This window comes from Trachypithecus francoisi, unplaced genomic scaffold (assembly GCF_009764315.1).
Source record: "Trachypithecus francoisi isolate TF-2019V2 unplaced genomic scaffold, Tfra_2.0 Lachesis_group3, whole genome shotgun sequence".
NCBI classification, from domain to species: Eukaryota; Metazoa; Chordata; class Mammalia; order Primates; family Cercopithecidae; genus Trachypithecus; species Trachypithecus francoisi.
Genome location: NW_022681468.1, coordinates 124,284,293 through 124,427,323, shown reverse-complemented (window position 1 = coordinate 124,427,323; position 143,031 = coordinate 124,284,293). Strand labels below are relative to the sequence as shown.

General features: G+C 45.4%; 3 protein-coding genes, 2 long non-coding RNA genes and 1 other non-coding gene across 12 annotated transcripts in view; 2 read left to right on the top strand and 4 right to left on the bottom strand.

Annotated features, from left to right (window-relative positions):
- Window positions 1-18,695, bottom strand: part of PDCD7 (programmed cell death 7) — an 18,767-nt gene extending 72 nt beyond the window's left edge. The window contains exons 1-5 of the mRNA XM_033189754.1: window positions 17,666-18,695; window positions 13,875-14,013; window positions 3,990-4,226; window positions 3,645-3,732; window positions 1-1,001 (exon numbers count right to left, since the gene is read on the bottom strand). The exon at window positions 1-1,001 is cut by the window's left edge and continues 72 nt beyond it. Of these exons, the coding sequence (XP_033045645.1) occupies window positions 878-1,001; window positions 3,645-3,732; window positions 3,990-4,226; window positions 13,875-14,013; window positions 17,666-18,544 (1,467 nt within the window). The 5' untranslated portion in view covers window positions 18,545-18,695 and the 3' untranslated portion in view covers window positions 1-877. The remainder of the gene's footprint in view (window positions 1,002-3,644; window positions 3,733-3,989; window positions 4,227-13,874; window positions 14,014-17,665) is intronic.
- Window positions 18,696-34,486: 15,791 nt separating this feature from the next.
- CLPX (caseinolytic mitochondrial matrix peptidase chaperone subunit X) lies at window positions 34,487-80,354 on the bottom strand. 3 transcript variants are annotated; one of them, XM_033189751.1, is made up of 14 exons: window positions 79,887-80,354; window positions 74,635-74,795; window positions 73,520-73,637; window positions 59,346-59,500; window positions 56,762-56,921; window positions 54,446-54,487; window positions 49,789-49,965; window positions 48,950-49,114; window positions 48,052-48,140; window positions 46,266-46,430; window positions 41,325-41,624; window positions 40,097-40,189; window positions 38,989-39,095; window positions 34,487-37,185 (listed from the first exon to the last, which is right to left on the bottom strand). In XM_033189751.1, exons 1-14 carry the CDS (start codon window positions 79,963-79,965, stop codon window positions 37,095-37,097), a joined length of 1,902 nt encoding a protein of 633 aa, XP_033045642.1. In that variant the 5' UTR covers window positions 79,966-80,354; the 3' UTR covers window positions 34,487-37,094. The 3 variants fall into 3 exon arrangements, with proteins under 3 accessions (XP_033045642.1, XP_033045644.1, XP_033045643.1); XM_033189753.1 differs by lacking the exon at window positions 38,989-39,095 and having other exon boundaries at window positions 36,718-37,185; XM_033189752.1 differs by lacking the exon at window positions 54,446-54,487 and having other exon boundaries at window positions 36,720-37,185.
- An 8-nt stretch (window positions 80,355-80,362) lies between these two features.
- LOC117070503 lies at window positions 80,363-100,713 on the top strand. The gene is made up of 4 exons (XR_004431942.1): window positions 80,363-80,540; window positions 87,708-87,800; window positions 88,017-88,089; window positions 100,592-100,713. It is a non-coding gene; the product is annotated as an uncharacterized LOC117070503 (long non-coding RNA).
- Window positions 100,714-102,650: 1,937 nt separating this feature from the next.
- On the bottom strand, window positions 102,651-119,191 carry CILP (cartilage intermediate layer protein). Of its 5 annotated transcripts, XM_033189748.1 has the most exons (10): window positions 118,211-119,191; window positions 117,625-117,790; window positions 116,478-116,645; window positions 114,460-114,552; window positions 113,570-113,839; window positions 112,114-112,293; window positions 111,101-111,415; window positions 110,199-110,307; window positions 109,114-109,271; window positions 102,651-105,745 (listed from the first exon to the last, which is right to left on the bottom strand). In XM_033189748.1, the coding sequence occupies exons 3-10, from the start codon at window positions 116,536-116,538 to the stop codon at window positions 103,377-103,379; spliced, it is 3,555 nt and encodes a 1,184-aa protein (XP_033045639.1). In that variant the 5' UTR covers window positions 116,539-116,645; window positions 117,625-117,790; window positions 118,211-119,191; the 3' UTR covers window positions 102,651-103,376. The 5 variants fall into 5 exon arrangements, with proteins under 5 accessions (XP_033045639.1, XP_033045637.1, XP_033045638.1 ...); XM_033189746.1 differs by lacking the exon at window positions 117,625-117,790; XM_033189747.1 differs by lacking the exon at window positions 118,211-119,191 and having other exon boundaries at window positions 117,625-118,177.
- Window positions 119,192-136,871: 17,680 nt separating this feature from the next.
- LOC117071653 lies at window positions 136,872-136,975 on the top strand. Its single transcript, XR_004432419.1, has one exon. It is a non-coding gene; the product is annotated as a U6 spliceosomal RNA (small nuclear RNA).
- A 4,051-nt stretch (window positions 136,976-141,026) lies between these two features.
- Window positions 141,027-143,031, bottom strand: part of LOC117070498 — a 13,794-nt gene continuing 11,789 nt past the window's right edge. Inside the window, exon 2 of the long non-coding RNA XR_004431941.1 lies at window positions 141,027-141,390. This is a non-coding gene — a long non-coding RNA (uncharacterized LOC117070498). The remainder of the gene's footprint in view (window positions 141,391-143,031) is intronic.

The window sequence follows — 143,031 nt, the reverse complement described above, 5'->3', positions numbered from 1 at the left end:
TTTGACTACATGGATAGTTTTAGAAGCTTGAGTTCCTAAGATAATTCCACAGCTACACTGGCTCCTACAATGTGACTGAGTGAGGTTAGGGAAATATCCTTGGGGATTCTGAACAACTAGACCCTTAGAAACTTAAAAATAACAGGTGCTTTCATTAGGATCCTTCTAACATGGAAAAAATACAGCCATTGTCCATTAAAACACAATCCAATTTGGGTACTCTTCAGGTTTTCTAAGTACCCCACCTGAATAAAAAGACGAGGCCACCATATTTTCTGGCAACTCAGCCTAGTCATTGCCATCTTCCTAATTAGCAGCCTCCCAAGCTGCACTGAAACTGGGATTAACAAAACCGAAGATAACATGTTTTTGACCTTTCTTCCTAGAAGTAACACATTTTTGACCTTTATTCCTAGAAATCAAAGGGCTCTTCAGGTAGGAAAGGTCAGGAGGTTTTGCATCAAGCTTGCCTTCACACTCAGTATTAGTGGAAGGGCTGTGAAATCTACCCATCGCACACCTGTATTCAGTGTTTGAGTGTACTTACCCTTCAACACACAAGGAAGTTAGAATAAATTAACAAGTCACTCTGGACCAAGCCCCCCAAAACAGAGGCAAATCTGGTGAACCAAGGTCATTCACTGCCTGTGGTAAAAACCTCAGTTCACCTAAGTCCTTTCTTGAAGAACCACATTAATCTGATTCAAGAGGCACCTCTGGCCAGCACAGAGCACAGAAGGAAAGCATAACTTCAGGGTAGGGAAATGCCACATGGAATTCAGAAGTTGCAGTTTAGTCTACAGCAAAAGATGGCACCATTGCTAATATTTAGAGCTGGAAAGAGCATTGGCTGGACCACACTCCTGGAGCATCCTTACTAATGCAGCTTAACAGCAGTTGCCCAGATGTCGTTGCTGGGGAGCGGGGGAAGGACCCATCCTTGGGGAACGAAGTTGCCTTTGGGATGATCGGATGGCACCAGGTACTGATCCCAATCATGCCTTAATAAGAACATTATAGAACAACTATTTATTTCTGTTTTATTTCAAATAAGATGTTCAGCAACTACATATTCTTTTTTTTTTTTTTTTTTTTTTTTTTTTGAGACAGAGTCTCGCTCTGCCACCCAGGCTGGAGTGCAGTGGCCGGATCTCAGCTCACTGCAAGCTCCGCCTCCCGGGTTTACGCCATTCTCCTGCCTCAGCCTCCCGAGTAGCTGGGACTACAGGCGCCCGCCACCTCGCCCGGCTAGTTTTTTGTATTTTTAAGTAGAGACAGGGTTTCACCGTATTAGCCAGGATGGTCTCGATCTCCTGACCTCGTGATCTGCCCGTCTCGGCCTCCCAAAGTGCTGGGATTACAGGCTTGAGCCACCGCGCCCGGCCAGCAACTACATATTCTAAGACTTAGCTTTCAAATGACTGATATACTAATCTATTACAGAACTTGATTTCTAGTAATCAAAAAAATGACTACACTTTTTTTTTTTTTTTGAGACGGAATCTCACTCTGTCGCCCAGGCTGGAGTGCAGTGGCCGGATCTCAGCTCACTGCAAGCTCCGCCTCCCGGGTTTATGCCATTCTCCTGCCTCAGCCTCCCGAGTAGCTGGGACTACAGGCGCCCGCCACCTCGCCCGGCTTGTTTTTTGTTTTTTTTTGTATTTTTTAGTAGAGACGAGGTTTCACCGTATTAGCCAGGGTGGTCTCGATCTCCTGACCTTGTGATCCGCCCATCTCGGCCTCCCAAAGTGCTGGGATTACAGGCTTGAGCCACTGTACCCGGCCTACATTTCTTAAATGTACACATAAAAGGAGGAAAAACTCTGAAGAACTTATAGCCTTATGGATAACCAAATAATTAAGTCAATCCTCATTATTTACAGATTCTATATTTGCATATGTGCCTACTAACTAAAATTTATTTGTAGCCCCCAAATCATCACTTGTAGCTCTTTCATGGATACTCGTAGACACACAGAGTGGCAAAAAAATCTGAGTCATGAAAATGAACTGTTCCCAGCTGAGATCAAAGAAGGCAATACTTACTCTGCCTTCTTGTTTTCAGCTCATACTATTAATATAAATGGGTTCTTTTCTCTATTTAGTGCCACATTTTCCATATTTTTGTGCTTTTTACTGACGACTTTACTGTTTAAAATGGCCTTAAGTGTAGTGTTCCTAATGGCAAGAAGGCTGTGATGTGCTTTGTGGAGAAAGTGTTAGGTACGCTTCATTTAGGCATGAGGTAGAGTACTATTAGTCGTGAGTTCAATGTTAGTAAATCAACAACATATATTAAATAAGGTGTCTTTAACACAAACACACATACAATAAGGTATTCATCAGCTGACAAAAACATTGTGACCAGAGGCTCCCAGGAATCTACCTAACCCTATGTTTCCGTTAGGAGTGATGTTCAGTAGTCTGAAATCAGTGTTTGCAGTGACTTCAGAGAATATAGCTGTCATGAATAATGAGAATCAACTGTACTTATGTTTAAAAGCTAAAACTTGTATATTAGCAAAAAATAAACTTTTCTTAGAACATAAACTTGAGGCCGGGCGCGGTGGCTCAAGCCTGTAATCCCAGCAGGGAGGGCCGAGACGGGCAGATCACGAGGTCAGGAGATCAAGACCATCCTGGCTAACCCGGTGAAACCCCGTCTCTACTAAAAATACAAAAAACTAGCCGGGCGAGAGGCAGGAGAATGGCGTGAACCCAGGAGGCGGAGCTTGCAGTGAGCTGAGATCCGGCCACTGCACTCCAGCCCGGGTGACAGAGCAAGACTCCGTCTCAAAAAAAAAAAAAAAGAACATAAACTTGATATGCTAAAGAGCATTCTTTCATGAGAATCACAAACAGCTGAGGTTTTGGAAGGGACATCAGAGATCACTTAGTTCAGTGATTTTCAAATCACTCTTTGAAGACCCCTAGACCCCAAGCAAATGTTTATGGGAGTCTAGAAACAACAAAGTGCTTTTAGGCAACAACAGATTTATAATGCCTCGGGAACCCATTCATTCCATTTATGAATTACATAGTGTTTCCTCAAAGACTGCATTTTGGAAGAGTGCTTCTGCTCAAGTTTGAAGTCCACAGTCTAGTCCACAGTCTTCATTTTATAGGTGAGGAAAGAGAGACCCAGAGAGCTGAAAACTCTGCCTAGCTCCTTAAGAACTGCAGATTCAGATGTGCCTCCTTGTTCCCAAGTTTCTGGGCTTTGACCTGTAAGAGCTCAGAAGTCAGCACAGGTCTTAAACCATCTCCACAGGCAAGTACATAGTGGAGGGTTTCTTTTTCCTGGGTCTGGTTAGCACCCGAAGATAATTTGGAAAAGGAAACCAATGCTTTAAATCAATGTAACAGCTATAACATCTATAACATGAGATAATACAGCAAGTCACAACCTGAGTTTGTTTCTTCACCTATAAAAATAGGGACATCAACTTCTTAAGGATTAATGAGGACTAAACATCATGTATGCAGCATCCTTGAATATGGAAACATTATAAACCCATAATTTTTTTTAAGTTCCCTATGGAACTTAAAAAAAAGACAGTAATAAACCTAAACAATGTAAGCACTTCTTCAAGTGCTTCTTGCTACCTAAGGGAAAGACAACATGGAGAGCCTGCTCCTCTGACCTGATCTGGATGAGCGCTGGTAGGGAGTGCTCAGCTTGGAGGTAATATTGTCGGAAAGGCTCCAAGAGGTGAGCAAGTGGGAACTCGTCTGAAAGAGAAAAGCACAATACCATGTTATCATGCTTGATATCCACAATGTATTTCTCAAGGCAAGGTGACTGAGCCTATGATTATGACAGAATGAGCAAATGTGTTTCATCCGTATCCATGAGTTCTATGACATAGAATTGCAAATCTGGAAGGTGTCATTTGCTGCCTACCACCTCTTAGCTTGAGTTCACCCGTGGTAAGAAGAGCTGTGAATCTAGTATTTTCATTTTCTCCACTGGTTATAGAGCAACATACCTGGATCCCCAAACAACTTGGACTCAATTTCACGTTTCTGAAGTAAAATTTTCTCTTTTTCTTTTCTTTGTTTCTTTTCTAATTCTCTTTTCCTCTCTTCCTCTTGTTCTCCTTCCAGCATAACTCTGAGGGCTCTCTCTTCAGCTTCATATAGTTCAGAGCGCTTTTTAATGAGTTTTCTCATTCGCTGAAGATGATGCTCAAAAGTCTCATCTGCTGAGGCTGGAGGACAAACCCCTGGGCAGAAAGAACAAATTGGCATTTTATTTATTTATTTATTGAGACCAGGCCTCACTCTATCACCCAGGCTGGAGTACAAGTGGTGTGATCATAGCTCACTGCAACTTCAAAATCCTGGGCTCAAGCAATCCTCCCACCTTGGCTTCCCAAGTAGCTACAACTACAGGTGTGCACCACCATGCCTGGCTTTTTCTTTTTTCTTTTTTCTTTTTTTTTGAGACAGGGTCTCACTCTGTTGCCCAGGCTGGAGTGCAGCAGCATGATCACGACTCACTGCAGCCTCGACCTCCTGGGACCAAGAGATCTTCCCACCTCAGCCTCCCAAGTAGCTGGGACCACAGGCATGTGCCACCACATCTAGCCAATTTTTTTTTAATCTTTGTAGAGACAGGGTCTCCCTATTTTTCTCAAGCTGGTCTTAAACTCCTGGTCAAGCAATCCTCCTGCCTTGGCCTCCCAAAGTGCTGGGATTACAGGCATGAGCTACTGTGCCTGGCCCTACCTACTAATTTGTAAAGTTTTTGTATGACGTCTCACAAGGTCAGGAGATCGAGACCATCCTGGCTAACACGATGAAACCTGTCTCTACTAAAAATACAAAAAATTAGCCGGGCGTGGTGGCGGGTACCTGTAGTCCCAGCTACTCGGGAGGCTGAGGCAGGAGAATGGTGTGAATGCAGAAGGAGGTGGAGCTTGCAGTGAGCAGAGATTGCACCACTGCACTCCAACCTGGGTGACAGAATGAGACTTTATCTCCCAAAAAAAAAAAAAAAAAGTTTTGTATGAGGTCTTGCTATGTTGCCCAGGCTAATCTCCAACTCCTGGACTCAAGCAATCTACCAGCTTGGCTTCCCAAAGTGAGCCACTGCATCCAACCCAAATGGCCTTTTACACACTTTTTCTTATCACAAAAATCTGTGTTATAATGAGCAGGTTCAAAGTCCTACCTACAGTATGTATCAGTTAAAATTTGGAAATTTTACCCAATCTTTAAGGCTCAATTTGATGTTTTTGAGTATTCAATTACCCTGACCCTACCCTGACTTTCTCAACTCCTCCCTCTGGATCACACCATTTAATCTCTGACTTTCTTTTTCTTTTTTTTTTTTTTTGAGACTGAGTTTCACTCTTGTTGCCCAGGCTGGAGTGCAATGGTGCATCTCAGCCCACCGCAACCTCCGCCTCCTGGGTTCAAACAATTCTCCTGCCTCAGCCTCCCGAGTAGCTGGGATTACAGGCATGTGCCACCACACCTAGTTAATTTTTGTATTTTTAGTAGAGACAGGGTTTCTCCATGTTGGTCAGGCTGGTCTCAAACTCCCAACCTCAGGTGATCCGGCCGCCTCGGCCTCCCAAAGCGCTGGGATTAAAGGCATGAGCCACCATACCTGGCCTCCACTTTGTTTATTTCTGATGGTCTTGATCCTCCACTTGAAACAGTGAGCTCACTAAAGGGAGGAACTTGTCTTAACTTCATTGTTTGTGAAATTCCCTCAGTATCACTCTGAGTGTGAATTTTGGGAGTGTACACTTGGATGGGGAGGAAGATACACTTAACCAACTACACTGACCTTGCAGTCTGCTGCTGACAGTAGGCTGACCAACTGTTTTGGTTTGCCCACATGTAGCACTGGAAGCCCCACGTCCCAGTAAAACTGGGATGGTTATTATCCTGATTTAACTATGAGATCAGCTAACAGTATAGCCAACATATCTAAAGCCACAGCCGGGAAAATAGTCTGGTTATTAGGTGATATCAAAGAATTATTGCTAATTTTTTTGGTGTGACAATGGTATCATAGATGATGATGAGTATTTATGTATTCTATTTTTGTACATGTGAGAAATTTTTCATAAAGTTTCATAAGAAAAAAAGATTTTAACTTAATGAATACTTGAGTGGACTGCAAATTCTGCAGTCACTACCATAATTTCCCTACAATAGAAAAGCTGCTAGGTGAATCAATGTAGAGTGATGTGGGTGTGATCTATCCTGTCAGTCCTTTAAGATTTTAAAGGAGGCCGGGCGTGGTGGCTCAAGCCTGTAATCCCAGCACTTTGGGAGGCCGAGACGGGCGGATCACGAGGTCAGGAGATCGAGACCATCCTGGCTAACACGGTGAAACCCCGTCTCTACTAAAAATACAAAAACTAGCCGGGCGAGGTGGCGGGCGCCTGTAGTCCCAGCTACTCGGGAGGCTGAGGCAGAAGAATGGTGTAAACCCGGGAGGCGAAGCTTGCAGTGAGCTGAGATCCGGCCACTGCACTCCAGTCCGGGCGACAGAGCGAGACTCCGCCTCAAAAAAAAAAAAAAAAAAAAAGATTTTAAAGGAAAATACATTACCCATGCATTTTAGCAATACCAGATACAGGGCCAGGTGTGGTGGATCACACCTGTAAACCTAGCACTTTGGGAGACTGAGGCAAGCGGATTGCCTGAGCTCAGGAGTTCGAGACCAGCCTGACCAACATGGTGAAACCCCATATCCACTAAAAATACAAAAAAATTAGCCAGGCATGGTGGTGTATGCCTGTAGTTCTAGCTACTCAGCAGGCTAAGCCAGAAGAATCGCCTGAAACCAGGAGGTGGAGGCTGCAGTGAGCCGAGAACATGCCACTGCACTCTGGCCTGGGTGACAGAGCGAGACTCTTATCTCCAAAAAAAAATTTTAAAAAAAGAATACCAGATAGAAGAAAGAAAGAAAAAAAAAACTCCTAATCCCATTACCATAATCAACCATTTTATACTTTCCCACGTTCTCTTCAAGTCTTTTTGTCCATGTATTAGCAACTTCATATAGTTCAACGTTATGTATATATGTAATTTCCACTTCTCCCTGTTGATTCTGTACATTCTTCTCCAATCTTCATAATTACTTAATGGCTGTATCCTATTTCATCAAATCAATGCACTAGAGTATACTTATCAAGTTCTATACTCCTGGACACCTACAAGTTATTCCAAATATCCTGTTACATAGTGATACAATGAATATTCTTGGGCATGTTACTTTTTTCCTTCCTATGGATTTCTCTAAGAAAAATCTTTGGCCGGACATGGTGGCTCATGCCTGTAATCCCAGCACTTTGGGAGGCAGAGGCGGGTGGATCACGAGGTCAGGAATTTGAGACCAGCCTGGCCAACATGGTGAAACCCTGTCTCTACTAAAAATACAAAAATTAGCTAGGCGAGGTGGCAGGTGCCTGTAATCCCAGCTACTCAGAAGGCTGAGACAGGAGAATCACTTGAAACCGTAAGGCAGGGCTTGCAGTGAGCCGAGATCATGCCATGGCATTCCAGCCTGGGCAACAAGAGCAAAACTCCATCTCAAAAAAAAAAAAAAAAAAAAAGAAAAGAAAAATTCTCAAGAGTGGAAATGTTTGTGAATACTTACTTTCAAGACTAACAAAATGTATTCTAAACTGCTTCCTAAAAAAGCTATACATTTGCTCAGTTACCTAACAATTGACACAGAGAAGATAATTAATAGATACTTCTTCAACAAATGAATGATTTTCAACAAGGTTTTTTTGTTTGTTTTGTTTTGTTTTGAGAGGGAGTCTCACTCTGTCACCAGACTGGAGTGCAGTGGCGTGATCTCGCCTCACTGCAACCTCTGACTCCTGGGTTCAAGCGATTCTGCCTCAGCCTCCCAAGTAGCTGGGATTACAGGCATCCGCCACCATGCCCAACTAATTTTTGTATTTTTAGTAGACACAGGGTTTCACCATGTTGGCCAGGATACTCTCGATCTCTTGACCTCATGAACCTCCCGCCTCGGCCTCCCAAAGTGCTGGGATTACAGGCAAGAGCCACTATGCGCAGCCCTTCAACAGGGTTTTAACAATTTATGCTGCAACTTGTGTTATACAATAGTGCCAGCTTTGAGCACTACATTTTCAGTTTGGGCTGATAAATGGCATAAATAATGGTTTCTCAAGGTTAGTAGTTCTGTTTCTTGTAAAGTTGTAATTTGGAGGTAGGATTCTTTCCTTCTTCAACCACTACAGCTAAGTGGTTGTGGAACTCACTCTCAAGGCTAACATTTCTCTAGATGATTTTCTCCTAACTGCTTTGCTTCAACAGGTTTCCATTCACTCATTCTCAACTACAGAAACACAACAACTCAAATTTATCCTCTAAGTTGCCAGGCGAATGTTTTTCAAGTATACACAAAATTCTTACACGCTGACAAATTTAAACTGTCACTCTGTTTTGCAATAATCTAATGGTTTTGTTTCATTTCTTTACCTTTACAGGTAGTAAATACTTTAGATTCTGTAAGCCACACAGTCTCTGTTGCAACTACTAAAATCTGTGTATGGCCAAATACACAGATACTCCATCATCCTATATTAGCCTAAAGACCCCATGAAGAGATGTGGGCTGCTAAGCCCGGGCCACCAACCCACATCTCTCTCGGCCCCTCATTGATCACTCCCTGGTCAACGTAACATATTCCCTCAGAAATGGCACTCCTGGGCAGGGAGTGGTGGCTCACACCTGTAATCCCAGCACTTTGGGAGGCCAAGGTGGGTGGATTACCTAAGTTCAGGAGTTCGAGACCAGCCTGACCAACACGGTGAAACCCCATCTCTACTAAAAAAAATACAAAAATTAGCTGGGTGTGGTGGCACATGCCTGTAATCTCAGCTACTCCAGAGGCTGAGGCAGGAGAATCGCTTGAACCCGGGAGGCGGAGGTTGCAGTGAGCCGAGATTCCACCACTGCACTCCAACCGGGGCAACAAGAGTAAAACTCCGTCTCAAAAAAAAAAAAAAGAAAAGAAAGAAAGAAAGAAAAAGGAATAGCACTCCTCACACAGTCTTCCTCCTGGCACCTTCTAGGTTCTCTCCACTTCTACCACTCACTGCCCTCCTAGTCCTGCAGCTCCTAGACACCAATGCCTTTGCCTCTATTCCCCTTTAGTCACATGCTTGCAGTCTTGTTCAGTCTTTGGACCTTGGCATTATCAGAAAAAACTTTCTGCCTCTTCAATCTTAAACTTGATTATTCTCTTCCCCCACTACAACTTTCTCCCTTATAGTACTTTTAGTTCCTTCTCCCCAGAGACCCATTTAGCAGCTTCATCAAAACCTCCAGACCTGATGTATCAGATTCTATCCTTCTGCTACTCCTTTGCCACAAAACTCAGTGATCCCATAAAGCAAAACCCCAACAGCCCCATGCTCTGTGCTCACCTGCCAGCTACAGTACTACTGGAAGAGGTCATTTGATTGTGTGATCCATTGCCAATATATGTCAGCTGGACCCACAGCACCCCCTGCAACCATCTTCCACAAGTCTCTGGTTGGCTGTCACCCATTCCTCACAGCAGTTATTTCAAACCTTCAATGCTCTCCTAAAGCCCCACTTCTCTACTGGCGCTCAGCAAACCATTTACCCAGAGAAAAGCCAGCAGGCAGGAAATCCCTCAAATCTGTCCCTGCTTGCACTCACCTGCATCACTACCCATCTTCATCTCCTTCATTTTCATGCTTGTGTAAGACGGTTCCTTCTTCACTTAAGTTAATCCCTCCACCTGGGATGTGAATCATCCTACCTTCCATAGAACCTTGAGCCATCAACTATTCTTCCTGCTTCTCTCTGACCCTTCCCCTTCTACTTACTCCTCTCAGTAATTTTAAAAACGCTTAAGATTTCCCCATGACCCGAAGACACATAACACCCCTCAACATCACCACTACCATACATATTGCCAGATACTGATTTTGCTCTTTCCTTTTCTTCACAGGCTATCTTTTAATAAGTTTAATTCTCTGTTTGCTTTTCTTGTATCATATTCATTCTCTAACCTATTGTAGTCTGGCTTCTACCCCCATCACTCCACTGAAATGCCCCTAGCATAGGTCACGAATGACCAGTTGGATACTAATTCCCACAGATGTTTCTTTTTTTTTTTTTTTTTTTTTTGAGACGGAGTCTCGCTCTGTGGCCCGGGCTGGAGTGCAGTGGCTGGATCTCAGCTCACTGCAAGCTCCGCCTCCCGGGTTTACACCATTCTCCTGCCTCAGCCTCCGGAGTAGCTGGGACTACAGGCGCCCGCCACCTCGCCTGGCTAGTTTTTTGTATTTTTTAGTAGAGACGGGGTTTCACCGTGTTAGCCAGGATGGTCTTGATCTCCTGACCTCGTGATCCGCCCATCTCGGCCTCCCAAAGTGCTGGGATTACAGGCTTGAGCCACCGCGCCCGGCCCCCACAGATGTTTCTTATTTCTTGATAATAAAAAGAATAATAATATGAAACACGTATATAGCATTTACTATGTGCCAGGACTGTTTTAAGTACTTTACACATATTTATTAATTTAATCCTTACAACACCCCATGGGTAGGTAATATCATTACTCCCTTTTTGCAGATGAGGAAACCAAGGTTCAGAGAAGTTCAAGTAACCTGTCCAAGTGTATTAGTCCATTCTCACGCTGCCAATAAAGATATACTTGAAACTGGGTAATTTATAAAAGAGGTTTAATTCACTCACAGTTCCACATGGCTGGGGAGGCTTCACAACCATGGCAGAAGGGGAAGGAGGAGCAAAGTCATATCTTACATGGGGACAGGCAAAGAGGGCGTGTGCAAGGGAACTCTCCTTTATAAATCCATCAGATGTCATGAGACTTATAATCACAAGAACAGCATGTGACCTGTCCCCATGATTCAATTACCTCCCAGCAGGTCCCTCCCACAACATGTGGGAATTATGGAAGCTACAATTCAAGATGAGATTTGGGTGGGGACACAGCCGAACCATATCACCAAGACTACACAATCTCTCTAAGCACTTGCCACTTTCCAGAAGGAAGCTGGGAGTCTATCTTTTCCTCCCATCTCTCTGACCTCTTAGTCTCTTTTTTGCTCTCCTCATCTTCTACCTTGATTTTGACATTCCTTATGATTTTGTCTTTTTGGCCCTCATCTCATGCTGTACAATCTCCTTAAGGTCATTTTGACTCATGGCTACATGCTAATGAACTCTTATCTAGGATGTACCACACACACCTCAAACTCAACAGGTCCCCAACTGAACTTGTCAACCCCAAACCTGTTCTTCCTCCTTTGTTTTCCTTCTTCATTAGAATAGTATCGGCCAGGCACAGTGGCTCACACCTGTAATCTACAACTTTGGGAGGCCAACATGGGAGAATCGCTTGAGCCCAGGAGTTCGAGACCAGCTTGGGCAACATGGCGAAACCCATTTAAAAATTAGCCAGGTGTGGTAGTGTGCACCTGTAGTCCCTACTACTCAGGAGGCTGAGGAGGGAGGATTGCTTGTGCCTGGGAGTATAAGGCTGCAGTGAATTACGATTGCATCACTGCACTTCAGCCTAGGCGACAGTGTAAGACCCTGTCTTTAAAAAAAAAAGAAAAAAAAAGCTATCTTCACTTATTCAGTAGGTGAGGCTAGAACCTGGAAGTCATTTCTTTTCCCTTTAGTTCCTGTACTCTGAGTTCCCTAAGTTATTTATTTATACGTACATGGGTATATACACGTATACCTTTATTCATTATCTCTCAATTCTTTGACTTGAGAATTATTCACTAATAATTGTGAATTACTGAATTATTCACTATCACTTGAATTATTCACTATCTCTCAATTCTCCTACACTGACGTCGCTCAGCTTATGCTTCCATACTATCCATGCCCAATAGCCTTACCAGTCTCTCTGCCCTTCTCTCTCTCTCCTGGACGCTCCAAAACTTTCTCTGCTCTACTAGCACTGATCTTTGCCATCATTTCACTTAAAAACTTTCAGTGGTTCCCCACAGCTTTAAGTGTGAGTGAGAACTCTAGCATGGCCCATAAGACAATTTACAACGTGGTCCTGCTAAAACATCCAGTCTCATCATTTAGCACTTAGTTGGAGGTGCACATATCTTGAAGAGAGAAGTTAGCTGTTCATTTTAAGTATGCATGCAACCAGCTGCTGCTTACCAAATCATTTTACACTCAAGTCAGTTAAAGCCACAAAGTCTGTTTGTTTCTATAGATCATGATTTTCCTAAAATGTCCTCCTGCTTTTGGACCAAACTGAGGAAGACTAATATTGGGAAATGCTGGTAAATTACTTGGCAGAAGTTTACTGAGCACTCACCTCACAGAGAATGGGAGGTGAGGGAATATTAAATAGCTCTCAGGTTTTGCTTTCAGGTGAAAAAGAGAGATGAGTAGACAAAGCAGATGCTAACTTCCCTCTGCTTTACAAGCACCCTGAGAGTACCACAATGGAGACATCTGTTTCCAGACAATGGAGGTCTGGGTGTGAATTAGCCACTCTGAAGGCTAGTATGCAGAAGCCAATCACTTGGCTGGCAAATGAGCCTGAGTGACTACAAAATGGTCATATTCCAACACAACTTTCTTAAGGGTCTAAAAGAATCCCAGTTTTCATTTATATTTTAAATAACACAGGGGAAATCATTTGTTAATAGAGTGGCATTTGCTAATTTGTACACTCTCAAATACCTCTGGTGAATACCAAAGGCCTACAATCTACTAAATAAATCAGCATGTGGTCCAAAGCGGGTGCAAGTGAGAAGCAACAGGACGTTACTTTAGTCCAGATCAGGGAAGGATGAAGGATGCTGCACGTGTATTTGGTTTTGAATAGTGAGATCCTAAAATGGCGAAGATGGGACTGAGGGCCCTCCAGATGAACAGAATGAAAACAGCTAAGATCCAGACAGGCAAATGGAAAGCACAACTGGGTAACTTCTAGAAAGCCAGCATGGCCGGGCGCAGTGGCTCAAGCCTGTAATCCCAGCACTTTGGGAGGCCGAGACGGGCGGATCACGAGGTCAGGAGATCAAGACCATCCTGGCTAATACGGTGAAACCCTGTCTCTACTTAAAAATACAAAAAACTAGCCGGGCGACGAGGCGGGCGCCTGTAGTCCCAGCTACTCGGGAGGCTGAGGCAGGAGAATGGCGTAAACCCAGGAGGCGGAGCTTGCAGTGAGCTGAGATGCGGCCACTGCACTCCAGCCTGGGTGGCAGAGCAAGACTCCGTCTCAAAAAAAAAAAAAAAAAAAGAAAGCCAGCACGATTGGAACAAATTTCTGTGGAGAAGCTTGAACTGCCGGGCTATAGTGTCTGGTGCTTCCTCCAGAGGCAAGAAGAGACCAGTTACATGCAGGGAAGGTGGGGAAATCCACACAGTCTGCAATCCCTGCCCTGTCCAACCATTCATACCTCTTCAAATAGAAATAATTCCGATTTAAAATGTATCTGAAGAAGCATGCCAAGTTTTCAACACTTTCTGGAGCACCCAGTAAGGGTGAAAAGCTTTCACTTTGGCACAAGGCAAAGTTGACTAGCCATGACAAGCCCACTCAGAAGAGTGTGGCCAGAAATGCCTGGGGTAGGAATGATAAGTCAACAGGAAGACAGTGCAGTGAGTTCCCACACTTGCCTCTCTTTTCAACCTGGGCTACCAAAGGCTAAACATCTTCTGAGGCTTCCTCCTTCAGAAGTTATGACTTACTGCTGACAAACCCAGCTACCCTACAAGGTGAAAATCATGAAGTTTCAAGTATTTTTCCCTCAATAATATTTGGGGTGGGAGGCACTAGAGTAAAGAAGGGGAAAGGAACAAGGAAAAAAATGCAAAGTCACAGTTACCTTTCCTTGCTGCAGCCTCTTTCCTCAATTTCCTCAATTTCTCCAAAGCCCGAAGAATGTCCACCATTCTTTTGGTATCTGCTTGTTTTTTCCTCACTTCAGATAGTACACCATCAGCGGCTGCTTTGAGTTCCTGCTCCTGGAGGAGAAACAAAGCCCATGAGACCTCGTATTAGGAACAAACTTACAGCAGAGAATAGCTGCCCAGTGGTTAGATTTTAAAGGATCTGACAGTTTCCAGGTTAAGAGAGACTCTACTGAATCTACATCCCAATTTCCTAGGCCTTGCACAACTCCTCTCTAGCTAAAAGGTTATCCCCCTCCACTGATGGTACAACCTTCATCTTAAAGAGGAACCTCTCCTCTCTGTATCTTCTACATAGCACTGGTTTTGTTTCTTCCTCAGTGTTTCTCAAAGTGCAGTGCAGGGAGCAGGTATCCAACTTACCTTGTTAAGCTTAGACTCTTGTTAAAAATGCAGACTCCCTAGACTTGAAGATTCAGATTCCCAGGGAGGATAAGGAATGTGGCTGGAAAGGCTGAGACCTCTACAAAGGTCTCTTAGTGACAACCTATGTTTGTGCTCCACTGCTCTGAAGTCCCAAGAATCTCTTCCATGTGACAGCTTTTCAAATATCAAAGATTGCTATCCTACTCTTGACTTAGTTCACATACAGACTAAGCAACCCCAGTTCCTCAAGCCACTCCTCATTAAGACTCTGTCTCCAATATCCTCATCATGGAAGCTGGGCATAATGGCTTGTGTCCCTAGCTATTCCTACTCAGGAGGCTAAGGCGAGAGGATCACTTTGAGACCAGTTCAAAGCTACAGACTATGACAAACCCACTACACTCCAGCCTGGGCAACAGAATGAAACTTTGTATTTTTTTTGAGACAGGCTCTCATTCTATTGCCCAGGCTGGAGCGCAGTAGTGTGATTACAGCATCACCATGCCCAGTTAATTGTTGTTTTTTGTAAAGACGAGGTTTCTCTATTTTGCCCAGGCTGGTCTGGAACTCCTGGGCTCAAGTAATCTGCCTGCCTCAGCCTCCCAAAATGCTAGGATTATAGGAGTGAGCCACCGCACCTGCCCCCAACCCTTTTTTTTTTTTTTTTGAGATGGAGTCTGTCTGTCGTCCAGGTTGGAGTGCAATGGCGCGATCTTGGCTCACTGCAACCTCCGCCTCCTGGGTTCAAGTGATTCCCTGCCTCAGCCTCCCAAGTAGCTAGGATTACAGGCACCCGCCACCATACCCTGCTAATTTTTTGTATTTTTAGTATAGACAGAGTTTCACCATGTTGACTAGGCTGGTCTCCAACTCCTGACCTCAGGTGCTCCATCCACCTTGGCTTCCCAAAGTGCTGGGATTACAGGCGTGAGCCACCATGCCCGGCCCTAACCCTGTCTCTTTAAAAAAATAAAATAAGTAAAATAAAAAATCCCCACCGTGGGTGGTGGAGAGAATCCTCCTGCCTAAAGTGCTCTCCCCCATCTGTCAAATAAGTGCCTGTAATTCCACCACTACAGCCAACACCAAGCTGTTCACTTCTCCGTTTGGATTACTCTGTTTCCACGGAACTGCATCTATTACCTTCACCTGGTGGATTTTTCCTTTAAGACTCAGCTTATAGCCAGGAGTGGTGGGTGTGCGCCTGTAATCCCAGCTACTCTGGAGGCTGAGGCAGGATAATCACTTGAATCTGGGAGGTGGAGATTGCAGTGAGCCGAGACCACACTACTGCACTCCAGTCCGGGCAACAGTGCGAGACTCTGTCTCCAAAAAAAAAAAAAAAAACACACTCAGCTTACGTGTCATTACATCATTTGGGAAGCATTTCCTCAGTAAATTAGATGTCCCTTCTTGGGCTTTTACAGCACCTACAGTTGAATTCCTAACACACACCACGCTATACTGACATGATCTCCCACAGATCTCTAAGCCAGGGGTCAACAAACCCGAAGCCACGCATGGGAACCAGTCCATGGCCTGTTAGGAACCAGATCACACAGCAAAAGATGAGGCAGGTGAGCAAGTCAAGTCTCATCTCTATTTACAGCCACTCCCCCATTGCTTGTATTACCACCTGAGCTCCGCCTCCTGTCAGATCAGCAACGGGAGCATTAGATTCTCATAGCAGCACAAAAAAGTGAACTGCGCATGGGAGGGATCTAGGTTGTGGGCTCCTTATGGAGAATCTAAAGCCTGATGATCTGTCACTGTCTCCTATCACTCCCAGATGTGGCTGTCTAGTTGCAGGAAAACAAGCTCAGGGCTCCCACTGTTTCTACATTATGGTGAGTTGTATAATTATTTCATTATGTATTACAATGTAATAATAATAGAAATAATGAGGAGGGAAGGGAAACCCAGAGGCACTCAAAGGTAATGAAAATGCCTTAGACGGCTGGGTGCAGTGGCTCATGCCTATAATCCCAGCACTTTGGGAGGCAGAGGCAGGTGGATCACCTGAGGTCAGGAGTTCAAGACCAGTCTGACCAACATGGAGAAACCCTGTCTCTACTAAAAATATACAATTAGCTGGGGTGTAGTGGCGCATGCCTGTAAGTCTAGCTACTCAGGAAGCTGAGGCAGGAGAATCGCTTGAACACAGGAGGTGGAGGTTGTGGTGAGCCTAGATTGTGCCATTGCACTCCAGCCTGGGCAACAAGAGCAAAACTCCGTCTCAAAAAAATAAAAAAATAAAAAATTTTAAAAAACAAAATGCCTTAGAGAACTATCTGAACAATTTCCAGTTTTACCCTGGCCCAAAAGAGGCTGCGATCAACACGCTTTGGAATTAGACAACTTGGGATCATATATGGGAAACTGCCACAAACTGGTTGTGTGACTGTTGGCAAGTTAACCTCTCTATGCCTCAACTTCCTAACCTGTAAAATTAGCATAATACTTCCTACTTCTCAAGGCTGTTATAAACATTCAAGATCTGGTATATGTAATGACCTTACCACAGCTCCTAGTATATATAGTAAATGCTCCGAAACACTACTGCTGAACTTGGGGATACATGGTTTGAAACTTTGTCAACAAAGGAATCCTCGGGGAATCACTATTGCCCCATCAGCTAATTGGAGTATATATATTCCTTAAGGTAGGGTCCCGAAGCTCTCTTTTCATTTATTTATTTTTTTTTTTTTGAGACAGTCTTGCTCTGTCGCCCAGGCTGGAGTGCAGTGGTGTGATCTCGGCTTACTGCAACCTCCACCCCCCGAGTTCAAGCGATTCTCCTGTCTCGGCCTCCCGAGTAGCTGGGATTTCAGGCGCCCGCTACCAGGCATGGCTAATTTTTATATTTTTAGTAGAGACGGGGTTTCACCATCTTGGCCAGGCTGGCCTTGAACTCCTGACCTCGTGATCCACCCGCCTCAGCCTCCCAAAGTGCTGGGATTACAGGCATAGGCCACCGCGCCCGGCCTATATTTTGTATTCTTAAAATCACCTAGGGCAGCACAAGACACAAGGAAGTAGACACTGGTTTTGAAAGTAAGTGGACAATGTTGGAGCAGGATAGAGGAGACCCGTCACTCGTGCAATGCCACTGTGTAATCCTATACTTTGTGTTTACAGGACTTTACAGTGCACCTGGAACTTTTGTCTACATCATTAACACAAAATTAACATGGTGGTATCAGGTGGGAAGGTTAGCTGTCGCTTCATTTTGCGCGTAAGGACAGAGGCTTAGCCCTGGGAAATGGAAGTTTAAAGCCTCCTGGTGCTCCAGGTTCCAACCACCATCACTCCTACCCCCATCCGCGGCCGCTGCTCTCACCCGCTTCTTCTCCTCCACCTCCTGCACACACTTCACCCTCCAGCGGTCAATCTCCTGCTCGCGTTCCACTGCCCGCGCGGCCTCTGCCTCCCGCTCGGCCTCGCGTTCCCGGGCCCTCTCGCGAAGCCGCAGCCGGCGGCGCCGGACCCTCTCCAGTCTCCTCCGCGCCTCGCCCACATAGGCAGCCTGGGTCAACGGCTGTAGCCGCTCGGCCAGTTCCGCGCGCAGCGGTATGGCCTGGGAATACAACAAGGCCCAGGCCGCGCCGTCGGCTTCGGCCTCGCGCAGAGTCTGGCTCAGGCCGCGCAGCCGTCGCACCAGGCGCAGAGCCCCGCGCAATCGCGCTCGCACTTCGCCAAGGCTGGGCCCAGCGTGCGTGCGCTGGGGCACCGGACAGCCCGCCCGCCGCGGGGTCCCGAACACCGCCTCCAGCCACTGCCGGTCGCGCAGGCGCTGGAGGGCCGCATCCCCGAGCACGTCCGCCGGCGGCGGCGGCGCCTCAGGCCAGCGCTGGCTCCAAGGCGGCCCCGGGCCGGGAGGCGGCGGCCGCGGTCGCTCGCCGGCGTCAGTCCCCGGGAAGGGCCGGCACTGGGGCGGCGGAGGAGGCAGCGGCGGTGGTGGCACCGGGTAGAAGGCGCCAGCGCCGCCGCCGCCGCCGCCGCCGCGGGAGGCTTCCGCGGAGGCTCGGGGCTGCAGAGCCAGCGGAGGCTGAAGGAAAGGGGTGGAGGTCCCCGGAAAAGGGCCGGGCCGCTGGGGGAGAGGAGGCGGGAAAGCCGGGGAGGGCAGCGGCGGTGGCGGACAGCCGAAAGGAGCAGGAGGCGGCGGCTGCGGGGGCGGCGGGCCTGGGCGACCTTGGCCGAAAAAGGGTGGCAGAGCCATGTTATCGACGGAGATGCTTTGAGAAGTGACAGGAATCTGAGTGGTTCCTCAAGAGAACCTTCCGGCGGAAGTGACGTCGTTACGACGCGCGGCGCCTGTAGACTTGTCCCTCCGGAAGGCTTCTTGCGTAAGTGGGGAGTGGTTAAACCTTGGGTCGTTCAGTTCATAAATACTGTTCTTATTAAGGATCGTAGGTGCAGAGCTACCCGCTCCGCATACAGTGAGACTGAGAGATACGGATCTTCTCTTCATGGAACTACTTGCCTAGTATGACATACTAATCAATCATGGTGAGTATCTTCGAGAAGTTGGAGGTTATCCTGAGGAACTGCAGCTGCAGCTGAGATCTGGAAGATAAATAAATAGAAAAAAAGAGGGAAGCACAGTGCAGATGAGAACATGTGCAAAGGCCCTAGTAGACAGTAGATTTTTCTTTGAAAAATGAACTATTTTTACCTTTCTCCTTTCCCCACACCTCCGACTTAGCTCTTTAGGAATGCAATTATAGGGTGGCGCTGTGGCTCACGCCTGTAATCCCAGTACTTTGGGAGGCCGAGGCAGGCAGGATCGCTTGAGAACTGGAGTTTGAGACCAGTCTGGGCAAGATAGCGAAACCCTGTCTCTACTAAAAATATAAAAAAGTAGCCGGGCATGGTAGTGTGCGCCTGTAGTCCCAGCCACTGGGGAGGCAGAGGTGGGAGGATCACCTGAGCCCTGGGAGGTAAAGACTGCGCGATAGCGCCACTGCACTCCACCCTGGGCGACAGAGTGACACCTGTCTCAAAAAAGAAAAAAAAAAAGGAATCCGATTAACATTTACCTTCTCTCCACCAGACACTCTCTACACTGTAAGCTTATCTAATGTGTTTGCTTATTAGTTCCAAAGACGGAAGCTTAAACCAGGCACCTCTGGAACTTTCCCATACCAAGGGATTGCCTGGGGACAATTGTCAATTTACAACCTAGCTCTGTCCCCCTTCCCCCCCACCCCTGCCTTCGCCCCAGCCTCCATGGTGCCAACCAGATCACCGATGGATACATAGGAGCAAGTCCCATAGTCCCAGCACCTCCTCGGTTCCTCCCCCCACCCCCACCAACCCCCTTACATGCCATCCAGGTCAACCACGTCCTGCGCCCCCCACCCTCTTTTTTTGAGACAGAGTCCCTCTGCCACCCAGGCTGGCGTGCAATGATGTGATCTTCACTCACTGCAACCACTGCATCATGAGTTCAAGTTATTCTCGGTGCCTCAGCCTCCCTAGTTGCTCGGATTACAGGCCCCCGCTGCCACACCCGACTAATTTTTATATTTTTAGTGGTTTTGTATTTTTAGTAGAGATGGGGTTTCGCAGTGTTGGCCAGGCTGGTCTCGAACTCCTGGCCTTAGGTGATCTGCCCACCTTCACCCCCCAAAGTGCTGGGGTTACAGGTGTGAGCCACTGCGCCTGGCCCCATGGCCCCTTTTAAGCCTTCACTTTCTGCTGAGAAAGCTGAAGTGGTTTCCTTAAGGCAGGAGACTGTACTGCTTCTCCTCAGCCAAGCTCTGGAATAGTCTTTCTTTTTTTTTAGATGGAGCTTTGCTCTTGTCATCCAGGCTGGAGTGCAGGGGTGCGATCTCAGCCCACTGCAACATCTGCCTCCCAGGTTCAAGCAGTTTTCTTGCCTCAGCCTCCCAAGTAGCTGGAATTACAGGCGCACACCACCATGCCTGGCTAATTTTTGTATTTTTAGTAGAGACAGAGTTTCACTACGTTGGCTAGGCTGGTCTTAAACTCCTTGCCTCAGGTGATCCATCCACCTTGGCCTCCCAAAGTGCTGGGGTTACAGGCATGAGCCACCGCACCTGGCCAGTCACATTTTCGTTTGTTTGTTTGAGACAGTCTCCCTCTGTTGCCCAGACTGGAGTGCAATGATGCGATCTCCGCTCACTGCAAGCTCTGCCTCCCGGGTTCATGCCATTCTCCTGCCTCAGCCTCCAGAGTAGCTGGGACTACAGGCACCCACCACCACGACCGGCTAATTTTTTTGTATTTTTAGTAGAGACGGTGTTGCACCATGTTAGTTAGGATGGTCTTGATCACCTGACCTCGTGATTCGCCCGCCTCGGCCTCCCAAAGTGCTGGGATTACAGTCGTGAGCCACCACGCCTGTGGCCAGTCACTTTCTTTTTGCCTCTCTCGTGCTTATTATTTGAATTTGCAAGCTACAGGGGACTGGACCTGCCTTAGGTTACAGGACTGTGTCTAGCGGGAGGACTGATACAATGCCTGTTTGGCCTGTAATCCCAGCACTTTGGGAGGCCGAGGTGGGTGGATTGCCTGAGCTCAGGAGTTCAAGGCCAGTCTGGGCAATATGGTGAATCTCTGTCTCTACTAAAATACAAAAATTGGCCAGGCGCGGTGGCTCAAGCCTGTAATCCCAGCACTTTGGGAGGCCGAGACGGGCGGATCACGAGGTCAGGAGATCGAGACCATCCTGGCTAATACGATGAAACCCTGTCTCTACTTAAAAATACAAAAAAAAAAAAAAAACTAGCCGGGCGACGAGGCGGGCGCCTGTAGTCCCAGCTACTCGGGAGGCTGAGGCAGGAGAATGGCATAAACCCGGGAGGCGGAGCTTGCAGTGAGCTGAGATCCGGCCACTGCACTCCAGCCTGGGTGGCAGAGCAAGACTCCGTCTCAAAAAAAAAAAAAAAAAAAAATTAGCCAGGCATGGTGGCACGTGCCTGTAATCCCAGCTACTAGGGAGGCTGAGGCAGGAGAATTGCTTGAACCCAGGTGGTAGAGGTTGCAGTGAGCTGAGATCACACCACTGCACTCTGGGTGACAGAGTGAGACCTTGTCTCCAAAAAAAAAAAAGCCAGTTATGGAACTCAGATGAGTCTGGTGATCCTGTGGAAGTGAAGTCCTAATGTCTGGGGTCTCATATCTTATGAACAATGGGAAACAATTGGTTTTAAACAAGAGGTAAAGAGAAGGCTGTGCCACATGATTAGATTTTTTTAATTAAACTATTTTGAGACAATTGTAGATTCATATGGAATATGAGAAGTAGTAATACAGGGAGATTCTGTGTACCCTTTACCCAGTTTCCCCTAATGATGACATCTTGTAAAACTGTAGTACAAAATTGTCAGAGGTGTTTGAACCAGAGCGACTCCATCTTGAGTGAGGGCTAGGAAAAGTGAAGCTGGGACTTGCTTGGCTGCATTCCCAGGAAGTTAGGTATTCCTAGCCTCTAGATGTTTATGGTTAAGGGAACAGGCTAATAACATTTACTAAACAAACCCATACTTAGGAGTGTCCTGATACCCCGATATTTTGAGAATAGAAGCATTCCTAGTTTTGCTTTAAAGCATTCCTAATTTTGCTTTAAAGATAGTAATACTGATTCTTGCAAAATATAGTAATTTCAAAAATTAGGCCGGGCACTGTGGCTTATGCCTGTAATCCCAGCACTTTGGGAGGCTGAGGCAGGCAGATCACGAGGTCAGGAGATGGAGATCATCCTGGCTAACATGGTGAAACACCATCTCCACTAAACAAAAATACAAAAAATTAGCCAGGCGTGGTGGTGGGCACCTGTAGTCCCAGCTACTCGGGAGGCTGAGGCAGGAGAATGACGTGAACCTGGGAGGCAGAGCTTGCAGTGAGCCAAGATCGTGCCACTGCACTCCAGCCTGGACAATAGAGCGAGACTCCGTCTCAAAAAAAAAAAAAAAAAAAAAATTAATCCTTTATCACAAACCCTTGTGGCAGAACACATATCCCCATCATCTTTTTTTATTCTATATGTAAACAAGCATTGTACCTAGGTCCTCCTCTTACTTTTGGGAACGCCCTACTGTCTATGGAGTAGATATTCTTTCACCACTTTACTTTCTTAATAAATTTGCTTTCACTTTGTACTGTGGACTTGCCCTGAAATCTTTCTTGCGCAAGATCCAAGGACCTTCTGTATTAGCCTGTTTTCATGCTGCTAATAAAGACATACCTGAGACTGAGTAATTTATACAGGAAAAAGGTTTAATGGATTTACACTTCCACATGGCTGAGGAGTCCTCACAATCATTGGGAATGCTGGGATTACAGGTGTGAGCCAGTGTACCCGCCCCCAGACCTCATTTCTTGACTTCTATGCACCCACAGGCTCAACACCACGTGGAAACTGTCAAGGCTTGGGCCTTGCACCCTCTGAAGCCACAGCTCAAGCTGTACCTTTGTCCCTTTTAGTCATGACTGGAATGGCTGGGATGCAGGGCACCAAGTCCCTAGACTGCACACAGCAGAGGGACCCTGGACCTGGCCCATGAAACCATTTTTCCCTCCTAAGCCTGTGGGCCTGTGTTGGGAGGGGCTGCTGCAAAGGCTCTTACATGCCCTGAAGACATTTTCCCCATTGTCTTGCAGATTAACGTTCAACTCCTTGTTACTTATGCAAATTTCTGCAGCTGGCTTGAATTTCTCCTCAGAAAATGGGATTTTCTTTTCTATTGCATTGTCAGGCTGCCAATTTTCTGAACTTTTATGTTCTGTTTCCCTTTTAAAACTTAATGCCTTTAACAGCACCCAAGTCACTTCTTGAATGCTTTGCTGCTTAAAAATTTCTTCTGCCAGATACCCTAAATCATCTCTCCTAAGTTCAAAGTTCCACAGATCTCTAAGGCAGAAGCAAAATGCTGCCAGGCTCTTTGCTAAAAATAACAAGAGTCACCCTTGCACCAGTTCCTAATGAGTTACTCATCTCCATCTGAGACCACCTCAGCCTGGATTTCATTGTCCATATCATTATCAGCATTTTGGTCAAAGCCATTCAACAAATCTCTAGGGAGTTCCAAACTTTCCCACATTTTCCTATCTTCTTCTGAGCCCTCTAAACTGTTCCAACCTCTGCCTGTTACCCAGTTCCAAAGTTGATTCCACATTTTTGGGTATCTTTTCAGCAGTGCCATGCTCTACTGGTACCAATTTACTGTATTAGTCTGTTTTCATGCTGCTGATAAAGACATATTCAAGACTGGGCAATTTACACACGAAAGTGGTTTAATGGACTTATAGTTCCACATGGCTGGGGAGGCCTCACAATCATGGCAGGAGGCAAGGAGGAGCAAGTCACATCTTACAGGGATGGCAGCAGGCAAAAAGACAGAGCTTGTGGAAGGAAACTCCTGTTTATAAAACCATCATATCTCATGAGACTTATTCACTACCATGAGAACAGTATGGGGGGAACTACCCCCATGATTCAATTATCTCCCATTGGGTCCCTCCCACAACACATGGGAATTATGAGAGTACAATTTACAACAACAACAACAAAAAGAGAGTACAATTCAAGATGAGATTTGAGTGGGGACACAGACCCAAATCATATCACCCTCTCTCAGGATCTGGATTGGGACCCCTTTTTAGTAACAATATTGAAACTGTAAACCCCCCAAATTTGAGCCAGGTCTCAGTTAATTTAGAAAGTTTATTTTGCTGGCTGGGTGTGGTGGTTCATGTCTGTAATCCCAGCACTTTGGGAGACTGAGGTGGGTGGATCATTGTAGCAGGATAAGCTGCAGACAAAACCCCTCAGACACCAAGATAGTGAAGGGAGTGGCTTTAATCAGCTGGAAGCATTGGCAGACTAGTGTCTTAAAATCTGGGCTTCTCAGGTGCACAATTTCTGTCCCTTTTAAGGGCTCACAATGCTAAGGGTTTCACATGAAAGGGTTGTGATTGATTGAGCAAGCCAGGGGGTACGTGACAGGGACTGCATGCACTGGTGGTCAGAGTGAAGCAGCACAGACCGGGAGGTTTCACAATGTCTTTCTATACAATGTCTGAAATCTATAGATAACATCAGTTGCTGCCGAGACCAGCTCAGTCGGGGAGACCCTAACCCAGCAGTGCTAGGGAAATTAAAGACACACACACAGAAATATAGAAGTGTGAAGTAGGAAATCAGGGGTCTCACAGCCTTTAGAGCTGACAGCCCCAAACAGAGACTTACCCACATATTTATTAACAGCAAACCAGTCATTAACACTGCTTCTATAGATATTAAATTAACTAAAAGTATCCCTTATGGGAAACGAAGGGATGGGCTGAATTAAATTAATAGGTTGGGCTAGTTAACTGCAGCAGGAACGTGCCCTTAAAGACACAGATCACTCATGCTTTTATCTGTGGCTTAAGAATGCCTTTAAGCAGTTTTCCGCCCTGGGCAGGCCAGGTGTTCCTTGCCCTTCCACCCTGGGCAGGCCAGGTGTTCCTTGCCCTCATTCCGGTAAACCCACAACCTTCCAGCTTGGGCGTTAGGGCCATTATGGACATATCACAGTACTGCAGAGATTTTGTTTATGGCCAGTTTATGGCCAGATTTTGGGGGGCTTGCTCCCAACAAGTTGCTAGGTCAGGGGTTGAATTTTAACTACCAGGCTTAGGTCAGGCAGGCCCAGGCCTGGTTTTGGGTCTGGTTCCTTGGTTTCAGGTCTGGTTCCTAGGCGCTGGGCTACCTGCCTTTAGTTTCACTTCTCTTTTCTGAGTATAAAACAATATAAAACAATATGAGAGGGTCTCTCTTCTCTCATCATGAGGTCAGGAGTTGGAGACCAGCCTGGCCAACATGGTGAAACCTCATCCCTACTAAAAAAAAAATACAGGACGGGCGTGGTGGCTCAAGCCTGTAATCCCAGCACTTTGGGAGGCCGAGATGGGCGTATCACGAGGTCAGGAGATCGAGACCATCCTAGCTAACCTGGTGAAACCCCGTCTCTACTAAAAAATACAAAAAAACTAGCCGGGCAAGGTGGCAGGCGCCTGTACTCCCAGCTACTGGGGAGGCTGAGGCAGGAGAATGGCGTAAACCCAGGAGGCGGAGATTGCAGTGAGCCAAGATCCGGCCACTGCACTCCAGCCTGGGCGACAGAGCGAGACTGGGTCTCAAAAAAAAAAAAAAAAAAACTTAGCTGACTGTGGTGGCATACACCTGTAATCCCAGCTACTCGGGAGGCTGAGGCAGGAAAATCGCTTGAACCCGGGAGGTGGATGTTGCAATGAGCCAAGATCACACCACTGCACTCCAGCCTGGGTGACAGAGCAAGACTCCATCTCCAGGGAAGGAGGAAAAAAAAAAAGAGGTTGAGGATGCACCTGTCATGCACGTCCGTGTGAAGAGACCACCAAACAGGCTTTGTTCCGTGAGCAATAAAGCTTTTTAATCACCTGGGTGCAGGCGGGTTGAGTCCAAAAAGAGAGTCAGCGAAGGGAGATAAGGGTGGGGCCGTTTTATAGAATTTGGGTAGGTAAAGGGAAATTACAGTCAAAGGGGGGTTGTTCTCTGGCAGGCAGGAGTGGGGGGTCACAAGGTGCTCAGTGGGGGAGCTTTTTGAGCCAGGATGAGCCAGGAAAAGGAATTTCACAAGATAATATCATCGCTTAAGGCAAGGACCGGCCATTTTCACTTCTTTTGTGTTGGAATGTCATCAGTTAAGGTGAGGCAGGGCATTTGCACTTCTTTTGTGATTCTTCAGTTACTTCAGGCCATCTAGGCATATACGTGCAAGTCATGGAATGCGATGGCTTGGCTTGGGCTCAGGCCTGACAGCACCTGTGACACTGCCTCAGGAAGTCCTGATGACATGTGCCCAAGGTGGTCAGGGCACAGTTGGTTTTATACATTTAGGGAGACATAAGACATCAGTCAGTATTTGTAAGAAGCACATTGGTTCAGTCTGGAAGGGTGGGACAACTTGAAGCAAAGGCAGGAATACTTGAAGCCAGGAGGGAGCTTCCAGATCACAGGTTATACACAAATGGTTACATTCTGTTGAATTTCTGATTAGCCTTTCCTAAGGAGGCAAATCAGATATGCATCTGTCTCAGTGATTTTGAATAGAATGGAGCAGGTTTGCCCTAAGCAGTTTCTAGCCTGAGTTTTCCTTAGTAATCTTGGGGGCTCAATAAATTTTCCTGTCATAAAACCATCCCTAAAAAAACTTCATGTGGAATTTAGGGAAAAGGAGTGGGGCTGGCAGGACTGAGGGAGAGCAAAAAGGAAAGGCAGATAGCTACAAGCCTGCCTTTCTTCATGGTCCAGGACACATAGCCCTCCTGCGCTAATAACTCACAATATTCCTGTGCCCAGCTATCACCAGACCCTTGGCTTATAAAAAAATGTGTTAGCTCACTGCAACCTTGGCTGCAGTTATCAGTACTGCACAAAGCCCTCTTCGGCACACAGCACAAACACCATTCTATAAAATCCCTGGCAAGCCTTTGTCTCCTCACAGTTAGCTCCTCTTTTGCTAACCTGCCCCTTGCACTCTTACAATGTATTTTCATACTTTCTTTCATAAATCTGCCTTTCTTTACCTACAACTGTCTTGGTAAATTCTTCTTACTGCCCACACTGATACTGGCCTCAGATAGTCACTGCTCACCTGCAACGCTTTATAAAATCAATAGGGGGAGGCCGGGCGCGGTGGCTCAAGCCTGTAATCCCAGCACTTTGGGAGGCCGAGACGGGCGGATCACGAGGTCAGGAGATCGAAACCATCCTGGCTAACACAGTGAAACCCCGTCTCTACTAAAAAATACAAAAAACTAGCCGGACGAGGTGGTGGGCGCCTGTAGTCCCAGCTACTCGGGAGGCTGAGGCAGGAGAATGGCGTGAACCCGGGAGGCGGAGTTTGCAGTGAGCCGAGATCCGGCCACTGCACTCCAACCTGGGCGACAGAGCGAGACTCCGCCTCAAAAAAAAAAAAAAAAAAAATCAATAGGGGGAAAAATAAGTAGGCTTATAGCACAATTAACGACAATCATTAAGCCGGCTTGCTTTCTGTCCCACTTCCTTGTGGTTGGTCACTACTCTTACTACCCAAGGATAACCAGCCCTTGTCACAAAAGTCTTTGTTCTTTTCCTGTTCTATAGATAAAATCTAAGACATTGTTAGATGCGTTTTCCATTGAGCGTCTTCTTTTTTTTTTTTTGAGACGGAGTCTCGCTCTGTCGCCCAGGCTGGAGTGCAGTGGCCAGATCTCAGCTCACTGCAAGCTCCGCCTCCCGGGTTCACGCCATTCTCCTGCCTCAGCCTCCCGTGTAGCTGGGACTACAGGCACCCGCCACCTCGCCCGGCTAGTTTTTTGTATTTTTTAGTAGAGACGGGGTTTCACTGTGTTAGCCAGGATGGTCTCGATCTCCTGACCTCGTGATCCGCCCGTCTCGGCCTCCCAAAGTGCTGGGATTACAGGCTTGAGCCACCGCACCCGGCCGAGCGTCTTCTTTAGATACCATGCCAGCTGGTCTGAAGGACCCAGCAAAAAGCTGACTAATGAAAGAATAATTTCCACATCCTGATTTTATCCCCTGTATTAGTTCATTTTCTTTTCTTTTTCTTTTTTTTTTGAGACGGGGTTTCATCCTCATTGCCCAGGATGGAGTGCAATGGTGTAGTCTTCGCTCACTGCAGTCTCTGCCTCCCAGGTGCAAGCAATTCTCCTGCCTCAGCCTCCCAAGTAGCTGAGATTACATGCACCCGCCAACCACGTGCAGCTGATTTTTGTATTTTTAGTAGAGATGGGGTTTCACCATGTTGGCCAGGCTGATTGCAAACTCCTGACCTCAGGTGATCCACCCACCTCGGCCTCCCAAAGTGCTGGGATTACAGGCACGAACCACTGCCCCTGGCCTATTAGTTCTATTATAGTTTTTTTTTTTTTTTTTTGAGACGGAGTCTCGCTCTGTCGCCCAGGCTGGAGTGCAATGGCTGGATCTCAGCTCACTACAAGCTCTGCCTCCTGGGTTTACGCCATTCTCCTGCCTCAGCCTCCCTAGTAGCTGGGACTACAGGCGCCCACCACCTCGCCCGGCTATTTTTTTTTTTTTTTTTTGTATTTTTTAGTAGAGACGGGGTTTCACCGTGTTAGCCAGGATGGTCTCGATCTCCTGACCTCGTGATCCACCCGTCTCGGCCTCCCAAAGTGCTGGGATTACAGGCTTGAGCCACCGCGCCCGGCCAGTTCTATAGTTCTATTATTCTACACTGCTATAAAGAACTACTGGAGGCCGGGCGCGGTGGCTCAAGCCTGTAATCCCAGCACTTTGGGAGGCCGAGACGGGCGGATCACGAGGTCAGGAGATCGAGACCATCCTGGCTAACATGGTGAAACCCCGTCTCTACTAAAAAATACAAAAAACTAGCCGGGCGACATGGCGGGCGCCTGTAGTCCCAGCTGCTTGGGAGGCTGAGGCAGGAGAATGGCGTAAACCCAGGAGGCGGAGCTTGCAGTGAGCTGAGACCCGGCCACTGCACTCCAGCCTGGGCGGCAGAGCGAGACTCCGTCTCAAAAAAAAAAAAAAAAAAAAAGAACTACTGGAAACTGGGTAACTTATAAAGAGGTTTAATTGACTCACAGTTCTGCATGGCTGGGGAGGCCTCAGGAAACATAATCATGGCAGAAGGCAAAAGAGAAGCAAGCACCTTCTTCACAAGGTGGCAGGAGAGAGGGTGAGCAAGGAGGGGAACTGCCAAACACTTTTAAACCATCAAATCTCGTGAAAATTCACTATCAGAACAGCATGCAGGAAACTGCCCCCATGATCCAATCACCTCTTACCACGTTCCTCTCTTGACATGTGGGGTCTATTGTAATTCAAGATGAAATTTGGATGGAGACAGAGCAAAACCGTATCATCCACCGTACCCAACAAATCGATGACCCCAAATGTTCTAGTCCCTCACCCTCCACAACCCCCTTAAAAACCATTGCCCAGAACCCTTTGAGGAAACAGATTTTAATCTTGAGAATTCCTCCTCCTTCCTTGTTTGACATCTTGAGATTATTAAACTCTTTCTTAACTACCTGAGCAAAGTTGTGCATTGCAAATTATTTTTAATTTTTAAAAAAGGAAAAAAATTTAACTCTCCAGTTCAAACCCAGATGTCAGTGTATGTCAGATGTCTATTGCTGTGTAACTGGCATACAAACCTGGCAGTCCTGTTACAATATCAAAGTCAGGATATTGACATGGATACAGAACATGTCCATCACTACCAGTATTCCTCATCTGCCCTTTTATAGCCACACTCAATTCTCTTCCTTAACCCACCTTCTCCTTAACCATGAATCTACATGAATCTATCCTCTACTTTTATAATTCTTCTTTTTTTTTGAAGATGGAGTCTCACTCTGTCACCCAGGCTGGAGTACAGTGGTGTGATCTTGGCTCACTGTAAACTCTGCCTCCTGGGTTCAAGCGATTCTCCTGTCTCAGCCTCCCAAGTAGTTGGGATTACAGGCATGCGCCACCATGCCAGGCTAATTTTGTATTTTTAGTAGAGATGGGGTTTTACCATGTTGAATCAGGCTTGTCTCCAACTCCTGACCTCAGGTGATCCACCTGCCTCAGCCTCACAAACTGCTGGGATTACAGGTGTGAGCCACTGCACTCGGCCCCCGCCTTAACTTCTAGGGTAACTAGAACTGCAAGCAGACACCACCATACCCTGCTAATTTAAAAAAAATTTTGTAGAGATTGGGGGTCTTGCCCAGGCTGATCTCAAACTCCTGGCCTCAAGCTATTCTCCCATCTTTGCCTCCCAAAGGCCGGGATTACAGGCATGAGCTACTGAACCTGGCCAGGGTTTTTCTTTTGGCATAGCAAAAGTTCTTAATTTTGATGAAGTCCAATTTATCAGTTTTCCCTTTCTGGATTGTGCTTTTGGTGTCAAGTCCAAGAACTCGATGCTTATCCTTAGATCCTAAAGATTTTCTCCTGTGTTTTTTTCTAAGTTTTGTAGGTTTACTTTTTTTTTTTTCTTTTTTGAGACAGTCTTGCTCTGTCCCCTAGGCTGGAGTGCAGTGGTGTGATCTTGACTCACTGCAACCTTCACCTCCCGAGTTCAAGAGATTCTCCTGCCTCTGCCTCCTGAGTAGCTGGGACTACAGGCGCCCACCACCACGCTTGCCCCAGTTCCTAATGAGTTTCTCATCTCCATCTGAGGCCACCTCAGCCTGGATTTCATTGTCCATGTCATTAATTTTGTTTTTTCAGACAGTCTTGCCTTATCTCCCAGGCTGGAGTGCAGTGGTATGACCTAGGCTCACTGCAACCTTCACCACCTGGGTTTAAGCAGTTCTCCTGCCTCAGGAGAATATATAGGGTCTCACTCTGTCACTCAGGCTGGAGTGCAGGGCACAATCATTTGACCTCCCTGTGCTCAGGTGATTGTCACCTCAGCCTCCCGAGTAGCTGGGAATACAGGTGTGAACGAGCTACCACACCTGGCTAATTTTTATTTTTTATACAGATGGTGTCTTGCCATGTTGCCCAGGCTGATCTGGAACTTGTGGGCTCAATCAATCCACCTGCCTCGGCCTCCCAAAGTGCTGGGATTACAGGCACGAGCCACTGCACCTGGCCCATTCTTTTCTATTAGTCTGTCTGCCCATTCGTGCACTGGTATAAACTTAAATTTTTAAAGCTTTAAAAATACATACATACATACACACACACACACACATTTTGAGACAGGGCCTAGTCCTGTTGTCCAAGCTGGAGTGCAGTGGTATGATCCTGCTCACTGTGACCTCCAGGACTCAAGGAGTCCTCCCACCTCAGCCTCCCAAGGAGCTGGGACTACAGGTGCACACCACCATGCCTGGCTAATTTTTAAAATTTTTTGTAGAGGCAGGATCTCACCATGTTGCCCAGGCTGGTCTCAAACTCTTGGGCTCAAGCAATCCTCCTGCCTCGGCTTCCCAAATTGCTGGGATTACAGGTGTCAGTCACCACACCTAGTTATAAATCTTTGTATTTTAAACATAGCTAGTAGAGGGGGCAATGAGAGGGACAGAATTAGGACAAATACCTAATGCATGCAGGGCTTAAAACCTAGATGATGGGTTGATGGGTGCAGCAAACCACCATGGCACATGTATACCTATGTAACCTGCATCTTCTCCACATGTATCCCAGTATAAATTATGTTAAAAAAAAAAAAAAAAGGGGCTGGGCCTGGCTAACACGGTGAAACTCCATCTCCACTAAAAATACAAAAAGTTAGACAGGTGTGGTGGCGGGTGCCTGAGGCAGGAGAATAGCGTGAACCTGTAAGATGGCTGAGATCGCGCCACTGCACTCCAGCCTGGGAGACAGAGACTCCATCTCAAAAACAAAAACAAAAAAAGGCCGGGCGCGGTGGCTCAAGCCTGTAATCCCAGCACTTTGGGAGGCCGAGACGGGCGGATCACGAGGTCAGGAGATCGAGACCATCCTGGCTAACACAGTGAAACCCCGTCTCTACTAAAAAAAAAAAACAAACACACAAAAAACTAGCCGGGCGAGGTGGCGGGCGCCTGTAGTCCCAGCTACTAGGGAGGCTGAGGCAGGAGAATGGCGTAAACCCGGGAGGCGGAGCTTGCAGTGAGGGGAGATCCGGCCACTGCACTCCAGCCTGGGCGACAGAGCCAGACGCCGTCTCAAAACAAACAAACAAACAAACAAAAAAAACAAAAACAAACAAAAAAAAAGAGGTAGTAGAGGCAGTCCCTCCTCCTTCTTCATTGTTTCCTGTAGGATTCTGGAACCAGTCTATCTAGGGTTAAATCGTGGCTCTGTTACTTGGAGTGAAGCTTGGGGAAGCTACTTAACCCCTCTGGGCTTCAGTTTCTTTATGAGCATAAAGACTTGATTGTAGTATCCACCTCAGAGTTGTTGCATTAAGCACTATGTAAGTGTACTTTTTCATTTTGCTTGTTCACCATTCTCCCATATGAACTTGAGAATCAACTTGCTTGACTTCAATGTAAAATTTTGACATTTTATATATATTTATAAAATAATTTATAATTTTATTTATAATTTATAAAAATATATATTGCTTATAAAATATTGGCATTTTATTAGACTATTAAATTTATAAATTTAGGGATAAGACATTTTTATAATAATGAGTTTCCCCACTGAACACAGGATAACGCTTTTAATCAGATTTGCAAAAATACCTACCTATTCACTTCTTCCACTTCCACTACCTTAGCCCAAGCCATCATCTTTTCCTTGTCCTCTTAGTCTGTTCTCTCACACCGTAACGAAGTATCACTTCTTTGTGCAAAACCTTCTGACAGCTTCTCATTTAAGAGTCAAAGCCTGGAGCCAGATGCGGTGGCTCATGCCTGTAATCCCAACACTTTGGAAGGCCAATGTGGGAGGATGGCTTGAGCCCAGGAGTTGGAGGATGTTGTGATCCATGATAGTGCCATTGCACTCCAGCCTGGGTGAGAGTGAGACCCCTCCATCTCTTAAAAAGAAGAGTCAAATCCTGGAAGGGAATCGGAAAATGCAAGACCATCTTTTACTTGTGCTGCAGAAGAGAAGCAGCTGGGCAACAGGTGGAGAGGATGTGGGTTCAAGGAAGTTGTTTTGTTTGTATGCTGATGAGAACTAACCTGAAAAAGTGGAGGAAATTGTTGAGCTAGGAGATAGAAGGGCAAGTGCTGGAGAAATGTTCTTAAGTAGGCCTCCAGTCACGTTTCCTTCCCTTCATTTTCCTGAGCCTGTCCCCAACAATTTAAAATGCACATCTGATCATGTTCAACTCCACTGCTAAAACTCAATAATCCCCTACTAACTTCTGTAAAAACTTACAATTTAACCTAGCATACAAGACATTCCATTATTGTTTTTTTGAGACGGAGTCTCGCTCTTGTCACTCAGGCTGGAGTGCAGTGGCACGATCTCAGCTCACTGCAAACTCCACCTCCCAGGCTCAAGTGATCCTCCATTCTCAGCCTCCTGAGTAGCTGGGATTACAGGTTCCCGCCACCACGCCTGGCTAATTTTTGTACTTTTAGTAGAGACGGGGTTTCACCATGTTTGGCCAGGCTGGTCTCGAATTCCTGATCTCAGGTGATCCACCTGCCTCGTCCTCCCAAAGTGCTGAGATTACAGGCATGAGCCACCATGCGTGGCCATTCCACTATTTTTTAAAAAATGTATGGGGTACCAGATATATGTAGCACTATGGTAGGTGCTGGTTATAGTAACAAAACAGGTTGGGTCACCATCCTTGTGGAATTTATGGCGTAGTTAGAAAGATACGTGAATAAACTTGGGAGATTTGCTATAGGACAGGAAATACTAAGCAGTGTTTGGATGCCACTGGGAATAATTCAGAAGGCAGGATACAGATACTATAGGAGAGACATGATCAAAAGAACTAAAGACCTTGAGAAACGAGAGGGGATGATGAGACCCTAAGCATATGTGGAGTAGTTAACTGAGTTTTGTAGGAGGGATACTTCAGTTGTAACTAGAGAGAAAGGTTGTGTGATGGAGCAGATAGCTTATAGGGGGTGGGATGATGAATTCCATCAATGGTTTTTCAATGAAATGTGAAGCAAGGTCCTTAGCTAGATGGAGAGAGGAGAATATTAAATGGTCATTTCAGAGTATTAACAAGAAGTTACAGTTGTTGCTTAACCTCCTACAGCTTCCTAGTTGTTTTACACTTCTGAGATTTTGATTTAGTTCTCATTATTCTTTTCTGGCAAATTTCTACTTGTTCTTCCAGACTTATCTGGGCCATCACTTTCTATGTCACCACACCTGGTACCTATCTCACTTCCACTATTAAAATACACTTTAGTTTGTATTTGTTTCCCCTACAAGACTAGTAAGATTCCTGAAAAGCTTGGTCTGTGTCCCTAGTGTGAAGTTCCACGCAGGACATTTAAGTAAGGATTTTCGATAAATGTTTAACAAACATTGTCTGTGGAATCTACAGCTAGAATTTATCTGATATGGAAGTGCCAAGGATTAACCAATCCCTAAAATGAAGCAGCTTATATGACATCTGTGCCCCTTTAAAAATGGCACTGTTTGGCTGTGCTTGTTGTTGTCAATGCAGAGTGTTCCTGCACCATTGCAGGATGGACACACCACCACGTTGGCTTTTCATTTAGTCTTTTTGTTTTATTCAAATGTCAAAATTTAAGTTCCAAGATACAAATTGCATTTGATTTAAAAACATCGATTATGCTCTGTTAACAACTTCCAAAGTCAAATGTAAGTCGTTGTGACTAAAATGCCTCCCAGTCCATTTCTGGAGGATTACCCTTAATATGTTTAGCAGCTAGTCTGATTTCCACTCTACAAAAAGGAAAATGATGCTATAAGGGAAAGATAATGAACAAAGTTATAATATGTAAGACTTCCTGGGGAGAACTTGAACCATTACTAGGGAGACCAAGGAGAGGTGTTTCTGTTCCATACTATAGCAACCAGCCTTAACACTGTAATACAAAGTGCATTTCTGGTCTTACCCAGCCATAAATACCACACATTCCTTTTATTAATTATATCATAGAAAGCCCAAATCTTCACCAACAAGATTTAGAATTTCCTGATAGCTTCAGTATCCCCCCAACAACAAAAAAAAACTGTGTAAAAGGAAAGCTCAACAGTCTATAAACCAAAAAATAAGGACAAATATTTACATGTACTCTGATTTAAACAATTTCAAATGAGATTAAACTGAATGAATATAGAACTTGTACCACCACTATAGAAGGAAAGAAAAAAAAGCTTAAAAGATACCCAAATATTTTAATATTTATGGAGTTAAATGATACAATTTTCATTAAGACCCCAAATATCCCACCACTTTTTACCTTTGCTGTATAATGAAGGTTAGTAACTTATATGTTAGTGTGAACACATTTACTTTGGCTGATAGCAAAACATAAATTTGTTTTTAATGTTCTAAGAAGCCAAAGAATTAGACCAAAATGTTCAGCACCAAAAAACAAAACAAAAAAACAGCTCAGTACTTCAGGTTACGTACACAATATCAGGAAATTTTATTTAGGTGAGCACATGGCTGTTACTATGACTGACACTGCATGCTATTTATAGAATTAGATATGTATCTTTCTGGCTGGATGCGGTGGCTTATGCCTGTAATCCTAGCACTGTCAGAGGCCAAGGTGGCCAGATTGCCTGAGCTCAGGAGAGACCAGCCTGGGCAACATGGCGAAACCCCGTCTCTACTAAAAATACAAAAAATTAGCCAGGTGTGGTGCACACCTGTAGTCCCAGCTACTCAGGAGGCTGAAGCATGAGAATTGCTTGAACCCGGGAGGCAGAGGTTGCAGTGAGCCAAGATCGTGCCACTGCACTCCAGCCTGGGTGACAGTGAGATTCTGTCTCAATAAAATAAAATAAAATAAAATAAAATAAAAGAGCTATATAACTTTCTGAAGATTTAAGCCAGACTTCAATTCCATTTACTCATCCACAGTACTAAAATGGATTAAAGATGGTAATTAAGGCTGGGTGCGGTGGCTCATGCCTGTAATCTCAGCACTTTGGGAGGCTGAGGCCAGCAGATCACAAGGTCAGGAGTTAAGAGACTAGCCTGGCCAACATGGTGAAACCCTGTCTCTACTAAAAATACAAAAATTAGCCGGGTATGGTGGTGTGCACCTGTAATCCCAGCTACTCAGAAGGCTGAGGCAGGAAAATTGCTTGAACCTGGGAGGTGGAGGTTGCAGTGAGCCAAGCTCGCACCACTGCACTCCAGCTTGGGACAGAGCGAGACTCTGCTTTAAAAAAAAAAAAAAAAAAAAAAAGATGGTAAATCCGACAACTTGGTAAGAAAATGGCCTTTTTTACAGAACTAATTGGGAAGTTAGTGTCATGCTGTCATGCGTTAGCAGGTAAGACTAGGAATACAGCTAAACCAATTATCAAAATATACTTCTTCAGGGTATTTTTCAATGAAATTTTTAACTACCTGGTCCAATTTTTTTTTTTTCCCTGAGATGGAGTCTCACTCTGTTGCCCAGGCTGGAGAGAAGTGGCGCGATCTCAGCTCACTGTAACCTCTGCCCTCTGAGTTCAAGCGATTCCTCTGCCTCAGCCTCCCGAGTAGCTGGGATTACAGGCGCCTGCCACTGCGCCCAGCTAATTTTCTGTATTTTTAGTAGAGATGGGTTTCACCATCTTGGCCAGCTGGTCTTGAACTCCTGACCTCGTGATCCACCTGCCTTGGCCTCTCAAAGTGCTGGGATTACAGGCGTGAGCCAGCGTGCCTGGCCTACCTGGTCCAATTTTCAAGATGAATATAATTCCAATATTTTCAGAAACACATGTGGGTAAAAAAGTAACACTAAAGAATGGTATCTCAATATTCAATTTTAAAGAATTTATTTTCCCATTTGTAGAGTAACATTATTGTAACATCTACAGTTATTGCAATACCTGCATTGCTTAAAAGAATTCCTAAGAATTTTGTTAAAGCATAGTTTTTTTTAAAAACTGAACCAAAATAATGTACATTTTATCTCTAAACACTGTCATTAAAGTCCACATAACATCCTCTGTAAAATCAATGTGATGTTACAATAATATACATGATCTGATTCTTATCCTAAAGGCTTCTCTGACCATGTATGATATCCAAGATAGATCCAATGCCTTTAATATCAGACTGTAGAGACAGTTATGACCCTAAACAAAAGAAGGAAAAGCTGTATATACAGGACAGCAATATGACAGTTTAGCTGTTTGCAGCATCTGCTTGGCGGGGCCATCCTTCTTCTTCAACTCCAGAGTCATACTCCTCTTCAGAGGATTCTTTTGTTGGAGCCCTACAATGAAAAGCCATGTTTGTTTTTTTTAAATAAAAAATGGAGGTAAACATGATCTTTAAAATCAAAACAGCAAAGTAACCTCAACTAGCTAAGAAAGCCACGATAATAGAAAATATTAGGAGCACTTTTAATATTAAAATTGCTTAGACCAGACACAGTGGCTCACACCTGTAATCCCAGCACTTTGGGAGGCCAAGGAAGGCTCATCACTTGAGATTAGGAGTTCAAGACCTGCCTAGCCAACATGGTGAAACCCCATCTCTACTAAAAATACAAAAATTAGCCGGGTGTGGTGGCGTATGCCTGTAGTCCCTGCTACTCAGGAGGCTGAGGCAGGGGAATCGCTTGAACCCAGGAGATGGAGGTTGTAGTGAGCCGAAATCACACCACTGCACTCCAGCCTGGGTGACAGAGCGAGACTTCGTCGCAAAAAAAAAAAAAAAAAAAAAGATTGCTGACTAATATGGGAAACAGACTATACAACCAAGTAAATAAACTTCCCAACATTTTTCCTGACAAATTTATTACTGAAAAAAAAAAGGACAACATGGCTTCAATTGTGAAGGCTTAAAAAATCCTTTTCTCCAAGAAAGCATCATCTGTTATTTCAACTCAAATGCTTGAATTTAGCATATGTATATGGTAAAGAAGCTACTTCTGACCAAATCCATCTTGTCTCAAACTAGTAAAAATGATAATTCAGATCACCACAATTCCTTTAAAAGCCACATGTCAACATCATTAAACAATAAAAATAAGAGATTACATCTCTCTGGATAACTAAGGTTGTTCAAAACAAATCAACTGCCTCTAAAGTTATCTTGGAACATAAACAAATATAAAACATAACATACCTTATGATTGAGTTAAACAGAAACCTAGTTTTTGTGTAGGTAACAATGTCAAATATTGTATAGTAAACATTTATTGAATAAATCAGGGGTTAGGAAACTGTAGCTTGCTAGCCAAATCCAGCCCATTGCCTTTTTTTTATATATTTTTTGAGACCGAGTCTCACTCTTCATCCAGGCTGGAGTGCAGTGGTGCGATTTTGGCTCATTGCAACCTCTGCCTCCCAGGTTCAAGTGATTCTCCTGCCTCAGCCTCCCAAGTAGCTGGGACTACAGACATGTATCACCACACCCAGCTGATTTTTGTATTTTTAGCAGAGACAGAGTTTTACCATGTTGGCCAGGATGGTCTCTATTTCTTGACCTCATGATCCGCCCGCCTCCACCTCCCGAAGTGCTGGGATTACAGGCGTGAGCCACCACAACTGGCCTGAAGATCAACTTTCAAAAACTCATAAAATACTATTATTTTATAATACCCAAATTAGATTTTTCTACAGAAAACCTGAGATTACTGCTTCCCTTACAAATACACAATATAACAATTTTTATGTAATTTTAAAATGACAAACCCATAAACATAGCAATGAGGAGCTGATCTTAAATTTTTTTTTTTTTTTTTGAGACGGAGTCTCGCTCTGTCGCCCGGGCTGGAGTGCAGTGGCTGGATCTCAGCTAACTGCAAGCTCCGTCTCCCGGGTTTACGCCATTCTCCTGCCTCAGCCTCCCGAGTAGCTGGGACTACAGGCGCCCGCCACCTCGCCCGGCTGGTTTTTTGTATTTTTTAGTAGAGACGGAGTTTCACCATGTTAGCCAGGATGGTCTCGATCTCCTGACCTCGTGATCCGCCCGTCTCAGCCTCCCAAAGTGCCGGGATTACAGGCTTGAGCCACCGCGCCTGGCCTGATCTTAAATTTTATATCTGTTCTGGCTTGAAAATGCACTTTACCGGATGTATCCTGGTTCCTTTTTTCCTTCTACTACTTCTTTGTCAACCTCCACACATACGATATCAGAATTAGGGACTTCAAACATTGGTTCTAGTAACAGCTTTTCCTAAATAAATAAAAAGTAATGAATCACATTGAAAACTGATTACACACAAGTGCTTTTATTCTATAAATCACAAACTGGAATCCATTCACTCAAGGAAAAAGAAACAAAACAAATATATATACATGTATATATATTTGTGATTATAGCTGGGATTACAGGCATAAACCACCACATCTGGCTTTTTTGTATTTTCAGTAGAGATGGGGTTTCGCCATGTTGCCCAGGCTGGTCTTGAACTCCTGAGCTCAGGCAATCCGCCCGCCTCAACCTCCCAAAGTGCTAGGATTATGGGCATGAGCCACCATGCCCGGCCTCTTGTTTTAATTTTTTTTTTTGAGAGATGAGGGTCTATGTTGCCCAGGCTGGTCTCAACCTCCTGGGCTCAAGCAATCCTTCTGCCTCGGCCTCCCAAAGTGTTGGGATTTATAGATGTGAGTTACCAGGCCCAATCCCGATTTTTTGTTTCATTAATTATATTATGTCCATGTCCATGTCCTTTATTGCAAACACCTTGAAGTTCTTTTTTGAGAAAAAGCAAAATATAATCTACTGTGATTAAAAAAAAAAAAAATTTCAGGCCAGGTGTGGTGGCTCACGCCTGTAATCACAGCACTTTGGGAGGCTGAGGCAGGCAGATCACCTGAGGTCAGGAGTTCGAGACCAGACTCGCCAACATGGTGAAACCCCATCTCCACTACAAATACAAAAATTAGCCAGGTGTGGTGGTTCTTGCCTATAGTCCCAGCTACTTGGGAGGCTAAGGTGGCAAGACTGCTTGAGTCTCAGCCTGGGAGGTGGAGATTGCAGCGAGCCAAGATCGTACCACTGCACTCCTTTGAGACTCTGTCTCTCTCTCTCTCTCTCTATATATATATAGAGAGAGAGATAGATATATTTTCCAAAAGAAAATGTATCTGTTTTCCAAAAGAAAACAAGGAAGCTTAATATACTCAAAACTCAGACCAAGAAATAATTGTTTTCAGAAAATAATGCCAACTCACCATTATGGACCGAAGGCCTCGTGCACCTGTTTTCCGTTCTAGTGCCAATCTGGCTATAGCTTTCAAAGCATCCTCAGTAACATTCAGTTCACACTACAAATACATTAAAAATAAATTATAACTTTTATTGTTAATTTTTACCTCCAGAAAATGTACCATTAAGTGAGGGGCACAATTCATGGTGTTTTGGAACCCTGCCTTCAAGAAGCACTTGTTTCTATCAATTAACCCATGACAGTATCAGTATTATGAATTGCAAGTTTGTTTTGAAGCTTGAAGATGTTTTCTAGATTAACATACTCCCTAGGATTTTTTTCAACATTTACCAAACCTCTGTGTTACATACTAGGGATTTAATGATGAATAAACATCATCTTTGCCAAGCAACTTACAGTCTATTGTGTGATGACAGATGACAGATTGGCAAACTAGCATTTATAGTCCAGTGTATGCACATGGAGCTAAGGGAGTAGCAAAGGGGGAGGCATCTAAATAAGACTAAGGAACCACTGGAGGATTTTAAGCAAGGGAGTAAAAACATTAGCCTTGTTTTTAATCATTCAATGAATATTTAAGAACTTAATATCTATTTGTTGGGTACTGTGCTCAATGATCCATTCTAGAAGTAAAGAGGAAGATACTGGTATTTTGGTGGTGGTAGTCACAGACAGACATGAGACAGGCCGATCAATCAGGAATTAAATGCGTGAGTCAAGGTGAATAATAACAAAGGGGCTTGACTTGAGGCAGTGGCAATAGAGAAGAGGAGACTGATATTTAGAGACACAAAGTTCACAAAACCCAAACCATTTGTTATCCAACTGAGTATGTGGGCTAGGTGTTTGCTACAGAGACGTATATGTGGGATTAATAAAACTCTATTTTGGCAAAAGAATATAAAAATACACATAGTATGTCACAACAAAAGCATTTAGAATATCAAGACTGAAAGGACAATCCTGTATGTCTGGCTTAGAGATATTGAGGTAGGCTAATGGCATTATTTTTCTTGGGCTTTAGGCTATAATGATGGTTTTAATTCAGAAGAAATAAAAACAACTCCTAAATTCTAACATAATACAATATGCCTTCCTTGATTCCTAGATCCATATTTAGTAAGGAATAGGCTGGTATTCTAGATGAGCAGAATTTGTTTTTGTTGTTAGGTTAATTTATGTAGAATTTCAATAGCAAGAAAATAACTAAGTACAAAAAATAAAAATCTAACCTTATCCATGCTGAATAAGGCCTGGTACTGAGGAATAACAGCATTTCGTGGCTCAGTTAGTATTTGTACAAGTGTTTTCTCATCTAGGCTATGCAATGGAACCACCACAGGCAACCGTCCCACAAACTCAGGAATCATGCCAAACTCAATCAGATCTCTGGCTTCCACATGACGCAATAACCGATCTTTTTCTTCAATGTCTTGGTGAGTATTTGATTCCCCACTTCGATTAGCAAGGTCTGCAGCAGCTGCAGCCCTTCTGCCTTTTCCCAGATTAGATGGTGTTCCAAATCCAAGATACTGCCAAAGAAACGATGCATATTATAAATAGTAGAATCAAATGATAGTGTATTAAGTACTTTTCATACATATTTCATATGATCTTTGTAACAACTCTATGAAGAAGGTTTTATTATCATTTACATTTTACAAAGGAAAAAAACAGGCTGAGAGGTTAAATATCTTGACCGAAATCTTATTGCTGTAAGTGGCAAAGCCAGAATTTGAACTCAGGTCTGTCCTGTCTGCCTTCAGAATTGAGAACCTAACTACTATGTAATAACCAACCCTCAAAGAATGAATTCTAATAAAAGCATACAATAACTACAAAGGGAGTCCCTTAGAACTCAGAAAATAAGGTTGCAGGGTTTATTCAAGACTTCTAGATGAGTATGGTTTCCAAAAGATATAAAAACTATAAATATGGAGGTACAAGCAGCCTAATGAGAAAATTATCTGTTAAGTGTCTTAAGTCACTGCTAAATCACGATTCTTCTAAAATCATGATTTAGTCTGCGTATATAGTTAGAATAATTTAGATTTTACAAAAAAAAAAGTAAGAATGACATCAAACAAGAATGCTAACTTTTGCAAAGCTAGAATCCTCAAAAACATAAAAAATAGGCTGGGCGTGGTGGCTCAAGCCTGTAATCCCAGCACTTTGGGAGGCCGAGACGGGCGGATCACAAGGTCAGGAGATCGAGACCATCCTGGCTAATACGGTGAAACCCCGTCTCTACTAAAGAATACAAAAAACTAGCCGGGCGACGAGACGGGCGCCTGTAGTCCCAGCTACTTGGGAGGCGGAGGCAGGAGAATGGCGTGAACCCAGGAGGCGGAGCTTGCAGTGAGCTGAGATCCGGCCACTGCACTCCAGCCTGGGTGACAGAGCCAGACTCCGTCTCAAAAAAAAAAAAAAAAAAAAACGTAAAAAATAAAATGAACGCTAACTTTGCTGAACAAGGTTGGGTATATAAAGGCATATAGATTTTGTTTCAGTCAAGATAAACGAACTGTACTCCAGGCAATTCTCAGAAAGCTTAATTTTGTCATGTCATATAGCTTTTGTCAAAAGAACAAGAGAAGTACATGATATGTGCAAACATAGCCTAAGCTAAAAATCTGTTTGCAGGCTGGACACGGTGGCTCATGCCTATAATCTCAGCACTTTGGGAAGCTGAGGCAGGCTAATCAGTTGAGGTCAGGAGCTTGAGACCAGCCTGGCCAACATGGTGAAACCGTGTCTCTACTAAAAATACAAAAAGTAGCTGGGCATGGTGGTGTTCACCTATAATCCCGGCTACTCGGGAGGCTGAGGCAGGAGGATTGCTTGAACCTCAGAGTCGTGGAGGTTGCAATGAGCTGAGATCACACCACTGCACTCCAGCCTGGGCGACAGAGCAAGACTCTGTCTCAAAAACTCTGTCTGCAATGGACTGAATATTTAAGTGTCCCCAAATTTGTATGTTGAAATCCTGTGTATTATTAGGAGGTGGGGCCAGGTAATAAGAACTAGAGCATATAGAAGGCATATATAGAGCTTGCTTCAGTCAAAGTAATAAGAACTAGAGCCTATGATTGCTCCCCTAATTTTCATTAATAAAGTTCACAGCTAAATGGAGTGACCTAATTCTCAACAAATCAGAATTACAACTTAAACCTTCCTTCTGTGTACTTCTGATTCTTTTTCTGACATTACTTTCAAACCTTCTGTCCTACTGTTTCTAGCTTCAAATCCTTTTTGGAAGTATGAAATACTAATTATAAATAAATATTAGAACATGGTCTTTGCTTTTAGTTACAGAGTTTCAAATACAAGGTTCTCTCTCTCACACACAAACCCCCAAAGAAATAATTTCTTCTTTCTAATTTGTTAGGCTGATTTATGCAGTATTTCAATGACACAAAAAACAAATTTTCATACTATGTTTTGGCTGCTATTGAAATTTTGCATAAATTAGCAGAAAAATAAAAATCTAACCATATCCATGCTGAAAAAGGCCTGGTACTGAGGACTAACAGTAATTACGTGGCACGGTTAGTATTTTTAAAAGTGTTTCCTCACCTAGGCTAGGCAAAGGAACTACCATGGACAACCACACCATTAGCAGCATTATGATTATGATTATTATTTTTTACTACTACTAACCTATTACTTAAACTAGTACATTCAAGGCCAAGAAGACTTACAGCAAGCAATATAGCACACAGCTGATCTATAACATGAAGATTTCTTTTTTTTTTTTTTTTTTTTTGAGACGGAGTCTTGCTCTTTAGCCCGGGCTGGAGTGCAGTGGCCGGATCTCAGCTCACTGCAAGCTCCGCCTCCCGGGTTTTACGCCATTCTCCTGCCTCAGCCTCCGGAGTAGCTGGGACTACAGGCGCCCGCCACCTCGCCCGGCTAGTTTTTTGTATTTTTAGTAGAGACGGGGTTTCACCCTGTTAGCCAGGATGGTCTCGATCTCCTGACCTCGTGATCCGCCCGTCTCGGCCTCCCAAAGTGCTGGGATTACAGGCTTGAGCCACCGCGCCCGGCCTAACATGAAGATTTCAAACAGAATGTTATGTAATATAAAAGCGATCACTTGTGCTATTATGCAAACTACAACACCATGGAAAATACAGGTGTTTTCTGGGCTTCCTGTCACTATGCTGACATTACATTTTGTTGTACTCAATCAAAAAATAAGTACTGGGCATGTACTATGAGGATATGAAGAAACAAGTCCCAGTCCCAATTAAAAGCAGGGGTTATAAGAAGAAACACCTACAACACTAGGTGGAATCATAATCCTTCCCGTATCTGCCAAAATGCTCCCCTCCACTGGTGAACGTCAGCAATGATCTATGGTAAACTCTATGAGCAAGGGCAATGGAGATAAACTTTACTGGGCACCAGTGAATTGGGCAGGGGGAATGAATAGAAATTGTACTGATGCAGCAACGACCTTCAATAATGAACTCCCCAGATAAAATATTAAGTTGAACTCATCAAGTTACACTTTTAAAATGCCCATACAGGCTAGGTGTGGTGGCTCATGCCTGTAATCCTAGAATTTTGGGAGGCCGAGGTGTGTGGATCACGAGGTCAGGATATCAACACCATCCTTGCCAACATGGTGAAACCTCGTCTCTACTAAAAATACAAAAATTAGCTGGGTGTGGTGGCGCGTGCCTGTAATCCCAGCTACTCACAAGGCAGAGACATAAGAATTGCTTGAACCTAGCAGATGGAGGTTGCAGTGAGCCGAGATTGCACCACTGTACTCCAACCTGGTGACAAGCGAGATTCCATCTCCAAAAAAAAAAAAAAAAAAGCAAAGTCCATATATAGATGATATTTAGAAATCTTTCAATTTACTACTCTGAAGTTGTTTGATTTTTTTAGTTTTTGAAACAGAGTCTTGCTCTGTCACCCAGGCTAGAGTGCCGTGGCTCAGTGGCACAATCTAGGCTCACTGCAACCTCTGCCTCCTGGGTTCAAGTGACTCCCCTGCCTCAGCCTCCTGAGTAGCTGGGATTACAGGCGCCTACCACCACGCCTGGCTAATATTTGCATTTTTAGTGAAGACAGGGTTTCACCATATTAGCCAGGATGGTCTCGATCTCCTGACCTCATGATCCACCCACCTCGGCCTCCCAAAGTGCTAGGATGATAGGTGTGAGCCACTGCGCCCAGCCTACTCTAAAGTTTTAAAAAACTAGAAATACACTAAGTCCTCACTTAACATCGTTGATAGGTTCTTGGAAACTGCAACTTTAAACGAAACAACATACAACATGTCCTCCAATAATGTCATTTTGTTCAACATAATTTCCTTATGAAATTGATGAGGAAAAATTAGTCTGTTACATGTCATTTCGCTTAAAGTTGCAGTTTCCAAGAACCTATGGGATGACGTTAAGTGAGGACTTACTATATACTTTTGTTTTTTTTTTTTTGAGATGGAGTCTCCCTCTATCGCCCAGGCTGGAGTGCAGTGGCGTGATCTCGGCTCACTGCAACCTCCACCTCCCAGGTTCAAGTGATTCTCCTGCCTCAGCCTCCCGAGTAGCTGGGATTACAGGTGCCCACTACAGGCTAATTTTTTGTATCTTTAGTAGAGACAGGGTTTCATGTTGGTCGGGCTGGTCTTGAACTCCTGAGCTCAGGCAATCTGCCCGCCTTGGCCTCCCAAAGAACTGGGATTACAGGCGTGAGTCACCGCACCCTTCCCTGTGTATTTCTGATATGCTCTAAGAAAACTCAACTCTTTTTTTTTTTTTTTTGAGACGGAGTCTGGCTCTGTCGCCCAGGCTGGAGTGCGGTGGCCGGATCTCAGCTCACTGCAAGCTCCGCCTCCCGGGTTTACACCATTCTCCTGTCTCCGCCTCCCCAGTAGCTGGGAGCCCGCCTCGTCGCCCGGCTAGTATTTTGTATTCTTTAGTAGAGACGGGGTTTCACCGTATTAGCCCGGGTGGTCTCGATCTCCTGATCTTGTGATCCACCCGTCTCGGCCTCCCAAAGTGCTGGGATTACAGGCTTGAGCCACCGCACCCGGCCGAAAACTCAACTCTTATAATTAAAACTATGACTGGTAGCATGCAGATATGAGAATGGAAACTGAGTGTACATCCTTTAAATGCTCTCTATCCTTCTAGTAACCCCTCAGAAAAACTTACCTTTTCATTTTTCCTCCTGCTGATGATTCTGTCTAAACCATTGAAAGCACCAGATGCAACAAACAGGATGTTTGTTGTATCAACTTGTACTGTTTCTCCACGGAGCTTTCGGGAATTCTTTTCTGGAACATTGACTATTGTGCCTTCTAGTAGTTTTAATAAGCCCTAAATAAAAAACAAATGATTTATAGCATCACCATATCAAGTGCATTATTTATTACACTTTAGACAATGGGATTCAATGGGGAAAACAGTATGTGATTATGGTCAATGAACATAACTAATGAAACTCCCACATTTCTATAACTAACAAGAAAATCTAATGCATTTATTACATTAATAATACATTTATTTGAAATGGTTACAGAACTTGATGCATTGTAATTCACGAAAACAGTCAACCTCACAGGTTGTTCTTGATAGTAAAGATGTAATTCTGGGCCGGGCGCGGTGGCTCAAGCCTGTAATCCCAGCACTTTGGGAGGCCAAGATGGGCGGATCACGAGGTCAGGAGATCGAGACCATCCTGGCTAATCCGGTGAAACCCCGTCTCTACTAAAAAATACAAAAAAAAAAACTAGCCGGGCGAGGTTGTAGTCCCAGCTACTCGGGAGGCTGAGGCAGGAGAATGGCGTAAACCAGGGAGGCGGAGCTTGCAGTGAGCTGAGATCCGGCCACTGCACTCCAGCCTGGGCGACAGAGCGAGACTCCGTCTCAAAAAAAAAAAAAAAAAAAAAAGATGTAATTCTGACATAAACACAGAATTATGACTGTATAAAATGGTGTTCAAACACGGTGGGAACATTCAAAATTAGAAAACAGTTGAAGATATGTCTTTCATATAAATTATAATTCTATTCCACTTATAGTATTAAACTTTGAGACTACCTATATTTGGAGATGCTTTTTCTTTTTTTTTTTGAGACGGAGTCTAGCTCTGTCGCCCAGGCTGGAGTGCAGTGGCCAGATCTCAGCCCACTGCAAGCTCCTCCTCCCGGGTTCACGCCATTCTCCTGCCTCAGCCTCCCAAGTAGCTGGGACTACAGGCGCCGCCACCTCGCCCGGCTAGTTTTTTGTATTTTTAGTAGAGACGGGGTTTCACCGTGTTAGCCAGGATGGTCTCGATCTCCTGACCTCGTGATCCACCCGTCTCGGCCTCCCAAAGTGCTGGGATTACAGGCTTGAGCCACCGTGCCCGGCCTGGAGATGCTTTTATAAAAAAAAACTTTCCAGCACAGAAGTGTGATTATACCTTTCTATTATCTCTGTCAAAAAGTGAAACAATTTTCCTCACTCTTTAATAGTTTATGTCATAATTAGTTACCATTAAAAGGTCAAGTTGGCCAATAGATCATTGTGACTTCAATTATGGCTCTGCAAGGAATTAAACATTATTTTATACCTATTTTCTAACTAAGTGGAAGGAATAAGAAGCATGTACATAGTTTATTCATGTCTAGTTAGAATCATAACTTTCTTCAAGAGTCTTCTAGAAATGTTTAACTGGGCCTTTGAGGAATTAAAAAAAAAAAACAACAAAGATTAAATTTCATCTTTTCTGTTCTTCAGAATATTTTAAATTTCCTAACAAGGTAATTTGCTATTTCAAATTGTCAACAACTTTCTTTTAGGATCTAAACTACTTCAAAATGATATGTGGAGTTTGGGGGTGGAAGAAATAAACAAAACAGAATCTAATTGAATGTGAAACCAAACGTACAATATTTGGGAGGTTGATGTATTCCCTTCCTTTTAGTGGGCTTGAACAAAATATTCAACTGCTTACTTGCTGAACGCCTTCTCCACCTACATCCCGTAACTGATGAATGCCTGGCACACTGCCAATCTTATCTACTTCATCCAGAAAGACAATTCCTATAATTTAAGGAGGATTCTATTTATAATATGGAAAAGATATACACAAGATAGCCTCAGCTTTAAGAGACTTAGGTAGCTAGAGAGCAAAGTTACTTGATCTTTCATACTTAACATATGCAATAGCTTGACATTATAAAAATGCACTTTTATTTCTCCCATCCATCATTTTGTACAACTGCTTTGTAACCTGCTCTACAGAATAACATTTACGTATGGTAACAAAATCTCCTTGACAACAGTGATTTGCCCCACTAATGTATACAAATTCTTTATAGTATGGAAGCGGGAGGTATCTGCAGTGCTAGTATTAGTAAAACTTTAGCTTACTCTTTCCCATCTATATTCTTGTCTTAAAGAAATTTGAACAGGAAGCTGTCATGCTCTTCATGTAAACAAGAACAGATGATAGATGAAGGAGCAACACAGCATCCATGACATCCTGTAGGTCAACAGGCTAAACTGTTTCTAGAGTCATCTGGTACCGTCCTCCCTTGCCCCTGCCCTGTCCTATCTTAATCTAAGCATTAGAAGTCTTGAGGGGAGTTAAGAAAAGCAATGATAGTATTAAGGATCTAATGGGATAGTAATTTGGCTTGTTTTTAACCCTACCAGCCAGCTTAGTGACAATAAGGCAAAGCAAACTATATGGCCCTTAAATCAGTATACTAGAAATTATGTAACAAAGGTACTTTTATATAATTACAGAATTTCAGTCCTTGACTCAAAACAAGAATTGTATTGTCTCTTAATATTAGACTGATTCCCCAATATACTAAATCTAAGGACAGATCATGCTGAAAACATACCTTGTTGTGCTTTTTCCACATTATAATTGGCATCTTGGAGTAGTTTGGCAATCACAGATTCAATATCCTCGCCTACATATCCAGCCTGAGTCAAAGTTGTACAGTCACAGATAGCAAAAGGGACATCAAGGCATTTAGCTAGGGTTTGTGCCAGCAGAGTTTTACCTACAAATAGAAACATTAACTAAAAGTTTACTAAAAATATATTGGCACACAATTTTTCAATAAAAATGCAAAATAAATTTTAGTAGTATATAATAAAAAGTTGTCAATTGCTACATTTTCTTCTGCTATTTTTTTTTTTTAGAGACAGGGTCTTGCTCTGTCACCCAGACTGGAGTGCAGCCTGTTATCATGGCTCACTCCAGCCTCAATCGCCTGGGCTTAAGTGATCCTCCTGACTCAGCCTCCTGAGTCCTGGGAGTACAGGCACGTGCTACCACACCTAGCTAATACTTTATTTTTTTATAGAGATAGAGTCTTGCTATGTTGCCCAGGCTGGTCGCAAACTCCTGGTCTCAAGTGATCCTCCTACCTTTGTCTCCCAAAATGCTGGGATTACAGGTGTGAGCCACCACATCTGGTCTATTATTTTTTAGATATAGCTGTTTTTTATTTTATTATTCCTGTTAAGATGTTAGGGACTGGTCTGAAGGGCAACACCAATGCCTCAAATTCAGTTTGTATTCTATGCAGGAATACTGATAGTATATCTAGACAACTGGCCTTAGATTTTCTTCTCAAGAGTCATAATACTTCAATCACAAGATATAGGTTATAGAATCATTTCCATTCTGATTTTTAAAATGAGTAGTAAATTTTCTCAGCAAGTTATTTACCTGACCCAGTTGGTCCAAGCAGCAAAATATTACTTTTTTCAAGTTTTATGTCATCATGAGAAGAATCCAATACTTCACCTCCTCGTTTTTCCTGAGGTATTTGTTGATTTACCTGTTGCTGCATTGATGCTCCTAAAGCATTACCATGTGGGCTAATTCCAGCAATCTGAAGTAATTCTGAAAAAAAATGCCAAAGGAATTACTTGAGATTCATTTGAATTTACTTGAAGAAAATGTCCCATAAAAACTTTTATCTAAAACTGAACATCTACATAGAAAAATTTAAGTATTTTGACATTCTATCTTACCTACAAAGGAGAAAAATCTCAAATTATCTAGTGACAAACATATAGCACACAATGATTATATAAAGAACCTCGGCCGGGCGCGGTGGCTCAAGCCTGTAATCCCAGCACTTTGGGAGGCCGAGACGGGCGGATCACGAGGTCAGGAGATCGAGACCATCCTGACTAACACGGTGAAACCCCGTCTCTACTAAAAAACTACAAAAAACTAGCCGGGCGAGGTGGCGGCGCCTGTAGTCCCAGCTACTCGGGAGGCTGAGGCAGGAGAATGGCGTGAACCCGGGAGGCGGAGCTTGCAGTGAGCTGAGATCCGGCCACAGCACTCCAGCCTGGGTGACAGCGCGAGACTCCGTCTCAAAAAAAAAAAAAAAAGAACCTCAAGCAAGGGAAATCGATTTTTTTCACTGTCTCTATTTACATAAATATGTAAGAATACTCCTTTACCCAAGGGAAGGCAATGCAATGGAAGAGCAGAGCCAGGAGTTAGAAAGCTTTAGCTCTGGACCTTCCTTTGTCTCTAAGTAGAAGCCATATGATCAAGGGCAAGTCATATAAATTTTATGTTCCCGTTTCCTAATCAATAAATCTACTAGAGAAACCAAATATGGTAGACCTCACTATCTCTGGCCCTATCTAAATCTCTAATTTTATTGGACCTGTACTGGATCTTTCTAGTTCCTTTATTAGAGACGTAACTCTTTAACTAGATGTGACTAACACTGCTAATGACTACATGGGACTGACACTGCTAGTGAAGTATCAGTTGATCAGCCAGGTTCCTACAAAAATAAACCTTTAGGGTGGGCATGGTGGCTCAGCCTGTAATCCCAGCACTTTGGGAGGCAAGGCTGGTGGATCACCTGAGGTCAGGAGTTCAAGAACAGCCTGACCAACACGGTGAAACCCTGTCTCTACTAAAAATACAAAAATTAGCCAGATGTACTGGTACACGCCTATAGTCCCAGCTACTTGGGAAGCTGAGGCAGGAGAATAGCTTGAACCCAGGAGGTGGGGGTTGCAGTGAGCCAAGATCACGCCACTGCACTCCAGCCTGGGCAACAGAGTAAGACGCTATCTCAAAAAAATAAAATAAAATAAAACAAAACAAAACAAAATAAATAAATCTTTATTCTCACTTTCTCTTGGCTGAAGGAAAGATTATCCAGATTTGGAAATATTCAGATTGTTCTTGGTTCTTAGCATTTGAGTACCTGTCATCATAACATACTTGTTTATATTTTCTGAATTTATTTTTACTTTTTCTTTTTTTTTTTTGAGACAGATTCTCTCTCTGTTGTCCAGGCTGGAGTGCAGTGGTGCAATCTCAGCTCACTGCAACCTCCGCCTTCTGGGTTCAAGTGATTCTCCTGCCTCAGCCTCCTGAGTAGTTGGGATTACAGGCACATGCCACCACACCTGGCTAATTTTTGTATTATTAGTAGAGATGGGGTTTTGCCATGTTGCCCAGGCTGATCTCGAACTGCTGACTTCAGGTGATCCACCTGCCTCAGCCTCTCCAAGTGCTGAGATTACAGGCATGAGTCACCGCACCTGGCCTAAATTTTATTTTCTAAGAAATTGATTAAGAAAACCAGACTTTCCAATGCATTACTATTTTAATTAAACTGACAGAATAATAGTTCAGCAGACATATCTATTATCATGGTCCTACTCCATCTGGCTGTCACTTTCAAACTATCTTCACACTTAAGGTAAAGCATTATTCTATTCATCAAAAACAATAAGCATTCCATAAACATCTGGATTAAACTGTGCTACCTTTGAGGGTTAATAATTAGGGAATAATTCACAATGTTGTGCCTCATTATAATCCACATCAGCCAAGAAAACCCAGTCTGCTGTATGGGGTTAGTTCAATTGTCACTAGCAAAGTACTTTTTAAAATTTCAGCAAAATCTGGTTAGCGATTATGATAACATAGGAAGGGGCTTGGGTTAAGTTTAGCTCTGCCCAAAGGGGAAAAATGATTTAGATGTAGCTTCGGATAAGCGAGGCCAGCAGGTGCTTGTCATTCACTCATTCTCTCTCTCTCTACCTCTCTCTCTCTCTCTCTCTCTCACACACACACGATTTAGATGAATAACTGAACAAAATTGCAAGAGGCATATTAATTACAGTGGAACCACGTAATCTATGTATTTAACTTACTTAATGATTTAAGTTAAAAAAAGAAATAATTTAAATGGTACAGATGATAGACATCATCTCATTTTATGAGTATGTGCCTTACAGTAAACTTGAGACAACTCTCTGATTTTTTCAGTTAGTCCCTGTTTGTGCATCTCTCACTTTGTAAGTATAGCTCTCTAAAATTAGGACCACGAGCTAGCAGGCTAGTGTAGTAGTTAGCTGCACAGAGCTCACCAGCTGTGTGGCCATGGATAAATTACTTAAAATTTATGTGTTTCTTATTTCTAAAATGGAGATAAAAATAATAGTTTCTGTCTCATGGGTTTAGGGGAGATTAAATGAATATATGCAAAACACTTAAGAACAATACCTGGCAGATAGTTTTATAAGTGTTACAGAAGAATCTGCGATTATTATTACCATTTCCCTAGTGTTTAATTATTCACACAACATAGCCTTTAAACGCAAATGAAGTATTTCATCTGGTGCTCAACTTAAACAACATTATATTCCAAAGATGGAGAAAAAAAGCCAATTGTGTCAGTCCTCCTAAAAGCTGTATGTTGGTCTCTAAAATTTTACTTCCAAAGGGACTTACTTACAAGAATTAATCTTATTGTACATGATTTTGGTCCGAAACCCTAGACCAGTGTTAGGGTCTAACACCCCCAGCCAGTGTTAGTTAACAACCTAACTTTAGAACTTAAAATCCCACAAAAAACACAACAAAACTGCACGACAATAAATTTAAGCTTTTGAAGTATTTGTTCCTAAGTCAATCTTTTACATAAGTTCTTAAATACTGTTACTTGTTAACATTTAAATAGGGCCGGGTGCGGTGGCTCAAGCCTGTAATCCCAGCACTTTGGGAGGCCGAGACGGGCGGATCATGAGGTCAGGAGATCGAGACCATCCTTATGGCTAACACGGTGAAACCCCGTCTCTACTAAAAAAATACAAAAATCTAGCCGGGCGAGGTGGCGGGCGCCTGTAGTCCCAGCTACTGCGGAGGCTGAGGCAGGAGAATGGTGTAAACCCGGGAGGCGGAGCTTGCAGTGAGCTGAGATCCGGCCACTGCACTCCAGCCCGGGCAACAGCGCGAGACTCCGTCTCAAAAAAAAAAAAAAAAAAAAAAAAAATTTAAATAACATTGAATCACTACATATATTACATGACATGTCTTTCAAAAATATGGACTACAGACTTTCTTTACTAATTTAGTATAGTTTCACTAGCCATCAACACAATTTACGAGTATGGTATTGACTGCATATCAGAATATATTTTTTCATTATGAATTATAAATTACATATATACCTAAAGGCTATTATTTAGATCTTACATTCTTATATATAATCTAATTCTGTTGCACTTACTGTATTTTTTAATTTTACCATGCATGGTATAATCAGTATTTCCACAAATTTAAAAATAATTGGGGATAATGTAATGTTATTACATGTGATAAATGTCATGCCCAAGTTGGTACACAAGTTATATTCTCATGGCTCATCCTATATACATTACACTTCAAATAGTGGATATATAATACTACTTGGTTCAAAGGCAAATGTAAAAGTATCAACTTAGCTAATTTTCTTTATTTCAATTACTAAAATAAAAGGCCAGGTGAATCTTTCTATGACACCTCTGGAACCTCTACCCTCAATGCAGCAACTAACTCCACCTCCAAAGGAATAGGTCCAAAGGAATAGGTGGAAGATATCAGAAGGGCCAGTCTCCTTGGTCTATCAAGTCCTTCCACACCCTCCATCGGACCATCTGATGCTTTTAGGGGCAATCCAGGGCTAGAAACAGTGAATTAAGGCTTACTCATAATTTGTAAGACTGTAAGTTTCATAAATACCAAAAAAGAAACAGTGTGGTTTCTGGCAAAGAGTAGCTAGAAAATAATCTGCCTCCCCCAGATTCCTGTGACCCACAAGAAGCAGGCCAACTCTAATTGTAGTTTGATAGAAAAAATAAAAAATAACCAAACATATAGAAATTAAAATTAGTTATGAAAAACTATTCCGAAGTTATTTATACCATGTATGATAAACACATTTAGATAATATGTATCTTTCTTGGTAATACACAAGCAAATACATACATGTCTATCACTGTTACTGCTGAAACACTTCACTGAAATAAATGTCAAAAGGAAGAATGATTACAGAGGAGGACCTGAAGTCACTTACTTGTAAATCTGTACTCATCCTCCCGTCTTCTTATTTCTAACTCTAAGAAAGAGGATGAAAATATTACATATTTGTTTACCTTGGGGGAACAAACAATGAGTATCCCACCTCCTGTCCTCTTTCAAATATATTTAAAGGATGTGTTCACTAACATTTTTCAGCTTTTCATATTAAGAATCTATATGCTGTATCTTTTCTATATTAAAACAAAACCATGCATAAAGATGGCTGTCCAGTTGCTAATATTCATATTTGTCAAATATATAATTGATATCTACTGTAAGGGTATAATAACATAAGTCTTTAATAAGAGTTTAAGCCCCTCATGCTATAAATATTATAACCATTTGCTCCTCCAGCACTTAGAATAGCTTAAATATTTATTTATTGACTGAAGAAAACAAAAAAGTTTTGCCACATAACTATCAGTGCTATTTGGACCTTATAAAAATGAAGATTTCGGCCGGGCGCGGTGGCTCAAGCCTGTAATCCCAGCACTTTGGGAGGCCGAGACGGGCGGATCACGAGGTCAGGAGATCGAGACCATCCTGGCTAACACGGTGAAACCCCGTCTCTACTAAAAATACAAAAAAAAAACTAGCCGGGCGAGGTGGCGGCGCCTGTAGTCCCAGCTACTAGGGAGGCTGAGGCAGGAGAATGGCGTGAACCCGGGAGGCAGAGCTTGCAGTGAGCTGAGATCCGGCCACTGCACTCCAGCCTGGGTGACAGAGCGAGACTCCTTCTCAAAAAAAATGAAGATTTCAGGCCAGGCGCAGGAGTTCAAGCCTATTAATCCCAGCACTTTGGGAGGCTGAGGCAGGTGGATTGCTTGGGAGGTTGAGGTGGGAGGGTCACTGGAGCCTGGGAAGTTGAGGCTGCAGTGACTTGCGATCTAGCCTGGGTGACAGAGCGAGACCTTGTCTTGGAAAAAAAAGAAAAAAGGTTCTGAGTCTTCCATTAGTTATACTTCATACTTTCTAAAAATAACTGATACCATCACATAACTATTTTGCAGTTACGTGATGTAAGTTCAACAAGTGAACAAGTGTCTTCATTGATATAAATTATACATTTAGTTGCTACTAAAGGCTATCAAAGATAATGCAGATTTATAAATTTAAGTACTTAGCAGAACTCCTTCACACTGTACAGTGATAATTAAAAGAATCTAAAATGATGGAATGTAGGCCTAAATCAGAAATCAGGGCTGTCTGGCCAACAAAACAATAAATTAAATATTTATATTTACTCTATTCATAATTGTTTTAAATAAAATCATTCTATTAATATACATTATTGTCCATAGTAAATTGAGATTATACAGTATATTCTCAGTAAATTGTCCATAGTATATCTCATTATTGTCCATAGTAAACTGAGATTATATAGTACTGGTATATTAAAATCTACCCTTAATAGAAATTGTACTTTGAATCACTTACAAATTTGCCCTTAACCTTAATACACTCTGTAGCTAGGGCCCAAAGAAAAACGGGTGCTGGATATATTAACAGTTATCATCTCCACATATCTCTGACACAGGCAAATGAAATTCTGTATCCTGAACCCAAGAGAACCAAGTTGTACAGAGCATTGCTAAGATCCATTCATGGGGAACTAGTTGTGGTGAAATCTATAATTCAAAAATGATGTCTCAATCTCTACCCCAGTGGCTTTCAAACATTTTTTACTAAGACCCTCAATAAGTAGTACAATTTTCTTTGTGACTCAGAACCCATGCACATATAACTGAAAATGTAAGGTTTTTTTTTTTTCCTTTTTTTTTTTGAGATGGAGTCTTGTTGCCCAGGCTGGAGTGCAGTGGCGTGATCACGGCTCACTGCAACCTCTGCCTCCCAGGTTCAAGCAATTCTCCTGCCTCAGCCTCCCAAGTAGCTGGGACTACAGGCATATGCCACCCCACCCAGCTAATTTTTGTATTTTTAGTAGAGACGGGGTTTTACCATGTTGGCCAGGCAGGTCTCGAACTCCTGACCTCAAGTGATCTCCCCACCTCAGCCTCCAAACGTGCTGGGATTACCGGCATAAGTCACCATGCCAGGCCTAAGAAATAACATTTACCTTAACTATAAGTTAATGTATTCTGATATTTTCTATTCACATCTATCAAATTTTTTAAAAATGCTGTTGGCAACCTACCAAAATGATTTCATGACCCACTAATGGGGAGTAACCTGCACTTTGAAAAATGCTGCACTATATAAAAAACATTTTAAGAAGAAAGTGAGGAGTTACAAATAAAGATTACTTTTATGCATAGCAATCTCTATTTAGGTCAATTATCAAAAACGCTACCTCTTGGTGTTAATGATGTCTGCTTCTCAACCTCTGCTTGCTGTCTCAGATTAGCTGGGATATTATTATATATTCTCTTATAATGATTGTACACAGCAACTGAAAGCACCTTCTTAGCAAATGACTGACCAACAACATACTTGTCGAGGTAGTTATAAATCTGAAAAATGATTAGGTATGAATAATTTAATATGAGCTATTATAAGAGCACACACATTAAAAAGTTACATACTAAGCATACTTGCTTACAGTTTTAAATCTGAACAAAGACTCATTAAAAGCAAAATGACAATACATTATATAGCAATGATTCAGAGGCCCTAAACACTAAATGAACAAAAACACAATTCATTTGTTCTCTAGCTTAACAAAGTATCACTGTGTTATGCTAATTTCTATTCTATAAACAATGCTATCAATCTTTATTTTTTAATAAAAAATTAAATTTAAAGTAACTTAGAATACATACACATGCCACCATGGGTCTAAAAGTATCAACATTAATGTAAATCATTAAAATAAATCTATACCTCTCAATCAAATGAATAATATTCTTCACAAAGATAATATATTATAAAACTACCCTTTTCAGAAACAGGCATTATATAATCAAAAGCCATTATACTATCAGTATCCATGTGTTTTAATACATTTAGTTTTTTCTTAGATATTAACTTCAAAGCTACTCATTTATCTAAATGAGACCCTAAAAACTGTATTCTTACTATTTTTTTTTTTTTTTTTTTGTTGAGACGGAGTCTCGCTCTGTCGCCCAGGCTGGAGTGCAGTGGCCGGATCTCAGCTCACTGCAAGCTCCGCCTCCCGGGTTTACGCCATTCTCTCGCCTCAGCCTCCCGAGTAGCTGGGACTACAGGCGCCCGCCATCTCGCCCGGCTAATTTTTTGTATTTTTTTAGTAGAGACGGGGTTTCACCGTGTTAGCCAGGATGGTCTCGATCTCCTGACCTCGTGATCCGCCCGTCTCGGCCTCCCAAAGTGCTGGGATTACAGGCTTGAGCCACCGCGCCCGGCCTATTTTTTTAAATTTTCTAAAAATACATTTTTTTCTTTTTTTGAGACAGGGTCTCACTGTGTTGCCCAGGCTGGTCTTGAACTCCTGGGGTTCAAGCGATCCTCCTACCTTGGCTTCCCAAAGTGCTGGGATTATAGGCATGAGCCACCAGGCTCAACCCTAAAAACTATTCTTAATAGTAGCTAAAGCTCTATTCTACACTTGGTTATTGCCAACAGCTTGGAACCTGGGGTAAATTTTTTATTCACCAGAGAGTGAACAGAAATGAAAGGGTTGGTGAATTAATATTCACCAACTCCTGCCGGGCATGGTGGCTCACGCTTGTAATCCCTGCACTTTGGGAGGCTGAGGTGGGTGGATCACTTGAGCCCAGGAGGTGCAGACCAGCCTGGACAACAAGGCGAAACCCTGTCTCTACAGAAATTAGCTGGGCATGGTGGCACACACCTGCACCCAGCTACTGTGGAGGCTGAAGTGGGAGGATCACTTGAGCCCAGGGAAGTTAAGGCTACAGTGAACCATGAGTGTGCCACTGCACTCCAGCCTGGGCAACAGAGTGAAACCCTGATTAAAAAATGAATAATTCAAAAACTCCTGAAAATAGTTAAACTGCCTGGAATTTCAACTCAGATGTCTGAAGTCTACACAAATTCGTACAGAATATAAAGTCCAATATATTTTCCATTTTTTTAATGACAAATTCTTTAGTTGTTGACCATATACATTTTTTTATAGTTTTAAACATCTTTATTCCTTACAAATTATACCAATGACATTAAATCTGTCACAGCACATTTGGAAGTAGAGACAAATGCACTGCTTTCCAAACACAGTAGAAGAAAGATACACTGAGGCAAAGAGAAATAATCTAAGTGTGCAAACATCTGAGACACAGCCAGAAGGCACACAGCCAGGGTACAAGGGTTCCCAGTTCTCAAAAAGCACACATCAAGTACCCAATGGAGCTGGTGGTACATTCTGTTACGTTTCACAGGACCAAATCACACTTGGCCTGAGGCTTCTAAAAAGAGTTCACACCACCAAAGCCACAGTGCTATACAGAGCAGTCCTGGCACACTGGCTATGAAAAAACTACTCGCTTATATTATTAGACTGAAGGCTGTTTTACCATAAAATAGACCAATTTAAGGGAGATAATTATAGGGTTTTTTTTTTTTTAAGGCTAGTCAAGTGGACCAGCCTAGGCTAGTGTTATTTAAGGGTCCAAACGAACAAAAATAAATCAAAACTTGCTTGCTCTATTGTAAAGATATTATTTCAGATTAACTTGGTATTAACAAGTTAACATTTTAATAATTATCTAGCTACATTTCACTGCTACTAAATACAGTAATCATAACATGGGAAAAAGCAACAGACCCCATATTTAAATTCCAAAAGGCAATAACAATTTAGCCACATATGGTCCATATTATGAACCTGTAATACTTGTTCAGATACTAGTATTAGGATTCAATGTAAACTTGGGAAAGGGAAGCAATGGAATCTTTTCAAGATAGAATACTTGTAAGACTGAGCTTAAGACTTATACCTTCTTAGGGGGAGGTGGTGGTTTCTGTTGGAATGCCAATTTTACAGCTTCTGCTGCTGATTCAGGTTCTTTAATTATGCTTTTCTTTGAGTCTGCTTCAGATAGCACAACAAAAAAATGATGACATTTTTCACACTTGACAAAACGGGTGGATGCTGTAAAAGAAAACAGAGGTAAGTAGAGTGAAATAAAAAATAATTCCAATAGTGTTTAACCTTAAAGACTCCACTGTAAATGAAAGCTATGCACGTGACAAAAAGCAGACTCACTATTCCATCTACTTGCCATACAAACAGCCTCATTTATATATGAAGTATACTACCAAGATAGATGAGTTTAGTCAACTACCTTTTGTTCATTTCTATTAGGTTCTTTCATTTTGTGACACACTTCATTAAAAGATTGGGTGAAATTTTTCCAACTTTCCATTCACTAAAAAAGATTTTTTTTTTCTTTTGGAGATGGAGTCTCACTCTTGTCGCCAGGCTGGAATGCAGTGGTGCGATCTCGGCTCACTGCAACCTCTGCCTCCTGAGTTCAAGCGATTCTCCTGCCTCAGCCTCCCAAGTAGCTGGGATTACAGGGATGCACCATCATGCCCAGCTAATTTTTGTATTTTTAGGAGAGACAGGATTTCACCATATTGGGCAGGATAGTCTCGGTATCTTGACCTTGTTATCTGCCCACCTCGGCCTCTCAAAGTGTTAGGATTACAGGTGTGAGCCACCGCACCTGGCCCACTAAAAAAGATTTTAAAACTTCTTGAGAACATGGAGTAATCATCTATTTTTTTTTTTTTGAGACGGAGTCTTGCTCTGTCACCCAGGCTGGAGTGCAGTGGCCGGATCTCAGCTCACTGCAAGCTCCGCCTCCCGGGTTTATGCCATTCTCCTGCCTCAGCCTCCCGAATAGCTGAGACCACAGGCGCCCGCCACCTCGCCCGGCTAGTTTTTTGTATTTTTTAGTAGAGACGGGGTTTCACCGTGTTAGCCAGGATGGTCTCGATCTCCTGACCTCGTGATCCGCCTGTCTCGGCCTCCCAAAGTGCTGGGATTATAGGCTTGAGCCACCGCGCCCGGCCGGAGTAATCACCTATTTTATAGAAATACTTGAATGAACATACTAAAAGTAAAATACAAGATTCATATATTTTTCCAACATTATAAAAAATTTCAAACATACACAAAAGTTGAAAGAGAAATCTATTTTAACTCCTAAAAATGTAAAAAATGTGTATTCTTTACATTCTCTTAAACCCATTAGCGTTTTTCGGGCATGGTGGCTCATGCCTGTAATCCCAGCACTTTGGGAGACTGAGGCAGGTGGATCACCTAAGGTCAGGAGTAGAGACCAGCCTGGCCAACATGGTGAAACTCCATCTCTACTAAAAATACAAAAATTAGCTGGGCGTGGTGGCAGACACCTGTAATCCCAGCTACTCAGGAGGCTGAGCCAGGAGAATCGCTTGAACCCAGGAGATGGAGGTTGCAGTGAGCCGAGATTGTGCCACTGCACTCTAGCCTGGGAGACAGAGCAAGATTCCATCTCGGGGGAAAAAAAGAAAAATGTGTGTGTGTGTGTGTGTGTCTACATATATATATAAAATTATTTCGTATCTTTATTTTATCTGTACTCCACTAGTTCCTATTTCTGATCAAAAAAACCACTAAGAAACTAACAAAATACTGCTTTCTCAGTCATACTGATTTGATTTAAAGATAATCAAGCAGCCTTTGAAAGCAATACAAAGGCAGTTTAAAGTGAGTATAAAAAGAGTTTCTCTTTTTTCTTTAAAAAATTTTTGGCTGGGTGCAGTGGCTCACGCCTGTAATCCCAGAACTTTGGGAGGCCAAGGCTGGATCACGAGGTCAGGAGACCAAGACCATCCCGGCTAACACAGTGAAATCCTGTCTCTACTAAAAATACAAAAAATTAGCCGGGCGTGGTGGTGGGTGCCTGTAGTCCCAGCTACTCAGGAGGCTGAGGCAGGAGAATGGTGTGAACCCAGGAGGCGGAGTTTGCAGTGAGCTGAGATCACACCACTGCACTCCAGCCTGGGCTATAGAGTGAGACTCCGTCTCAAAAAAAAAAAAAAAAAAAAAAAATCTGTGGATACACAGTGATGAGTTCATGTCCTTTGTAGGGACACGGATGAAACTAGAAACCGTCATTCTGAGCAAGCTATGGCAAGGACAAAAATCCAAACACCCCATGTTCTTACTCATAGGTGGGAACTGAACAGTGAGAACACTTGGACACAGGAAGGGGAACATCACACACCAGGGACTGTGATGGGATTGCAGGAGAGGGGAGGGATAGCATTAGGAGATATACCTAATGTAAATGACAAGTTAACAGGTGTAGCACACTAATGTGGCACATGTATACATATGTAACAAACCTGCAGGTTGTGCACATATACCACGGAACTTAAAGCATAAAAAAAAATTTTTGTGGATACACAGTGGATGAATACATTTATCTTTTTTTTTCTTTTTCTTTCTTTTTTTTTTTTTTTTTGAGAAGGAGTCTCGCTCTGTCGCCCAGGCTGGAGTGCAGTGGCTGGATCTCAGCTCACTGCAAGCTCCGCCTCCCGGGTTTACGCCATTCTCCTGCCTCAGCCTCTCGAGTAGCTGGGACTACAGGCGCCCGCCACCTCGCCCGGCTAGTTTTTTGTATTTTTTAGTAGAGAAGGGTTTTCACCCTGTTAGCCAGGAGGGTCTCGATCTCCTGACTTCGTGATGCGCCCGTCTCGGCCTCCCAAAGTGCTGGGATTACAGGCTTGAGCCACCGTGCCCGGCGGATGAATACATTTATAAGGATTTCTCAATTCCAATGGATCAGCTACAGAATATCCTGTGTTAAAGGTGATTTATTTTTCTTTTTTTTTGTTTGTTTTTTGAGACAGGGTTTTGCTCTGTTGCCCAGGTTGAAGTGCAGTGGCATGATCACTGCTCACTGCAGTCTTGACCTCCTAAGCTCAAGCAATCCTCCCACCTCAGCCTCCTTGAGTATCCAGGACTACAGGCACGCGCCACCTCGCCTGCCTACTTTTTTTTTTTATATTTTTGAGACGGAGTTTCTCTCTGTTGCCTAGGCTGGAGTGCAGTGGCGCGACAGTGGCTCATTGCAAGCTCTGCCTCCCAGGTTTACGCCATTCTCCTGCCTCAGCCTCCCGAGTAGCTGGGACTATAGGTGCCTCTCCATCTCCTGACGTCATCCGCCCTCCTCGGCCTCCCAAAGTGCTCGGATTACAGGCGTGAGCCACCGCACCCGGCCAAGGCCTGTCTACTTTTTAAAATCTTCTGTAGAGACAGGGTCTCATGATGTTGCCCAGGTGGGTCTCAAACTCCTGGACTCGAGTAACCCTCCCACCTTGGCCTCCCAAAGTGCTTGGGATTACAGGCGTGACCCACTGAGGCCAGCCTTATCTTTCTTTTCAAAACATGGTTATAGGATGTTGGTGGGGCCTAGTGGCTTACGCCTGTAATCTCAGCACTTTGAGGGGCCAAGACGGGTGGATCACTTAAGCTCAAGAGTTCAAGACCAGCCTGGCCAACATGGTGAAACCCTGTCTCTACTAAAAATACAAAAATTAGCTGGGCATGGTAAGTGCCTATGAACCCCGCTACTCAGCAGGCTGAGGCAGGAGAATTGCTTGAACCTGGGAGGTAGAGGTAGCAGTGAGCTGAGATGGTGCCCATCGTGCCCTCTTATTATAAACAAAATAAATAAAAATAAACATATGGTTACAGGATGTAGACAGATGGATATACATTTATTTTTGTTGTTGTTGAGATGGAGTCTGGCTCTGTCGCCCAGGCTGGAGTGCAGTGGCCGGATCTCAGCTCACTGCAAGCTCCGCCTCCTGGGTTTAGGCCACTCTCCTGCCTCAGCCTCCCAAGTAGCTGGGACTACAGGTGCCCGCCACCTTGCCCGGCTAGTTTTTTGTATTTTTTTAGTAGAGATGGGGTTTCACTGTGTTAGCCAGGATGGTCTCGATCTCCTGACCTTGTGATCCGCCTGTCTCGGCCTCCCAAAGTGCTGGGATTACAGGCTTAAGCCACCGTGCTCGGCCTTTTTTTTTTTTTTTTGAGACAGACTTTTGCTCTTGTTGCCCAGGCTGGATGGAGTGCGATGGCATGATCTCAGCTCACCACAACCTCCACCTCCTGGGTTCAAGCGATTCTCTTGCCTCAGCCTCCCAAGTAGCTGGGACTACAGGTATGTGCCACCATGCCGGGCTAATTTTGTATTTTTTAGTAGAGATGGGGTTTGACCATGTTGGTCAGGCTGGTCTCGAACTCCTGACCTCAGGTGATCTGCCTGCCTCAGCCTCCTGAAGTGCTGGGATTACAGGCGTGAGCCACTGTACCCAGCCACTTTTTTTTTTTTTTAAGAGCTGGCGTCTTGCTGTGTGTCCAGGATGGCCTCAAACTTCTGTTCTCAAGGGATCCTCCCAACTCCCAAGTAGTTAGGTTTGGACATACATGCTTAACTCAGCCTAACCCTACTAATGGTAACCAGGGACCTCAGAAAGCAATTTGGTAGAGAATGTCTTATAGATACAGGTGGCAAATACAAAGCTAGTATGTCTAAGTAATACATTTTTGTGTAATCCAACTAGAAAGAACTGCAGAGAAAAAAAAAATTTCATGGAATTTTTTTTCCTTTGGGACAATTTTAAATACAAATTTACATCTATCCACAGATTATAGGAAAAACTGCACTAGCAAGGACACCTACGTCCTTACAAACTAAATGAAAGAAGCAGACAATTCCACATTAAAAAACCAACTTTAGGCTGGGTGTGGTAGCTCAGGCCTGTAATCCCAGCATAGTGGGAGGCCGAGGCAGGTGGATCACCTGAGGTCAGGAGTTCGAGACCACCCTGGCCAACATGGCAAAACCCCGTCTCTACTAAAAATACAAAAATCAGCTGGGTGTGGTGGCGGGTGCCTGTAATCCCAGCCACCCGGGAGGCTGAAGCAGGAGAATCACTTGAGGGTTAGCCGGGAGGCAGAGGTTGCAGTGAGCTGAGACCAGGTCACTATTCTCCAGCCTAGGCAACAGAGTGAGACTGTCTCAAAAACAAACAAAACCACTTCATTATCAATTCAATCAATTCTTGTGTTTCTGTTCTTCTTTTTTTTTTTTTTTCTTGAGACGGAGTCTCACTCTGTTGCCCAGGCTGGAATGCAGTGGTTGCGATCTGGGCTCACTGCAAATTCTGCCTCCTGGGTCCAAGCAATTCTCCTGCCTCGGCCTCAGTAGCTGGGTGCACGCCACTACACCCAGCTAATATTTGTACTTTTAGTAGAGACGGGGTTTCACCATGTTGGCCAGGATGGTCTTGATCTTCTGACCTCGTGGATCTGCCGCCTTAGCCTCCAAAAGTGCTGGGATTACAGGTGTGAGCAACCACGCCCGGCCATGTTTCTGTTCTTAAACACAAGACTAATTAAAAACACATTCTGGGCCGGGTGCGGTGGCTCAAGCCTGTAATCCCAGCACTTTGGGAGGCCGAGACGGGCGGATCACAAGGTCAGGAGATCGAGACGATCCTGGCTAATACGGTGAAACCCCGTCTCTACTAAAGAATACAAAAAACTAGCCGGGCGACGAGGCGGGCGCCTGTAGTCCCAGCTACTTGGGAGGCGGAGGCAGGAGAATGGCGTGAACCTGGGAGGTGGAGCTTGCAGTGAGCAGTGAGCTGAGATCCGGCCATCGCACTCCAGCCTGGGCGACAGAGCCAGACTCCGTCTCAAAAAAAAAAAAAAAAAAAAAAAAAAAACCACATTCTGGGCCGGAGGTGGCTCACATCTATAATCCTAGCACTCTGGGAGGCTGAGGCAGGTGGATCACTTGAGGTAAGGAGTTCAAGACCAGCCTGGCCAACAAGTGAAACCCTGTTGTTACTAAAAATATACAAATTAGCCAGGCATGTTGGCTCGTGCCTGTAATCCTAGCAACTGGGGAGTTTGAGGCACAAGAATTGCTTGAACATGGGAGGCAGAGGTAGTAGTGAGCTGGGATCACACCACTGCACTTTAGTCTGGGCAACAGAGCGAAACTCGGTCTCAAAAAAAAAATTTTTTTTTGAATAAATTCTAATAGCAAATTTTAAGGAGAGGTTTCATCCATGTTTCGTATTTACTGATCACGTGTAAATGCTTACCTAAAGAAAAAGATCAAGCTATTTGAAGCATCTGTGACTAACACAAGCCTAAGTAAATAATCACCACTTCTCATCAATGGGAAAGATAGTCACTGCCTGTATAATGATGAGGAACTAGTTTACAATTGTTACTGATGGTAAACAGGGCAAAGACTAAAGGGCAGAGAAGCCTCTGATCTAGTTCAGGCAGTGTGACAGGAAAATCTGGCCTGAGAGCACAAGTACAAAATATTTCTCTAAGGAAATTAGGTCAAAAGGAAAAGGATTAAACACCAACAAATCACATTCCTCTTTGCTTATTGTTGAAAGGTTGCTTAAATTTGACTTGAATATTTGCAATACAATTTTACATTGACATATTTTCAACATATCCCCAAAATTCAAGGATTCAATGTTATTTATCAAAACGCTATTTTGGGGGAAAAAAATACAAGCATTGCAATGCACTTTTTTTTTGAGACAAGGTTTCGCTCTCGTTGCCCAGGCTGGAGTGCAATGGCACGATCTCAGCTTACCACAACCTCCACCTCCTGGGTTCAAGTGATTCTCTTGCCTCAGTCTCCTAAGTAGCTGGGATTATAGACATGCACCACCACGTCCAGCTAATTTTGTATTTTCAGTAGAGACGGGGTTTCTCCATGTTGGCCAGGCTGGTCTCGAACGCATGACCTCAGGTGATCCACCCACCTCAGCCTTCCAAACTGCTGGGATTACAGGCATGAGCTCCCACCGTGCCTGGCCAATTTTCACCATGCATTTTCACTCCAAAAGCAAGGGGGAAAAATCTAATTTTATTAAGTTACCAGGAGACAAATTCTTTCCTTTAAACAGCTACTACAAGTATCCTATATTGCTTTATATAAAATTTTGTTGGTTTGGGAAGCTGAGGTGGGCGGATCACAAGGTCACAGGAGTTCAAGACCAGTCTGGCCAAGATGGTGAAACCCCATCTCTACTAAAAGTACAAAAAAATTAGCCAGGCGTGGTAGTGGGCACCTGTAATCCCAGCTACTCAGGAGTCTGAGGCAGAGAACTGCTTGAACCCGGGAGGTGGAAATTGCAGTGAGCCAAGATTGTGCCACCGCACTCCAGCCTGAGCAATAAATGAAACTGCGCCTGGGGTGGGGGGCGGGGAGGAAGAAAGACAAAGGATTTAAATAGACACTTCTCCAAAGAAGACAGACAAATGACCAATAAACATAAGAAAAGATTAACATCATTAGTCATCAGGGAAATGCAAATCAAAACTACAGTGAATCCCCGGAGGTAGCACAAAATCCCAGCACTTTGGGAAGCCAAGGCAGGAGAATTACCTGATCCCAGGAGTTCGCGACCAGCCTGGGCAACATAAATGAGACCCTGTCTCTGGGGTGGCATGTGCCTGTAGTCCCAGCTATTCAAGATGCTGACATGGGAGGACAACTTGAACACAGAAAGTGAGGCTACTATGAGCTATGATTGCGCTACCGCATTAAAGCCTGGGTGACAGAGTAAGACCCTGTTTCTAAAAACAAAATCAAAAGAGGCCCATGATGAGATACCACTTCATGTCCACTATGAATAAAGAAAGACAGATTGGGCACAGTGGCTCATGCCTGTAATCTCAACATTCTGGGAGTCTGAGGCAGGAAGATCACCTGAGGTCAGGAGTTCGAGATCAGCCTGACCAATATGGTGAAACCCCGTCTCTACTAAAAATACAAAAATTAGCTGCGTGTGATGGTAGGCACCTATAATCCCAGCTACTTGGGAGGCTGAGACAGGAGAATTGTTTGAACCTGGGAGGTGGAGGTTGCAGTGAGCCGAGATTATGCCACTGTACTCCAACCTGGTGACGGAGCGAGATTCTGTCTCAAAAAGAAAAAAGAAAGACAAGTGGTAAAAAGGATGTGGAGAAACTGGAACCCTCATATTGCTGGTCAGATTGTAGAATGGTACAGGTGCTATGGAAAAGAGTTTGGCAATTCTTTAGAAACTAAACAGTTACCACATGACCCAGCAATTCCAATCCTAAACATATACCCAAGAGAATTAGAAACATATGTCCATACAAAAACTTGTACATAGATGTTCACAGGAGCATTATTTAGAACAGCCAACAAGTAGAAACAATCTAAATGTCCATCACCTGATGAATGTCTAAACAATGAAATATTATTCAGCCACAAAAAGCAATGAAATACTGATATATGCTGCAACCTGGATAAACTTTGAAAACATTAAGCTAAAGAAAAGAAGGCTGATATGAAATGCCACATAGCATATAATTACATTGTATGAGATATACAGAGTAGACAAATCTATTGATAGAGAAAGTAGTTAATAGTTAACAGGGCTAGGAGGGGGGAAGGGTGGAGAGTGACTAAGGGCTATGGAGTTTTTTTCTGGGATGATGAAAAATGTTCTGGAATTAGATAGTGGAGATGATCATTCGACCTGGTAATATCTTTTTTGTCTTTTTGAGACAAGACGAAGTCTTTCTCTGTCACCCAGGCTGGAGTGCAGTGGTGAGATCTCAGCTCACTGCAGCTTCCGCCTCCTGGGTTCAAGAGATTCTCCTGCCTCAGTCTCCTGAGTAGTTGGGATTACAGGCGTGCGCCACCACACCAGGCTAATTTTTTGTATTTTTAGTAGAGACAGGGTTTCACCGTGTTAGCCAGGATGGTCTCCATCTTCACACCTTGTCATCCGCCCACCTTGGCCTCCCAAAGTGCTGGGATTACAGGCATGAGCCACCGCTCCTGGCCTTTTTTTTTTTTTTTTTTTTTGAGACAGAGTCTTGCTCTGTCACCCAGGCTGGAGTGCAGTGGCGTGATCTAGGTTCACTGCAACCTCCGCCTCCCGGGTTCAAGCAATTCTCCTGTCTCAGCCTCCCAAGCAGCTGGGATTACAAGTGGCTGCTACCAAGCCCGGCTAATTTTTGTATTTTTAGTAGAGATGAGGTTTCACTATGTTGGTCAGGCTGGTCTCGAACTCCTGACCTCGTCATCTGCCCGCCTCGGCCTCTCAAAGTGCTGGGATTACAGGTGTGAGCCACCGTGCCGGGCCACAACTTGGTAAATATTTTAAAACCACTGAAGATGAATTGCATGGTATATGAATGATGATATCTCAAACAAATTTTTAAAAGGAAAGGACTAGGCCCAATGTACAGCTGTCCCAAGGCCCATGTAGGAGACTAGTTCTAGGACCACCCACATATAACCAAATCCATGCATACTCAAGTCCTGCAGTTGGCCCTGTGGAACCCACATATATGAAGTTAGCTCCTCATATATGCTGGCCATATGTGTCTGGCCAAATAAAAGCTAGGTATAAGTGGGCCCGAGCAATTCAAACCCACTGTTCAAGAGTCAACTGCATTAACATACACAGCTCTCAAAACATTGTATACTGAAAACAAGCAATTTGCGAAAACATGAATATGCTATTTATACTTTAAAAAAAATCACAAGTTCAATGAAGATACGTTATAGAACTTTAGCTCCATCTGTAAGGGTCTATTCTTTTCTCATAAAGGAGGATGGATATATGCATTCCTCAAGTCATTAAAAATACAAAAAAGCAGGCCGGGCGCGGTGGCTCAAGCCTGTAATCCCAGCACTTTGGGAGGCCAAGACGGGCGGATCACAAGGTCAGGAGATCGAGACCATCCTGGCTAACATGGTGAAACCCCTGTCTCTACTAAAAAATACAAAAAAAAAAAAAACTAGCCAGGCGAGGTGGCAGGCGCCTGTAGTCCCAGCTACTTGGGAGGCTGAGGCAGGAGAATGGCGTAAACCCGGAAGGCGGAGCTTGCAGTGAGCCGAGATGGCGCCACTGCACTCCAGCCTGGGAGATACAGTGAGACTCCGTCTCAAAAAAAAAAAAAAAAAAAAAAATTACAAAAAAGTAGACAATTACCTAAACAGGCCATTCACAAAAGAATCACAAGTGACCAAAAAGCATATAAAAAGATGTTTACGAACTAGTATCCAAATAAATGCAGACTTAAACAAAATGCAGACTGGGTGTGGTGGCTCACACCTGTAATGCCAGCACTTTGGGAGGCCGAGGCGGGTGAATCATCTGAGGTCAGGAATTCCAGACCAGCCTGGTCAACAAGGTGAAACCCTATCTCTACCAAAAACACAAAAATTAGCCTGGCCTGGTGGTGGGCACCTGTAATCCTAGCTACTTGGAAGGCTGAGGCACCTGGGGCTGGCACTTGAATCTAGGTGGCAGAAGTTGCAGTGAGCCAAGATCGTGCCACTGCACTCCAGCCTGCGTGAGAACAGCAAAACTGTCTCAAAAAAATAATAGAAACAAACAAAAAGGCAGGCTGAGTATCCCTTAACCAAAATGCATGGGACCAGAAGTGTTTCAGAGTTCAAATGTTTTCAGGTTTTGGAATATTTGCAGAAATGCACTGGTTAAGCACCCCTACGTGAAATCTGAAATGCTCCAATGGAGCATTTCCTTTAAGCATCATGATGCACTCACAAGTTTAGGATTTTGGAGCATTTTGAATTCCAGATTTTCAAACTATGGAAGCTCAACCTGTTAGCAACCTGAGATCAAATAAAACTCTCTTTAGGACTGTGAAGACCCAACTTTTTTTTTTTTTTTTTTTTGAGGCGGAGTCTCGCTCTGTTGCCCGGACTGGAGTGCAGTGGCCGGATCTCAGCTCACTGCAAGCTCCGCCTCCCGGGTTTACGCCATTCTCCTGCCTCAGCCTCCCGAGTAGCTGGGACTACAGGCGCCCGCCATCTCGCCCGGCTAGTTTTTGTATTTTTAGTAGAGACGGGGTTTCACCGTGTTAGCCAGGATGGTCTCGATCTCCTGACCTCGCGATCCGCCCGTCTCGGCCTCCCAAAGTGCTGGGATTACAGGCTTGAGCCACCGCGCCCGGCCAAGACCCAACTTTTAATGATCAGACACAGAAGGATTCAAAAGGATGCATTCTGAAAAGACTTTTAATATGGGTACGCAAAACTAAGGGAGGAGGGGCTTACTGCACTGCTAGGGCCTACAAATAGTTACAGAGGACAGGGACGGTGTCATGATCACCTGCATATTTTCTGAGCCTAGCGATGTCTGAATCAACACATTTGCTTATTGTGTACATTTAAGTGTGTGCTCTTTTTTTCATTCTTCCCTTCCACATTTTCTACTCCCATATCACCACTCCCAGTTAGAATTCTCAAAGCAAACAGGCCTCAGCCTTGAAGTGATTACACTATAGTATTTCCACACTTGGTCTAACTAATAATATACAGATACTACTAATATACAGATTGTAGGGCCCCATCCCACATCTACAGAATCTTAATCTCTAGGGAAGGAGTTTGGAAATCTCTAAGTTTAACAGTCACCTTTAGTGACTAATACAACCTGGCAAGTTTTGGAAAGAATGCATAGAAGAAAAATAAATTTAATCCCAAGAGGAGCTAGTTTACTCCTAAAGAATCTCCAGATGGTAGAAATGTATGATATAGGAATTTCTGAATAGCAAATCTTCACTGCTATGTGACCTTGAATGAGTTACTTAAACTTGCTAAATCTCAGTTTCTTCATTTATAAAAAGGAGAATACTCTTTGTTTTGGCAAAATTAAGGTTCCAAGAACAAAACTATATATGTTGGCATTTATTAAATATTAGTTTCTTTCCTTGTATACTCTAAGAAATTATTCTTTTTTTTTTTTGAGACGAAGTTTCACTCGTTTCCCAGGCTAGAGTACAGTGGTGTGATCTCGGCTCACTGCAGCCTCTGCCTCCTGGGTTCAAGCAATTCTCATGCCTCAGCTTCCCAAGTAGCTGGGATTATAGTTGCCCACCATCACGCCCAGCTAATTTTGTATTTTTAGTAGAGATGGGGTTTCACCACGTTGGCCAGGCTGGTCTCGAATGCCTGACCTCAGGTGATCTGCCTACCTCAGGCTCCCAAAGTGCTGGGATTACAGGCATAAGCCACTGCGCCTGGCAAGAAAGTATTCTTTAGGTCTGTAAAGGTTGAAATGTTTCTTTGAAGAAAAAAAAGGAGGAAAATTTCTTGGTTAAAATAGGAGACACTGACCTCATAAATTAAGCAATTTTCAGCCTCTGTATAATTTTATTATATCACATCAAATTTGTTTAGAAGGTTTTATCATCCAGTTCTACCATTTTTTTTTTTTTGAGATAGAGTTTTGCTCTGTTGCCCAGGCTGGAGGAGTGTGTGTGGTGGTGTGATTTTGGCTCACCAAGACCTCCAACTCCCAGGTTCAAGCGATTCTCCGGTCTCAGCCTCCCAAACAGCTGGGACTTCAGATGCATGGCACCACGCCCGGCTAATTTTTGTATTTTTAGTAGAGATGGTGTTTCACCGTGTTGAGCAGGCTGGTCTCAAACTTCTGACCACAAGTGATCAGCCTGCTTTGGACTCCCAAAGTCCTGTGATTACTGGTGTGAGTCACTGTGCCCGGCCCACTTTCATTTTATGTTGTGATCCAAATTAAATTTTGTTCAGAACCCCTAATGTTCCAGCTATGGGATGGAGCTACTTTAAGTCTTTCCAGTACATAAAAATATACTACATCTAGTACCTTTTCATATGGTGGCCAATTACTGTTAATGGTAAGTGTGAAATTGTAACCAAAGTCTCAATATTAGGATTAGGAGATAGAGAATACTCTCTAGCCAACCATCAGACACTGAAGTCTTACAATCTTGAAGTTTTCTTCAACTGGATCGTAGAGGAAGGCTGACATGGTGGTACAATTCATTACCACTAACTCTAAGTCATGTAAGTAATGAGTTTTTTGATTATTTGATTCATTAATGAAAATATCTGTAGGAGAATCTTTGCATTTCAGAGAGTTACTGACACTAACAGCAAAAGCAGGACAGTTGATTTTTTCCCTTCTTTTTTTCTTTTTTTGAGACAGGGTCTCGCTTTGTCACTGAGGCTGGAGTTCAATGGCTGGCTCGCTGCAGCCTCACCTCCTGGACTCAAGCGATCCTCATATCTCAGTCCCTAAGTAGCTGGAACTATAGCCATGCACCACCAGGCCTGGCTAATTTTTTAAATTTTTTTTAATACATATGGGGTTTTGCCATGTTGCTCAGGCTGGTTTTGAACTTCTGGACTCAAGCAATCTGCCTACCTCAGACTCCAAAAGTGCTGGGATTACAGGTGTGAGTCACTGTGCCCAGCCCTGATTTCTTCCTTCTCTGAGTGTCTGAATCATTAATAATTATCAGATGCTTCCCAGAATTGAGGGCTTACCTCCTTTGGTAAGTACTAAGGGAAATTACCTTAATATATGAATGACTAGCCTTCCCAGCCATGTGATACTCAATATGTATTTGAAGAATGTAGTAATACACAATAAATAAGTCCTGGTTCTCCTATAGCCTAATGATCACATCCAGAAATTCACAAAATCCAATCTGAAATAAACACAAGTAAGCAAAATAAAGAAGAAAATATTTTTCTTAAATTATCTCTTACACAACAGCACAAAGTAATACCAGTCCTGGGAATTTTCTAGTATACGGTGAACATAAGAGAGAATCAGGTAAGCTCATACAATTTATATATAATTTATGTAACATACAAAGTCACATTAATTTATCTATTTCATATAATCCATATTTCTACACATTTAATACAATTTATATATATTTTATATACGTACATACATATATATATATATATTTTTTGGAGACAGGGTCTCTGTCACCCAGGATGGGGTACAGTGGCATGATCATGACTACAGGTATGCACCACCTTATCTGGCCTTTCTTTTTTTTTTTTTGTAAAGATAGTTGTCTCAACATGTTGCCCAGGCAGGTCTTGAACTCCTAGCTCAAGGGATCCTCCCATCTCCACCTTCCAAAGTGCTGGGATTATAGGCATGAGCCATTTGTGCCTGGCCTGTATTTATAAATTTTACATAATTTACATATTTTTATACATTTAATAATTTATAGAAAATGTAGGGAAAAAAGAGCAGTAGAAGATGTAATACTTACACACAAAGGTCTCTACATGTGTGCACAAGTCGCCACATTTAGGACAGCGCAGCTGGTTTCCACCTTTCCCAGAATTCCCAGAGCCTGATTTCTTACCACTTCCTTCACTTGCTGATTTCTAATGTTTATGAAGGAGACAAAAAGAAGAGTGTCAATTATTAGTTTCAGGCAACCAACTTAAATATAAACAATACTGTTTGTAATTAATTTTATAATTTTCTAAATTTCTAGGATGAAATTATTAATATAATCCTACTATTTCTGGTGTCAGAAGATCTATTTACTTCAAAAATCAAATCAGTTCTAGTAAATACATGTATATCTGTAGTCCTCTTTTATATAACATGTGCCAACATATATAATAAATAGCTTTCATTCAATGACTCAGGCACTAGAAAATTTACTAAGGGAAAAAACTACATTTCAATGAAATTGAACCAGGAGTTATTATCATGGTAGGTAGTGACTCTGACTATTCTTAGATCTAACTTTTCTCATCTCTAAAATGGGAATAATTTTACCCACATCAGAGAGTCACTGTTAAGATTAAGTATGGATATGTAAGTGCCTCACATTTTGTTTAACATATAAAATTAATTCAAGTGTTAGTCAAATTGACATAATGAAAAAAACGGTAAGTCACTGACTCAATACAACTACCAATCATCTACTTGCTAGCTACAACATAAAGTTGTACCAGAAATCTGAAATTTTTACGCTACCAGAGTAGCCCAACATTAAGTTATACCACAAATCTGAAATTTTAGGTAGAGGATAAAGTGAGGTTTATACTGTCACAAGTTATAAGAGTTATATGAAAGCAGGAAATGATGGCTATTCCTAATTCAATCCTACTGACTAACAGTCATTTAATGACACTTCTTTACTACTTTGGGGTGTTAGAAATTTTAATTACTGCTTACTATGTGCAATGCTTATAAAAGTATTTTAAGGTTCAAAATGAAACATCTAATTACATAAAATTCTTCAGATCATTTTAGCTATCTCATATTGCCTACAGAAAACATATAAGCCAGTAACAGACAGTACTATTACATTTTTTTAAAGGAGGGAACTCAAAATGTATACAGGTGCCAATAAGATAAAATAATTACCTTATTTCCATCTCCAGAACCATCTTTACTTATCCCATCTTTTGAGGCAAAGTATGCTGGTGTTTCTGTAAAGGATCTAAGAGGAGCTCTTCGCAGAATCTGAGTTTCAAATGTCCCAAGCCTTCCTAAAACTGATATATGAATGCGACCACCAGAAATACCTGAGAATAAAAGGAAATCTACATCAAATATAGATATGCCTCAATAAATTCCCTGGAAACAACAATTCCTTGAGCATAAAGGAGGTTGAAAAAAAGCTATCATTTTCACAGCAGTAGTATAAACTGAGAGAAAATAATGACACCAACAGAGGCAAAGTCCTTTCAAAAACAGGCCAGGTCTGAGGCTCTGAAAGATTCTAGATAAATAAAGGTGTTTCTTTCTGTATGTGTCCTTTGGAAGTAAGGTAAGATCACCCACGTCATAATAATATGTGGCTTTTTTAAAGTTTGAATGGAGTTCAACATCTGCCTCACCTGTAAGATTTTTAAAAAGGCCATTTATGCCCTATATTCTTATTATTTCTACCAATGAGAATAAACATCTGACAGGAACTCATCTGTTATTATGTAAGAATACTATCTGGGCCAGGTGTGGTGGCTCACCGCTGTAATCCTAGCATTTTGGGAGGCCGAGGTGGGCGGATCACTTGAGGTCAGGAGTTCAAAACCAGCCTGGCCAACATGGTGAAACTCTGTCTCTACCAAAAATAAGAAAAAAATTAGCCAGGCGTGGTGGTGGGCTCCTGTAATCCCAGCTACTCTGGAGGCTGAGGCAGGAGAATCGCTTGAACCCAGGAGGCAAAGGTTGCAGCAAACTGAGGTTGTGCCACCGCACTCCAGCCTGGGTGACAGAGCATGACTCCATCTCAAAAAAAAAAGGCCGGGCGCGGTGGCTCAAGCCTGTAATCCCAGCACTTTGGGAGGCCCAGACGGGCGGATCACAAGGTCAGGAGATCGAGACCATCCTGGCGAACACAGTGAAACCCCGTCTCTACTAAAAATACAAAAAACTAGCCGGGCGAGGTGGTGGGCGCCTGTAGTCCCAGCTACTTGGGAGGCTGAGGCAGGAGAATGGCGGGAACCCGGGAGGAGGAGCTTGCAGTCAGCTGAGATCCGGCCACTGCACTCCAGCCTGGGCGACAGAGCAAGACTGTGCCTCAAAAAAAAAAAAAAAAAAAAATCTGTAACAGTGGAAACAAACTTCAAATGTTCTTTAAGGCCAGGCGCAGTGGCTCATGCCTGTAATCCCAGAGTTCGAGACCAGCCTGGCTAGCCAACATGGTAAAACCCTGTCTACTAAAAACACAAAAATTAGCTGGGTGTGCTAGCAGGTGTCTGTAATCCCAGCTACTCAGGAGGCTGAGGCAGGCGAATTGCCTGAACCTAGGAGGCGGAGGTTGCAGTGAGCCAAGATCGTGCCACTGCACTCCAGCCTGGGCAACAGAGGGAGACTCTGTCTCAAAAAAAAAAAAAAATTATTTAAAAAATTGTGTTATTCCACTTACATGTGGTACTTAGAAGGCAAAATCATAGAGACAGTGAGCAGAATGGTGCTTCCTGAGGGTTGGGGAAAATGGAGAGTTATTGTTTTAATGGGTACAGAGCTTCAGTTTTACAAGGTGATGGACAATGGCTGCACAATATCAATGTACCTAATACTACGGAACTATACACTAAAAATAGTTAAGTTGTGTAAATCTTACATGTATCTTGCCACAATAAAAAAAATTGAAGGAGCCAGGTGCGGTGCTTCACACCTGTAATCCCACCCAGCACTTTGGGAGGTTGAGGTGGGTGGATCACTTGAGGTCAGGAGTTTAAGACCAGCCTGGCCAACATGGTGAAACCCCGTCTCTACCAAAAATACAAAAAGTAGCCAGGCGTGATGACAGGCACCTGTAATCCCAGCTATTTGGGAAGCTGAGGCAGGAGAATCGCTTGAACGAGGCAGAGGTTGCAGTGAGCGGAGATTGTGCCACTGTACACCAGCCTGGGCAACAGAGCAAGGCTCTGTCTCAAAATAAGTAAATAAATAAATAAATAAATAAATAAATAAAGTATCAATCTCAAAAGTAGGCTTAGAAAAAGTAATTGAGGGGGCCGGGTGCAGTGGCTCATTCCTGTAATCCCAGCACTTTGGGAGGCCGAGGCAGGAGGATCACGAGGTCAGGAGATCGAGACCATCCTGGCTAATATGGTGAAACCACATCTCTACTAAAAATACAAAAAATTAGCTGGGCATGGTGGCATGCGCCTGTAGTCCCAGCTACCCGGGAGGCTGAAACAGGAGAATCACTTGAATCCGGGAAGCGGAGGTTGCAGCGAGCAGAGATGGCACCACTGCACTCCAGCCTGAGCAACAGCGTGAGACTCGTCTCAAAAAAAAAAAAAAAAAAAAAAAATTGAGGGAGAGTGTCAGATGCAATCACAATGACCATTCACCAATCATAAAATTCTCATAAAAATGATAAAGCTCTGTAGCAAACTAATTGGGGTTTCTGGCACTTTTTGTGCCATGAACCCCTTGAGCAGTCTGGTGAAGCCTCCAAATGGATCTCTTCTCAGAATAATATTTTTAAATGTGTAAAAAAAAATACATAACAAAGAAAACAAATTATAAAGAAGTAGTTATCAAAAAATTTTTTTAAATGTTCCTCTTTATTAACAAGCAAAATTAAATAAGATCTAACAGCTTTTAAAATAATTACTGATTTCAAAGTAGCAAAAAGTATGAACAATATTCTGAAATATCAACAACTATAATGTGATATGAAAATATTTCTGATTTTGATTGATGACAAATTCACAGACACTTCTAAGACTACTGTGGATGTGTTGCCAACATTCATAGGCCAAGGAAATCTTATGTTTCAGCTAGAGCTTAGTGAAAATAAAGTTCACAGAACCTCTGAATTCTATCCAAAGACCCTTTGGGGGCCTGTAAACCTCAGGTGAAGAAGCTCTGAAAGCCAAAAAAGAGAAGTATTTCTGTAAAGTATGTTTCACCAGATTATCTGGCAGGAATCAGAAAACACCATTTAAGTCTCACTATTTACAGAACTTTATCATACAAACAAAGCTTTCTAAATTTCAGAACAACTGTTTTTAAAAAGAAATACTAGTCCAGGTGCCGTGGCTCACGCCTGTAATCCCAGCACTTTGGGAGGCCGAGGCAGGTGGATCACCTGCGGTCCAGGAGTTGGAGACCAGCCTGACAAACATGGCAAAACCCCGTCTCTACTAAAAATATAAAAATTAGTTGGGCGTGGTGGTGCAGACCTGTAATCCCAGCTTCCTTGGGAGGCTGAGGTAGGAGAATCGCTTGAACCCAGGAGGGGTTGTAGAGAGCCCAGATCGTGCTACTGCACTCCAGCCTGGGTAACAGACCAGATTCCATCAAGAAAGACAGAAAAAGGCCAGGGGAGGTGGCTCACGCCTGTAATCCCAGCACTTTGGGAGGCCAAGACGGGTGGATCACGAGGTCAGGAGATCGAGACCATCCTGGCTAACATGGTGAAACCCCGTCTCTACTAAAAATACAAAAAATTAGCCAGACGTGGTGGCGGGTGCCTGTAGTCCCAGCTACTCGGGAGGCTGAGGCAGGAGAATGGCGTGAACCCGGGAGGTGGAGCTTGCAATGAGCCAAGATTGCGCCACTGCACTCCAGCCTGGGTGACAGAGCAAGACTCTGTCTCAAAAAAAAAAAAAAAAAAAAGACGGAAAGAAACAAAGGAAGGAAAGAAAGAAAGGAAGGAAAGACAGGAAGGAGGGAAGGAAAAGAAAAGAAGAAAGAAACCAGTCGTTTTGAAAATAAAAAAAAAAAACTGCCTATCTCCTATGATTCAAGTGTTCACGGACTCTTGGCTAGAACAGATCAAGAACACTTTCAAAGAAGCCGTCCCTGCCCAAAGAGAACACACACATACTTCATCCACCCACTGGAAACTGTATTATTCTTTGTCTACTCCACTAGATTTAAACATGAGGGTGAGGACTTATTCACCACTCTTACCTCCAGCACTAAAAGACCTGGCACACAGTGGGCCCTCGACAAATATTAATATATGTCACATAAATGGATTAAAAAAACACTTTAAAGTATTTGCAAATCGAATTCCTGGAATCGGGACATCTACTGGTTGAGGCTTAACAATGATTTAGGATTAAATTCACTCTCTTACATTTATGTATCATTTTACAAAATGCTTCTGCCCACGTTACCTCATTCAATCCCTCCTTGTGTAGTAAAGAAACTGGAAGATACATTTAGTAAATAATAAGGATTTTATAATTGGTTTAAAAATTAGATAAAAGGGACCTTTTTAAAAATCCATCCAAATGTCAAGAACCGGTAAGTCAAAATAAAAAGAATTTGTCTAGAAGTCAGTGATTGTAACAGAATCTAGCCTCGTGGTCTGACATCCATAGATTTGAGGAAGAGAAAAAAAGTTTATTTTCCAGACTCTCTTGGTTGGAGCGCCATTCTTTCACAGCTTCAGATGAACAGAAAGGAAAGGTAAACAACACGTGCCACTCTTAGGAAACTACCTCCCGGTCAAGTCGGGAAAGCCAGCCAAGGACTGCTGAAACACCCAAAGACTTCCGAACCAACTCCTCTCCCCATCTCCCCCGCCGCTGTCCTGAGTGCCCCGGGGCTTGCCTGACGCCGGGAAATATTGTGAACCTTGTTTATGTCCCAGTGTCTGGGCCGCACAGTGACAGTAACATCTCCGGTACCGCGCGGCTTGCGTCCGGGACGGTCAGCTGGGTGCCCTGAGTCCTAGGGGACCCTAGCAGGGACAGCCCCTCAGCCGAGCCCCTCCTGGAGCCCCCAACGGGCCCAAGGGGGATCCCGGCCAGGCTGCGGAAGAAGAGCCGCGGCCGGGGCAGGCGGCGGTCCCAGGCAGGGCTGAGTGGGATCTGGAGACATTTTTTAATAAGAGGAGCATTTTGTGCCTCTTTCAGGGTTTCTACGAACTGGCCGCATTCCGGCCCCCAAGTCAGCAGGCCTGAAAGCGCGCAGGAAGACGCGTGGGAAGGAGTTTACTTCCAATTCGAGAAACGGCTGCTCCAGAGGTTGGCAGAGCCCCATTCCACGGGGAAAGTAGTGGGTGCCGGGCGAAGCGCTGCCCATTCCTTCACACTCCCCGGGAGCAGCAGGCCTCATGCCCTCCCAGGGACCCCACCGCCCCCGGCCAGTCCACCCCCTTCCCCTAGGCTGAGGGCTCAGGAGTGGCACTATTTCGTTACCTCTCTGCGCGGAGGCGAGTGAGGAGGTGATGAACCGGGCGGCCGCTGCGCCGCAAGTACAAGCACCGCAGCTGGGCATTTCCGCGGGGCCTAGGCCGGGGCTTCGCCCCCTGAGAACCTCTGGGTCTCACCGGCGCGAATCCTGCTCGCAAGGCGCGCTGACTCGGTTCTGAACCCTTCCGCGGGCCCTAGACCCCGTGCAGAGTTCACCTGCCCGGCAGCCAGACCTTCGCGCTTCCTTGCCTCACAGCCGTCTACTCACCAGACCAGACACCCAACCCCCACTCCCTTCCCCTACTTCTCCCCCCGCCCCCAGCCTACCGGGCCCGCGGAGCTTGCGCGCGCCTGCGCCCTAGGCCCGGGGAGGAGGCGGAGGGCGTGGGCACGCGCCGCGTATGCGCGCTAGAGAAGCTACGTGAGGCGAAGGCGAGGGGGCGGTGCCGCGGGCGCCAATGAGTGCCCTACGGCAAGCGCCTGGCCCCAAGTGGGGCGACTACAGGTCCCGACGCGCATGGTTGCCGAAAGCCCTTTTATCCTAAAGTTGAAAGGTTTTGAGATAGTCGCGGAGAGATGCATGCCGGGACTTGTAGTCCCTAGTCGTCATAGTCAAGCTCTTCTTCCGGTCACTTTCAGTGGGCGGCAGGGAAGGTCAAGGTGAGGATGGTAGCTTAACCATCCACGGTGGAAGTCTCTAAAGTACCTTGATAGCCGCTAGATGCTTCAGATTCACTAAGTTTCTTCCCCCGGGATTCCACATCCTATGTTCCTTGTCTTCTCATTCTCCTTAGTTTCATCACTTGTAACATGGAGGTGGTATTGTCAGTTAGTTCCCTAAGCAACAACTGTTGGATGGTAACAGCTCCCTCTCCTTGTTCTTTCAGGCCTCGTGATGATAAAGCTTCCAGCTGTTGGTAGTCCGTGGGTGTTTTACAGTCTTGAGGGTTGTCTCCCTTCCTTCTTTCCTCCCTCCCTCCCTCCCTCCCTGCCTCCTTATTTAGTAAAGATGAGGTCTCCCTATGTTGCCCAGGCTGGTCTCGAACTTCTGGGCTCAAGTCATCCTCTCGCCTCGCCCTCCCAAAGTGCTGGGATTACAGACGTAAGCCACCACGCCCGACTGGTTTTCTTAAACCTGAACACACGCTAGTAAATACTCCCTTCATTAAACCGTTTTCTGTTAGGCTTTGTTTGAGCCCTCTTGCAGGGCTTGCTTCTGCACAGCTAAACAGATGGACCAGCTGCACAAGATGGAGGATGGTGACAAGTGAGTCACGCCCTTGTCCCATCCGGATTGGTGCCAGACTGAGTATTTACATTGTGTATGAGATTCTTTATTTTATTTTATTTTATTTTTTTGAGACGGAGTCCCGCTCTGTCCCCCAGGCTGGAGTGCAGTGGCCGGATCTCAGCTCACTGCCAGCTCCGCCTCCCAGGTTTAAGCCATTCTCCTGCCTCAGCCTCCCGAGTAGCTGGGGCTACAGGCGCCCGCCACCTCACCCGGCTAGTTTTTTGTATTTTTTAGTAGAGACGGGGTTTCACCGTGTTAGCCAGGAGGGTCTCGATCTCCTGACCTCGTGATTCGCTCCTGACCTCGTGATCCGCCCGTCTCGGCCTCCCAAAGTGCTGGGATTACAGGCTTGAGCCACCGCGCCCGGCGTGTATGAGATTCTTACTGACTCTGAACCCCAGAGAAATTGCCAAGTGAGCTTAGGTGCCTTTATGTCTGAGCTTTGCAGGTGGGGATGGGGAGGCAGCAAAGGGAGAGGCAAGACCAGGTCACACAAGTCAGTGAGCCCTCATCCATCTCCATCCAGTCCAGAGAAATGTGGCTTCTAGGTCCCTGTGTCTAGCTGTGAGAAGGGTCATTGGCCTTGGCCCAGGCCACAATTTTTTCTCTCTCTTTGGATAGGTGACTCCTGGTACTCCCTCAGCATAGTGGCAGAGACCAGAAGAGAGCCCACGTCTTCCCTCACCAAGACTTTGGTCTTGCTCCCCTGAGTCCATTAATAGAATTCTGAGAGAGGAGAGTCTCCAGTGTTCGCTCAGTCCAGTGTTTCAAACTATGTTCCCAAAATTTCTCAGAAGCTATAGCTTTGTAGTAGAGGTGAAGGAACCAAGTAGATGGACCTTCCCTGCCAACTCCACCATGCCACCCCAAAATCAACCAGAGCAGCTCTGCCTTGAACTATTTAATTACTGGGGTTTTGTTTGAAAATAGTTCTGCATTAAGGCAATGTATGACATTCATTGAGTCAAGGACAAACCTTTCCTTTTATCAATGAACTGAGGGCCTCTAACACCCAATTTAAATTCTTTTCATCCCGCCCCCATCTTCTTTTTCAATTGTGTCACATTTTCTTCTCATAAAAATAAAGAAGAGATTGTTCGCCAAAACCTATAGATTGCTATAAGCAAGCTGAATAAGAGTGTTGCTAAATCAAGGCTCAGGCTGGGGGAACCACTCCAGTAAGACTTCCTTTTCCCTGTCTATTCTAGATAATTGACTTCACATTCATTCAGTCAACAAATATTTATTAACCACTAGTTACATGCCAGACACTGGGGAAATAGTACTGAAGTTTAAAAAATTTTCCTCCTCAGGTCAGGCGCGGTGGCTCAAGCCTGTAATCCCAACAATTTGGGAGGCCGAGACGGGCGGATCACGCGGTCAGGAGATCGAGACCATCCTGCCTAACCTGGTGAAACCCCGTCTCTACTAAAAAATACAAAAAACTAGCCGGGCGAGGTGGCGGGCGCCTGTAGTCCCAGCTACTCTGGAGGCTGAGGCAGGAGAATGGCATAAACCTGGGAGGCGGAGCTGGCAGTGAGCTGAGATCCGGCCACTGCACTCCAGCCTGGGGGACAGAGCGAGACTCCGTCTCAAAAAAAAAAAAAAAAAAAAATTTTCCTCCTCTCATGGAGCTTCCATTCTAGTGGAGAAAGATAAGATAGTAAGTAAAATATACCGGTAGTATGATGACATGGGAATATCCTTATATTGTTGTGTAGCATATCCTTATATTATTTCCAGAATCATTGAATATTTAATTTTATTTATAGGTTGATGTGTGTTTAGCCTTGTATTCCCAATTGGACTATGAGCTCTTTGACACAGGGGCCAGGCACTGTGCCTTGGGCCAGGCACAGTGGCTCACGCCTGTAATCCTAGCACTTTGGGAGGTCGAGGTGGGTAGATCACTTGAGGTCAGGAGTTTGAGACCAGCCTGGCCAACATAATGAAACCCTGCCTCTACTAAAAATACAAAAATTAGCTGGGCGTGGCGGTGGGTGCCTGTAATCCCAGCTACTCAGGAGGTTGAGGCAGGAGAATCACTTGAACCCGGGAAGCGGAGGTTGCAGTGATCCGAGATTGCGCCACTGCACTCCAGCCTGGGCGACAAAGGGAGACTCTGTCTCCAAAAAAAATAATAATAAATAAAACAACACACACACACACACACACACACACAGAGGCAGAATCCATAGTAGAAATTCAGTAAATACTTGATTAAGTACTTATCTTCCAGCAATACGTTTGCTTAGCAGAATCATGGGATGGTGTCTTCATGAAATACAACACATGGCCGGGTGTGGTGGCTCACGTCTGTAATCCCAGCACTTTCGGAGGCTGAGGTGGGCGAGTAATCTAAGGTCAGGAGTTTGAGACCAGCCTGGCCAACATGGTGAAACCCTGTCTCTACTAAAAATACAAAAATTAGCAGAGCATGGTGGTGTGTGCCTGTAATCCAGCTACTTGGGAGGCTAAGGCAGGAGAATCGCTTGAACTCAGGAGGCAGAGGTTGCAGTGAGCCGAGATTACATCACTGTACTCCAGCCTGGGTGACAAAGTGAGACTCTTGTCTCAAAAAATAAATAAAATAAAATCCAATACATAAGCAAGCAAATTACAATGGACAAAGAGGTGAGTGTTAATAGATGTAAGTTCTACAAATGTAAACAATGATTAATTCAACTTTTTGAGTGTCCCGAAAGGAATTCCCGGAGATTGCCTGATGAGCAGAGTATAGACTTTGCCCTAGAAAGTACAAAACAGAGGGAGCTGTACACAACTTAGTTTAATTTTTCCACAGCAATGTGAACAAAGGTTATATAGCTTTGGTATGAGGCTGGTGATGGTTTTATCACACAGGCAGCAGAAATTTGGTAGTTTCAATGCATTCCTCTAAAACTATGCTCTGCAGGTCAGAATTTACTGATAAAATTTTGGGATCAGCACCCAATAAGCATGACACTAACTTTGTGCTAGGCTCTTTGATGTTGTAAATCTTGTAGTGGTATTTAGACCAGAGAACTTGTACCATGGGGATAAACCAAGACTTCCCAAGTGGTATTTGAGCATAGGTGGGGGTCAAGTTTCAATAAAATAACATCCATGTTAGAAATGGTTCAGATGTTAAAGATCATTCTTTAGGAACCACTTGGCTGTTTGGCAAAGGAGCATGTTCTTTTTACAAGTGTATGTTCTCTGACCTGAATTTCACAAGTTGGAACAGTGTCCTTGCTGCATGGTGTGGCAGAGTAGCCATGAGATGGAGCAGAACTTGGGGTCTGAGCAAACAGTGCTGGGGCTCCAGAGGCTCAATGGACTTCTCTCTCACTTGGCACTGCAAGGATAACCTCTGGTCAGGTTCCTATCGGGCCATCCTCTCAAGTTATGAGTTCAAAAGCACAGAGTCGGCTGGGCGTGGTGGCTCACACCTGTAATCCCAGCACTTTGGGAGGCCAAGGTGGGTGGATCACGAGGTCAGGAGTTTGAGACCAGCCTGACCAACATGGTGAAACCCCATCTCTACTAAAAATACAAAAATTAGCTGGGCATGGTGGTGTACTCCTGTAATCCCAGCTACTCAGGAAGCCGAGGTGGGAAAATTGAACCCAGGAGGTAGAGGTTGCAGTGAGCTGATAGCGCGCCATTGCACTCCAGCCTGGGCAACAGAGCGAGACTCCATCTCAAAAACAAACAAACGGGCCGGGCGCGGTGGCTCAAGCCTGTAATCCCAGCACTTTGGGAGGCCGAGACGGGCGGATCACGAGGTCAGGAGATCGAGACCATCCTGGCTAACAGTGAAACCCCGTCTCTACTAAAAATACAAAAACTAGCTGGGCAAGGTGGCGGGCGCCTGTAGTCCCAGCTACTCGGGAGGCTGAGGCAGGAGAATAGCGTAAACCCAGGAGGCGGAGCTTGCAGTGAGCTGAGATCTGGCCACTGCACTCCAGTCCGGGCGACAGAGCGAGACTCCACCTCAAACAAACAAACAAACAAACAAACAAACAAAAAACCCAGAGCCATCTGAGATTATACCTGTGAGAAAATGGATCCTTCACCAGGAAAGTGATGGCAAATACTTGTGGTCACATCAGCCCTTCCACATCACACCTACTTTCAGCTGTTTTCTGACAGGTTAATGATGCTTTAAAAAGAAAGTCAAGTGCAGTTTTCCAGCTCAAATAGTTTTCACTGGAGGAGTTAACTCCTTGAGTTATTTACTTTTTGTGAACTACATAGCTGAAGGCACATAAGTTTTTTTTTGAGACAGAGTCTCCCTCTGTCACCCAGGCTGAAGTGCAGTGGCACCATGCCTGGTTAATTTTTGTATTTTTAGTAGAGGCGGGGTTTCACCATGTTGGCCAGGCTAGTTTCAAACTCCTAACCTCAAGTGATCTGCCTGCCTCGGCCTCCCAAAGTGCTGGGATTACAGGTGTGAGCCATTGTGCCCAGTCAGGCACATAACTTTTTATGTCTTCATTTTATGTACAACTCTTTTTCTTTTGTTTTTTCTTTTTTTCTTTTTTTTTCTTTTTTTTTTTTGAGATGGAGTCTCACTCTGTGGTCAGGCTGGAGTGCAGTGGCGCAATCCTAGCTCACTGCAACCTCTGCCTCCTCGGTTTAAGCGATTCTCCTGCCTCAGCCTCCTGAGTAGCTGGGACTACAAGCGTGTGCCACCACGCCTAGCTAATTTTTGTCTTTTTAGTAGAGACGAGGTTTCATCATGTTGGCCAGGATGGTCTCGATCTATTGACCTCATGATCTGCCCTCTTTGGCCTCCTAATGTGCTGGGATTACAGGCATGAGCCACCATGCCCGCCCCTCTTTTTCTTTTATACTTGATTTTACCTCCCAGCATTATAAGTTGCTACAAGAAATATTTTAACAAATTAGAGTCTGTGAGTCTAACTTACTCAATATTAGCCCTGAATTTTTTAGATGAGGAAACAGGCCTATTAAAAAGGCAGAGACTTGACCAGGGTCATATAACAAGTGAAAGAGAGAATAGAGCTGGAGTCTTCTGGTTTTAAAACTATATTTCTCAAGCTTTTCTTTTTTAAACCAAGACTTCTTTTGATAAACATAAAAATCTCACTTCTCGGCCAGGCCCACTGGCTCACGCCTGTAATCCCAGCACTTTGGGAGGCCAAGGCAGGTGGATCACCTGAGGTCAGGAGTTTGAGACCAGCCTGGTCAACATGGTGAAACCCCATCTCTACTGAAAATACAAAAATTAGCCGGATGTGGTGGTGCACCCTTGTGATCCCAGCTACTCGGGAGGCTGAGGCAGGAGAATCGCTTGAACCTGGGAGGCAGAGGTTGCAGTGAGCTGAGATTGCAACAGTGCACTCCAGCCTGGGTGACAGAACAAGTCTCCATCCCCAAAAACAAAACAAACAAACAAAAAACCTCACTTCTCCTCTCCTCCACCAGAAATTCTGGCATATCCTCTCAGAGAGTCATCATTCTTTTGGGAATCTTTGTATCCTCTGAATAAAAACATTTTTTTTTCATGGCCAGACACTGCTCCTTCATATCAGCAGACATTGATTGTCCCTGGAAGGATAGAAATATAAATATTGAGGAGCTCAATATTTTAAAAGATAAGGACCTGCATCTGTAGGTGGTGCAAGCTCAAGATAATATTAACACATTGTATTGAACTTTATAACTTACAAAGGGTTTTGACATCCGCTTCCTCATTTGATTGTCACAACAACCAAATGAGATATTGTTATTATCAGCATTCCAGTTTTGCAGCTGAGAAAATCAAGACACAGAGGGTTTAAGTGACTTGCCCACAGTCACAGCAGAAGCAAGTCTTAAATCCAAATCACCATATGGGTTTCCATTACTTCTCTATATCTTCTTCCAAAAGCTGATGAGATTTTAGGAATCTGCAGAATCTCTACCCCCTATCCAGGAACATCTCACATCAAGGAATAAAAATCTGGCCTTCTGTTAAGGAAGTGACCCACCATCCTTCCTTTTCTTAAGAATTACTTTGGGCCACGTGCGGTGGCTCAAGCCTGTAATCCCAGCACTTTGGGAGGCCGAGACGGGTGGATCACTAGGTCAGGAGATCAAGACCATCCTGGCTAACCCGGTGAAACCCTGTCTCTACTAAAAAATACAAAAAACTAGCCGGGCGAGGTGGCAGGCGCCTGTAGTCCCAGCTACTCTTCAGGAAGCTGAGGCAGGAGAATCGCTTGAACCTGGGAAGCGGAGGTTGCAGTGAGCCGAGATCAAGCCACTGCACTCCAGCCTGGGTGACAAAGTGAGACTCTGGCTCAAAAAAAAAAAAAGAATTACTTTGGTTATTTGTTAAAATACATTAGGTCCCTCTCCTAAAGGCTTTGATAAAATAGTCTGGAGGAGGGCTCAGGAATCTATTTTTATTGCTGGAATGCTAGAATCAGGAGATGCTAAGATTTGTTTGCAGAAATGATATGTTTCCACTGTGCTGATAGAAGTCTGGGCCTTTTTTTCTCAAGGTCTTTTAGGCTCCCTCCAAATTCTACTACTTTCTTCCTCAGGGAGTCACTACCTAACCTTGGTATTGTGGAGTGACCAAGAGGACTACAGCGACGCGCTCATCATCTTCCTGGGCCTGTCCTTGGGGGCTGGAGGTAACCTTAGATAGCATGAGGTCCCCCTTGTCCTCAATTAGACTCCCTCTCGATCCTCATCCTGATGTTCAGGGAGATGGTCAGCAGATGGTGCTAACTTTCCACCCTTCCCTCTTTGTATCCTGTGGGGGCATTCTTAACTCTAATCCAGTGGAACTTGCAGTGTTTCAGATCTTGAAGACAGTGCTAGGGAATTCTTGTTTGTATTTACTAAAGGGCACAGATGTCAGGAGTAGAAGGACTGGTGTGTGAATCCCAGCTGAGTCCCTTACCAGCCACGTGACCTCTGGTAAGTTAATTCTATAAGCCTGTTTTTTCAACTATAAATTGGGGTGCTCTTGACCTCCTAGAATTGAATGTGAGGAATAAATGATCCCTTGGCACTTGTTATAGTGAGTAGGTGCCTACTAAGTAATAAAGATATTTTCCTGTGCAATGTTGTGAATTATGGCTTTCCTGTTATGCCTTTAAAAATTCCTTTAAATAAAAAATCAAAAATAAAAGTAAACAATGAATTTCACACAAAATAAATAAAAAATCAAAAAAAAATAAAAAGTTCCTTTTTTGGTCATGCTTTTTAGCCAGTTAGTTGAGGATCTTACCCTATTCACAATACTTTAGCATTGTGAGGAATTTGCTTGATTTCAAACTTTTTAAAAAGAGATGAAAGAGAGAACATGAACTCTTGGTTTATAAGTCCTTTCAATTTCCAATTCATGTGCATTAACCGTAACATTAGATAATAAAAGTGATTAACAATTATAATCATGTATTACCTGTAAGCAATTGTTAAATATACAGAAGCACCCACTGGCTATGTATGTAAAGTAGTACTCATGGGTAAATTAATCGATAACAAGGTTATGAAGAGAAAAGGCTTCTGAGCCATCAAAGTAGGTATTACAAAGTTGGCATATCAAAATTAGTGTACTTTACTCATACCTAGGCCTTCAGAATTTCATTCTGTAAGTCTCTTTACTCATTTTAAATACTAATTTGGTCATATGGATCCCCATTGCACGAGTGAGTAAATTAGAAAGGGGGAATAGGTGGTAGAACCATAGCCAAAGGATTGTCTAATAGCCTGACAAAAAAGGAAACACAAAAACAGTTGTGTGAACTCAACAAGAAGGGTATATAGTCTGGCATCATTTGGGATTAGATAAAATTTTTTATATATCATATCAGCCCTGGTTGCTATTTTATTAATATTATACTTCCACAATAATGGTATTCATAATACATCAAGAAAAGACTGAATTATGTTGTCTCTGTTTTTATAAAAGTAGACTATATACTTCTATATTTCTACCCCAAAACAATCAAAAGTTAAAAAGTTTTAAAGGCCTGGTGCAGTAGCTCATTTTTGTAATCCCAGCACTTTGAGAGGCCAGGGCAGAAGTATCACTTGAGTCCAGGAGTTTGAAACCAGCCTGGGCAACACAGTGAGACTCAGTCTGTACAAAAAATAAAATTTAGCCTGGTGTGGTGGCTCATGCCTGTAGTCCTAGCTCCTTGGGAGGCCAAGGTGGGAGGATTGCTTGAACCTGGGAGGTCAAGGCTGCAGTGAGCTGTGATAGTGCCATCGCACTCTAGCCTGAGCAACAAAAACACTGTCTCAAAAAAAAAAAAAAAAGGCTTAAATAAAGAGGAAAAGTTTGAATTGTTTGGAAAACTGCTTCTGTAAAACAACTCAGTTTCCTATTGTGCTACATAAATGAAACATCACCTTGTTAAATCTACACAATTTTCTTTTTTTTTTTTTTTTTGAGACGGAGTCTCGCTCTGCCACCCAGGCTGGAGTGCAGTGACCGGATCTCAGCTCACTGCAAGCTCCGCCTCCCGGGTTTACGCCATTCTCCTGCCTCAGCCTCCGGAGTAGCTGGGACTACAGGCGCCCGCCTCGTCGCCCGGCTAGTTTTTTGTATTTTTAAGTAGAGATGGGGTTTCACCGTGTTAGCCAGGATGGTCTCGATCTCCTGACCTCGTGATCCGCCCGTCTCGGCCTCCCAAAGTGCTGGGATTACAGGCTTGAGCCACCGCGCCCGGCCAAATCTACACAATTTGCAATCTCTTCCATTTCTAGCAGTGCAGTATACAGCAAATTCATTTTTTTTTTTTTTTTTTTGATAAGGGGACAGGGTCTCACTCTGTTGCCCAGAGTGGAATACGATAGCATAATCACAGCTCACTGTCGCCTCTACCTCGCAGGATCAAGTGCTCCTCCCACCTCAGCCTCCCAAGTAGCTGGGACTACAGGTATGTGCCACCATGCCTGGCTAATTTTTGTATTTTTTTAGAGATAGGGTGTCACCATGTTGCCCAGGATGGTCTAGAACTCCTGGGCTCAAGTGATCCACCTGCCTCAACCTCCTAAAGTGTTGGGATTATAGGTGTGAGCCGCCACACCTAGCCAGCAAATTTTTTTTTTTTTTTGAGACAGAGTCTCACTCCATCGCCCAGGCTGGGATACAGTGGCACAATCTTGCCTCACTGCAACCTCCACCTCCTGGGTTCACACCATTCTCCTGCCTCAGCCTCCTGAATAGCTGGGACTACAGGCATCCGCCACCACGCCTGGTTAATTTTTTGTATTTTTAGTAGAGATGGGGTTTCACCTTGTTAACCAGGATGGTGTCGATCTCCTGACCTCATGATCCGCCCACCTTGGCCTCACAAAGTGCTGGGATTACAGGCGTGAGCCACCGTGCCTGGCCCCAGTCAACACATTCTTATGTCATGGTTACTATGTACCAGTGACTAATATATACTATACTCATAGATATGTTCAGTTGATCCTCACAACAGCCTCATGGGGTACATTTTAAGTCTATATAGTTGAGGAAACAGAAGCGTATAAATGTTAAATAACTTATCCAGTATTTCACTGTCAGTAGGTAAAAGAACCAGGTAGTGTGGTTCTAGAGGCATGCATTTAACTACTGCACTATACGCTGTAGGACTCACTATTTGATCCTCCTGGATGAAACACACTTTTTATTGCATTGTTGGGCCCACAAAAAGTAATAAAATTTTCCAAGAACATGCATGCAAACTCTTATGTTACTACATACAGTTAATGTTTATCGTGTGTTTTAAGCAGTCACAAGTAAACTCAGGAATTGAGGTTTGTTGTTGTTGTTGTTGTTTTCTGAGATGGAGTCTTGCTCTGTCACTCAAGCTGGAGTGCAGTGGCATGATCTTGGCTCATTGCAACCTCTACCTCCCCGGTTTAAGCTATTCTCCTGCCTCAGCCTCGTGAGTAGCTGGAATTACAGGCATGCACCATCACACCTGACTAATCTTTGTATTTTTAGTAGAGACGGGATTTTGCCATGTTAGCCAGGCTGGTCTTGAACTCCTGACCTCAGGTGATCCACTTGTCTTGGCCTCCCAAAGTGCTGGGATTACAGCCACCTTGCCCGGCCCCTGGAATTTGTTTTGTTTTGTTTTGTTTTTGTTTGTTTGTTTTTTGTTTTTTGGGTTTTTTTGTTAGTTTGTTTTTTGTTTTTTGATACGGAGTCTTGCTCTGTCCCCCAGGCCGGAGTACAGTGGCCTGATCTTGGCTCACTGCTATCTCTGCCTCCCAGGTTCAACCAATTCTCTTGCCTCAGCCTCCCAAGTAGTTGGGACTACAGGCATGTGCCATCATGCCCGGTTAATTTTTTTCCTTTTTTTTTTTTTTGAGATGGAGTCTCGCTCTGTTGCCCAGGCTGGAGTGTAGTGGTGCATCTCTGCTCACTGCAAGCTCCGCCTCCTGGGTTCATGCCATTCTCCTGCCTCAGCCTTCCGAGTAGCTGGTACTACAGCCCCCCGCCACCACGCCTGGCTAATTTTTTTGTATTTTTTTTAGTAGAGACGGGGTTTCACCGTGTTAGCCAGGATGGTCTCCATCTCCTGAACTTGTGATCCACCGGCCTTGGCCTCCCAAAGTGCTAGGATTACAGGCGTGAGCCACCACACCCAGCAGGAATTGGTTTTACATGAGCAAGCAATTAAACAATTGGAAACTATCAAAAGTGACCAGATAGGCTGGGTGTGGTGGCTCACAAGTGTGATCCCAGCACTTTGGGAGGCCAAGGCAGGCCGATTGCTTGAGACCAACTGGAGCAATATAGTGAGACCCTGTCACCAAAAAAAAAAAAAAAAAAAGTTTGCCAGGTATGGTGGTGCATGCCTGTGGTCCCAGCTATTTGAAAGGCTGAGGTAGAAGGATTGCTTGAGCCCAAGAGGTTGAGGCTGCAGTAAGCTGTGATCACGCCACTGCATTCCAGCGTGGGTGTCAGAGCAAATTGTGTCTCAAAAAAAAAAAAAAGTGACATGATTTTGAAAAATAATCATCTTCCCCACCTAAAAAAAAAACGCTTGAAAATGAATAAGCTAACTGTTAAAATTACATGGATACATTTAATTAGTATTTTACCCAGCTGAAAAGAGAGTTCATGGATTAAACAACAGATCTAAAGACATTATCCAGAAACAAGACAGAGTATATGTAATTATAAGAGATGTGGAGAATAGAATGAAAAGGTCTGAGACATGTCTAATTATAGTTCCTGAGAGAAGAGCAGAGAAAGTAAGAGAACAGGCAATATTTAAAGAGTCTAAGAATTTTCCAGAACTGATGAAAGACATATACCTACTTGTAATGTGTGAATTCATAATACAGAAAGTGCAATGTTTACCAAGCAAAATAATTAAAATGAAATAAATATACTCAGATTGATTTCACAATACCAAAGACAAAATATCTTTAAAAGCTGTCAAAAGAATAAAGGAGGTCACTTAACAAGGAAATGGCAAATGGACAGCAAAGTGGATGTAATGTTACTTAACACTAACAGTGGAAACTAGAAGATAACTGTCAACCTAGAGCTGTGTAGTGGCAAAACTATTTCCAAGCATGAGGACAAAATAAAGGACATTTTCAGATAACTAAAAACAGAACAAAGTTGGAGGACTCACATGTCCTAATTTCACCTTATTACAGAGCTACAATAATCAAAACAGAGTAGTACTTCATAAGAATAGACATATGAGCAAGAGAAAATAATTGAGAGTCCAGAAATAAACCCTCACGTTTACAGTCAATTGCTTTTTATCAGAAGTGCCAAGATTATTCAATGGGAAAAGAAGAGGCTTTTCACTAAACCGTGGCAGGTCAACTGGGTATCCATATGCAAAAGAATGAAGCTGGATCCTTACCTCATACCATATACAAAAATTAACTCAAAATGGATCAAAGAATAAATGTAAGAGCTAAAACTCTTAGAAGAAAATATAGGGCTAAATCTTCATGATCTTAGATTAAGCAACAAGTTTCTTAGACACTGGAAGTATAAGCAACCAAAGAAAAAATATATTAGACTTCATCAAATTTATAAATTTTTGTGCTTCAAAGAAATCTATCAAGAAAGTTAAAAGGCATCTGCAGAATGGGGGGGAACTCTGCAAATCATGTACTGATAAAGTCCTAGTATTCAAAATGTGTGGAGAACTCTTACAACTCAACAATAAAAAGACAACCCAATTTTTCAAATGGGCAAAGGATTTGAATACACATTTCTCCAGAGAAGATTTACACATGATCAATGAGCATATGCAAAAGTGCTCGAGGCCAGGCATGGTTGTTCATGCCTATAATCCCAACACCTTGGGAAGCCGAGGTGGGTGGATTACCTGAGGTCAGGAGTTCAAGACCAGCCTGGCCAACATGGAGAAACCCTGTCTCTACTAAAAATACAAAAAAAAAGAAAAAGAAAAGAATTAGCCAGGCATGGTGGTGGGCGCCTGTAATCCCAGCTACTTGGGAGGCTGAGGCAGGAGAATCTCTTGAGCCTGGGAAGCGGAGGTCACAGTGAACCAAGATCATGCCATTGCACTCCAGCCTGGGCGACAGAGTGAGACTCTGTCTCAAAAAAAAAAAAGAAAAAAAGAAAAAAGAAAAAGAAAAGGTGCTTAAGGTCACTAACCATTAGGGAAATGCAAATCAAAACCACAATGAGACACCACAATCATTAGGATAGCTCTACTTTTTTAAAAAGCAGAAGTTACCAAATGTTAGCAAGTATGTGGAGAAATTAGAACCCTCTTACATTGCTGCCGGGAATGTAAAATGGTGCAGCTGCTGTAGAAAACAATTTGGCAGTTCCTCAGAAGTTAAATAGAATTACTGTATGACCCAGGAATTCCACTCCTGCATATATACTTAAGATAATTGAAAACATATGTTCAAACAAAAATGTGTGCATGAATATTCATACCAGCATTATTCGTAATAAGCAAAAGGTGAATACAACTCACATGTTCAACTAGTTAGTAGATTAAATGTGGAATGGTCATACTCTGGAATATTATTCAGCCATAAAAAGGGATGGAGTAGGCCGGGCGCAGTGGCTCACGCCTGTAATCCCAGCACTTTGGGAGGCTGAGGCGTGTGGATCACGAGGTCAGGAGATCGAGACCATCCTGGCAAACACGGTGAAACCCCATCTCTACTAAAAATACAAAAAAAAGTTAGCCAGGCGTGGTGGTGGGCGTCTCCCAGCTACTCAGGAGGCTGAGGCAGGAGAATGGTGTGAACCCAGGAGGCAGAGCTTGCAGTGAGCCAAGATTGCGCCACAGCACTCCAGCCTGGGCGACAGAGTGAGACTCTGCCTCAAAAAAAAAAAAAAAGAAATGGAGTAGTAACACATACTCCAACATGAATGAACCTTGAAAACATGCTAAGTGAAAGAAGCCAAACATAAAAGACTACATATTATATGATTCCATTTATATGAAACATTCAGAATAGGCAAGTCTATAAAGAAAGTAGCTGGCAGGGGCTGGGGGCATGAGGGATAGGGAGTGACTGCTAATGGGTACCTGGTTTCTTTCCAGGATTAAAATATCTGGAATTAGAAAGTGATGATGGTTGCACAACCTTGTGAATATACTGAAAACTACTGAACTGTACATTTTAAAATGGTGAATTTTGGCTGAGTGCAGTGACTCACACCTGTAATCCCAGCACTTTGGGAGGCCAAGGTTGGAAGATCGCTTGAGGCCAGGAATTCAAGACCAGCCTGGGCAACACAGCAAGACGCCATCTCTAAAAAAAAAAAAAAAAAAAAAAAAAAAAAGGTGTAGTGGTGAAACCACTTTTGCAAAATTATGACTGAGACAGTGAAAGAGATCTAACTGCTATCCCAAAGCAGACCTCCTTCTTGCCTGGGGGCTAGATTGCCTCTGTAGGACTGACATTGGCCACAAGATTAGAAATGATGGTTTAGGAGTCATGCAGTTGGAGGCTGCAAGATTCTGACCCTCCCTAAACTGCCCCTAAGATCAGTACTTGAGATATTTTGCAGACCCTGCACTTGAGGGATCAACTGGCACCAGCCAGATCAATTAACTGGCTCATCTGATCTTGTGACCCCCCACCCAGGAACTGACTCAGTGCAAGCAGACAGCTTTGACTCCCTATGATTTCATCCCTGAGCAGTCAGCACTCCTGGCTCACTGGCTTCCCCCCACCCACCAAGTTGTCCTTAAGAACTCTGATCTCTGAATGCTTGGGGAGACTGATTTGAGTAATAATAAAACTCTATAGTCTCCCCACTCACACTGGCTTTGTGTGAATTACTCTTTCTCTCTCTCTTTTTTTTTTTTTGAGACGGAGTCTCGCTTTGTCGCCCAGACTGGAGTGCAGTGGCTGGATCTCAGCTCACTGCAAGCTCCGCCTCCTGGGTTTACGCCATTCTCCTGCCTCAGCCTCCCGAGTAGCTGGGACTACAGGCACCTGCCACCTCGCCCAGCTAGTTTTTTTTTTTTTTTTTTGTATTTTTAGTAGAGACGGGGTTTCACCGTGTTAGCCAGGATGGTCTCGATCTCCTGACCTTGTGATCCGCCCGTCTCGGCCTCCCAAAGTGCTGGGATTACAGGCTTGAGCCACTGCGCCTGGCCGAATTACTCTTTCTCTATTGCAATTCCCCTGTCTTGATGAATTGGCTCTGTCTAGGCAGCAGACAAGGTGAACCCCTTTGGCAGTTACCGTGGTACACACCTATACTCCTAGCTACTCAGGAGGCTGAGCTGAGGTGGAAGAATAGCTTGAGCCCAGGAGTTCGAGGCTGCAAGTGAGCTACAAGGTGCCACTGCACTCCATCCTGCATGACAGAGCGAGTCCCCACCTATAAATATATATAATAAGTAAATAAATTGTGAGTATTGTGTGATGTGAATTATATCTCAGATGGTTCTACCAACAACAGACTTTCACTAAAGTAATTTCTAAATTATATTCTGAGGGGTACGGGCATGGAGGCTCACGCCTGTAATCCCAGTACTTTGGGAGGCCAAGACAGGCAGATTGCTTGAGGTCAAGAGTTCAAGACCAGCCTGGCTAACATGGTGAATCCCCTTCTCTACTAAAAAAAAAACAAAAACAAAAAATTAGCCCAGTGTAGTGGCACACACCTGTAGTCCCAGCTACTTGGGAGGCTGAGGCAGGAGAATCACTTCAACCCGGGAGATGGAGGTTGCAGTGAGCTGAGATCGCGCCACTGCACTCTAGCCTGGGTGACAGAGGAGACTCCGCCAAAAAAAAAAACAAAAAACAAAAAGGTATTCTGAGGGGAGAAGAAAAATGACCTTCAAAGCAAGATCTGAGATGATAAACATAAAATCTAAAGAAATATTGTATAAAATAATAATAAATTTACTTTAAAGAGTGAAAAAACATAAAATAGTGTTTGGAGTTAAAAATGCTGTTATGTATAATAAGTCAAGATAAAGCACTAAAATAATAGAAATAATGTAAAACTTTTAAGTTGATAGACTGAAGAAAACTGGAATAAGAAAAATATTAATCCAAAAGCTGACAGGAAAAGAGAAAAAGTGGCCAGGTGCAGTGACTCATGCTGATAATGCCAGCACTTTGGGAGGCCAAGGTGGATGGATCACCTGAAGTCAGGAATTTGAGACCAGCCTGGTCAACATGATAAAACCCCATCTCTACTAAAAATACAAAAATTAGCTGGGTGTGGTGGTGCACACCTGTAATCCCAGCTACTCAGGAGGCTGAGGCATGAGAATCACTTGTACCTGGGAGGCAGAGGTTGCAGTGAGCCGAGATCATGCCACTGCACTCCAGCCTGGGCAACAGAGTGAGACTCAGTCTCAACAACAACAACAACAAAAAAAAAGTGATAAAAATAGAAAACACCCATTAAGATGGTAAAAACAAGTCCAAATATATCTATAATCACCATATGAATTTACTAGCTTCAGTAGTTAAAATTGTCAGGTTGGATAAAATAAACTAAAATCCAGCCATAATGCTATTTACAAGAAACAGATCTTTAAACAGACACAAGATGAAAAGTAAAAAGGTGTACTGAGCAAATACTAAAAGTTGGAAGCTATGTAATTAGACAAAATAGGCTGTCAGACAAAGCATTATAGGAACAAAGAACATAACTATATAATGTTAATTCAACTTACAAGAAGGTGTAAAAATTCAATAATAAATATACACCCATTACAATAATCTCTAAATGTATAAAACCAAACTGAAGACTCACAGGGAATAATTGCCGAGTAGAAGATTTCAACAAACTGTGTATTTACTGAACATAACAATTAAGCTTGAGTTAATGGCCTTATATAGAGCATTGCATCCCCGTGATTAAAGAATAGACACTAGGCTGGGCGCAGTGGCTCAAGCCTGTAATCCCAGCACTTTGGGAGGCTGAGACGGGCGGATCACGAGGTCAGGAGATCGAGACCATCCTGGCTAACATGGTGAAACCCCATCTCTACTAAAAAATACAAAAAACTAGCCGGGCAAGGTGGTGGGCGCCTGTAGTCCCAGCTACTTGGGAGGCTGAGGCAGGAGAATGGCGGGAACCTGGGAGGCGGAGCTTTCAGTGAGCTGAGTCCAGCCACTGCACTCCAGCCCGGGCGACAGAGCGAGACTCCGTCTCAAAAAAAAAAAAAAAAAGAATAGACACTTTTCTCTTTTCTTTTCTTTTTTGAGAAGGAGTCTCGCTCTGTCACCCAAGCTAGAGTGCAGTGTGGCGTGATTTCGGCTCACTGCAACCTTCGCCTCACAGGTTCAATCGATTCTCCTGCCTCAGCCTCCCAAGTAGTTGTGATTACAGGCCCGTGCCACCACACCTGGCTAATTTTTGTATTTTTAGCCATGTTGGCCAGGCTGGTCTTGAACTCCTGACCTCAGGTGATCTGCTAGCTTCAACCTCCCACAGTGCTGGAATTGTAGGTGAGAGCCATGGTGCCTGGCCTTAGGACCGCCCTTTATGCCGCATCCCCACCATGGCCACAGTTGATTGGACTAGAGGCAAGCTCCAACTTGAAGGGGTGGCCTGCCCCTCCACACCTGTGGGTGTTTCTCGTTAGGTGGAACGAGAGACTTGAGAAAAGAGATAAGACAGAGACAAAGTATAGAGAAAGAAAAGTGGGGCCCAGGGGACTGGCGCTCAGCTTACAGAGGACCCAGGCTGGCACTGGTCTCTGCGTTCCCTTAGTATTTATTGATAATTATCTTTACCATAAAAAAGATAAGGGAGTGGCTGGACAATAGGATCATTGTAGGGAGGAAATCAATAATAAGACATATGAACAAAAATCCCTGTGACATGAATAAGTTTAAAGGAAAATGCTGTGCCTTGAGATGCATATGCAAACTCTCCATAAACCTTTTAGCAGCATTGCTCCAGCAAGTCCCACCTTATTCCTAAAGGCAGTTTTCTCCTTGCTCAGTAAACAAAGCATACAATCGGGTTTTACACGGAGATGTTCCATTGCCCAGGGAAGGGCAGGAGACAAATGCTTTTCTCTTACTTGAGATTAAGAGAATGGTGATGACCTTTAACCAGCAAGCAGCCTTTAGGCACTTGTTTAACAAAGCACATCCTGCACAGCCCAAAATCCATTAAGCCTTGAGTCACCACAGCACATGTCTCTTGCAAGGACAAGGTTGGGGGTAGGGTCATAGATTAACAGCATCTCAAATACAGAATCAAATGAAGTCTCTTATGTCTACTTCCTTCTATATAAACACAATAACAGGCTGATCTCTCTTTCTTTTCCCCACACAACTGGGCCAAGCAGATTGCCTCTCCAAGGAATTTGATTGGATAGCAGGATTTCCCTCTATTTCCCACCCCTGCCATGGTTGATTGGACTAGAAGTGGATCCCCAATTCAAACTGGGCCAATCAAATTCAGTCTTCAAGACAGGGCTCTTCATTGACTTGAGATGTAAATAGGGTGGCCACCTTCTTCTGTGAGCCCAGAGGAACAGAGAAAGCATATCTGCAAGCGGAATCAAGGGTTCCTGCAGAAAGGAAAGACCACACAGTGAGAGGGAGAGACTGCAAGGTAGACTGAACAGAGAGAGAGACTAAGAAGAGAGAGAAATTGGCCAGGCGTGGTGGCTCACGCCTGTAATCCCAGCACTTTGGGAGGCCGAAGATCAGGAGATCAAGACCATCCTGCCTAACACGGTGAAACCCCGTCTCTACTAAAAATACAAAAAATTAGCTGGGCGTGGTGGCACCTGCCTGTAATCCCAGCTACTTGGGAGGCTGAGGCAGGAGAATCGGTTGAATTCGGGAGGCGGAGCTTGCAGTGAGCCGAGATGGCACCACTGCACTCCAGCCTGGGCAACAGAGCGAGCCTCCGTCTCAAAAAAACAAAAAACAGGCCGGGCGCAGTGGCTCAAGCCTGTAATCCCAGCACTTTGGGAGGCCGAGACGGGTGGATCACGAGGTCAGGAGATTGAGACCATCCTGGCTAACATGGTGAAACCCCATCTCTACTAAAAAATACAAAAATCTAGACGGGCGAGGTGGCGGGCGCCTGTAGTCCCAGCTACTCGGGAGGCTGAGGCAGGAGAATGGGGTAAACCCGGGAGGCGGAGCTTGCAGTAAGCTGAGATCTGGCCACAGCACTCCAGCCTGGGCGACAGAGCGAGACTCTGTCTCAAAACACACACACACACACACACACACACACACACACAAAACAAAAAACAAAACAAAAAAATTAGCCTCCCATGGTGGCGAGCGCCTTTAATCTCAGCTACTCGGGAGGCTGAGGCGGGTGAATTGCTTGAACCCAAGGGGCGGAAGTTGCAGTGAGCCGAGATCGTGCCATTGCACTCCAGCCTGGGCAAGAAGAGCACAACTCTGTCTCAAAAAAAAAAAAAAAAATTCAGAGACAGTTTGAAAAACAGAGCATGTAACCCAAGATTGAATTAGAAATTGAGAGAGCAAAAGCCACTGAGCATGAGAAAAGATAAGAGAATGGAAACCAGAGAGAGTGATTACCTGGATTCTGATGGCTCTGCAGTTCTTGGTTCCAGTCCTTCTGGAGGTTACCTGGCACCCCTGTTACTTGTAATCAAAAGACTGCCAGTGCACAGTCCCACCTCTATTCTTTGGCTCTAGCCAACACCTCTACCTGAAACCCCACCCTCCCTGCACTACCTCTAATTTTGCGTAAATCCTCTCAATCCTTCCAGACTCTGTTCTTGTCCCATCATCTTGGTGACATTTTTCTCTTATCCCCCCAGCTGCTAGAACTCTTTGAACTTGAGAGAACTTTGTTTGAAAACTCCCTTGTTTGTAAGCAGAAACAACCTGATCTGCTTATCTACCTGCCTGTTCCCCTCCTCCTTGCCGTACGGTACCCACCTTCATAGAATTCGCATTCAGTAACTGGGTTTTCAGTAGGCTTCTACTGAAATGCTAGGGCTTTTCTGAGATGAACATTTTGTCCATCCAGTGTGCAGTCTCCACAGGGGAAAAACCGATGAATCAGCAGTGGTTTGATGAACTGAAAGCATCCTGGGAATGGTGCTATTAGCCTCACTGAAAATCATGAAAAAGGCTTTAGAAATCCTTCATTTATAGGTCAGTAAATTGAGGTCCAGGGGAAATTTACGCAGCTAGCAAGGAGCACATTTGTAATTGGAGGCAAGACTCTTAGGAATTAAGTATCATGAGTTCAACTCAAGAATGTTTGCTAGCCCGGACGCAGTGGTTCACACCTGTAATCCCAGCACTTTGGGAGGCCGAGGTAGGTGGATCACCCGAGACCAGGGGTTTAAGACCAGCCTGGCCAACATGGTGAAACTCCGTCTCTACTAAAAGTACAAAAATTAGCTGGGCATGGTGGTAGGCACCTGTAATCCCAGTTACTCGGGAGGCTGAGGCAGGAGAATCTCTTGAATCCCGGGGGTGGAGTTTGCAGTGAGCCGAGATCACACCACTTCACTCCAGCCTAGGCGAAAGAGCAAAACTGCGTCTCAAAAAAAAAAAAATGTTTCCTTGTCTGAAAGAGAGGTATCTACCTGCCAACCCCACATCTGTTTCTGCTTGTGCCTTTTGTTCCTGACAGCCACACCATCATCAGGCCAGCTCCTAGCTATCATTCAGACCTCAAATTAGATGTCACCTTTTCTAAGAAGACTTCTCTGACCACCACTTCCTCAAAGTCTGATGCCGCGACATGTAGTATATTTAGTACTATCTCATAAAAGCTTGTCTACTCGCATACGTGGTTTGGCACTCAATAAATGTTTGGCGAGTGAAGGAGTCAGGCATCAGATGCTGTGTGCTGGAGTCCATTTATTTAGGCCGTCAATTGAGAACAGCAAGGAAAGTGCCCTAGAATGGGGAACCAGTCAGCCCACCTTCCCCAGCACCTCCTCCCTGTGAGTTTGAAAGGAACTGGTGGTCAGGTTGAAGCAGCATGCACTCTGGCTCCTGAAGTGGGCTGAGGCAACGGTGCTGCAGATAGCTGTACACTGACCCCTCAACAGGGGCCGTCAAGCCTCCCCAAGCAGCCAGTGAGAGCTGCTTCCTGGGAGCAGTGGGACAGATGTGGAGTCTGGAAGTGGGTCAAGTTGCAATCACAAGGCCACTAGTCCTCACTCCTGCAGATGCTTGCTTTTTCTGTGGTTATTGGGATGTGCTCAGCTAGAGAAATTTCTAATTGATTACAAACTGAATTCCTAGGAGCTCGGTTTGATCCAAGAGTACAAATCCAGCCCAGGCCAGAGATAGGTAAAGGAGCTGCACTAGGCTGACTGGGGCATCAGGGAAAGCTTTTTGTCCTGATTGTAAACAGTGCCCTGTCTTCTCCCAAACCCTTTGGCCTCTAGCCTGACAGATTCTAGAGGGGTTGGGATAGGGGCAGTGAGTGCATCCTAGCCAACCCCACACCCCGCTACCCTGACTGTAATGCCACTGAGATTGCTGTGGCACCACGAGTGGGCCTCTGATTTGCTATTGTAAACCAAATACCTTTTCCAAAACCAAAACTCTGCCCATTTGGACCAGTTGTTTTGCTCCAGGGACAGGGTCTGTAACACACAACAGAGATCTGGTGTCTGGAAAAGCTGAACCTCTTTAGAAGAGCGTAAAGAAAAAAGAAAAAGCCCATCATTTCTGAGTGAGGCCGGCCAGCCCAGCTGGAGAAGGCAACAGGCTTTTGGGGGAGCCAAAGGACCACTTGGCCAGCTTGTCAGACCCTGGGCCAAGCCATTGTATAAGCTCCAAAGTATTGCAAAGAAGGAAAGAAAAAAAATCAGGACATATTTTTAGTTTTGCTCAGGAGCCCAGAACATGCTCACAACTCCAGGAATCTGCTCTTTTCTGCAAACGGAAAATGTGATCCATGAGAACAAACTTGACTGCTGGAGTGTGTGCCTATGTTGCCCTGCCTTGTAACTTAGGGGGCCAGGACCTACACCACCTGTGACTGCTTTCCAGCGTCCCCTGTACCCCTCTGAGCAGCTGGCTCACTTTAATAGTTAAAAGACAGGACAGTGGCCTCAGAATCAAAATACAGAATATGCATTTATTGACATCTGCTCTGGGCTACACTGGGTTTCTAGCAAGAACAAAAGCAAATGCAAAGGGAAATGTACAAATACAATTAGCAACCTGGTGTAATTGTGGATACCAGGAGATGTTCTTTCCAGACTTAGTAGAGGAACTATGATTACCCTATATTTAATAGCTTAACTTTGAATGTGCACTAGAATTCCAAATTTAGCAAAGAAATAAATAAGTTATTTACATTTCAAGTAAAAATATTGCATTTTATTTCTTTATTTCACCACCATTTATATGTATGAACTATGATGAAGGCTTGCTTGTGTCCTGTGGAGCAAGGCCAAGAAATATGCTTTTTATTGGTTATTTGATCTTCAGCATCAGATTATCACTATTGCAGAGGTGGGCAAAACCAGGCAAAAAGAAGAGGAAGTATATTTGCATTAATGGCATTAAATGAAGAACAGTTGAAGCTGCAGAGTTTTACCAGTGGCCAATTTCTTGTGTTTCTTTTAAAGAACAGTTTCACAAAGGGGCTTTATTGTGCCATTTTGGGGGCCACATGCCAATCAGTATCACGGGACAAAGTAAGTAAAGGCATGAAGAAACAAACAAGCAAATTGCACCAAAACAGATGTGCTTAAATTAACCAAGTGACAGTTTGTGCATCAGTCTCACAATGGCTGTCACATGAAATGAGGAGAGAAGAGGGTGAAGTACCACAAAACTTAGTTGATCAGGGGCTGTTGAGCAACTCTAGGAAATCTCAGAGAGGCCACCGCTCCACGCTGGCGCTGGCCACTCCTGCTCGCTCGCTGCTGCCTCCTTGAGGGCACTCTTCCTTGGACAGTGCCTGCAGCAGGGGACCGGGCTGGGGTGCTTTGGAGATATTGGAAGGCACTCTGGCGGCCTACCTGCCTCTCTACACAGTTGAAGGTGAGGGCTACTCCCACATTGCTCTTCATGATTCTGGAGGAGCCATCGGATGTGCCATCAAAGCACCGGCCAAGCGCAATCTCCTTGGCTGTTCGAGGGTCCTGGTCAGTGACAGTGTAGATGCCATAGTTGTGGCCTAGTGGGTCCAAGGGTGCCAGCATGGTGTACTCACTGGTGTCGTTGTTGACTGCTAGTGGTAAGTGGTTGACCAGGTACTCATGCAGCATGGGGTTCACACTGGCTCGACGGCAGCTGCCCTGGGGAATAACCTTCACCAGGGTGCGATCCACACGGTCCTGGTCATAGAGCATCCCACTGCACTTGAACTCCAGACAGGCAGCTGAGACATTGGGCTGGTCCCTGTCCCGAGTGCTCCTCACATCTCGGATTCCATACAGCTTCCCCACTGTCCGCCGATGAGTGCCCCCCATGTTGCGGGATCGCACATTCACTTCCAGTGGCCCCACAATCTTCACCTTGATATAGCAGGCCCTGAATTCCATTGGCTTTGGCCACCATGCCAGATAGTCTTCAGTCCAGCTCATAGGATCATCTTCATTGAAGGGGACTGTATTATAGTCATATCGATCCCCCTCAATCTGGTAGAACCGGAAGTGGGCTGCACTAGGCGGTGCCTCTTCACATGCCCGGAGGTTCTCAAAGGCATAGATAGGCCCGTTGCTCTCCTCAGCTGAGTTGGGCCTTGGTTTGGCCATGCTAATCTGGAAAGCTGTCTTTTTAACCCGTGGATCCTCATGGTCCGTCCGACGGTACTTGAGCTTGTTGAGATAGGGCTGAGGGACGCCAATTGCATTTGGATTGAATTTAGGAAAAGACTCCACTGCTTGAAGTTCCTCCCCAGCCAGGCTTGCCAAGACATAGGCAGAATAGGCATCAGGGGACTGGTCATCACAGAAGGCAGGCACACAGGCCCCATTGGGGCCTGTGATGACACTGTCAAAGCGGCCCCAGGCCCTAGGGTTGGATGAGAAGCCATTTCTAGGCTCCAGGTTAATCACGGAGATCACAACCCCCTGGATCTGCTCACTAGGCAAGAACCTCTCACTCCGGTAGGCCCTCACCTTAACAAAACACCGCCTGCTTTCAGGAACATCCAGGTTAAAGAGCCTTCTCTCACGGATCTCCATGTTGCCCACCAGGAAGGTTCTGTCTTCCCTTTTGTTCCTCCTTTGATTTTCAAATTTGAAATCACCTTCCTCCTCCCACAGCCCTGTGTCCGGATTGAGTGACCAGAGTTTCACTGTGGATATGTGCTCTGGCATCTTGACCTGGGTCGAGTCGAGGTGGACCTTCACTTTGCCAGCATTAAGTGGCTCTGAGGTGACCTCATCTCTGAAGTCCACAGAGAACATGCCATACGTCCGAAGGGGGAAAGTGTCTCCTTCGTCATTGATGAAGTTCAGGTCACTCTGGGCAGCTGTGGCTGTGGAAATATTCCGGGGATCCAGGAAGGTCACACTGGCCTTCACTTTTCCTGTGTAGGGCTCCCCATTCTGCCTGTAGAAACTCTTGGATGGAATCTCCAGTTCAGCCATGGGGTCTTCACCAACCATTTCCCCCAGAGGAATGATGTTGGTCTCCATGGCTTCCAAAGTGATGGGCTCTTTTTGACGAAGCATCTTGATTTCATGGAACACGGCACTCCCCTTCTTGTTGAAAGGTAGCACTTTGGTGGTGTTGACGAACTTCTGCAGCCTGTCCACAAATGTGAGCACCAGCCTCTCAGTGTCCTGGGGGACATGGAGGGTGAAAGTACCCTTGTAGCCAGTCATGCTTACACGGCTGTTCCCCATGTACACATGGCCAAAGCGCATGGGCTCCCCATTGTCAGCAGCACTGACACGGCCCCGCACGATGCTCCGAGTTTCTGTACACCGCTGGCAGCTGCACTCCTTGGCCACCTTGGTGGGTAGCGTGTAGCCACTGCACTGGATCTCCCTCTCCTCTGTTTTGGAGATGCCACAGCAGTTCTGCACAGCATCACGGCACCTGAACCCATTATCCTGCTGCCCTGCACAAGTCTTGACAGGGCAGTGTCCCACATCATAGTAGAAGGAGTTGGTGGCATTCTGAAAGCAATCATGGGGCAGCCGGATAAGATAGCTCTCAGGAACTGGGTTGCAAGGAGTCTCATCAGGTGCTGTGGAGGGAAATGGTATGGAAATTAAGATGTAAGTTTACATCCTACACAAAGAGTACCTCAACCTCACCTCTCTACAGTGTTCTGTGGTTTTCAAAGGACTTGTGTATCCATGACTCTCATTCTCACAGAACTCTCTGGAGGGAGATGGAACAGCTATTACTGATCCCATTTTATATGTGGGGAAACAGAGTTGGTTGATGAGACCACTATAGTGGCAGTTTGTCTCAATGGAGGGGTCTTGAAAATTTATGAAGGTGTTTTGGGTTATCACCAAAATTGAGGATGTTACTGGCATATTGTGGGTAGGGGCCATTGAGGTTCTATGTCCTGCAATGCATGGTACTATTCTGCATAAAGAATCTTTCTGTAGGCCGGGTGCGGTGGCTCAAGCCTGTAATCCCAGCACTTTGGGAGGCCAAGACAGGCGGATCACGAGGTCAGGAGATCGAGACCATCCTGGCTAACACGGTGAAATCCTGTCTCTACTAAAAAATACAAAAAACTAGCCGGGTGAGGTGGCGGGCGCCTGTAGTCCCAGCTACTCAGGAGGCTGAGGCAGGAGAATGGCGGGAACCCGGGAGGCGGAGCTTGCAGTGAGCTGAGACCCGGCCACTGCACTCCAGCCTGGGCGGCAGAGCGAGACTCCGCCTCAAAAAAAAAAAGAATCTTTCTGTGTTCTGAACGATTAACATATTCCACCAGACACTCATGTAGGTAGAAAACCTGTTTAAAGTGATGAAAGCTTTGAACTGATGCAGTGGTTCACAGCTGTTATCCCAACACTTTGGAAGGCCAAGGTGGGTGGATTGCTTGAGTCCAGGAGTTCGAGACCAGCCAGGGCAATGTGATGAAACCCTGTCTCCACAAAAAATACAAAAACCAGCTGGATGTGGTGGCACACGCCTGTAGTCCCAGCTACTCAGGAGGCTGAGGTGGGAGGATTGCTTGAGCCTGGGAGGTCAACGCTGCAGTTAGCTGTGAGAGTGCCACTACCCTCCAGCCTGGGTGACAGAATAAGACCCTGTCTAAAACAAAAGGTCAGAGCCTAAAATCTTTTACATGGCTTTAACCATATACTGAATTTTTCAAGAATGCAACTACCATATAAATTGAGCTAAGATTGTACTTTGTTTAGCTCAGAACAATACCAAGGATTGTTCCTCATCTCAGGAAAATTAAGTTTCTACAACACCATTACCTAAGGACTGATACCTCTGTACCCATCAGCATTTGTAGTGGTTGTATTTGTGGTGACCTTGGATTTAAGTGCAAGTGGCTAACTTCTTGATGTCTTCTCATGTCAATGTGCCAAAGCATTTAGATATGGGAATACACACTGTTTTGTATTAAAATTTTAAAAACTTATCCTTTGTTTTACAGTTAGGACCATGCACATATACATTTGGAAATTATATGTAGTTATCTATAAATTTAACTTCAGAATAATAAAGTAGTATTAAGAATTACTGTAGCAAACAAGGAGCCTTGGTGTGATGGGTTGGGACCACTGCTAAGGGCTCCACATCTCTGCCAACATCCAGAGTACCCTGTGTCTTGTCTGCCCTGAGGTCTGTTGCTCAACATTTTTTGTTGTTGTTGTTGTTGTTGTTTTGTTTTTCTGAGACAGAGTCTTGCTCTGTCGCCCAGGCTGGAGTGCAGTGGCACGATCTCGGCTCACTGCAAGCTCTGCCTCCCAGGTTCATGCCATTCTCCTGGCTCAGCCTCCCAAGTAGCTGGGACTACAGGCGCCCGCCACCTCGCCCAGCTAATTTTTTGTATATTTAGTAGAGACGGGGTTTCACCGTGTTAGCCAGGATGGTCTCGATCTCCTGACCTCGTGATCTACCCTCCTTGGTCTCCCAAAGTGCCAGGATTACAGGCATGAGCCACCGCACCCAGCCTGTTGCTCAACTTTTTGAGTCTGAAGTAGTCCAGGATCCTGCCAATACATTCTGTCCTTCTCTGCCTTTTGTTTTGTTTAGGCCAATTACTAAGCTATCTTCCTTCCTAGTCATTTTCCAAAGACAGGCCCCTTATTGGTCTTTGGCCTCTAACCTCTCCCCATCCAGTTCTCTTCTTGAAGCCAGCTCTAGATCACCCTTTCTTGTAAAGCCCCCTCAGTTCCCGCTTCTATATCTTTACCCATGTGGGCCCCTCAATCTGTAACATCCTCACCTCCACATACACAATCCCTGCCCATTCTTTAAGACCAGGGGTTCTAACCTTGGTTGAAAATTGGAGTCACATGGGGAGGTTTTAAACTATGCATGCCCAGGCCACATCTCAGACCAATTAAGTCAGACGCTCTGGAGGTAAGACTGAGGCATCAGTATTTTTAAAAACCCAATCAGGTCATACCAATGGGCAGCCAAAGCTGAGAACCATTATTTAAGCCCCAACTGGAAAGCTGCTCCCTCAAGTAGCCATCCATGGTCACTCCCACCTGGGAGGTATCTACCATCTATTAGAGTCCACAGCCCCTTATCTCCTATTTTAGCTGCATGTTTCTTTTCTTCTTCTTTTTTTGGAGACAGAGTCTTGCTCTGTTTCCCAGGCTGGAGTACAGTGGCATGAAGTTGGCTCACTGCAACTTCTCCCTCCTGGGTTCAAGCTATTCTACTACCTCAGCCTCCTGAGTAGCTGGGATTACAGGTGCACGCCACCACGCCTGGCTAATTTTTGTATTTTTAGTAGACACAGCGTTTCACCATGTTGTCCAGGCTGGTCTCGAACTCCTAACCTCAGGTGATCCATCCACTTTGGCCTCCCAAAGTGCTGGGATGACAGGTGTGAGCCACCGCACCCGGCCTTAGCTGCATTTTTCTATCTTGTTTGTCTCTTATTGACATGTCTTCACTCCTCCTGGAATGATGGCTCCATGGTGGTAGGATTCAGATCTGTACCATCGTTGTGTCCTAGCGGTCCTGGCACTGTGCACAGCACAGAAAAGCCTGAGCTTGGCCAGGCATGGTGGTTCACACATGTCATCCCAGCACTTCGGGAGGCCGAAACAGGTGGATCACTGGAGGTCAGGAGTTTGAGACCAGCCTGGCCAACATGGCGAAACACCATCTCTACTAAAAATACAAAAATGAGCCAGGCGTGGTGGTGCACGCCTGTAATTCTAGCTATTCAGGAGGCTGAGGCAGGAGAATCACTTGAACCCAGGAGGTGGAGGTTGCAGTGAGCTGAGATGGTGCCACTGCACTCCAGCCTGGGTGACAGAGCAAGACTCCATCTCAAAAAAAAAAAAAAAGAAAAGAAAAAAGAAAAAGCCTTAGCTTTTACTGCATAGTTATGTGCACCGGGGTGCTCAGCCAGCCCTGTTGCAGACCCAGGGTCCCCAGGGACCCAGACAGGCTTACCTATGACAATCAGCTGGGCAACCTTGGACTTCACAGCCCCAGCATCACTCTGGGCCTTGCAAAAGTACTCCCCCGCCTGGTCCTGCTGCAGGTTCCTCAGCACCAGCTTGCTCTCATGCTTGTAGTGGGAAGGATCCAGCAATGTGTCATTATGATACCTGCAAGAGATGGAGAGGTGGAACCTGAATGGGCAGTGGGAGGGCAGGTATTCCTGGAAAAGTGCCAGGAGCAGGCAGCCAAGGAGACAGATGGTGAATGGGTTCCCACTAATGTCAATATCACCTTTGACTTGGCTCATCCAAGAGCACTAATTGGCCTGGGAAACAAGGAGCTTGGTTCTAAGCCCCAGCCCTACCACGCACCTGGCTGGGGATGCTTGGACAACCTCCCCCGCCCCATCTCACCAATCTGTGCTTCAGCTTTCTGGTCTATAAAATGTCAGCAATGACTTCCAGCTGACTTCACAGGATTGTTGGTTGGGTCAAATAAGAGAGTGACTATAAAATGTTTGTGAAGGATAAAGGACTCACAGCCATAAGGGATTCTGCCCTTGTTTGCTTTTTTTTTTTTTTAACATGGAGTCTTGCCCTGTCTCCAGGCTGGAGAGCAGTGACATGATCACAGCTCACTGAAACCTCTGTCTCCTGGACTCAAGTGATCCTCCTACCTCATCCTCCTGAGTAGCTGGTGCTAGAAACACAAGCCTGCACACCTGGCTAATTTTTAAAATTTTTTATAGAGACAGGGCTTTACTATGTTGTCCAGGCAGTCTCGAGCTCCTGGGCTCAAGCAATCCACCTGCCACAGCCTCCCAAAGTGCTGGGATTACAGGCATGAGCCTCTATGCCCAGCCAAAGGGTTCTCCTAGCTTTGAGGGTACAATGAGAGAGCTTGCTGGTTGTCTGGCTCCCAACCCCATGGCTCCCATTTGTAAGTCCCAACTCTGTACATCCGGGCTCTGTACCACTGCCTTACTTGTAACTTTATTCTGTTGGTTATTGTTCTTATTAATAAGTCCAGACCCAATGCAAGAAGCTCTGGTTTCCAAGAGGAGAACTGGGCAGGGTAGCTAGCAGAATACGCACCAAAAATACTTGTCCGGACTGGGCTTCCCTGTGGCCTTACAGCACAGGGACACGCTCTGCCCAGCTCTCCGTGCTTTTGTCTCAGGGTTCATCACCATGTATGGAATCTCTGGGATAGAAGATGAGAAATAGCATTTTGGGTTTGTGTGTGTGTGACAGGTTCTACTGAGCCTTGCTCCCTCAGGGTCTTTGGTGGTGTGAAAATTGTATGGCTTCACCCCTACCCACAGCCCATCTCCATTGGTCCTAAGGGAATTGGTTCACAGTGGAGTCTCCTTCCACACACCCCATCCTGTAACCTCTCCCATGGCCTGTCAAGTAGCATCTGGGTGGGTCAGTGGAGAAACAAGGGGACCTTGTGTCAGCCAAGATTCCTAAGCACTACCGTTGGGACAGAACTGACCATTTTGAATAGTGCAATATTCATGTTCTGCTGCCCCTGGCAGAATTTTCTGGCCATCCTGCACCATTTCTGAACTTCTCAAGCCTTTCTCTCTGTGACCTTCAAACCTCACACTATATTGTATTGACTGTTAGATAAGGTGACCAGGGAAGACTTCATACATTTGAGGGAGTGAGCCATGCCAATATCTACAGGAAGAACATTCTAAATAGAATACATGCAGCAAGCATAAAGGCCCTGAGGCAGGAGTGTGCCTGTGTGTTTCAGGATCAGATAGGAGCCCATTGCAGTTGGAGTAGAGGGATTTGGTGTGGAGAAACTAACAGGAGAGGACAGCAGAGAAGAAATGGAGGGCCAGATAATATAGGGCCATGCGGGTCATAGTAAGGATTCAGGGTTTTACTCTGAGTTAGCTGGGAAGCCAGCTTTTAGCACTATAATCCCTTTATTTAAAAATCTGGACCTTCTCACCAGCCCTACCCCCAGAGAATTTAGTTACCTGCCCTCACAAACTCTGCATTGATGGTGGCTGCCTTTAGGCTTGTCTTGGGCATTGTGAGTACAATGGGGGCAAACTTGACCTTTGTGATCTTCAGGATGCTTTTGCCATCAGGGCACAAGCCAGGGATTCGGAATCTCCCATCACTGTCTGTCTGGGTCAGCAGCTTAGGTGTCTTGGTCAGCAGGTAGACAGTGGCCCCTGAGGCTGGGGCACCTCCAGGGAGGGAGACAGCCCCATGAAGCATGAAGTCCTGGCACATGCAGGCATCACAGTCAGCATTCACCTGGCCCATTGGGCAGGTCAGGTCACAGGCTGTGGGACAAGGGGCCACATCAGTAGGGATTCTATGGATTCTGGCATTCCTTCAGCCACATCACAGATCACTTCCTCTCCTCCTTGGCCTTTGCTACCCTCCCTTATCAGCCTGCATGACTAACTCCTACTCATCTTTTAAAACTTATCCTAAGGCTGGGCATGGTGGCTCACACCTGTAATCCCAGGACTTTGGGAGGTCAAGGTGGGTGGATCACCTGAGGTCAGGAGTTTAAGACCAGCTTGGCCAACATGGTGAAATCCCATCTCTACAAAAAATACAAAAATTAGGTGGGCATGGTGACACGCACCTGTAATCCCAGCTACTAGGGAGGCTGAGATAGGAGAATCGCTTAAACCCAGGAGGTGGAGGCTGGAGTAAGCCAAGATTGTGCCATTGCACTCCAGCCTGGGCAATGGAGCAAGACTCTGTCTCAAAACAACAACAACAACAAAAACTTAGCCCAAAACACCTCCTCTAGGAAGCTCTCCTGGATTCCTCCAGGCTATGATAATTGACCCTGCCCTGTGTTCCTATATTATCTTGTATATCTCTCATTAGGGCACATAATAGATGCTCAATTAATATGCGGTAAGTAAATGAAAAATCCATCAGTCTCAGACTGACCCTCTAACTCCTTCCTCATTCTTCAGCCTCACCCACCACACCCTGCCTAGTGCCAGGAGGGAGGTGGTACCTGTACAGTCCTGGCCCATGCAGTGCTGACCCTCTTCAGTGGCCTCACTGCACAGCGACACCATCTCTGCCAAGCAGGTGCGTGTGCGAGTCTGGACCCCAGTCTGACCACAGGCAGCTGAGCACTTGCTCCAGGGAGACCATGGGCTCCAGATGCGCTCTGTGTCTTGGCGCAGGGACCCTGCAAAGTGAGATCAGCAGACGGTCTGACTTCCCTCTTGAGGGGACTCTGTCAGGAAATCTGACCCTGAGGCTGTTTCTTCTCTGGTAAAAACAAGGTTTCCATTTATGTCGTAGATGTCACTGATATTTATATTTACTGCAATGATTTTTCCAACAGATGGAAGTCAAAAGTCTTGAGGAAGTGAGGTCTCTCATTCTCACAGAGGCACCATATGGGCTAGGGGTCACCCTGAGAGGTGCTTGTTGGCCAAGCACTGGGACTTTGATATGCTCTCCTGGGATGTGCAGGGATAGCACGATCTTTCTTCTTCACCAGTGTGGAAACAGTCACATGCTCCTATGGAAGGACTCCCTGGGAAGTCAGGGACCCCTGGGAAGTCGGGGCCTGGAACATGCAATGACTTGGACAAGAAGCCCCTTTCTGCCCACCTTCCTCATCTCTGGCCTGAGGCCTGTGTACAAGAATGGGGTCTTCACACCTTGCTCAGATCAGCCTGATTTCCCACCCCAGATGACCACCACTGACTCCTGGGCCTGGGGGATCTTGTGGAACCCTAAGGGGGAGGATCCCCATCCAAGAAAGGAGTAGACCTGCTCCCCCTAACATCTGTATTATCCATGGTGGGAGGGGATATAAATGCATAGGCTCTGCAAACACAGACATGGTTCAAACTCCAGCTCTGCCTTATCAGCTATGGAATCGTGAGAAGTTACCTAGCTTCTCTGAACCTCGTGTAACTTGTCAAGATGGAGATCCCTCAAAGGTCAGTTGTAAAGGTTGAATAATGTGGATAACTAGCAAAGTATCTGGCACATAGGAACAAGAATAGAAACTAACACTCAGTAAGCATTTACCTGGGTTAAGCCTCGCGTTCATATCATTTAATCCTCCTTAAAAACCCCTATGAAGACTTAATATTACCCAGGTGTCACATATGAGAAACCTGAGGCTAAGAGAATTTCAGAAAATTTGTCTAGGGGACACATCATATGGCAGGCTCAGAATTCAAACCCAAGCAGCCCCACTTCAGAGCCTGTGGTCTTCACCATGGTGCCACTCAAACACAATAATATAGGTTGAGTAGAGAGTACCCATAAACACAAAACACTATTGGGAAGGTTCTGGCACTAATGACAATACTTGTTTATTATTAGAGACTCCAAGCATATGCATGTGTGTGATGCTGAGAGTTCTGGTGGCCAGAGGCAAGTTCTCCCTCTCCCTGAGTAGAGGCCAGTGGGAAGTAGGGTGGGGGTGGGGCGTTCTGGCTTACCTGGTGGGCAGAGGAAGCGTACGGTGTAATTAGAGCAGTTCTGACCAGGCCGCTGTTCCCTGTTGAGGCACCAGAAACCCTCACGGGGACTACCATGGACCACTTGGCCAGTGTTGCCCGCAGGTGTCCAATCAGTGGTCCGAGCCTCTAGCCACAGAGGACGGGCACATACACGGTCCCCATAGTAGAAGCGAATGGCGTCCAGCCGCTCATAGTCGCCCTGCCCACCTGGGTAGTCGATGTTGAACCATGTTGTCCACTCACCAGGGCCTGAGAGACATAGCCAAATTGAGGAGGAGCCATGATCCTGGTGCGCTCCAGTTCTCCTTTCCCTCTCACCCACCCCCAGCTGGCCTCAGGCCCTATCACATTTGTCTCTCCAGTATCTCTCCAATCCCCTCTACACCTGCCACTGCTGAGGCCCCCATTCACGCTCTCATCAGCCTGGCCAAACCATGTCAGTCACTTTCTGTATCAAGGCTCCTCCTCAATGCCATTCACACCCATCCCTGATCCTGCAGTCAGGGTGAGCTTTCTCCATGTGGCTCGGGCCACATCACCTCCAGCTTTAAGATCCTCTAGCTTTAAGATTCAGGGTGCTAGTGAGCTGTCCCCAGCCATCTCTCCATACTCATCTCCCCATTCCCTTCCCACCAGCCTGTGCTCTGGCCCCAGCAAGCTCCACAGCATTCCTGAAATGTATCAGGCAGATTCCCGATTCTGAACTGTCTTATATACTAAGTTCCTCTGCTGGACAGAGATGGAGGCCAAATACTTGTAAAAGTAGGTTTCCATGGAACCCTGACATCATGCCCTGGCTTCAGAGATCCACTTAGGAAGCTCGGTAAAGACTGCCCCTCCAGCCCCTTCCTGCTTCAGCCACAACTCACTCTCCAGGGTGTCGGCAGGCTTGGCAAAGATGCTGGGGTTCCTCTTCCCAGGCTGGACTCTTCTTACTGACTGGGTAAGCATCGTCTGTCTCCCTGGGGGCCAGGAGGAGAAGCTAAGTGAGAGGCCAGGACTGGAAGTTACAGCATTCCTCAAGATGCAGAGAAACAGTGTGAGGTGGCGGATGGAACACGAGCATCAGGCATGGGTTCAAACCCCACTCTGCCACTTACTGCTATGCAATCTCAGAAAAGCTTTCCTCCTCTGAGCCTGTTTCCCCATAAAATAGGAATGCACTAATAACTCTGTATCCTAGGGTCCTGGTGCATTATTCAGGTGATAATGAATGTAAAGAGACCTGGCATGTAGTGCACACTCAATGAATAGTAGCTCCCTTTTCACTCTTGTTCTAGAAATGGATTATCAGATGCTCCTGAGCAGCCAGTGGCCTGGGACTCCTGCTTTGGTGTCTGCACCTAACCTTCTTGGCAAAATGGAGCTTTGTTTTCCTCATCTGTAAGATGGAGATATTAATTCCCACCTTGCAGGGTGATTCAGTTGGCATGAGGATTCCATGAGATAGAACGTAAAAGCCTCTGAAGTATATACAGATTGACAGCGTGGGCTTCTGAGGCTCTGCCACTTTCTAACTGTGTGACCTTGGGCAAGTTACTTAACCCACCTGACCCCATGCTCTCTCATCATAAAATAAGGATAATAATAGTTCCTGCCTTAGAGGATTGTGGGGATTAAATAAGCTCATTCATAAAATCCACCTAGAACACCTAGCACATAATGCATGCTGAATAAGCATTAGGAACTCCTTTTAGCTCAACGCCTGGCACAATAGATGGCCATTTACTTTCGCTTAGGAGTCTAAAAGACTCCTAAGGCCTAATTGGGGCAGTGGTCTTCAGTTTTCCACACGAGGCTGGCAGGGACTGCCTGAGGATGGGTACAGGGTCCTCGGGCCACAAGCGGTTCCAGCTGTACCCTACCTGAGGCTGGGTTGGAGTCTCCAGAATGGGAAGGAGAATGCAGAGCAGAGGACTGCAGAAGCTTTGACAGGCAATTAACGCTTACTCCAGGAGCCAAATCAGAATTCTCTATGCTGCTTAATTGGGGTGACAGGAGCTCTTTTAATCAACCTAATCTGATTTCCCCTCAGATGGTTGAATGTTAATCATCTTTACAAGCAGCAGCTGTTAGGGTGGAACGAGCAAGGTAGGAGTCAGGCACACACAGGGGTTGGTTCCAGGCTGGGACAGCCTTTGTTCCTACATTTGTGGCCACAAATCCTGCAAGGCACACAGCTTTAAAACAGGGTTTTGAGCAATTTTCTTTTCTTTTTTTTTTTTTTTGCTTTACCTGAGTATGTGCTTAGAAATCAGGAGAGGAAGGGGAGGAGGTGGAATAGAGTGTGCAGGGGAGGGCTAGTAGCTCTGATGCTTAGACGCCTTGGGAAGTCTTCCATTCCACCAGACAAATTCTTTCTACCGGTTCCTTCCAGAGCTCAGTATCACCAGAGGATGCAGTTAGAGGGTAAAGAGACCGGAAGGGGTTCTGGTGTGTCTGTGAAATTTGGCTGCAGGGTCTAAATGAAATTGAGCTTTGGGCCAAAAGAATTTTCATAAAACTAAAAACAGACCAAACCCCAAACCTACTTCTGAGAACTCGCTGATCCCCTGTGATTCCCTGTTACTTTGGCTGCCAGGAAGCTTGGAGCTCAATTTAGTACTCTGGGGCTAAAAATAACCCTCTTATCTTTTTTTCCTCCCTCTGAATGACTGCTCATCCCTCTCCTCATATAAAAGTTCTGTTTGGTGAGTTTTAACAATGGGAACAATCTCAAGTTTTGGAGAAAAACAAACGGTATAAATTATGAATAAATCCATAAAGTGGCCTCAGGTCTTAAGGCCTTGCTGTGTCTTAAGGCAGATGCATAGTTCAGTTCCAGACCAGACACGACTTCACTGTGGCAAGTGGAAGATTTGGGAGCCAGCAGATACTTAGCCTATACCCAACACAGATGTGACTTCCAGGACCAGGAAGGAGAACACCCAGGCCTTGGTCTCCACCATCTTTCCCCCAAGCCCCGTGGGAACGTGGCAAGAGGTAGGCGAGGGTGCTTCACAGAGTCGCTGACTCTGGAATGCGGTCCCCTGGGAAGTTTCTCAGATCCAGTGACCTGTAAAGAAACAAAGCTTGTCAGGTTCCATATTTCTGAATCACCGCTTATGGGTCAAGCAGAAATACTTCTTGACCTGTCAAGGAGGGAAAGGTGGACAGAATGATATGAGAGTGACATTTGCCTGAGTCGTGAAACCAGGTAGCTTGCGAGGTACAGAGGCTCAGAATCTGAGTTCAAATGAGGCAGACTAGGTTCCATCCCTGGGGGTAGGCTCCAGGGCCCCACATGGAGATGGGGCACAAGGATGTGCAGGGGCCAGGGGGTTCCTTGCCAATGAGTAGAGTCCAGGGCTCACCCCCAGGGGCCTCTTGGTGACTTGTCAGTCACTTCTAAGACCCAGGCTTGAGGGGCATTTGTTTTGCCATCCTTTGATGGAGTTCACACTCTCACACAGACAGGTACACATTAAGGCCATGAAGGCTTGGCTCCGACTACAGTGGCCTCTCATAAGGCAGGCTGGCTGGAGGGTGCAGATGCCTCGGACATACCACCTCCATGAACACATTCCCAGATGTGCACGGGCTGCAGCTGGAACACATTTCTGGCTTTTTTGTTTGGGGCCTGGCTGGGAGTTACACAGCCAGGAGCCAGCTGAGGGAAAGCAGAGGGGATGCATTGTGAGAGGCCAGGGCTCCCCAGTAACTGCTGAGCGTGGGTGAGGAACTGCAAGGGTCAGAAGAGGAAAGCAGGCCTGGGACTAGGGCAAGGAATCATGGGGCGTGCGTGGCCCAGGCCGCAGCTGAGCAGAACATTTTTATGTCTCCCTAGAGCTCCGGCCAACCCAGAATCTGACTCGTTTCTGGGGATTCAAAAGTGGTTCCCTTCAACCTCCTAAGTCCAGGGTGTGGTAGGAAAGGGAAGAGACCTCCTCTCTAAAAAAATATATATCTGAAAACACTTGGATATTCCAGGGGAAGAACAAACCAGTCCCATGCTGCAGACCTTCTAGCTCTAAAACCACTAGCCCCACCACTACCTGTTTCTCGGATGAGGGAGCAGAGTCACCAGGACGTCCCAAAGGCCTCCACATTGCGTGTCTCACTCTGGGCTCCAAGCAGGGAGTTGAGCAGTCTGCTGACCTGCACTGCATTCAGCCTGAGCCTGCTCCAAGGATGTCTGGAGGCTGAGGTGGCCTGAGACACCTTGTGGAAAAACCATTTCCCATCTGGCAGCCCACGGAAGTTTCTCAGTATCCCCGCCGTTTCCTCAGCATATGCCCTGTTGGTTAGGCTCGCCATCCCACGCTCCTCAGAACACTTGGACAAAGCAGACTGACTGACCGCAGGGAATAAAGCAGGCCACCCAGAGGTAAAGAAACCCTAAGTGGGACCATTTGGGGGTTCCTGTCCTCAGGTTGGGGAGGGAGAGGACTTTGGGCCAATGGGGGAAAGCAGATTCCCAAAGCAGAAAGGGAGTCTTCTCTGTGGGAGATGAAGGATTAGACAGCAAAAAGTGGGGAGAGGTGGGGGAGAAGGGAATGGGGTAGTCAGGGGAGGGCAGGAGCAGTTGAGTCCAGCAGTGGGGTGCAGGGATGGGGTGAGGGGAATAGGAGTGGAGCTCACCGTGTCTTCAGCAGGACTCCTCAGCTGGGGGTCCAAGCCTTCGCCTCTCCAGCAGTCCAGCGCCGGCCTTATATAGCACAGCTGGTGGCTCAGCCTGTGGCAGCCAGCCAGGGGAAGCAGCAGCGAAACCAGATCTGAGCATGAGCCTCCCTCTCCCCTCCCCATGTCCCCTTGCAGCTCACAGAGGCCAGGATTTTATGTCCAGATCCTAAGGAGGAGATGCCGCAGGACCTGGTGATGGGCCAGGTGGGCAGCGGCCTGAGGCTTCACAGTCCAGAGCAGAGAGAGAGGGGTCAGGAGGTGGGCTGGGCACTAGAAACAGCCCTGGGAAGGGGCCACGGGGAATTCTACATCTGGGCGGCATTTCATGGCCCAGGAGATGGTGTGCTCTTGCCTAACTAAGCCTTGCTTGCTGATGCCCCACATTCCCCTGGCCCTGGCCCGCCCACACAGAGAAAAGACTTTGCTGGTCTTAGCACATACTCCAGACACTCTTAGGCACACAGACCACCTTGGCCACTCAGCTGGGTGTGTCTGGTCTGAGTTGGGCAACTACTCAGCTTCTCTGGCTTCTGAGGGAACCTCAGAAGGGATGAGGGACAAAAGAATTGTGGGGCATAGGTTGTCAGCTGGTAAGAACAGTTCTTCCTTTCTTCTTCCCACTTCCATCTGAGTGCCTGCTGGTACCCACTGAGACCCCAGGGCTCCAGCATGTGGACTCTTCTGAGACCCTGATGCTCATATATGTGCATGTGTGTGAGTATGTGTCTGACTTCAGGTATGGGCATCCACCAGCACGTGAACAGCTAGTCTTACCTGTAGGGGGCGTATGCAGGTGCATGTGCTTTGGGGTTTCACACCCCCACGCCCAGCCCCTGGCCCCAGCATGAGGTTATCTGTGTGCACAGACACTGGTTCTCTAATTTTAGCATGTGTTAGAACCTGGAGGGCGGTTAAAGCAGATTTCTGGACCCCACACCCAGAGTTTCTGATTCATTTTTGAGACTTTGCATTTTTAACAAGCTCCCGGATGATATTGATGCTGTCAGTTCATGGATCACATTTTGAGATTGACTGGTCACAGTGATAGAGCCCCAGGTGAAGGAAGAAGATGAAGAGTGAGTGTACTAAGGACCACAGTGCCAGGTCCTGCCCCATGTAACTGGCTCATCTAGTCTGTGCAGGGCTTCCTGCTTCATGCCGGCAACTGGAGATGGAGGGCTGGTCCTGTGGCTGTCCACGCCAGGGTCAGCTCACTCTCTCCACGTACCTTTACGGAGCTCTTACTCCCAGGCTCCAGACTGGGCACTAGGAAGTCACAAGAAAAGAGATGTATCCTTGCACTCGGAGGAAAGCGCCTCACATGGAAATGATCCCACAGTACAACAGTGCATACCCATATGCCAGAGAGCTCCATGTGTGTTTATGTCTTTTCCTGTGTGTATGTGTCTTTCCGTGTGTGTGTGTTTGTGTATGTGTGTGTATGTGTGCGTAAGAGCTGTTTTCTCTGAGCATTGCCCTTGACAAGATATGCTGGGAGGCTGGTTGCAGCGGCTCACGCCTATAATCCCAGCACTGTGGGAGACAAGGGCAGGTGGATCACTTGAGGTCAGGAGTTCAAGACTGGCCTGGCCAATATGGTGAAACCCATCTCAACTAAAAATAGAAAAACTAGCCGGGCATGGTGGAGTGTGCCTGTAACCCCAGCTACTCAGGAGATTGAGGCAGGAGAGTGGCTTGAACCCAGGAGGCAGAGGTTGCAGTGAGTCGAGATCACGCCAGTGCACTCCAGCCTGGATGACAGAGTGAGACTTGGTCTAAAAAAATAAAAGAAAGAAAAAAAAGATCTGCTGGGGAAGAGAGTGGGGGTAGAAAAAGGACGTTGAGCAGCAATGGTTCCCAAGTAGACCTGGGGCATAGATCTGATTTGCTTTATCTCCTGGAGCCCCGTCTCCCTCCCGGCCCCCAGCCCTTGGTTCATAAGCCCTGTAGTTGGCCCCGGTCTGGTGCAACTTATCAGAGCCAAGCCATGACGCAGTTTCAGCCATGGCTTTGACTGCAGACGTCTGAACTGAGTGAACCCCAAGTGAAATCTGATGGCCTAAGGAATAGACAGACAGACAGAGGCTGAGCCACAGTCCCCAGATCAAAGGACAGGAGAAAAATAGAAATTTGGAAGTCAGAAGCCTAGTCCTGGCTGTTTCTTTTTTTTTTTGAGACGGAGTCTTGCTCTGTCGCCCAGGCTGGAGTGCAGTGGCCGGATCTCAGCTCACTGAAAGCTCCGTCTCCCGGGTTTACGCCATTCTCCTGCCTCAGCCTCCTGACTGTTTCTGATTCTGATATGTGAACATGAATTAGCAAGAACCCAAGTAACCTTGGACCTCAGGTGTGCAACAGGAGTTGGACTGAGTGAGTTTGCAGGCCCCTGCCAGCTCTGAGATTGCAAAGTTTGAGACATACAGATGCTCTTTGACTTACAGTAATGTCCCAATAAACCCACTGTAAGTTGAAAATATCGTAAGTAAAAAAATGTGCTTAATATACCTAACCTACTGAACATCAGAACTTAGCCTAGCCTACCTTAAATATGTTCAGAACACTTCCATTAGCCTACATTAGCCTACAGTTGGACAAAATCATCTAACAGAAAGACTATTTTATAATAAAGTATTGAATATCTCGTGTGATATACTGAATACTGTACTGAAAGTGAAAAACACAATGGTTGTACAGGAAAGTACAGTTTCTACTGAATCTGTATCACTTTTGTACCATCATAAAGTCAGAAAATTGTAACTTGAATCATCCTAAGTTGGGGACCATCTGTACTGACAGCAAACATAGCTGGGAGGAGAGAGTGGAGGGAACGACTGCTCCTCTGGCAGAAGTCAGAGGAGCCAGTCTGGAGTCGAGGTCAGGAGGAAGGCCAGAGAAGCAGATATGACCACCAAGGCTGGATAAGGACAGCAAGAGAGATACACAGGAAAGGAAGGTAGTAGGAGGTAAACCGGAGGTCAAGGTCAGGGTAATCAGCTGCTCTCCAAGGCCTTTAGTCTGTGGAATTCCAGGGTGGGTGAGAAAGTCCTCCCCAGCCTCCCAGTCACCTCCATCTCTTTCTGTAGTGGGAGGCAGGGTACTCTATGGGTGAAGATTGGGTAAAGTGGAATATTTTAGGCCAGGATTCCTGCCTGGGTCTCCTCATTTAGCCGGGGACTAACACTGAGGCCCCCACTTACCTAGCCCCGAGTGGCCAGTGGGTGTTAATATGGTAAGTACGGGGCTGAGGGCTAGGTTCCAACTCCAGCCCTGCCATCTCTGCCCCCCTATCTCATATCTTGCCTCCTCCCATACGCCCATCCGAGTCCTTTCCTATCTCCAAGTAGGAATGAGCTGTGTGAGCTGCACAGGGCTAGACTGGGGAAATCTGAGCCTGCTCTGACTCTCTCTTCCCAGGACTCCTTTGAGGGGGAAGCTATTGCTCTCCTCAGCCAGGACCCCAGAATAGAGAGGGCTTCAGAGGTCGCCATACGTCTAGACTGTCCGAGGCCTGGCCTGGGTGGGTCAGCCTCAGCCACGAGTGGCCATCTGGGGCTTCTGCAAGCCAGGCTACTCTGCAACCACTCCAAGTGTCTGCCTGGAGCATGCTGGAAGCCCATCAGTCACCCCCATCCCTGCCCAGGGGATGAAGGGGCTTGGAGCCCAGCTTAGCTAGGCCACCTGGAACCCAAGCCTATAGCCAGGGGTCCCCACCCTGCAGTGGGGAAAGGAGCTTGGGAATACTGGGAGGGGTCTGACCTGATCCTGGTGGCTCCGGAGGAGGGTACTCTATCTCTGACTCTGACCACCTGCCCGCCACCTCCTGTCGTTGCCCCTGTGGCTGGAGGAGGCCTTGAAGATCTGCCGGGGGGATAAGCAGCTGATGATCCTTGAAGAATAGAAGCCTTGGCTGTGGTTCTGAGTGACCATCAGTGGCTGCTGCCCCACTGCCAGGGAACGCAGAAACCCAGAGTCCAGGGTGGTAGAGGGGCTCACCCTCTGACCAAGTTGTTCTCCTCCCTCTCCTGGGTACCGTCTGTCACTGTTCTACCTCTGTGCCTTTATAATTTTATTTTACAGCTTCCCATCTTGAAATATGGCCCTTCTCCCTCACCAGTGTGAATGTCCTTCTTCAAAGCCCTGTCTTGGCATCCTCCTTCCTCCCCTCTGTGACTACCCAGGCCCATCTTGAGTATTTCTTCCTCAGATCTCAGATAATAATACACAGTCACATGTAGATGACACTGTGTCATTTACAAAGCACATTAGTGGTGATCATCTCATCTTCAGTCTCACAGTCAATCTGTGAGGCAGGGATCAGCATGCCCATTTTACAGAGGATGAACTGAGGCTAAGAGGCATGAAGTCACTCAGCTATGGTAGGTCTTCAGCTCCAAGTTGCCCCTGTGAACCAGAGGTCTAATATAGACCTTGTCATAGGTTTCTCAGCTCAGAGGAGCCACTATGGAAGTCACACCCCAACTGTAGGCTCCTCAGTGGGCACATGCCCAGAACAGCCTGTCCCACCTGCCTGGCATATACACCCTGCTTCCTGTACATATACCAATTCCAAAGATGTTCCCATCTAACATAATCTAGCTATCTACCACATTGTGGTGGATTAAATATGGTCACACATTCTTTATAATGCTCCCATTATGAGGTGGAGCCTATTTATTCATTCCTTTGACCTGGACTGACTTTGTGACTTGCTTTGAATAAAGGAATAGAACAGAAGTGATGTTGCATAAGTTCTGGAGTTTAGGCCTCAAGAGACCTTACAGTTTCCACCATCGCTCTCTCGGAACATTGTCTACCATCTAAGGAAGTCAGTCTCTCCTACTGGAGGATGAGAGACCACATGGATGAGAAATGAGACCCTGAGCCAATGGCCAGACAGGTGAATGAGGCCATCTTAAATTTTCCATCCATGCAGTTGCCTGAGAGAGTCCAGATGAGACCAACAGAGGAATGGTCTGGACCGTGATTCTGTCCAGCCAACCCACAGAATCATGAGAAATAATAAATCATTGTTTTAAGCCACAGAATTTTGGAGTGGTTTGTTATGCTGCAATAGATAACTAAGAGTAAAAGCTCTTTCAGTTGCAAGTGACAAAAGCACAACTCAAAATTTTTTGTTGTTGTTGTTGTTTGTGTTTTTTGTTTGTTTGTTTGTTTGAGATAGAGTCTCACTCTCTTGCCCAGGCTGGAGTGCAGTGGCATGATCTTGTCTCACCACTACCTCTGCCTCCCGGGTTCACGCAGTTCTCCTGCCTCAGCCTCCTGAGTAGCTGGGATTACAGACGTGTGCCACCATGGCTAGCTAATTTTGTATTTTTAGTAGAGACAGTTTTCTACATGTTGGTCAGGTTGGTCTCGAACTTCCGACCTCAGGTTATCCGCCTGCCTTGGCCTCCCAAATTGCTGAGATTACAGGTGTGAGCCACCACGCCCAGCATTTTTTTTTTTTTTTTTTTGAGACAGTCTTACTTAGCCGGGCATGGTGGTGGGCACCTATAATCCTAGCTACTTGGGAAGCTGAAGCAGGAGAATCACGTGAACCCAGGAGGCAGAGGTTGCAGTGGGTTGAGATTGTGCCACTGCACTCCAGACTGGATGACAGAGCTAGACTCCATCTCAAAAAAAAAAAAAAAAAAAGGGTCAAGAGTAATGATATGAAGAAACTACTTTAATAGCTGTCAACCTCAGAGTTTACTCACCATTTGTTCTGTTCCAAACCCACCTATGTAACCCTTGCCATCTTGTAACCATAGGAACACACTGCAAAACAGTTGAGCAAAACTGAGCAACCATAATAACAACTCCGACTTAGGAAATAGGAGACAAAGAAAGAAACCTTCAGCACCGCACATGCCACACTGGTTGCTGCGAATACTGCAGCCTACTGGTCAGCACCCAGTCTTGTAAGCGTGTGCTTACTCAGCAGCCGTAGGTGGGAGAAGATTCCCAGAGAATGGGCTATGATCATAGCAGATACTCCAAAACGTGCTCAGTAGAGCTATTTGCCCTCTGCATAACATGCTCACTGTGGTCACCCCAGAATGCTTCTTGAGCTTAAAGCAGAGTCACCTCAGTGTTCCTATGATGGATTCAGCCCAGTCAGGGCCTTATGTTCACACGTAGCATCTACAGCATCCACCATGCTTATCACAGTATGTTCACACACACCGTAGAGGCCCCAGTGTTTTCACCACTGACTATAGAATTCATGCAATGTCACCATGACATTCAACAAACTTACTGTAGTATGTTCACAGTCCATAGTGTCTTCACCACACTTGTATAGTTTGCTCACATCCAGTGACATTGTAGTGTTCACTGCATGAACCAGCTGAGTTCCTATTCTATATGTGGACATCATAGTGTTCACACAGCGCCCCCTGTATTTCCCACGAATATCCACATTCACAATTTTGTAGAGGATTAGGGGGTGCACACTCACCCAGGTGTCATCTCAAGAGTGTTCACCCTCCCCCTGGCTATTCACATTCACCATGGGTGTGCCCTGGGTGTTCCAGGGCATAAGCTCACCCATGCACCCACCAGACTCTGCCGCTCTCCTTCTCATGACCCAAGGCCTCTTCATGACTCCCTCGAGAAGTCCCAGATGGCTCTGGGTGTGGTGTGGCTTTAGCTCTGGCCAAGATGCTGGCAGCCCAGAAAAGCCTGCAGCAGCACAGGGGCGACCTTGGTAAGGGATGAAGTGAGGTGGATGCTGGGTAGATGCCCTCTCTGGCTATATGTTCTCCGGACATGTGGATATTTTATTGGTTAGAAAACACAGCTGTGAGAAGTTGAGTGTGAGGAGCTGCCGTCTTTCCAAGCAAAATCTTCGCCCACACAGCACCTGGGCCGTAAGGGTTTAGTCCCTGCCCAGGTCACCACCAGGACTCTAGCCCAGGGAAGGTGAAATGGAGGTTAGAAAGGCTGGGTCGCTCTTAATGACTGGGCCTACACTGATGGGGTGGGACAGAGACAGACATGTGGCCCTGCAGAGACCATTCTTAGAAGCAAGGTAGTCTTCAGTGTGGCCGAATCAGGGCAATTTTTTTTTTTTTTTTTTTGAGACGGAGTCTCACTCCTTCCCCCAGGCTGGAGTGCAGTGGCCGGATCTCAGTTCACTGCAAGCTCCGCCTCCCGGGTTTACGCCATTCTCCTGTCTCAGCCTCCCGAGTAGCTGGGACTACAGACGCCTGCCACCTCGCCCGGCTAGTTTTTTGTATTTTTTAGTAGAGACGGGGTTTCACCGTGTTAGCCAGGATGGTCTCGATCTCCTGACCTTGTGATCCGCCTGTCTCGGCCTCCCAAAGTGCTGGGATTACAGGCTTGAGCCACCGTGCCCGGCCAAGGGCAATTTTTTCTATAGGAGAACAAGAGTTCAAGGGCAGGATGTTGGGCAGTGACGAGGAATACAAACAAGAGGGAGAAGGAATTTGAATCCCACCCCCAATTTTTAAAAGTTGAAATTTGTATATTGTAAACTTCAGTCTTTTGGATCTACAATTCTGTGATTTTTGACAAACACAATCATGTAACCACCATCACAATCAAGATAAAAAATATTTCCAAAACCTCAGAAGTTTCCTTTGTAGTCAACCCTTCTCCCCATCCCCAGTTGCTGGCAACCACGAATCTTCTTTTTTTTTTTTTTTTTTTTTTTTTTGAGACGGAGTCTCGCGCTGTCACCCAGGCTGGAGTGCTGTGGCCGGATCTCAGCTCACTGCAAGCTCCGCCTCCGGGTTTACGCCATTCTCCTGTCTCAGCCTCCCGAGTAGCTGGGACTACAGACGCCTGCCACCTCGCCCGGCTAGTTTTTTGTATTTTTAGTAGAGACGGGGTTTCACCGTGTTAGCCAGGATGGTCTCGATCTCCTGACCTTGTGATCCGCCTGTCTCGGCCTCCCAAAGTGCTGGGATTACAGGCTTGAGCCACCGTGCCCGGCCAAGGGCAATTTTTTCTATAGGAGAACAAGAGTTCAAGGGCAGGATGTTGGGCAGTGACGAGGAATACAAACAAGAGGGAGAAGGAATTGAATCCCACCCCCAATTTTTAAAAGTTGAAATTTGTATATTGTAAACTTCAGTCTTTTGGATCTACAATTCTGTGATTTTTGACAAACACAATCATGTAACCACCATCACAATCAAGATAAAAAATATTTCCAAAACCTCAGAAGTTTCCTTTGTAGTCAACCCTTCTCCCCATCCCCAGTTGCTGGCAACCACGAATCTTTTTTTTTTTTTTTTTTTTTTTTTTTTTTTGAGACGGAGTCTCGCGCTGTCACCCAGGCTGGAGTGCTGTGGCCGGATCTCAGCTCACTGCAAGCTCCGCCTCCCGGGTTCACGCCATTCTCCTGCCTCAGCCTCCCGAGTAGCTGGGACTACAGGCGCCGCCACCTCGCCTGGCTAGTTTTTTGTAGTTTTTAGTAGAGACGGGGTTTCACCGTGTTAGTCAGGATGGTCTCAATCTCCTGACCTCGTGATCCGCCCGTCTCGGCCTCCCAAAGTGCTAGGATTACAGGCTTGAGCCACCGCGCCCGGCCACGAATCTTTCTTTCACTATGGCTTTGCCTTTTTGAGAATGTCATATAAATGGAGCCATATGGTAGGAGCCTTTTGAATTGGTTTCTTTCATTTAGTATAATCATCCATGGTGTGGTGTGTATCAGCAGTTCATTCCTTTTTATTGCTGAGTAGCATTCATTGCATGTATGTAGCACAATTTGTTTCTCCATTTCCCAGTTGAAGGACACATAGATTGTCTACAGTTCTTCAGTTTTTTGTTTTGTTTTGTTTTTTGTTTTTGCTTTTTTTGAGACGAGGTCTTGCTCTGCTGCCCAGGCTGGAGTGCAGTGGTGCGATCTCAGCTCACTGCCACCTCTGCCTCCGAGTTTAAGTGATTCTCCTCCCTCAGCCTCCCGTGTAGCTGGGATTACAGGTTCCCATCACCGTGCCTGGCTAATTTTTTTGTATTTTTAGTAGAGACAGAGTTTCACCATGTTGGCCAGGCTGGTCTCGAACTCCTCACCTCAGGTGATCTGTCGCCTTGGTTTCCCAAAGTGCTAGGATTACAGGTGTGAGCCACCGCATCTGGCCAGTTCTTCAGTTTTTAAAAAAATTGTTTATTCTTATTTTTTTGAGACGGAGTCTCGCTCTGTCGCCCAGGCTGGTGTGCAGTGGCACGATCTTACCTGACTGCAAGCTCCGCCTCCCCTCTCCTCCTCTCCTGCCTCAGCATTCTGAGTAGCTGGGACTACATGCACCACCACGCCTGGCTAATTTTTGTATTTTTTTTAGGAGATGGAGTTTCACCATATTGGCCAGGCTGGTCTCGAATTCCTGACCTCAGGTGATCCACCAGCCTCGGCCTCCCAAAGTGCTGGGATTACAAGCGTGAACCGCCGCACCCAGCCCAGTCCTTTAGTTTTTAGCAAGTACATTTTAGCTATAATTTGTATGCAGGCTTTTGTGTAAACATGTTTTTCATTTCTTTTGGGTAAATACCTACAAGTAGGCTATACGGTAAGTGTATGTTCAACTTTATAAGAAACTACCAGACTGGGCTGGGCGCGGTGGCTCAAGCCTGTAATCCCAGCACTTTGGGAGGCCGAGACGGGAGGATCACGAGGTCAGGAGATCGAGACCATCCTGGCTAACACGGTGAAACCCGTCTCTACTCAAAAATACAAAAAACTAGCCAGGCGAGGTGGCGGGCGCCTGTAGTCCCAGCTACTCGAAAGGCTGAGGCAGGAGAATGGCGTAAACCCGGGAGGTGGAGCTTGTAGTGAGCTGAGATCCGGCCACTGCACTCCAGCCCAGGCAACAGAGTGAGACTCCGTCTCAAAAAAAAAAAAAAAAGAAAAAAAAAAGAGGGCCGGGCGCGGTGGCTCAAGCCTGTAATCCCAGCACTTTGGGAGGCCGAGACGGCGGATCACGAGGTCAGGAGATCGAGACCATCCTGGCTAACACGGTGAAACCCGTCTCTACTAAAAATACAAAAAATTAGCCAGGCGAGGTGGCGGGCGCCTGTAGTCCCAGCTACTCGGGAGGCTGAGGCAGGAGAATGGCGGGAACCCGGGAGGCGGAGCTTGCAGTGAGCTGAGATCCGGCCACTGCACTCCAGTCCGGGCGATAGAGCGAGACTCCGCCTCAAAAAAAAAAAAAAAAAAAAAAAAAAAAAAAAGAGAAACTACCAGACTGTTTTCCAAAGTGGTTGTACCTCTTACATTCCCACCAGCAATGTATGAGTTCTAGTTGCTCAGCATACACATCAGCACCTGATATTGTCAAGGTTTTATGATTGTTTGTTTTTAGCCATTCTAATGGGTGTACAGTGTGATCTCATTGTGATTTTAATTTGCATTTCCTTAGTGACCGATGATGTTAGGCATCTTATTTGCCATTCATATATCTTCTTTGATGAAGTATCTGTCCAAATATTTTGCCCATTTTGTAATTGAGTCATTTCTTTTCTTTTTTCTTTTTTGGAGACAGGGTCTCACTGTTTTGCACAGGCTGGAGTGCAATGGCATCATGAGAGCTCACTGCAACCTCTACCTCCCAGACTCAAGAGATCTTCCTGCCTCAGCCTCCCAAGTAGCTGGGACTACAGGTGCATGCCACCACACCTTGCTAATTGGGTTTTATTTTTTGTAGAAATGGGATTTTATGGCCGGGCGCGGTGGCTCAAGCCTGTAATCCCAGCACTTTGGGAGGCCGAGACGGGCGGATCACGAGGTCAGGAGATCGAGACCATCCTGGCTAACACGGTGAAACCCCGTCTCTACTAAAAATACAAAAACTAGCCGGGCGAGGTGGCGGGCGCCTGTAGTCCCAGCTACTCGGGAGGCTGAGGCAGGAGAATGGCGTAAACCTGGGAGACGGAGCTTGCAGTGAGCTGAGATCCGGCCACTGCACTCCAGTCCGGGCGACAGAGCGAGACTCCGCCTCAAAAAAAAAAAAAAAAGAAATGGGATTTTATGTTGCCCAGGCTGGTTTCAAACTCCTGGGCTCAAGTGATCCTCCTGCTTCGGCCTTCCAAAGTGCTGGGATTACAGCCCGTTTATTTTCTTACTATTGAGTTTTATGTGTACTTTATAGATTCTGGATACAAGTCCTTTATCAGATATATGTTTTGAAAATATTTTTTCCCAGTCTATTGCTTATCTTTTCCAATTGATCAATTTTTTATTTTATGGATTGTGTTTTTGGTGTTACATCTAAGAAATAATTGCCAAATCCACAGTTGCAAATATTTTTTCTTCTATGTTTTTATTTTTAGAGACAGGGTCTTGCTTTATTGTCCAGGCTGGAGTACAAGTGGTGCGATCATAGCTCACTGCTGTCTCAAATTCCTGGGCTCAAGCGATCCTCCCGCCCTGGGCTCCCACAGTGCTAAGATTGCAGGCATGAGCCACCCCATTCAGCTCTCCTATGTTTTTTCTGGGAGTTTTTTAGTTTTAGGTTCTACCTTCAGGTCTATGATTCATTTTGAACTAGTTTTCATATATGATGTGAAGTATGGGTCAAGGCCGGGTGCAATGGCTCACCCCTGTAATCCCACTACTTTGAGAGGCCAAATTGGAAGAGCCACTCGAGTTCAGGAGTTCAAGAACAGCCTGGGCAACATAGTGAGACCCCATCTTTACGAAAAATAAAAAAAAATCAGTAGGGCCGGGATCACATGCCTATGATCCCAGCTACTCGGGAGGCTGAGGTGGGAAAATCACTTGAGCCTGGGAGGTCAAGGCTGCAGTAAGCCATGATCACACCAGTGCACTCCTGCCTAGGCTACAGAGCAAGACTCTGTCTCAAAAACATAATAAATCAATGAGTAAATAAAAATTAAAAAAGAAGTATGGGTCAGGGTTCATTTTTTTACATGGAGGATGTCTAGTTGTTCCAGTACAGCTTGTTGAAAAGACTATCCTTTCTCCAATGACCAGCTCCTTTTTAATAATTATTATTTTTTTAACACTATGGCTTTTTAAGGCATTGACCTCAGCACAGGCCCCTACAGCTTTCTCAGTGTACGAAGGTCAGTAGTGAGGACAAATGCCTTTCTTACCTCATCTCAGAACAGGACTGCTTATGCTCAGGTAAGACACAGACTGTTCAGTGGAACAGGTCTTTGGGCTCTTACTGACAGTCCCTCAGCTCTCCCCAGGACTCATGTCTGAGACCTGAGAATAGCACCAGAAGACCACTATGATTGCCAAGGACATGGCTGGGTCTAAAAACTGCCCGTCCCCTCCAGTGACTATCCTATTTCCCAGAAGGCTCCTGAGCCAGATAGTTTTTTTTGTTTGTTTGTTTTTCAGATGGAGTCTCGCTCTGTTGCCCAGGCTGCAGTGCAGTGGCGTGATCTCGACCCACTGCAACCTCCACCTCCTGTGTTCAAGCGATTCCCCTGCCTCAGCCTCCTGAGTAGCTGGGACTACAGGCATGTGCCACCATGCCTGGCTAATTTTTGTATTTTTAGTAGAGACGGGGTTTCACCATGTTAACCAGGCTGGTCTTGAACTCCTGATCTCAAGTGATCTGCCTGCCTCGGCCTCCTAAAGTGCTGAGATGACAGGAGTGAGCCATCACATCCGGCCTGGGCTGGATAGGTTTTAAATCCTCTGCACTCAATTAATTAACCAGCCTCCATCAAACAGAGGGAAAATGCCCCGAGAGTGCATCAGCTGCCTTCACCTTTCTGCTACTTCACCCATCAAAGCTGTTGTTGAAACCAGGCACAGTGGCTCATGCCTGTAATCCCAGCACTTTGGGATGCCAAGATGAGAGGATTGTTTAAGCCCAGGAGTTTGAGACCAGCCTGGGTGATACAGTGAGACCTCATCTCTGTTTAAAACAAAACAAAAGTTGCTGTTGATTTTCATTTCAGCCTGACTGTTCATAATTAGTGAGGAAAGCACATAGTGCGAGGTATACCAGAATTCTACCAAGACCCGGGTCCTGGAGATGCTTAGGAATTTGAGTCAGGCTCAGACCCAGGCCAGGTCTAATTTCCAGTCCTCTGATCTTCCTCTTTTATCACAGCGGCCTCTCATACAGGATGGTAGGGAGAGTTGGTTGCTCTCTGTATTTGGTGGACCTGGATATTCCCTCTAGGGTGCCAGGGAGATGCTGAGGCTCCGCACTCTGGGAACAAGGATGATGACTCACCCAGGCCATCCTAAGGAAAAGGGGTTTTGTTGTACAGAACTCTGAGTGTATGTATTTGTGAGTGGCTGCACGAGAACATGCAAGCCTGGTGGGGTGTGTCACAGCTCATATATGCCCACCAGCTCTGATCCCCAAATGCAGTGTGACCTTAGGCATTTCACATTCCCTCTCTGGACTTCAGTTTCCTCCACAGTAAAATGAGGAGATTCGGTGGGTGGGAAAGCCCATGACAGAGTCTGCGTAACGTCAACTGGGAGCCTCTCTGCCCCCTTGAAATCCGGATGAAATTGCTTTCACTGTGGAACCCCACTGTCCCATGGCCAGTGGACACCAAAGCCCTCAAAGATTGCATCAATCCCAGGAAGCCTCCTCTGCTTCTCAGCCTCATCCACTTCCGGCTCGAGTTTTCTTTTTTTCCTTTTTCTTTTTTTTCTGAGACAGAGTCTTGCTGTGTTGCCCAGGCTGGAATGCAGTGGCGTGATCTCGGCTCACTGCAACCTCCGCCTTCTGGGTTCAAGCGATTCTCCTGCCTCAGCCTCCTGAGTAGCTGGGACCGCAGGCATGTACCACCATGCCTGGTTATTTTTTTGTATTTTTAGTAGAAGTAGGGTTTCACCATATTAGTCAGGCTGGTCTCGAACTCCCAACCTCTCAAGTGATTCGCCCGCCTCGGCCTCCCAACGTGCTGGGATTGCAGGTGTGAGCCACCTCGCCTGGCCTCCAGGCTCGGGTTTTCTATCCCATTCCACAACGTCAGTATGAAGCTCATGCCCTTTAGTTCTCACAACAAGCAGTCATATTCACTGAGCTTTTGTGGGGTTGGTAGACTTGATCGAAGGACACTGGCTTCCTCCCTCCTCTTCCTCTCCGACCACTGCTCCTTGCACCTCTTTCCAGACCCTTCCTCCTCTTTTGAGCGGAGCAGCTTTGCCATGCTCTGAAGCCTCATCTCTGCAGACCCCCAACCACCAGGGGCCTCATCTTCAACCCCAGTACTTATTAAAGCATTTCACTCACAAGAACAGCTCTTTCACTGAGAATTCTGGTGCATTCTCCACTACTTTGTACATATGTGATATATGTATGTGTGTAACTGTTTATGACTACAGGTGTGCCTGTACCCTAGTGTGTTTGTGACGGGCAGTAGGAGAGGGGTAGATGGAAAATAATTCTGAGGCATTATCTACTACCTTATAAGTATGTTTGTACCTTGCTGCGGATGTGATGTGGACAGTGGGAAAGGAAGCCCCCATGGGGGGCTTTTGTTTTGTGTCTCTGTGTCTCTTTTTCCAAATACAGAGTTAACTCCTAAGAGCGTGTACCCAAATACCAGCTTTGTGCAAGTTCTCGAAATGTCTGTTTGTAGCAAGACTTAGTCCAGGTACCACCCACTCTGGGAACCCTTCCTCCTAGTCTTGGGTTGAACAAATTGTCCCTTTTCTGTCTGGCGCAGTCCCTGTGTACCCCTCCAGCAGAGCGTCTGTCATACTCTACTGACATTGTCTGTTTTTTTGCCTGCCCCATCTCTATGGTGAAACTCCTAGAAGATAGGGACCATGGCTGATCTCTCAGCATCCCAGCACCCATAATGTTCAGAATCTGTGTGTGGACTGGGCTGGCTTGGCTTCACACACTCCCAGTAAGATATTTCACTCTCAGTGGTTACACATCCCTACGCCCACCACCCTCTCTGGAATGTGGGGTAAACCAACTCATACACTAAGGGGCTTTTCTCTTGGGGTCATCACCTCTGGCCGGCAGAAGCTTGCTCTAACCCTGAAGATGGAGGCAGCCTGGGATACAGGGCGTGGGCAGCCCCCTGGCTGACCCCCACTGCACCCTCCACCGCAGGGACGTCCCTCCTCTTTTCCGTACTTTCTGGCCCTGGCGCGAACCTTGTTGGTGCCAATAGGCTTTTAATATTTTCCATTCCTGGCTGGGATACAACATTTCACCTCAAAAATGCTTCCTCCCCCTCACCAAAGGGTGTGTCTTTCCAGTGAGAGGAACCGGAGGCTCGATGTGGAGGTTCTGGACCCACCCATATTCTGGGCCTTAGAGGAGCCACAGTCCAGCCCTGGAGAAAGAGGTGGCAGAAATGTCTTCCCAGCCAATGAAGTGAGTTCCCAGGCCTACCTGAGGCCTCCTGGACCCACAGGAAGCCTGGATCCTCAGTGACAAAGCAGGGGGCCACCTGCTTACTTCCATGTGAGACTCAGCCCCTGCCCTCCACTTGCCCTCTGACCTTGGCCAAGTGGCTTCACCTCTCTGAGCCCCCATGGCCCATCTGAACAGTGGGAATAATGACAGTGTCTAGCTTTCAAGGTCCTTGTGGGGCTCTAATGCTGCACATTCAGGTCATCTGAGGAGCTTTAAAACACACCCATGCCCTGCTCAGAGATTCTGATTTAATTGCTCTGGGATATGGCTTGGATGTTGGTATATTTCAAAAAACCCTCCTGGTGATTCTCACTCACAGTCACAGTTGACAACTGGTGCTTCAGTGGGAAAGAACTTTCTCTTTTTTTTTTTTTTTGGATTCTCACTCTGTCGCCCAGACTGGAGTGCAGTGGCACAGTCTTGGCTCCCTACAACTCCCACCTCCCAGGTTCAAGCGATTCTCCTGCCTCAGCCTCCCAAGTAGCTGGAATTACAGGCATGCACCACCACACCCAGCTAATTTTTGTATTTTTAGTACAGATGGGGGTTTCACCATGTTGGCCAGGCTGGTCTCGAACTCCTGACCTCAGGTGATGTGCCTGCCTCGGCCTCCCAAAGAGTTGGGATTATAGGCGTGAGCTACTGCGCCTGGCCTGGGAAAGCACTTTCTAAAGTGACCTGTACAGGTGCCAGCTGCTGCTTTGACGATCAAGGGTGTCACACCACTCATTTTCTCAAAAATATGACCCCAGGGATGCCTGAAATCCCACTGAAATGTGGTGGAGGGAAAGCACTTTGAAGGGAAATGAGGGGTCCTCCAGGTGAATTCTGTGACTTCAGTATTCCCACTGGCACACAAGCAGGTGTCTCAGAGCCACCAGCCCTGTCCCAGGCCAGGACCCGACACACCTACCCTGCCAACCCCTTCTGCTGGGCAGGCTAGGTCCTCTCCAAAGAGCATCTGGGCTTGCAGCTGACCAACAGCCTGCTCTCCCCAGCCACTCTCCCCAGATCCTGGAGAGTGGGTTGTGGGGTCAAGGTCACTCTGTTCTCTTTTTATCTCCTTCACTGCACTTGGAGGTAAAGGGCAGCAGTCACTAAAGAAGTAAATGTGGGCCGGGAGCAGTGGCTCATGCCTGTAATCCCAGCATTTTGGGAGGCCGAGGCAGGTGGATCACCTGAGGTCAGGAGTTCGAGACCAGCCTGGCCAACATGGTGAAACTCCATCTCTACTAAAATACAAAAAATTAGCCAGGCATGGTAGTGGGCACCTGTAATCCCAGTTACCTGGGAGGCTGAGACAGGAGAATTGCTTGGGCTACAAAGTGAGACTCCGTCTCAAAAAACAAAAACCAAAGAATTAAACGTGGAGAGAATCAGTTGTCTGTGCTAGGGGAGGAGAGGGTGTTTGGGTGCTTCGTGGAGAGAGTCAACATCTCCGTTCCTCTTCTTGAAGAGAGAGGAACTGCAGGCAGTTCCACAGCCCAGAGGGAGGAAAACAGCTGAGAGCCAGGCGCCTTGGGAAAAGGCAGCAGAGAGCCCCACTGGCTGAAGATGCTCAGTCTCTCACCATGACCAGTGTGTCCACCTGCCCCGGTGCCAGAGTTATCATGTTCTTACACAGAGGAAAGAACAGCCTCTGTCCAGGGGAGGCACAGCCCCTGTCTCCGGGAGCTTCACCCAAAGGCCAGGCTCCCAGGAGAGGGCCAGAACCCTCGGTGTCCCAGGCCCAAGGTTCTTCAATAAGGTTATTTAACAGACATGGGGGCTAGAGACTCCCGTGGGAGACTTCGGCCCCAGAGGAAGTGGCTGTTTTCCTCAGGCAAACTACGGTTGAGAAACAGGAGCTTTCTGGAGACACTATTTTTCAAAGGGTTTCTCACAGCCCTGTGTCCCAGGCTCCTGGCCAGAGGTGGAAAGGAGAGGGAGGGAGTGATGGGGAGCATGGTGCAGGGCACCGCACAGAAGGCAGGAAGGAGGGGAGGGTCAGCAGTGCCACCAGACCGAGCCCCAAATGAGGGGGAGTCCAGGAGACGAGGCTCGCACAACCCACCACTTTGGGGTAGTCCCAGTGCCACCCAGGTTCAGAGGGCACACTGAAAGGACGGTACATTGAAAACTATGGGCACAGGGGAACTCAGGTCCCCTGGGCTGGGCTGTGGCCTCTATAGAAGCACCTACAGCCTCAGCAAGGCCAGGAATAGGGAACTACTGAGCCTGAAAACAACTTCAGTCTCATCAAGTCTGCTCCCAGTCCCAGGTAACGCTCAGGCTTTGCAGCCAAATGCGGATTCAACCTGCCTCTACCACATGTAAGCTGCATTCACTCATTCATCCTACAGTTAAAATAATTTTTTTGTTTTGTTTTTGAGAAAGGATCTGGCTCTGTCATCCAGGCTGGAGTGCAGTGGTGTGATCATGGTTCACTGCAGCCTCAACCTCCTAGGCCCAAGCAGTCCTCCCACCTTAGCCTCCAGAGTAGCTGGGACCACAAGCACACCACCATGCCTAGCTAATTTTTTAGTTTTTGTAGAGACAGGGTCTTGCTACTTCACCTAAACTGGTCTCGAACTCCTGGGCTCAAGCAATCCCCCTGTCTCAGCCTCCCAAAATGCTGGGATTACAAGCCAGAGCTGCTGCACCCAGCCCCCTACAAATTTGTTTTGTTTTGCTTTTTCCCTCATCTTTGTGATAGTAAACAAATATTTTTAGCTTCTGCTATGTGCCAGGCCCTGAGCTAGGTGCTAGGGGTACAGAAAAGAACAAAGTAGGCTGGGCGTGGTGGCTCAAGCCTGTAATCCCAGACTTTGGGAGGCCAAGGCAGGAGGATCACCTGAGGTCGGGAGTTCGAGACCAACCTGACCAACATGGAGAAATCCCGTCTCTACTAAAAATACAAAATTAGCCAAGCATGGTGGTGCATGCCTGTAATCCCAGCTACTCGGGAGGCTGAGGCAGGAGAATCACTTGAACCCGGGAGGCAGAGGTTGTGGTGAGCCAAGATTGTGCCATTGCACTCCAGCCTGGGCAACAAGAGCGAAACTCCGTCTCAAAAAAAAAACAAAAAACAAAAAACAAAAAGAACAAAGTACCTTTGAGGAATTTACCCCATCACTGGGGAGATGGAATGGTCACTGTAGTAGGGACAATAACACGCATAGGTTAGTGTGGAGTACCTGTTTTGGGCCCCCTCTGGGGCATCGTTCTGAGGGCGGCTCTCAGAGAAGGCTTCCTGGAAGAGGTATAATCATTTGAGTTTAAAAAAACGAATGGCAGTGCTCACTTCGGCAGCACAGATACTAAAACTGGAATGATACAGAGATTAGCATGGCCTCTGCACAAGCGTGACATACAAATTTGTGAAACGTTCCATTTTTTTTTTTTTTTTTTGAGACGGAGTCTCGCTCTGTGGCCCAGGCTGGAGTGCAGTGGCCGGATCTCAGCTCACTGCAAGCTCCGCCTCCCGGGTTCACGCCATTCTCCTGCCTCAGCCTCCAGAGCAGCTGGGACTACAGGCGCCCGCCACCTCGCCCGGCTAGTTTTTTGTATGTTTTAGTAGAGACGGGGTTTCACCGTGTTAGCCAGGATGGTCTCAATCTCCTGACCTCGTGATCCGCCCGTCTCGGCCTCCTAAAGTGCTGGGATTACAGGCTTGAGCCACCGCGCCCGGCGACGTTCCATATTTTAGTAAGAAAAACAGGCCAGGCACAGTGGCTCACGCCTATAATCCCAGCACTTTGGGAGGCCGAGGCAGACGGATTACCTGAGGTCAGGACAGCCTGGCCAACGTGGCAAAACTCAATCTCTACTAAAAATACACAAAATTAGCCGGGCATGGTGGCACGTGCCTATAATCCCAGCTACTCAGGATGCTGAGGCAGGAGAATTACTTTTTTTTTTTTGAGACAGAGTTTCCCTGAGTCACCCAGGCTAAAGTGCATTGGCATGATCTTGGGTCACTGCAACCTCTGCCTCCTGGGTTCAAGTGATTCTTGTGCCTCACCCTCCCAAGTAGCTGGGACTACAGGCCCACCACCACTCCCAGCTAATACTTGTATTTTTAGTAGAGACGGAGTTTCACCATGTTGACCAGGCTGGTCTCGAACTCCTGACCTCAAGTGATCTGCCTATCTCAGCCTCCCAAATTGCTGGGATTACAGGTGTGAGCCACCACACGTGGCCTGTGTTTTTAAGCCCATAAGACATTGTTATTAATGTTAATACAACATTTGTTTAGACTTACCCACACATGTACCACTTTGTTCTGTGTTCCTTCTTGTCTCTCATTTTTTCCATCTAGGATCACTTTTTATTTCTGTCTGCTGGTGGGCAAATACAGTTTTTGTTTGTATCATGTCATTATTTTTTCTTACTCTTAAGATATCTTTTCACTGATTTTAGAATTCTCTTAAAAAATTTTAGTGCCAATGAATTCTTACTTATTGTTTGTACCTACATTTGTGTCCTCCAGCTGCCGTGCGAGTTTAGACTACACTGTCACCTACCTCCTAAAGCACATAGCAAAAGAAGGCAAGGGGAATGGGCATGGTGGCTCAACACTGGTAATCCCAGCACTTTGGGAGTGACATTTTTCTCTTAAGAATAGGGAAATTGGCCGGGCGCGGTGGCTCAAGCCTGTAATCCCAGCACTTTGGGAGGCTGAGACGGGCGGATCACGAGGTCAGGAGATCGAGACCATCCTGCTAACACAGTGAAACCCCATCTCTACTAAAAAATACAAAAAAATAGCCGGGCGAGGTGGCGGGTGCCTGTAGTCCCAGCTACTCGGGAGGCTGAGGCAGGAGAATGGCGTAAACCCGGGAGGCGGAGCTTGCAGTGAGCTGAGATCCGACCACTGCACTCCAGCCCGGGCGACAGAGCGAGACTCCGTCTCAAAAAAAAAAAAAAAAAAAAGAATAGGGAAATTGAGATAGGCATTTTTCTTTTCAGTCTGTTAGGAGGTAATGGTGTTTATATGTAGCTCACACATTCACTGGAGTCCCATTTTAGGTTTTTTAGACTTCCCACCTTAGAGGAGCCCTGAGTTTCTGTCAGTCGTGTGTGTTGGAGTTTGCTCCTATCAGCTCACAAGAACCAAATATTTTTCGTGCCTGTTCTTAGTACCACTAATGGCTTGAACTCTATGGTGGGAACATTTACCTAATGGAAATCAACAAAAACTAAAACACTAAAAAACATGTGTACAATATTGTGCTTATAGTTAATACTGAACCGTACACAAAACAGTGCTTTGTTTTGCTGGAGAGCCAGTTACTGTCACACAACTGGTTCTCTCTAATCACTCACTCCCATGAGACCATGAAAATTCAAGTTCAAGTTTACTGAGTTAAAAGTTACTCACCTTAGGCCGGGCGCGGTGGCTCAAGCCTGTAATCCCAGCACTTTGGGAGGCCGAGACGGGTGGATCACGAGGTCAGGAGATCGAGACCATTCTGGCTAACCTGGTGAAACCCCGTCTCTACTAAAAACTACAAAAAACTAGCCGGGCGAGGTGGCGGGGCCTGTAGTCCCAGCTACCCGGGAAGCTGAGGCAGGAGAATGGCGTGAACCCGGGAGGCGGAGCTTGCAGTGAGCTGAGATCCAGCCACAGCACTCCAGCCTGGGTGACAGAGCGAGACTCCGTCTCAAAAAAAAAAAAAAAAAAAAAAAAAAAGTTACTCACTGGACCAGGTTCAGTGGCTCACACCTATAATCCCTACACTTAGGGAGGCAGAGGCAGAAGGTTAGCTTGAGCCCAAAAGTTAGAGAACTGCCTGGACAACATAGCAAGACCCCATTCTGCACAAAAAGAAAACATAAATAAATAAATAAATAAATAAATAAATAATGGGCTGGGTGCAGTGGGTCACACCTGTAATTACAGCACTTTGGAAGACTGAAGAGGAAGATCATGTGAGAACCAGAAGTTCAAGACCAGCCTAGCCAACATAGTAAGATGGGGAAACCCACCTGCCATGCTGTGAGGACACCCAGGCCACATAGAGTAAGGCCACATGTAGGTGTTGCAGCCAAAAGCTCACTGAAAACCACGCCTGCAACCAGGATCAACTGCCAAACACGTACTGAAGAGGCTGAGATGATTCCAGCACTTGTGGATGACTGCAACCGCAAGAGAGACCCGGAGCAAGAGCTACCTAGCTGGGTTTTCTTTGTCTCTACAAAAAAAACCAAAACAAACAAACAAACAAAAAACAGTTGGGTATGGTGGTGCCACTGCACTCCAGCCTGGGCAACAGAGCAAAACCTTGTCTCAAAAAAAAAATTTTTTTTTAAAGTTTAAAATTTCAAGAAATTAAAATGATAAAGTTTCAGTCATGCAAGATGAATAAGTTCTAGAGATCTGCTGTACAGTATTGTGCTTATAGTTAATACTGAACTGTACACTTAAAAACTTGTTAAGAGGAACTGGGCACGGTGGCTCATGCCTGTAATCCCAGTACTTTGGGAGGCCAGAGCAGGCAGATCACTTGAGGCCAGTTCAAGATCAACGTGGCCAACATGGCAAAACCCCATCTCTACAAAAAATACAAAAATTAGTGGGACATGGTGGCAAGTGCCCGTAGTCCCAGTTACTCAGGTGGCTGAGGCATGAGAATCGCTTGAGCCTGGGAGGTGGAGGTTGCAGTGAGCCGAGACTGTGCCACTGCACTCCAGCCTGGGTGACAGAGCAAGACTATAATCACAAAAATTAAAAAAAAAAAAATTAAAATTGTGACTAGGTTAGACAATAAAAAATAAAAATAAAATAAAAATGTCCAAAAGGCAAAAGTCAGTTTCATTGCTCAACTTGCCTTTGAATTCGTGACTGGTTTGGACTGAGTATTCCTTACTTTCTTGCCAGCTCATCAGTGCATCAGAAAATAAATACATTTTTATTTTATCCATAATTGTTTTCAGAAGTTTACTCAGGGTACTTAGTCCACTTTAGTATACAAAATATCTTAGTATCTTAATGTAGATATTGAGATAGTTGGACTAGATCAGTAGTTCTTAACATTTTTTGGACACAGACTCAAGAATCTGATAACAGAGCTTGGATAACTTCTCCTCGGGAAAATGTACATACACACAGATAAAATGTTGTATGTTTTTACTCCCCTGAAACTATCCATGGGCCCAAGAATAAGAATGTTGCCCAGGTTGGTCTTGAACAACTGGCCTCAAGAGATCCTCCCACGTCTGCCTCCAAAGCACTGAGATTACCCGTAGGTGTGAGCCACTGCATCAGGCTCAGAGTTAACTTCTGACAACCTCGCCATGTTTCCTGTCCTGAGTTGAGAGTTTCTAGGAGTCTCTCCTTGGGTGAGCCTGAGTTTCTGAATTGGGCCGTCCAGAATCTCCAAGACTTCTTGGGGGAGAAGCTGAAAGTTGTCAATTAAACCTTTCACAAAGCTGTAACACATGCAATGTTCCTTCAACCAGACCTATCCACATTTATTCATTCAGTGTTTATTGGCTCCTGTTCCAGCTATCTACTGCTGCATAACACATCATATGTAAACTTAATGGCTTATAGGGTAATAACAATCAATTAAATATTTCTCTCATGATTCTGGGAGTAACTGGGCCCAGCTAGGTGGCTCTTGCTCCGGGTCTCTCTTGCGGTTGCAGTCAGCCACAAGTGCTGGAATCATCTCAGCCTCTTCAGTACGTGTTTGGCAGTTGATGCTGGTTGCAGGCTTGGTTTTCAGTGGGGCTTTTGGCTGCAACACCTACATGTGGCCTCTCTCTATGTATGTGGCCTGGGTGTCCTCACAGCATGGCAGGTGGGTTCTGAAAGGGAGCATCCAAAAAGAGTTTAAAAAAACTTAAAAAGGGGCCAGGTGCAGTGGCTCACAACTGTAATCCCAGCACTTTGGGAGGCCGAATTGGGCAGATCATGAGGTCAGGAGATCGAGACCATCCTGGCTAACATGGTGAAACCCTGTCTCTACTAAAAATACAAAAAAAAAAAAAAAAAATTAGCCAGGCATGGTGGTGGCACCTGTAGTCCCAGCTACTCGGGAGGCTGAGGCAGGAGAACGGTGTAAACCTAAGAGGCGGAGCTTTCAGTGAGCGGAGATCGTGCCACTGCACTCCAACCTGGGCGACAGAATGAGACTCCATCACCCCCCCAAAAAAATTAAATTAAAATTAAAAAAGAGAGTGAGCCAGAAGGAAGCCATATTACCTCTTAGAATCTACCCACGGATGTCACACAGCATTTCTGCCACATTCTGTTAATTAGATACAAGTCATTAGACCAGCCCATATTTAAAGGAAAGTCAGTTAGATTCTACCTCTTGATGGAAAGGATGTCAAAAAAATTTGCTGGTCAGTCATGGTGACTCATACCTGTAATCCCAGCATTTTGGGAGGATGAGGTGGGAGGTTTGTTTGAGCCCAGGAGTTCAACACCAGCCCAGGCAACATGGTGAAATCCTATCTCTACAAAAAAATATCTATATATCTATATATATATATACACACACAAAAATTAGCTGGGCATGGTGATATGTGCCTGTAGTCCCAGCTACTTGGGAGGCTGAGGTGGGAGGATCACCTGAGCCTGGAGTCGAGGGGGCAGTGAGCCATTTCATTGCTCAACTTACCTTTGATTCATGATGGCGTCACAGTACTCCAGCCTGGGTGACAGAGTGAGACCCTGTCTTAAAAAAAAAAAAAAAAAAATTTGCAGATATGGTGTTTTTGTTTTTGTTTTTGTTTTTGAGACGGGGTCTCACTCTGTTGCCCAGGCTGGAGTGCAGTGGCACGATCTCAGCTCACTTCAACCTCCGCCTCCCAGGTTCGAGTGATTCTTCGGCCTCAGCCTCCTGAGTAGCTGGGATTACAGGCATGCACCATCATGCCCAGCTACCTTTTTTGTATTTTTAGTAGAGACAGGGTTTCACCATGTTGGCCAAGCCGGTCTCAAACTCCTGACCTCAGGTGATTCACCCGCCTTGGCCACCCAAAGTGCTGGGATTACAGGCACGAGCCACTGCGCCCAGCCCTGCAGACATGTTTTAAACCCACCACATCCCTTTTCTGTTTGTCAAGCACTAGACAAGGCACTTAGAATAGAACAGTGAATACTACAAACCATGCCCCGTGGTGCTTACAGTTTAGTGGTAGAGCTAAACATTAATAAAATAACATTACAAATATGTACACAATTATGAACTTTGATGGTGCTATGGAAGATGAGTCCAGGGATCCATGAGAATTTCTGTCACACACTCATTATGACCTGGACCAGGGAACCAAGAGAGAATTCTTTGCAGAAGAGACATTTGGATTGAGATCTGGAACACCACTGGATGCTAACTCAGTGAAGTGGGTTGAACAAGAGCCTTCCAGGCTGAGGGGACACCAGGCCAAGGCTCTAGGGTAGGAGAGACAGCAGCCTGAGAGGCAGCTAGTATGTCTTGAGAC

Coding starts and splice junctions, on each gene's coding strand:
- CLPX (XM_033189751.1), bottom strand. CDS start 79,965: ATGCCCAGCTGCGGTGCTTGTACTTGCGGCGCAGCGGCCGCCCGGTTC. Junction 73,638..74,634: donor GTTCTGGAGATGGAAATAAG/GTAATTATTTTA, acceptor CATAAACATTAG/AAATCAGCAAGTGAAGGAAG. Junction 40,190..41,324: donor CCTTATTCAGCATGGATAAG/GTTAGATTTTTA, acceptor ATGTATTTGTAG/TGTGAACTGAATGTTACTGA.
- CILP (XM_033189748.1), bottom strand. CDS start 116,538: ATGGTGGAGACCAAGGCCTGGGTGTTCTCCTTCCTGGTCCTGGAAGTC. Junction 112,294..113,569: donor ACGCTTCCTCTGCCCACCAG/GTAAGCCAGAAC, acceptor CTCACTTTGCAG/GGTCCCTGCGCCAAGACACA. Junction 110,308..111,100: donor TGCAGAGTTTGTGAGGGCAG/GTAACTAAATTC, acceptor CTTCTATCCCAG/AGATTCCATACATGGTGATG.